This window comes from Dermacentor variabilis, chromosome 4, assembly GCF_050947875.1.
Source record: "Dermacentor variabilis isolate Ectoservices chromosome 4, ASM5094787v1, whole genome shotgun sequence".
NCBI classification, from domain to species: Eukaryota; Metazoa; Arthropoda; class Arachnida; order Ixodida; family Ixodidae; genus Dermacentor; species Dermacentor variabilis.
The window spans coordinates 169,465,704-169,609,882 of record NC_134571.1 but is presented as its reverse complement, the minus strand read 5'-3'; the positions used below and the strand labels follow the sequence as shown (position 1 = coordinate 169,609,882).

The 144,179-nt window shown below is 46.4% G+C and overlaps 3 protein-coding genes, 2 long non-coding RNA genes and 1 other non-coding gene across 8 annotated transcripts in view; 2 read left to right on the top strand and 4 right to left on the bottom strand.

Moving 5' to 3' along the window:
* Positions 1-44,064: 44,064 nt before the first annotated feature.
* On the bottom strand, positions 44,065-95,755 carry LOC142578063 (uncharacterized). The gene is made up of 5 exons (XM_075687479.1): positions 95,390-95,755; positions 74,138-74,292; positions 56,079-56,173; positions 49,066-49,149; positions 44,065-44,272 (listed from the first exon to the last, which is right to left on the bottom strand). Exons 1-5 carry the CDS (start codon positions 95,501-95,503, stop codon positions 44,148-44,150), a joined length of 573 nt encoding a protein of 190 aa, XP_075543594.1. The 5' UTR covers positions 95,504-95,755; the 3' UTR covers positions 44,065-44,147.
* An 11,163-nt stretch (positions 95,756-106,918) lies between these two features.
* On the bottom strand, positions 106,919-107,110 carry LOC142580569 (U2 spliceosomal RNA). Its single transcript, XR_012827789.1, has one exon. It is a non-coding gene; the product is annotated as a U2 spliceosomal RNA (small nuclear RNA).
* Positions 107,111-107,241: 131 nt separating this feature from the next.
* LOC142578062 (uncharacterized) lies at positions 107,242-108,632 on the bottom strand. Its single transcript, XM_075687478.1, has one exon. The coding sequence runs from the start codon at positions 108,542-108,544 to the stop codon at positions 107,267-107,269; it is 1,278 nt and encodes a 425-aa protein (XP_075543593.1). The 5' UTR covers positions 108,545-108,632; the 3' UTR covers positions 107,242-107,266.
* A 16,950-nt stretch (positions 108,633-125,582) lies between these two features.
* Positions 125,583-132,203, top strand: LOC142579930 (uncharacterized). Its single transcript, XR_012827508.1, has 3 exons — positions 125,583-125,875; positions 129,895-130,024; positions 130,980-132,203. It is a non-coding gene; the product is annotated as an uncharacterized LOC142579930 (long non-coding RNA).
* A 44-nt stretch (positions 132,204-132,247) lies between these two features.
* Positions 132,248-135,665, bottom strand: LOC142579928 (uncharacterized). Of its 3 annotated transcripts, none has more exons than XM_075690605.1 (2): positions 133,947-135,665; positions 132,248-132,380 (listed from the first exon to the last, which is right to left on the bottom strand). In XM_075690605.1, the coding sequence occupies exon 1, from the start codon at positions 135,119-135,121 to the stop codon at positions 134,528-134,530; it is 594 nt and encodes a 197-aa protein (XP_075546720.1). In that variant the 5' UTR covers positions 135,122-135,665; the 3' UTR covers positions 132,248-132,380; positions 133,947-134,527. The 3 variants fall into 3 exon arrangements, with proteins under 3 accessions (XP_075546720.1, XP_075546721.1, XP_075546722.1); XM_075690606.1 differs by having other exon boundaries at positions 134,177-135,665; XM_075690607.1 differs by having other exon boundaries at positions 134,341-135,665.
* Positions 135,666-135,932: 267 nt separating this feature from the next.
* The window catches only part of LOC142579929 (uncharacterized), a 12,054-nt gene continuing 3,807 nt past the window's right edge, over positions 135,933-144,179 (top strand). The window contains exon 1 of the long non-coding RNA XR_012827507.1: positions 135,933-135,994. This is a non-coding gene — a long non-coding RNA (uncharacterized LOC142579929). The remainder of the gene's footprint in view (positions 135,995-144,179) is intronic.

Sequence of the window (144,179 nt, the reverse complement as noted above, 5' to 3'; positions counted from 1 at the left end):
CGCCTGGCGTCAATAACCTTCGCCCCATCTCGCTCACGTCGTGCGTGGGTAAGGTGGCCAAGCATGTCGTACTCAAAAAGTCAGCCGCTATCTCGAAAACCAGGACTGTGTCACACACCGCATGATCGGCTTCCTACCTGGGCTGTCGACGCAGGATACGATGCTTCTTCTGAAACACCAGCTCATAGATGCCGGGGCCATTTGGGACGCCCGCGCCATACTCGCGCTCGATCTGGAGAAGGCGTTTGATAACATCGAGCACTCGGCAATACTTAAGGCGATAGCGGACATAGGGCTCGGGCGCTGGTTCTACAAGTTCGTCCGCTCCTCCCTAACCCGCCGCAAGGCCATGCTCCATGCCAGAGACTCACGTCGGAAGAAGTCGAGCTCGGACAGCGTGGTACCCCTTAGGGCTCCATCCACTCACCGGCACTGTTCAACCTGGTGATGATCGGGCTCTCCGAACGCCCCTCGAAGGTACAAGGCCTCAACTATACAGTATACGCGGACGTCAACACAATCTGGTGATCCGCGGGGTCGGACGGCTGTATCGAATCCGATCTGCAGGAGGCAGTCCCAACCGCCAAGTCCTACCTCGACCACACGATCCTCAAGTAGCCTTCCGCCAAATCGGAGCTGCTGCTATACTGTCAAAAACGACACGGCAAAAGGCCCAAGGGGTGGAAACCCCCGACCGAGCGCAACATCACCGTCCGCACCAGAAACGGTCGCCCTATCCCCAGGGTCGACTCTATCCGAGTACTGGGAATAATAATCGAGGCGGGTGGATCAAACATTCAACGGTGCACAAGCTGACGACAAAGACAGACAACGCGAAACGACTCGCAGGCAGAGTGGCGAACCGTCACCACGGCCTCAAAAAAGAGAATATGCTACCTCTCGTACACACATTCGTCCTATGTCACTTTACCTACGTCGCAGCAATGCGCAAGTAGAAGCAATCGGAGCGTGACAAGCTCAGTACACTCATCCGAAAGTTAGTGAAGCGGGCCCTCGGCTTCTACGTCGATCACTACGCTGACGCATCGACTCCTTGAGCTCGAGGTGCACAATAAGCTCGAAGAGATCGCTGAGACTCCAGAGAGAGCGCAGGTGATATGACTGATGACCACCATCTTGCGCAAGCTCGGCTACTTCCCACCTAACACCCAGGATCCACCGGAGTTTACGCCGGTTTCCTGCGAGCTCCGCGACCTGATCCCTATCGCACCCATTCCGCGAAATGTATGTGCATCCCGAACGATATCGAGGCAGGCGATTAGCCCGGGCGACTACATTCCTCAAACGCATACACAAGAAAGCGGACGACTTCGCTTTCGTGGACGCCGCCGCCTCTACCGATGCAAACGAACCTTCGCCGCAGTCGCGATCTCTTCCTCGCAGCGGACCCTAAACGGCGCCACAGTACCCACATGCGACCCTGAGGTGGTGGAGCAAGTGGCCATAGCCCTGGTAATGTTCGACAACAAGAGAGAGGTAATATTCAGCGACTCGAGACCGGCCATCGTTCGGGAGAAAACTCGTCTCCGACCAGGCGTTACGCGTCCTTCGCGGCGCTGATCAGAGCACCCTCAAGCACCACACCTCATCTGGTTTCCCGCCCACTTGGTTCGGATTCCGGGTGCCCTGCCCAACCTCAACGAGGCAGCCCACGTCGTTGCGCGCGCGCTTATCGACCGCTCCGTCAACCCTGGGTAACCGGGTCACGAGGAATTGGAGGTGAACAGGAACGCCACAGTAATGTACAACGAAATCACTAAACAATTTTACTTGGGATGACGTCTTTTTCTGCCCTCACACCCTAACCTAAACAGGCCGCAGGCGCTGACGCTACGCTTGTTACAGACACATACCTATCCCAACCCCGCCAAGTTCTACATCACCATCTACCCGGACGTCTACGCCAACGATGCGAGCCCTTCGTGCGGCGACATGGCGACACTCGCACACGTGGTTTGGGAGTGTAGAAACGCTCCACCCGACTCTACGTCGGACAAGTGGGAGAAGGCCCTACTAAGACCGCTACTCCAAGACCAGCAATTGGCCGTCCAGCAGGCATGCACAGCGGCCGTCAGGTACTCCCTGTCGGTCCCTGCGTGGGAGACGCCCACTGCGCGCTGGCCTGCGCCCTGCGGGACCTTTGATAAAGTTTATCCAATCCAATCAAATGGCCTTAGCAACCACGTTTGAACGCAAGTGGCTGTAAGGCCGCCGGTGACTCTCGACGCCCATGCAACGATCGCCAGCCGTTTGTGCGCAGGCGCGAGCAAGAGTGGGCGCGAAAGAGAAAATCTGCGGGTTCTTGCTCCTTGAAAAAATTGGAGGACGCTTAAGCTTCGCCTTCAAGAGTGAAACGCGACAGCGTTCCCGTCGACCCACCAAGGGGTGTAAGACAATGGGCTACGGCGCAGCGACTACGCGCCCCGCATCGGACGCGGTGAGCGTCGAGCAACGCAGCGTTCGGCGCGACAACGAAATGTGCGCCTGAGCAAGCGACGCACGCCTGAGCCTTAGAAACAGCTCGTTTCTAGGGCAACACCGCGTTCACTAGAGGCGCTTTTGTACCGCTTTGAAGCATCGAATGCTGGAGTGCATCCCAGAGTGGTTGCCACGAGTGGAATTATTATTGGCGATAAGGGAATTTTAGCACAAGCGCAGCCGCACAAGTTCTGCGGTCGTTTTCAATATATTGTGAGTGTGCCTTTTGATTATTTGTGAATGTGTAATTTTTATCCGGGCCAACGACCGGCAATAAAAAAAAACTCGTGGCTCAGTGGTAACGTCTCCGCCTCACACTCCGGAGACCCTGGTTCGATTCCCATCCAGCCCATCTTGCAAGTTGTTTTTTATTCATGAAGTGCCTGCTGGGATTTATCGCTCACGGCCAACGCCGCCGACGCCGACACCGACACCAACGCCGACGACACCGGCTTTTCTGCGACACGAGCTCCTTAACGCTATCGCGTTAATATATGGCTCCTCCTAGGCACTGTGGAGAAGGTTTCTTAGCGCGTGTTGTATGCGTTTGTACGTAGGCGTGCCGGAAATGCGGAGTGGGGTCGAGTTTGTTTGTGCTCAGACGCTTGCTGCCGGCGCGTTGAAATAGGTGAAGCAGCGGCCAGTGACGCCCCATTATGCGACCGTTGTTTCGGACAGACTGTCTCGCACCTGCGGCGCTCGTCAGTCTGGCCGGACCGTAGTTTTCTGGCGCCTTGCGGTGATGTACCTGGGAAATAACATCACAGATATTTCCGTGGAAGCAGTGGGCACCGGGGAGCACCAGCGCCGCAAGTACGAGAAAGTCTGTGTGACGTAACTTCAGACACGGCGATCACCAAACTGGGATTGCGTGTCCACTGCCTCACCGCGCGGGCAGCCAGCGTCGGAGCTTAAGTAAACTCGACCCCCCTCCGCAATGCCGGCATGTCTAAGGGACAAGCGACGCAACACGCGCCAAGAAAGCTCTTGCGCATGAATGGCTGGCAATCCCTCAAATGAACGTCTCGTGACAGGCCTAGACGACGCGCGCTACTCTGGCACCATCTCGTAGCCGTCGTCGCAAATTCCTTCGTGCGCGACTCTTTTCTGATACTTTCGCCACGCTCTCCTCCGCTCTCCGCCTTACGGTCCCGCTGCCCCCTCCTCTCTGCTTTCTTCCTGGCGCCTATTTTCCCTCGCTGCGCGCCGTGTTCGCTCTCACCTTTCGCTATTTTCGTTTGCTCGGTTACGCCGGGAACACCAACGCTCGCCGCAGAAGCGTCCAAGAGCTGCGCTGTAATAGCAGAAAACAGAATGATAGGACCGCATCCGTTACAGGCATAGGTAGCAGTACAAGGCAGATGGAGAAGTTTAGAGGAAGCAGAAATAGAGATAAAGGTGCACATGAAAACCTAGAATGAGCCGCGAGCATGCATACCTAATTCTAGCAAGCTATGTGACTATTTGTCACCGTCCAGTTTTAAAGAGGTTGCCAATAAAGCATCATCTTCCAAGATCTGCCTACGCTAGCCGATTGGGCTACGGCGGAAGAATTTACTGAACTCTATGCTTGCTGGAACCTGATAAGAAAAACACTGCCCGATCCACGTCAGCATTCAGCGCACTGACCGATCTGGAGCGTCATCTGCCGAGACGGCAGACTCGCGCTCCAAACTATGATGCGGCATGCACTGTTGCACTATGTATAACGTGTAAATGCTTGCATGGAGATAAACGCAGGATAACAGTCATCGTGAATGCGCAACGTTTCCTACAACATGTGATTCCCCCACTTGCTAGGGTGTGTGATCTGGTGCTGCTGCCGGTATGGAAAGCGTGTGCATCCGCCGCCTATATATATCGCACGCTACCCGTATATTACATGTAAAAAATGGCGTTTTAGATTCTGCGCACCTAAACCAGCTTTGGGTGCCCACAGGGGCAGTCGACTGCGACAATCTGTGCGCCTAAACCACAACTTCCTGCTTGCGTTTTTTGTATCTGTGTTGCTTTTTTTTCTATAACTTTTTAAAATGTTTTGCAAGTTTGGAGGTCGGCGCCCCCAAACTTTGGTGGCGCAATATGTAAAACTCGCCAATAGGGAGTTTTAAATTTTAGTTTAGAATGCAGGTTACATTCGTTGTCACAGTCGACTGCTCGTCTTTGGTCTTGATGCGCAGTTTCGCCAAGCATAATTTTATAGCGAATGACCGGAGGAGTATCTTGTCACCATGAAACAAACGAGTGGACAAGCAAGCGCAGCCGCTGTCATGTCACCGTCATCACGCTGCCGTCATGCCATTTTTGCCGCGTCGTCGGGATTATTGTCGTCATGCCGTCTCTCTCATGCTGCCATCGGCGTCGAGCCGTCAACGTGCCCATCACCATCGTTCCCTCATCCTGCCACCGTCTTCGTCACGCTGTCATGTCGTCTACCAAAACAGGTCGACGATAGCTTGTGCCGCCATCATGGATCACCATCACCGTGGTCAGCAGTATACTTCGGAAGTGTTACTGGTATGTCGATTTCATTTCTACGGTCCGCAGAACCTACTCCATTACTTTTGAGATCATGATCTGCACCATTTCCTTTACGCGCCAAAGCCTTACTCCTCACGGAAGTCAGCATTGACGTTTCGGATTCCCAAGAGCAAATTATCATTGGAAGTCGTTCACGTGCATTAAGCACGACCTTGATGGGTAGGTCGCATACACCACGTGAAGAGTCCGAATGTATCAAGAGGAAACGGTTATGCAACTATGCAAATGTTCCTATACTGCTATCAGTGACAACAAAAAGATGTGATACTGGCGCAAACCACAAATATTTCCAACGCAGGAAGCAAAGAACAAACGGCTGTCGATCAGCTTGTGAAAAACTCGCTCATTCGCGGAGATAACTTCCTTAACTCATATTTTTCGTCCATTATGCTACATCAATAAGAACTCCAGGTATAAGTCACAGTATACGAAAGTTCTAAATGGAATAGTAGATCATGGGACGTGACAAATAGAAGGAAGGAGCACTGTTCATTGCTTCTAATTCTATTTTCTGCCAACTATAGTCCTTCCCACTCTATGGGCTAAACAGCTCTAGTGAGCTCTCTTTTGCAGATAAGGCTCTCTTCCTGAGCGCTGGGTCGTAAACACGGTGTGGGAGAACGATATTGTGATATTTCTCGGCTTGTCTCATATAAAAGACTACAGCATTCTTTAAGTCGATATTATGAAGCATTGCTTCAATCACCTCGAGGATTGGTCCAGCATTACCGGATAAATTATTATACCCAACAAAGAATATTAAAAAATCCCGTACGTTATATAGAACTCTTCACGAAGTAGTGCTTTTACTTATCACTCTGCAGCAGCGCATAAAGTAACAGTTATTTAAAAGAGCACTCAGAATATCTGGTTAATTCTAGTTCCAAAAATATATTTCGACAAGTCCTTATAGTGGGTTATTAACCCTGCTTTTCATGCGAGACATTCGCCCACGTCCAGAGCTGACAAATCGGCTCATATACAAATGAAGAGTGATGCATTACGCCGAGAAGTGTACAGCGGGTGCTTCAAAAGCAGTGAAAAAAAATTCGTTCCTTCATTTGCATGCATTATAATTTAATTATGCGTGCACTATGCAAAGCTTATTATTGCAGCCATGATATTCGGCGTACAAAAGGTAACTTGCAGAGAGTGGAGGCCAGTGGGACAGGCAACGAGTGCTCTTGGCGAAGCGCATGGAAAGGGAAAAACTGAAGGAAAGGACAGTGTTTTGTCGTTTGCGTCTGTTTCCTGTGTTCCATGCTCTATTACCCCATACGGATCGCTCATACACTGTAAATTAAGCCAGAGTTGTTGCTGATGTGGCGTTGAGGACGAAGCGTACATATTGAATAATGCTGTGCTCACGAAGTCATATGAACCAGTATGATGTGCGCTCAGGTAGAACGAAACTTTATTTTTTACTTTCTCTGTAGACAAAATTTATGGATTGTAGTGGCACCGTAGCTCTTTGTTTTCATAGAGAACAGTGATTAAATTGCAGCCGGTCAGTCATAGACATTTAGAACTGTGGAAGTCCACCGTAAACATCATGGCGCAGCCCGCTGTTAGAATGATGTACTTGAACCTTGTACAACTTTTCTGGAAGCGGAGACCACGCTTGCGATCGTTTGCAAGCGATAAACCAGCTCTTACTAGACAGCGCTCATCATAGCTCATGTTCGTTTTGTTAAGTTGCTTTGAAAACGGTACCCGTTACTCTTCTTCGCAAAAAATGGCTTTTCCTTTATCACTCGGCAGGTCACACGCTGTTCGCCGGAAGAAATGAACAGGTTAGAGCCCGGAGAAATACGGGTGACATGGATGTTAAAAAAGACTCGTTCTATAAGAGCTGGGCCAGCGACCTGGGTCGACAAGCACAATCACGTACTTCATTCTGTGCATCTAAAAAAAAAAGCTGGAAGAGTGACTTCGTCAAGGCATAAAGGACTCTTCAGCCTACCACTATGAAGCAAAGCTGATTTCAGAAGCATTTCGATCGTGCTCCGCTTGTCTTGTAAAACGACCGTAGTTAGTAATATGACCCTAGTCCTGTTTATGAGCCTAACATCGGCGGCGCTTCTTTGTGGAACCCATGCCTTCATCGACAATAATCCAAAACTCGGATCATACCAAGACGACGGACTGGTAAGGCTTGTCTTAGTGATAAAAAATACAAAAGAAAACATCAAATGTTTCCTGCAGTCTTTCTTTACGAAGGCTGCTTAAGCAGAAAACGTTAAGTAGAAAAGGTTGTGAATTTGGTTTTTGATCTTAATTTCGCGTGAAGCAGCCCAGTGCAATGCCAGTGAGGTTGTGTTGGAGTAAATGGGCTTTACGGGTAGTTGTCTGAGATGAAACTGGGTAATATAGATTTCCGTTCTGAATGTTGACGCCTCTCGATTTCCAAGAAAGGGTGAAATTTAGTGCGCATTCAAAGGAAACTTAGATTCCTTAAAAGATTAAACCTCATTACTTCTTATCCTGGCATATAGCAGCCTAATCTTAGTAATTATGTCTGCAACATTTGAGCGTGGGTTGTTCTTTTGGCAGTGTAATCGGGCTACGCTGGTGCGGTAACCAAAAGCAGTTCACGAGGACGTGAAGTCTGTGGAGTTATCACTCACCGCGAAACACCTGCAGTGTGAGGGGAGTGGGCCGCGAGAACAATGAACTAATTTTCGTCCAACATGCCACCACAACACCTCTTGAAACATATTGAAAACAAAATTGAAACCTAATCGGTACTTTCACTGAATCCTGTGTGCTAGCGATCTGCTATTTTGATGCGTTAACTTTTCTTACCTTAACATCTTTTCCGGTATCGGCTTCCCCTCGAGGTAGACGTTGAGCTTTAACTCGTCGCTGGTGGGGACTGTGCGGTTTTGCTTTCCTCTGCAAACTCTCAGCAGCTCGGACTTCTCAGTGGAGCAGGCTAGCCCTCTTGCTCTGACGTAGTCCTCTACGCAGGTGGCTGCCTCTTGTAACTTCTCTTCTTTCTGTCTGAGCGAGCCTGGGTTAACCCAGATGGTGATGTCGTCGGCATACATGGCATACAGACTCGCAAACAGCGTGCCGCAACTACCTACGTGGCAGAATAGGGCACGGAGCGCTCCGCATACTCCGCTCCGGAGACCACATAAACAACGACAAACAAAAGAAGAACCAATTAAGCACACGATAGTATGGACGCCGGGACACACGGGAGTGGCAGGGAACCAAGAGGCGGACAGGATAGCACGAGGGTACACTTATTACCGAGCATCCAACGTAGGCGACCTCGAGGAGACCGAACCTGTACCCCAAGACTCTTCGGCGATACTGAATTACTACAAGGGTTGCAGAAAGCGGTATCCACCACCGCACAACTCCCTTAGCAGAGAGGACTCTGTCGCGTGGAGGCAGCTACAAAGGGCTCGTACCCGAACCTAAACGTACTCAGCAAAATTTATCCCACACAATACAATGACAAATGCCCCTGGTGCCACGAAATGCCCACGCTGTATCACACAACGTGGGCATGCCAGAAGAAAGATGTGGTACCCGTTATACCAAACCCGAGTGCGGAGCAATGGGAGGGAGTGCTATCCAGCGATCGCCAGGTCGACCAAGAAGGTCTGATTCGGCGAGCACAACTGGCAGCAGCATCCAGCGGAGTCCTGGACTATGGGCAACCGACCGTTGTGCTAGAAGATGGACGATTCCATCTGAAGACCGCAGAAGACCACCGAATCTAGAGCTGATAAAGTTTTTCACTCACTCACTCACTCACTCACTCACTCACTCACTCACTCACTCACTCACTCACTCACTCACTCACTCACTCACTCACTCACTCACTCACTCACTCACTCACTCACTCACTCACTCACTCACTCACTCACTCACTCACTCACTCACTCACTCACTCACTCACTCACTCTTACCTTAACAAGCTCTTAGTAGCGCAAACTCGAAAATGAAAGATTACAGTGAGATGAACGAGAGGAAAGGAGAGACGAACGAAGTTATTCTGCAGTACGTTTCTTACCTCGTTGCTTAGTTTCATTCGTTAGCGCCGTCCAGAGAGGTGTCATAAGATGCTTCAATCAATGAGAGAGGAGTATTCAGCGATGTGACGCAAGGACCGGTTCTCTGTAGCAACACCATATGGGGTTGTTCTCTACACACCACGGACGGCGAAACCCACCGATAGCGTGCGTTGTCGTTTCAACGACGTCATTTCTTCTTCGTCATTCCTTCACAAACACGCTGTTGTCGTTCAATTGTGCGTATACTATAATTTATGACAATATTTAACAATACCCTCGTTGTGACGCCGTCGTGGTCATTGCATCGTCGTTGTCCGACCATTTTCCTCTTGACTTCGTCACGTTGTCATCGTTATACATCGGTATCGTTTAATAATTGTCATTGTGCCGCCATGGTCACACCGTCATCGCGATTTATCGTGGTCATTCCATCGTCGTCAGTGCAGGTTCATCATCTGATTCACGCTATGCCGTCGTGGTCAAGCCATCTCACGCCATCGTTGTCGCATAGTCGTCATCATGCAGTCGTTGTCATCTCATTGTCTCATGCCTTTGTCGTCACGCTTCCGTCGTTATACCATCGTCATCTTTTCAAAATAGTCCCTGCATTCGTTGTCAGGCAGTCATCGTGATGCCTTCATCGTTCCAATTTTGTAATCCGATTCTCCTCATACCATCGTCGTCATACAGTCGTCGTTCTCCATTGTTCTGATGCCGTGGTCGTTATACCATCGACGTCATTTCAGAATCATCATTCCAATGCCGTGATGCCGTTGTAGTCATACCACCTTCGATCGGCTGCGTAAGTGTATGCTCAGAAAGCTTGAAGCACACGAGGTTCGGAGAGTAGGTTAGTAGTCTAAACGAGAGCAATATAAGACACTCTCCACAGTGAAATTCAATAGACAAAGCAGGGTCTTCAGATATCCAAGTGGTTCGGCGAGCTCCGGGGGCGAGAACGCGAAGCAAGGACGGTATTATTTAGGGATTTTTTCTTTCTATTCTGCTGTTTTCTTATCCTCCCGCGTTCACGGCCTACTGACCCGGGTAGTAACGCGGGCACAATGTCGCTTGGACTACTGACGATGCGCGAAAAAGAATGACCATTGGAATAGAATCGTTACATTATCGCGCCCCAGGTGTCAAAACAATCGCTTCTTCCGGTGTCTTGAGCCTCTTTTATCAGATGCTACATCGTAGATAAAAATTCAGATGCATTTGGTACTAACTCGGTTTGTAAATGAAAGAAACAGTCATTATACTAGTGCTTATTTTTTAAAAATAAAAAAGCTGAATTAAACAGTGCTCACTGTGCCCCCCCTTCCCCCCCCCCCACGGAATGCGAAGCGTAGTACCTGTCTTTCTGTGTTATAGAAGTTGTTGAAGGAACGAGTGATAACTATGTATGGTAATGAATACATGAGGCGATGGTTTGTGCTGACAAAAATATTTGTTAAGGTCCGAATGGTTTGGAAAGCACGAAAGGGCAGAAACGACTGAAAAACATGGAACGATCTATTTCCGTGGATCCACACTTGCGCTTCCTGTTTGTGAATTTGTTGTTAAAGTCTAGTAGAGTTAGTATGGCCAGAGTCCTTTAATACAATCATATTGAATTCTGAAGAGTGGAACACTTTTGTGGAGGCAACTTTCTCAGAATACGTTGTTGTGGTGTATTACCTAGGACAGGACTGGTGTTTTTATGGACATCGTCTTCGAGAGTTTAAGAACGCCGCATTCGACGAATTCAAAAAATCATTTGTTATTCTTTTCAGTGCTTTGGCTTTAGGGAAAGCTGGTACTTAATGTACAGAAACTACGAAGTGGATCCGTACTACGGACTCAGAGCGAAGTGCGTAAAGGTCACTGAAGTAAGCGCTTACGTGAATGATTCCACTATTTTGGAAGTGGCATACGGTGACGGGAAAAGATGGTAGGTATAGAAAGTTATATTTTTCATTATTAAATATATAAATGCGAAAATCACGCTGACGTGCGATGTTTTCAACCAAAGACAAGTATAACAGGCTTGCTCCTACCCGTCGGTATCGTAAAGCAGGATGGGACGAACGAATGTTATGAAAATCTAGTTGTGTGGCTTCACGTTCTGAAGCGATACCATGGGTTATAAGGGAAGCTGTAGTGTAGAACTCAGGATTGGGCTTAACCACGTGTGGTTCTCTATTGGGCTTCCAATGCACGATACTCTAGCATTCTTGCATTCGATCCCCATATAAATGTTGCCGCTCCATGTGGCCGGGATCAAATTGTGACTTCGCGCCCAGCAGCGCGACGCCATAGCCACTGGACTGCCGTTGTGCATCTGGGCGTTTTAAGCCAGTCAGAGAGGCCGTAGCAGCCCTGTACGCCAATCATAGCTGACAAGATGGCGAATTCGGCAACATGGCGGTATTAGACAATGCCCAGAGTAGCACCTCAGAACTGCGGCTTCTGACACTGTCAACACTTTGAGAAAGCACCAGCATCGCATTGACGTTCTCCTTGGTACTCACATGTAAAAAAAAAGAAAAAAAAAGCGCGCACACACGTGGTATCTCATGCTCGAAGGCCTTAGTAGAAAAACAAAGCCCAGTATTTTGTTTGAACAGGGCACTTGTCAAAATACTTGCATTTATTTTTCTTTCAGCGTCGGAATTCTAGAATATTTTGGACCACCTTTTTACTTCGTCGGCTGAACTCTCGTTCCATTTCCAGGTTCGCCAAAGCAAGTCTGCTTTCATCCAAAGGCTACAGTTCACAGAACAAAATCAACCTTCAGAACTTACTACCAGGTGAGTGGGAGTGAATAGAAAAACCAGAACAAGATAACTGTTAATAAAAGCATTAGAGAGTTAAATAGCAGAGTTAATCGCTAAATAGCATCAAACGTTTCTGGGTCAAGTCTAAGGTGCCGAAAAGAGCAATCATAAATGCCACTGAAGGATACTATATATATATATATATATATATATATATATATATATATATATATATATATATATATATATATATATATATATATATATATATATCTATATATATATATATATCTATATATATATATATATATATATATATATATATATATATATGTGTGTGTGTGTGTGTGTGTGTGTGTGTGTGTGTGTGTGTGTGTGTGTGTGTGTGTGTGTGTGTGTGTGTGTGTGTGTGTGTGTGTGTGTGTGTGTGTACGGGCGGCTATTGGGCTATTGCTCACGGGGCTCTCTTACTCACGCGTGGCCTACTAAACGGCGTCTTAAAGAGATTCAAAGGCACACGAAAAAGCAAGGCTGATGCCGAGCAAGATGGCGAATGTAATTACCATGCCATCGAGATCTGCCAATCAGTTTACATGCTGTATCTCTGAACGCAACAATGTGTTACTGCAAGTTGTAGGGCGTGCTTTGCGTACGGAGCACGTTCACACACTTGTTCTTGCGCGTCGGTTGAAAGCGATAAAGAAAAATAGGACGTGGTAAGAATGAATTCGACCAGTCCCTCATACTCGGTATGAGCCACATTTCGAGGGAAACTAACCAATGAAACACACGAGCAGACCTCGTGGCCTTTCTTTTTATTCACATACCCTAAAGGCTCTTCTGGGCGTTACAAGGGTGGGGGGGGAGGTCGAGTAAAAATAGGAGGTTACAGCGAAAAAAGCGGACAGTCATTACAGCAACATCAATAAATCACACAATAAATGGCACTCGCGTATACAAAAAGTATTGCAAGGTTGTAGATGCAAGGATTCAAATACAAATATTTGTCGATGCTAAGTGAACTTTTCAGCATATGTACAAATGTATCGTAGTTTATTATAGACACGACATCGTGCGGCAGAGTATTCCAATGACGGATAGCATGAAACAGTGGCGAGTTATTTAAGAGGTTTGTGCGTGCATGCTGGACTGCAAGTCTGAAAGGGTGATCTAGGCGCAGGGAATATGCGATGAGCAGGCTGTATGTGAGAGGCCGCAAATGTCGAGTGATTATGATGAAGCTTTTGATATAATTGTGCAAGCAGTCTTCTTTTCTCTAGTGATGGAAGGTTTAGTGATGATTTGATATTAGTGATGCTGGAATGATGCAATTTCTTGTTACAAATCGGGTAGCTTTATTCTGGACAGACTCTAGTTTACTAATTAAATATGTTTGATGTGGATGTGATGTCGTCGGGTTAGCTTGATGCAAGCGACGTCTGATAAATTCGAGTGTTTTGGATGCTTTAGAAGTTATTGCGTCGATGTGGGTGTTCCACGTTTGGTCGGCAGACAGGTGCACGCCTAAGTACTTAGCCCTAAGGGTGACATGTCAGACACCATTACCTTGTGTAATGTCCTAGGTAGCAAATACTATCATGTGAATGAATGATCAGCGTAACTTACTTTCTGGGTTACGTTTGGAGCTAGGAACTGCTCAGTTACCCACAAGTTTTGGTTCAAGCAGACGTGAGCTACGCGTTTGTTAGATTAAGGTCTCAGCGAAAATAAACACCACACTATCAAAAAAAAAAAATCTACGCTCTCTACAAGTACACAAACGCATATATGTGCGTTAGTTACACTTTCCCATCATTATATGGTTCTGGAAGTGGCACACGAAAATAAATCGAAAAGAAAGAAGGATATATCCACGTATCGTTCCCCAGGGATGCTTACATCGATCATCAAAGTTGGAACGTGTTGCAGTATAGTTTAGTGCTCATAAAGTAAATTGACGCGTGCACTATCAGCCGGTGTCGTTCAGCTAGAACTAATTTTTGTTCCCTAAAATGCTGCCGCCACACGCGTATGTTCTGTTGGATTCATGCGATAGCCTCATAGTATCCTCCTAACGTAGATCCCCACCTGTTGCTTTCGGTGACTACATGGCCTTCCCTATCTTTGAAGTGGTCTTTATGCACAATGTCCCGCTGCCACATGCTGTCGTCTTTAGTGTCAGGCCTGTAGTGAACTTCTTATCAGCGCATGTTTTACCCCAAGGCATTACACTAGCAACTTCGTCTTCCCTAAACGTCAGCTTGATATGCGCATTTGCATACTGTGTGCCCTAACGTAGAATTTCGAAAATACGATAATGACTCTAGGTATATTCTTAGAATTTAGCAAGGAATTCGATCGGGTCAACCATTTAATACTACTCGATAAATTAGAACACTATGGCTTTAGAGGAATGACTTTGCAACTAATTAAAAGCTATTTCAACTCCCGTCTACAATACGTCGAAATAAACAAAGATAAATCCAGGCTGATGCCCATTGGATCCGGAGTTCCTCAAGGAAGCATATTGGGCCCAATATTTTCCTTTTCTACATAAACGATATCCTACGAATTTATGATCAATGACAGTACCTTATCTAGGCAGACGATTGCTCAGTCCTTATAGATGGTGTGAATATGAAAGACCTAGTACCTAAAGTTACCGCCCTCTGTCAGCAACTATATGTCTGTTGCAAAAGAAATAAGCTTAACCTAAATGAATCTAAAACGAAATGTGTCCTGTTTCGTCTACAGGGATCTGCGGAAATAGAAACTGGGTGCATCACCCTAGGTCCCTACCGCACCACTATCGATAGATCAGTAAAATTACTTGGAGTCGTTTTTATGGAGCACATGTCATGGAATGAGCACATAAGAAACCTACTAAGTTAAGTAAAGCTGCCAGTGTGCTAAGTCGTTGTCGTCACATTCTTCCGGTTAATGTTAGAAGGACTCTGTACTATACGCTTTGTTGTATTCCCGCTTGTACTACTGCGCATAAGTATGAGGAAACACCACAATTACAAATGTGCACAAAGTTACATTAATACAAAAAAGGCACTACGGTCTATTGATAACGCCCCGTTTCTGGAACATAACGATCCAGTTTTTCGTAAACATCAAATCATAAAATCGGACAAAGTTTACGCACACAAATTAGTAACAACGTATAAAAGCGCTAAACTCGGCAAACTGGAAAAGTTTTTAGACCTAGCAAGTTTAAAGGAAAGCATAGCGTTATATCCATTTAGGTACCAACCGCCGTTTGAAATTCCCTTCTCTCGCACACACTATGGTAGAGAAAGAGTTCCACACACAATGCCACGTATATTAAACGCATGCTATGCAAGAGATATAGAAATACTAACACTAACGAAGAAAGAAATTTTCTATCTCTGTGTAGCCTAAAGAAAAACTTTGTACCCTAAAATAGATCCACGTGATCTAAATATGCTTAGATGTTTGATTAGTACTTCTGGTATTATGCTAAAACGTAGGATTAGTGCTTATGGTAATTAGCTAATACGTGTCTTGATGCAGTTTTTTTTGTATTGTTTGTATTTCTTGCTTAAATGTTTCACAATACGTTACGTAAATATTATGTGCACTTCTGAAACAGTAAAAAGAGAAAAATAGTTCCCTGTATGCTCATTTCCTACCTATGTATTTTGCTGTATGTTGCCTTGTACGGATGGCGAGTCAAGCTGCGACGAAGCAGCTTTTTTTTCTTGCCCTCTTTTTTCTTTCTGTCCTGTATACGAACGACGAAAATAAAGACTGCTTTATTTATTGACAACGTAATATGGGGTGCTCAGAGGTATCCTTCAACTTGCTCATAAACGAATTTGACGAAATGATAGCCGCGGACCTTTCAATTGGGCAAGCTGACGATCCTCGTTGTGTGCTAGGCTCGTGACGCGATGTTTTCATTTTGACAACCACCCACTTGAACCAAAAAAGGGTTGTTACGCATCGCATTAAAAACAGTGAAGCAAGCCTTACTAAAATTGGAGCCCGTATCAAGTTTCTGCTGGTAAGTGGGCGTTTGCTCAACGAGAAGAGACGAGACGCTAAAAAAAGACATTACAGAACCTTCATCTAGTCCGCAGGCATCCCCAGCTGTGCTTCCTAAAAGAAAAAAAAGAAAGACGGCACCTGCTGTTCTTGTGCCGACTGCGGAAAACAGAATAATATTGCTAGAAAATATATTTGTTTTGTCCATTGATCTGCGGTTTGGTTGTGGGCAGGTTGCTGTGAATTTTAAGGCCTGTGAGAACGCTATTTTTGTAACATTTAACTGCCTCTACCAGTTCAGTTAGGTCTTTTTGGCTTCTGCAGTGGGACAGTTTATTTCAATGCATAACTGATTTGCTCCCTCGAGGCTTCAAATGGTCCGCTTGCTTACGTTACTTTGAAGAAGTCATTGTCCTTCAACGACTCTTGCCAGCCATCATCAGCGCCTATCGGTCATAATTCAGATATTCTGCAGCGCTGGTCTCCAGGTAAATATGTCCAAATACCACTCTGGTTATCGCGATATTACGGCGAACCTTGTTACCTACCTAACGTTACCTGTTTCACCTTGCGGTCACTCTTGTTAATGGTGCCGGCATTCCACCCGATACCGCCAAAAGTGGTGCTGTGCAGCATTTCCCTGTGCTCTCGACTATTAATGACGCTTGTTCTTTTACTGGCTTGCGTTTTTACTTCTGTCACTTTGTGTAAAATTTTGCCCACATTGCCCGCCCAGTTACGCGCGTTTCCAAAAAGATGCACTTTTCCTGGCCCTCAACAAATTAATCCATTCATAGGCCTTTCCGTGTCTTCACGACCTCCCCAACATTGACGCGCTTCGACGCATCTGCTCCTACGGAAGTTCCGACGGATGTCAGTGGCTCGCTATCGGTGCCATCTGTGACCAGTGTCATGAGAGTCAAGATTGCGTGATAGCCTACGCCAGCGGCCTGCTGTCTTCACAGGAGTACAATTACTCGATTGTTGAAGGCGGATGTCTTGCTATTGTATTGGCGATCGCCAATCAGATTTAGTCGGTCATGCTTTCGTGACTAATTCGTGGCAGATACAAACCCTCACATGCTCTGTGGGCTTTTCTTGCTTAAGAACCCCATAGGCTGCCTTGGACGCGCGGCTTTGCGCCTGCTGGATCATCCGTTTGGCGTAGTGGCATTTCGGTACACTTGCGTAAGGACGCGGACTGCTTATCCAAATATCCCGTCGACCCACCCAGCTTGAGCAACATCGAAAACGATGCCTTCAGTCTCTGAGTCTAGGACAGTGCCATGGTCCTGCTTTATGTCCCATAATGGACATTCTTAGTTCCGTACCTCTGACGAATTCTTCCGAATGCATACTTTGCGCAATGAAATTCTACACCAGTACACTGGTCACGCCGATGACGCTGATTGCCTGCTTCTGCAGCCTGCCCACATGTTCTCCGGAGTCCTCTAGCAACTACTTCGAAGACGAACCCACAACGGGGTTATACTGGTGTTTCACGCGCTTACGAGCAGGCTCGGAATCGTTTTTTGGGGGGCAGGGTTTTATCGTTTCTGGTAGAAAAATGCTGCCAGCTTCAATCTTTGCCAATGATGGAAGAGGCCAACGACACTTCCCGCTCACCTTTCTTTTTTACTTTGTCAATGTACCAGTCGAGCTGTTTTTCGGATGTCGGGCTCTTCCGGCTCGGCCATTTTCCGACCTTAGCGTCAGAGAACAAATGGGTCGTTGATGCGAACAACTATGGACACGCAATGCTAATACTTGCGTCCTCGCGGTAAGTTGTAATGCCGATGTTCCGAATTTTCGTCTACACGATGTGATTTTGTATCACCAAGGGCCTCCCCATCTGCTTACCCTTATTTTTTGTCTTGTATTACAATAACCTTCTCTGCTTATGCTCCACTAAACATAATGTCACCACTGCTCATACGCACCGGAAAAATGAGATCAAAGAACCGTTAAACCACGTGATAACCAAAATACTCTCAGTGTATGCTACCGCTGACCACCGTGACTGGGACACTACCCTGCCTTGCGCTACATGTGTGCGTAATTCACCACGCCATGACAGCGCCGTCTGTGAATCGTTTTATGTGTTCTTTAGCCTTGCGTCCGACCGATCCGCCTCCGCCATGAAAATATGCTCCAGGTGTCATTGTATGAGCAACGGCTACATGCCGTATCAAACGTGACTGGCTCAAGATGTCGCAGGCGTCGCAGAACGCTTTTGGTGACTGCAGTCACAGGCATGTGCCCATTGCTTTCCTGGTTACCCAGTGATCCTCCAGTCCCCATTTCGAGGAGTTATTCTTTCATAGAAGCTCCTGCCACACTGAAACTCTATCGCGTTTTGCGCCAGGGCATTCAGGTCACCTATGGGATTGCCCCGGTCAAACCTACGCCCTGTCTGAGCGCCCATCGAGTGATGTGGGTGACGCCTGTCGACTCCCGCTATGTAACCCTGCCCTTTATACTGCACCCTGACCAGCCCCATGCCAGGGATATTACTCCGGGGGAGCAGGGCAAGAATGAATTCCAACGCACCTTCTCAATTAATTTCGGCGAGACTAAAAGACGAAAATTTTTTCCCTGCCAGTTTACTGTATACTGTTGCACCTACACTTCTTATTCTTTCTCGTAAATATATATAAATACACGCTTTTGTGCAACAATATTATTCTCTGCACTACATAAGGTCTTCGCCTGAAGTAGATTCAAACCTGAAGAGAATGTTAATAATAATAATAATAATAATAATAATAATAATAATAATAATAATAATAATAATAATAATAATAATAATAATAATAATAATGATGATGATGATGATGATGATGATGATGATGATGATGATGATGATGTCTGTTATTCACTTGAATTCATACGTGTTCCAGCCTGCTTAAGCGTTGCCGCCTGTGAGCGGTGTTTCGCAGCCAGGTTATGTACAAGGAACAACAACGAATAAAACATAGCAAAAAATTAACTAAATACGCAGAAAATGTTTGTGCGACATAAGAATGAAAAAACAGAAAACTAACAGTACAAATGACAGTAGATTTTTCACCGTGTACACTTTCACACACGAAATGAAAACATTAAGAAAGCAAATAGTGAATTACTTCAGTCTGTATTGTCGTTCGACCACGATCGAAGGAACTTCTCATGGTCTTTTAATCCGGTAATGCTCCAGAGAGCGCGCATTTTATTGAAGTAATAAGGAACATGGTAGATGCGGGTTTTGCCATTAGTGGAGAGGATGCGGGGTATGACATACTTTTTTTGCTGACGGAGATGCCGTACTTTAACATTATAGATTTTAAAGGAGCTGTGAAAGAAGCGTTTGTGTCATATGTCAAAGATAAATTGCTTGTGTACAAGTGGCATGTCAAATTCTTTCATACTGGCTTTGGCTGACTTGTCGTGGTAGTTGGTTCCATAAACGAGATTGGTTGCGATTCTGTGTAATATGCAACTTAGCGGTTTAATTTATATAAAGACGCTGTGCCGTAAATTGTTATTCCGTATGGTACTATGGACTATTCTAATTCCTTATATACCATTTTTCTAACCGCCACATTGCAAGTAGACTATAGAGCACATGTGCAAACGTACACTAAGCGTAAGTGTTTGGCTAACCACGTACAGTTCCTCCGATGAAAATATACATTTGAGAATGTTCTAAACACTTCGTTTGGGCTATGAAAACGAAGTAGGCCGGTTGTTAAGATTAATAAAATTCCAATTAGCGTTAAACCGTTCAGTCCAAAAATTCACATACTGTTACACTGTCTGAGGCTTCTTCATATGCTTCACTTGTTATCGCCAGAGCAGTATCATCCACCAGTAAAAACAGCTGTGAGTTCAGTGGAAGACAGGTCATATCATTGACGTAAATATGAAATAAGAAGGGTCCTAAAATTGAGCCCTGAGGAACACCTGTCGAAACGTTCAACACTGAGCTATGTCATCCACTTATTTGGACACACTGGGTTTGATCAGTAAAGCAACTTTAAAAAACGACGTGTAGGGATCTCTGAAAGCTAAATTATCGAGTTTATCTAATTGCAGATTGTGATGATATGGTAACGAAGGCTTTTTTGCGAATTAGTAAAAAGTTATTCGACAATGGTATTGTTATCTGTTTCATCGCAGACTAGGTTATGAATATCCTCTAGTAGGTTTGCAGTACTTTTGCCTGTGTGAAAATCTTACTGGGCGGCATTTAGTAGATGGTACTTATCAAGAAATGATTTCATGATAACATGTACAAATCTTTCCATTATACAAGAGATGGAGGAGAAGATTGCGATTGGTCTACAATTATTAGAATCCCTTTTAGAGCCTTTTTTGTGGAATGGTCTTATTGCACTAATGTTCATGTACCTGTGAATTTGGGCAGTTATTAAAGTTTCATTGACAATAAAAAGAAATATAGCATTAAGTTTGTGAATAAGGCACTATGAGATACCTCGTCCTAACACTATCATATGCTGGTAATACTGCTATTGACGTTGTTTTTAACACACTCCACAATTCCAGCTCTGTAACAGTAGGCATGTATGCTGAATGAATGCTCGAAGCAACAGCAGTAGCGTCCGCCATTTTCTTCCTTGTCTGTAGAGGAACATAAAAGATTCTGCAAAGTGCTTATCGAACTCAGTTTCCAAGTCTACCTTGTTTTTATTTGGAAAGGCCTATTCTAAAGTATCATCAATGCTTTTCTTGGGCGGCTTTCCTACGGTGCTTTGTACGAAGTTCCGTGTTTTTTACATACCTACGTCATGCCGAAAATTGATTTAGCCGGCACTTTTTTGGCCAGTCAAATTTTTGCTGTAATTTTATTTCGTAGTTGCCTGAATTCTTCTGTTGGTAAAAAGTCGTGCGGGTGCTCATTGCACGTTCCTAAAAGTTTACTCTTAATGTAGGATAACTTAATATTTTCCTTATTTATTCAAGGCCTTGCCTGGTTTCGCTGTTTCAGCCTTACCTTAGTTCTCGAGTTATTGTAAATTGACTTAAGTTGCTCTACAATAATCTCGTGAAAATATGCGTGATTTTGCTGTAACAGGAAATTCCGGTAATAGAAGTTAATTAGTTTTTCTACTCTGCCATTATTTATTACATGCCTTTCTGCGGGTCATTCCAGTGCCGCCATTTTTTATCCCTTGACAACGTACGGGAAACAATATAATGATCAGCAACTTTTTCTTTAATAGCACAGCCGAACGTTTCCTGTTGCGTTACGGTTGTGCTGATATGGCCGATGCATGTTTGTGTTAATCTAATGTGAGGAAATTCTTCTCGCGTATAGCCGTGAATTTTATTCTCCAAGCCAAAGCTGACCAACAATGTCAATTACTCACTTACACCTACCTTAATAGTTACCGAAATGTCGCTATTTCACTCTCCAGCGAGAATCACGCCTTTATTCACTCCATATATAGTAACGAATATAGGGAGCCCCTCTAAGAAATGCAATATTCTTGCTAGGACGTCTGTAGATAGCACAAACCAACAATTCCTCTTCATCGTTTGTAAGAGTAAGCGCTACAACTTTCACTTCATGTAAATCAACCTTCAAGAATTCACAAAACAAGCAGTTTTTTTCAAAACTATTAACACTCCTCCACCACGTCAAGGCGTGTGACGGAAAATTCTGTATATTATAATGAGAGCAATCAGACTCACTGATATTGATCTCAGATAATATTATGACCTCCAGAAAAACTAAAACATTCTACAAGTACATTTTCAGCACGTTCCAACTCTTGTGAATGCTTCTCGCATTGACATAGATAAGATCAAAACTTTCACAAGAATGAACCGACATGAATTCCAGGCGTGTTTTAATCCATTCAGAAAAGGAACGTACGTGCACTCTCAGTCATCCTCTTATCTTGCGTAGGTCCACCTCATTCTATGCTAAAATAACAGGAGCACCTTGAATTTTTAATACAAATATACAACCATTTCGCACCTTAACCTATTTGTAGTGTTTTTCAGTTCCTAGACGCTTTGCGATCCATTGAAGCTTCTTGGTTAGGGGTGGTTGGCTTTCGTTGATGCAGATGTTATCATGTTTCAGCGAGGCTCGTTTCGCAAAATACTTTTCTCTCGTTTGGTGGAACGGACTAATATGGGGGCCTCAGCATCTGCTTTGCCTTTAAACCGGCGCACTGCTTCGAATTCCTCATTGCTGGGAACGGAGAGTTTGAGCCTGCCCGCAATTAAAGTTATTACTGTTCTCAAGTATTCGCTCTCATTGTACTTGAAATCACGTATCTCCAGATTACTACGTCTTGAATATGATTCCACTTTATTCATCTCTATTTTCAGCTGAGAAAGTCTAGTGTGCTTTGCTAACAGTTGAACCTCTATATCCGTAGTTCTCTTTATTTGGCTCTTCTACGTCTTGCTTCTGGGTATCAAGAGTTCGAAGCACTTCACCATATTTAGAAAACAACAAACCGAGCGATTCTTCTATACTCTGTGTTGTTCATGCTTGCTTCTCAAGATTTTATTCGTGCTATCACGTTTAGCCAACTACTCCTCTCGTTTTCGTTCGAGCTAATCAACAGGCGCAGCATAGTATCTAGCTTCGACATGATGCCAACCAAAGAAGGTTGATCACTGTCTGCCATCAACTTCTTAGACTGAGAGCCAGCCCCGTCTCCAGCGTTCGTCAATCGTGTTTTGTGATCCGCACACGGGGGACACAACCAAGTACAGATCGCTTCTGCTGACATGCTTCTTTAGGTTAAACTTTGTGACGCCAGCACATGTAACGGTTATCACAATAGGTGCAACGAAGGCAGTGGTGCAGGTGCAGGTGTTTTCAGACACGCGAGGCAATCATTGGTGGACATTGTGAACACAAGTTCGTGGAGCAGAATTAAAATTAAAACGCAGAAAAAGTTATGAAAGGACGTTCTCATCTACACAGGAGAAGGAACAGCGTTGGGCAATGCTCACGTGCTCTGCCGGACTGCACTCGCTGACAAGCGGCGTTGTCTTTTTAAGCGTGGTCGCCCGGTGTTCGCCTGCCTTGATTGGCTGCGCCCCACAGCGACGCGCTCGAAGCACGGTCTGTGCAGCCATTGGCGCTCGCGCGGAATCTTCTGCAGTGCACCACGTCGATAAGGGTGCCGCGAATATATTGCGATGGAAATGATAACGACAATAAAACAATTTTCTTTTGTTCCTCAGGGCCTAAATACAATTACAACATGACCGACGTGTTCATCGCCTGCGGCAGCTGCAAGGTGTTTCGTAGCGACTACATTGAACGAGGTAAAGTATTTGTCGAAAGACCTTCCTGTATATTATTGAGTGATATGAAAAAAAAACGGATTTCTTTTGGCAGCGGTGGAATTTATGCTGCAAATATTGTGGCTCAGATCCTCACAGTAGGAAATCGCGATGTTTAATATAAAATTAAATCCTAGGGTTTTACTTGCCAAAACCACGATGTGATAATGAGGGCTAGTTCCGAAATGATTTTGACCACTTGGGGTTCGTTAAAGTACGACTAAATATAAGTACATAAACGTTTTTGAATTTCGCCCCCATCGAAAGCGGCATTTTCTTCATCTGTAATGCGTTCGGGCCCGTACATCTTTTTATGTGCCTCCTGGTTGATACACGCACAAATTGCAAGAACACCTGAATTGTTGTGCAGCAAAAATCACAAGTCTATACTGCAGTCACAGCGTCTATGAAGTGGCAGGAAGCAGAACGTCTTGCGAACAAAGAACAAAGCTGTTTATGTGGGTAAACTTCCACTCTCCGAACCTAAATACACTTCCACGGTCTTAATAGCAGCGACTGCGCTCACCGAATCGAATGCACTCGAAATTATGCTCGGATGTTGGTACAGAAGGCTAGACATCTGCTCCTGACAGCCCGTGCGATATCTAGTAGTTACACTCTGCACAAGGCCGGTGCGATGAGAGAATGCACACGGCTTTCTTACGGGATGCCTTGTAACATGCCGCTCTGCTTTCCGCAGACGCTTTAAAATCTTTTACCATTAAGAGCGCTGTCTGCCGGGTATTGCTTGAAAACAAAAGTGGAGGTAACACAATTCGGCACCCGCGATAAGTAAACCCTCGTGAACTCGAACTCCAATATCTCGACATATTGGCTAAGTCGAAATTTTTTGGCGTCGTGGGGACAAATGTATGCATGTATTGCTTACCGCTTATCTTAAATGCTTTTGGGACGGATTGCAGGCATCTTTAAATCTCGAATGCTTAATTATGCCCTAGAAATGGTGCTTAGGGGGAACAAATTTGCGCCTTTTCACCCAGAGCCGAGTCCACCTCCAACTTTGGCCATATCAGAAATACAGTCAGCGAGTGCAACCTTGGCGTCCAAATACCCACCGATCGACGGCTACCCTGAGTTACGAAAACCTATCTCGAAAGCTGCGTTTTCACTTGCAGCAAGCGCCAGAAGCGATTGCGTAAGCCGGAAATACGTCACGGCAGCCTTGTATTGGACACCGCCAATTTCTGTCATGAACGAGTGGAGGAAACAGCACAGTACTTCCACCAAGCTTCCCCGTGCAGCTCAAATTGTTGGATCCTCTTAGCCTTGCACCCCGTCGCGTGCAGGTTGCCGTGGCTTGCACTCACTTTTCACCCGGTACCAACAATCCATCGCATGCGAAAAGCTTCCAGTAGATTTGTTTCTCCTTCTTTCTGTGTGTCATCGTTCATGCGTACTTGCAACCCTGCTGGCCGCCGAGGGGTGAACTGGTAGTCGAGTCTACCTTGTTTTTCCAGTACCATTTTAGAGCTCATCTCTCAGGTGCCCGTTCCTGCTTCGAACGTCGGCGTCGGCGGCGTAACCGAGCGAACGAGCACAGCGAAAGAAGAAATCAAATGCGGAGCGGGGGATGAAAGACAAGAGCTGGAAAGCTGAGGAGGGTATGGCGAAAGCGCGAGAAGAAAGCGCACTGCGGCGACGCGAGGACTACGAGGTCGCGCCAAAGTAGGCGACGGTCTGGCGACGGCGACTGCTGTGAATCGCGCCTACGCTTCACCCAAGCGCTGGCTCTCGCGATCTCCAGATTAGCGAGGCAGTCACTCCGCCATTCATTCATTCATTCATTCATTCATTCATTCATTCATTCATTCATTCATTCATTCATTCATTCATTCATTCATTCATTCATTCATTCATTTTTATTTCGACATTATGGTACATGTATAGCACGCTCCAAATGATGTGGGCATCGACTAAACGCCACAGAAGGCTTGACGGGGTCTGTCCCCGCTACTTGCACTTTGACAGGGGCAAAAAGAAATATTCGGGACAAGCACGCAATGACAAAAATATACAAGTGAAATATACTACTAAAAGTCTAACACTAAAAACGAAATACCTTACTGAATGGCATAAAAAAAAGCAGTACTGCAGTAAACAACGCTGGCGGCTTGAAAGAATAGGCAATGTATATGCGATAATTTGTGTGCCATAGTTAGTACGCGTCCGTGGCGAAAACCAAAAAGTGATTGCGTGCGTACCACAAACACTCACTCTTTCTGTCAAATTAGCAAGTCTCTTCAACTACGCATTGTTTGTTCTAATCTCTTGTTTGTAGCTTGTTCTTAGTAACGAATCGTGCCACTCGACAAGATGTATTACGTCTAGGTTTTTAGAGATCGGTCTTAAGCGTGAGCTATACGGAGCACTGGCAAACAAACGGACAGCCCTTTTTTCTTAACCTAGAAAGCATGAAAATGTTGTATATTGCGGCGGTTCCCAAGACAAGGTAGCAATAGCACAGTTTTGAAAGCAATCGTGAACTACACAAAACCGTTCTACATTTTCAGGCAAAAGAAAACGTGTGCTCGGTTTGCAACTTTGCCGCACGAGACAGATTGTCCGCGTCATCCAATATATAGCGAAATGAAAACCCCTATAGATTGGCGCGCAAATTTCGCGTTATGGAGTATCGCAATCGCCGGTGAATTTTTTACGACGCTGAGAGTGACGCATCAATGTGATTGCAGCGTAATAATCGTTACCTTGTGCAAGTTCATCGATGTTTTTTTGAGGAGGTGCGATCAGTCCATTCGCTTAGCAGGCGAGCATGTGAGCCAGCCTAGGTATAGTGTTTTAGTGAGATCGCGCCCTTCATTGATAAGGACGTTCAGAAGACCCTTCCAAGCTCACCTCATGCTCGCGCGACGGTGAGGTGTAAACAGCACACAACTCGCAGGCGAATGCTAAAAGCTTGAAAGTTCCGCAGTTCGGTTTCGCATGCCGAAGTGAAGTCCAGAATTCATTATGCCACAGAATTTAGCAGCCCAAAGTTTTCGCAGCTTGAGAATCGGTTATGAACTCCTTAGATGACGTGCTTCTAGTCTTGTGTTAAGAGCAAGGTTTACTTCCGACACTGGAATTTCGACACATGGCAACAGAGAAATATTTTTTCGCTGTAGCCACTGCACAGAATTTGATGATGTTTGTTGTATCTAAAAGAAACAGTTAAAATCTAGTGGTTAAAGAAAGCGATTGCTCCATTTAGGCCGTAAATATTTGATAAGAATGCTTGAAATGGCAAAGCGTGAAAAAAACGAAAGTATCAAGTTTACGTCTCTGTAACTCAATCAAAAATAATATCGCGATTCAGTAACTTGCACGTAATAACACATTTAAAACGAACCAAGATGATGTAAAGTACACAGCTCTGAATATACCACTAAAATGTAAGGAGAATGCAAGAACGTCGTAAACATTGTCACTGATTCACGTAATGCAACTTCATATATGAAATTTATCCACTTTAGATGCTCTGATGCCGTTTATGGAACTGCGACATGTGTTTTTGTTATGAAGTAACTAATTTGCATACTTAGTTCCTCTACATTTTTAAGCTCACCACTTTTGTGCAATTTTTGTAAAAAACGTCATAGGCTAAATCAAAACTCTGTTATGCTCGCTGTAATTTCCCGTTCACTCTGAAAGGCAACAAATTTCGTTCCGATCGGTTGAGGTATTGCTTCAAAGAGTATATTCGTGTTTCGCATGTATATGAAGAGGAGTTTGCAAAAGCTTCCTAAGCTAGGGGCCTACTCTAAGGCCGCCCATTCAAATGGATGTGAAGTGCAGAGCACTTCCATAAAACAACAGTGGTACAAAAGGGACCAATTCGATTGAAATTTGTTGCATTTATAAGGAAAATATGAATTCTAGTGACTGTACAAGGAATATTTTGATTTAGGGGTTTATTTTAACAAAAAATGCTCCAGATTGGCATTTTTAAAAATAAATAGAAGCACGAAGCTTACAAATCCGTAATTCTGCAGCAATAAGAGAAGTCGTAATTATTTAAATCTAATCTTTTACAGCACCAGAGGCGCAGAAACTTGACTTGTGAACTTGGATTGCATGAACTGGTAACAAATTTTACGGGGGCCTTGCAATACTCCTACTGCTTTTAAGAATTGGCGGCCTAAATATAGAATTGCCTACAGTCACTGGTTAACTTTTTTTTTCGCACGCGACATATCGCCTAAGATGTGGCGCAGTAGTAGCCTCAAAAGAGCCCCCAAGCTAAAGCTACTTGCTAATAACACCAATAGTCTGACTCAATGCCAATGACGCTGTCCGTCAACGCTTGTACGTAGGCGCCGACATGTAAGTTGCCGAGTCACGCGGGAGTGATCCACCGGAATGATTACTAGTGCTATTTTGAAAAAAAGGCTCCACGTAGTCCATGCACGGCCAGTGTGCTGTAGATGTCCACAAGCTAGTACTTTGTGGTAGCTCTCTTTCTTTTTTAGTGGGGAGTCCACTTCCCAAGTACTTCATTTTCGTGACTTGGCTTATCTCAAAATTATTTCCCGCGTTGTTACAGTTTCGAGTAAATCGTGTTTTAATTATATGAACGTTTTGTGCGCTTATAGGATTCGGAACTCAGTTTCCACATTGTGGGGATGCGCGACTCTCGCGCGTCCCCAGATATCTTGTTTTCCCCCATCTCCTGCAATCCCGCTTCGCCGCGTGGTCTGCGTGACGCCCGCGGCGGTCGATGTGGTTGAAGCGCAGCGCGAGAGATGGCGCGAGTGTTGCGCTGCTAACGCCGCCGACAGGCGTGGTTACTTGGGCGCCGCAAGACAAGGCGCTCTCTCTTTGGTTCGAGACAGCAAGCAGTGCGGACGGGCCTTGCCGCGCGTGCGCCGATCCATGCTTCTGCGAGACCGTCTCGCGTGGCCGCCTTGGAACGCGCCACCGTTCGCGTGACCGTACGCGCGAAGGACCAGGCGTTGGGATCCAGCATGGGGCGAACATATTCGCTCGCTATCCGGTCGCGGTGAGTCGGACTTCTAGATTTGTCCGCGCCCATCGGCATGTTTTGTGGATAGCAACTCCGCTAGCAGGCATTGATCTATGAAAGGTGCAATAAATGCTCTTGTGATTGTTTGCACTACTGTGTTGTGTCCTTGTCGTTCCTTTGTCCCAAGAGTACGGGTGAGGGGACTCCACAACATTAATCATTAATCAGGTGCCGCGGGTAGCCTTGGCACTTCCCGCGAGCAGGACGCGGTGAGAATGGGGCCGCATTTCATGAATGTGCTGACACATGTATGCCGGCCCTGTACGAGGGCTCATGTTCGGAGAGCTCGTCTTGTGACGCTATGGTCCCCACAACCATAAACATTCAACATAGTGCCTTTGGGCGTGATGTGCGCATAGGTGCTGTAGATCGCACTGATTACCTGCAAGCACCATTAAAAGTAGTCTCCATTCAAATTTTTCGCTTGGAGTGCGCTCCATTAATGGATGTTTCATGTGTGAAGTTCCCGAGTGAAATTTTGCGCTGGTCGAGGGACGCTGTGTGAGTGAACGGTTCACGAAAATTTACAGAGGTGCTTAAGTCTCCTTAAGTGCGTTGAATGCGAAAGCATTCTCACCCTTCCGCGTGATACATTTCACTTGGTCATGTGCTCGAATTGGGCAAAGTCAATTTTGAGGGTGGGTCCAATAAATATTGAGAGCGGGCCTAATCAATTTTGGGAGTGGGCCTTGTCGGTCTTGAACGGGGGTCAACTCAACCTTACAACTGGGCAAATTCCACTTTGAGGGTGCACCAATCAAATTTCGCGGAAGGTTAAGCCAATTTTGTGAGTCAGCCATGTTGGTTTTGAATGTGGGTCAACTCAATTTTCGAAATGGGCCAAGTGAATCGTGAGGGTGAGCCACCGAAATTTTGGGGGTTGGCCAAGTCCATTTCAGGGTTGGACCAAGTCGGTTTTGAACGTAGGTCAACTCAATAGTCGAACTGGGAAAAGGCAGCAGCAGCAGCAAACGACTTTATTGGGGTGCTGAGGAGCTAAGCGGGGGCCTGCAGGTCCCTACCCAGCCGTTGGCTAGTCCCACGTCGGAACAGAGAGGCCATGCCTCTCCGCTCGTTCACGGGCCCTCTGGACAGCCAGGAGCTGGACGTCCTCTCTCGGGTCTGTGATGGACTTCGTCCAGTTTTCTTCTGTATTAAAATCCTGTAACACAGGGCACTGCCAGAGCATGTGATTTGATGAGCTAAATTCAGTGCCACAATCTGGGCAGAGTGGATCGATGTCCGGGTGGAGGATGTTTAAAAAGCCCCTAGAGGGGTAAGACCCCGTCTGGAGCATGCGAAGCGCGCTAGCTTGTGGCCTGTTGAGCTTGTGATGGGGGAAAGGAAAACTCTGCCTATTCCCTCTGTAATGACAGGTGATTTCATGAAAAGTAACCAGTGGATCACTGTGGACGAGCTCTCCCGAACTCTCCCGAGACACCATCCCGTCGCGGCATACGAAACCTCGCGCACGGTCGTGGGCTATCTCATTGGGGTTCAGGTGACCCGGTAGTACGTCTGGTCCCATGTGAGCTGGGAACCAGACTATGTGGTGAACAATGTCGCGTGGCTGTTCACCGTAGAATTTCGCAGTGCGAGCTGCAGCAGGTCCAGCGCCGAGAACTTGGCGTCATCAATTGTTTATGCGGGTTTTCTTGTCATCGGTTGTTAAAGCCAGATGCTCACCGGATTTTCCACTTCATAGAACATATAAGGCTCTCGCCTTAATAAAATGAACTGCCTGACCAGAAGTAAGACGGGAGGGCTTCATTCTTTTACTGCACTTGGGTAATGAATAACGAGCATTCGAGCTAAATGTCTAATTTTTCACTTCGAGTGGCGTACATATTTTTGAGATTGAAAGAACGGAATTTTAGCAATATAAACGCCATGAACAAAATCTTTTAATAGATGTGTGTATGTAAACATTGAATCTAATACATTGGTTTTCCTTGTTTCACACAGGAAGTGGCTGTACTCTATGGAAGCCTAAAAGCAAGGTTATGCAAGAGGACCAATGCTGCGATTTCATTTACGACCTGCTCTGCGGCACATCGCCAAAGTACTACATTTACGACCACTGCTAACAGGAAAATTTTCACTCCCCATGCGCCTAAAGTGACAGATATAACTAAAGTTACGGACGTGTCACTAACACTGTGCTATCCTGATACTTCATAAGGTGTTAGGCTTCTACTATTATGAGATTTTAGGGAAGAGTAAGAACAAAACCACGAGAGAAATATTGGTAGCCTACCCCATTAAGAAATTACCGAGGTAGTCGTATCAGTGACACATCTGTAGCCTTGTATCATTCAGAAAGCACCTTGTTGGTACTTGTAGCATGAAACCATTTTCAGCTTCATTTCAACTTTTTTCCAGTCGTGGTCCTGCGGTTCTGTGCATGTCTTCTAATTCTGCGTACTAAATAGGCGATGTCGAAGGCCTAATAAAGCACTTCGTAGCGGCGTTCGCTCTGTGTCCTTCGTTAGTGCATGTGTTAATTTACGCAACCTCTTCTATAAATGAATTTACTCTCTTATAGTCCATCACGTGGTCCAGAGCTTTCATTTGTTAGATGTGCTTGCTTCTGTTTCAACAAGTAAGATGAAATAGCGGTTCACAGGCGCCATCGCACATTATAGTGCGAGCACTGGTGCTAGCGTATATTAGAAATTTCCAGATGTACAGCAGTATTCGCTTAGCGTGCGCAACTTCAACACTCAAGATCATTTGACTATTAGTGACATCATAAAAGAGATCAGGCTCCATGAGCTTTAATCTTACGGCACTACTCGCGAACCAAAACTAACGTAGTGCCATATTCACCTTCCATAAATGCTAATTTATGATCGCATAAAGCAATATGGGAGCGGCTTCCACACGTGCCGCAACATTTTATTAACGCGGCGACTACTTCGCGCCTGTTACAATCTCCCTGTGTTTGCAGGTGGTCCTCATTTACTCTAATATTGGAATGCAGCCGCAATGGCCTCTGTTAATGTCGAGGGGTGTGTGCGCAGCCCCTTTAGACGAACTTTCACGTTCCCTTAACCTCGTGTTTACGCATCGTCCGACCTGTCCCACGTACCTATCACCACAAGAAAACGGCACTTTACATACCACAGTTTCCCTGCCCGGCTTGAAATTGATGTTACGAACAAAGGGGCTACATGACGCGAACTTCTGGAGCCTGAATTATACACTGCCTGTTAAACGGTACCCGTGCCACATCAACCTGCAAAATTTTAGTGTATTCGAGGGGGGGGGGGGTAAAAGCTCTGTTTGATTTTTTTTTTTGATATCGCAGTTGAACCATTCAGAAGCAGCCTGGTAGCGCTGAATGGTGAGAAAATTAATTCGCGGAAATTATTAATGTCGAAGAAAAGAAAACAAATTTGACGAAATGAAAACAACTTTCTGGGATAACAGAAGCTGACACGTTTGCTGCCGGGCTATCTGGTACATGGCTTTTAGAAATGGTTTTAGGCGCGAAAGATAAGGCGTGGACAACAGTATAAAAGACATGGACAGGCGCACATTCATTTCCAAGTGTGCGCCTGCCCGTGTCTTTTATTCTGCTGTCCGCGTCTTATGTTTTGCGCCTAAAACCATTTCTAAAAAACAGAAGCTGACATCAAAGACCATACTCTTGAGTACAGCAAACACCGGAGGTCATTGCAGGAGCTGAACATAGGCAATGACCACCATGCATCGTTTTAAATTCACATGTGCGTCTTGGAAATTTGCTGCTGCTTTTGATGCAAAATCATCAAATAGGCCATTGAGCGATAAAAAGCCGGCGTCGTGTATGGCAGAGAAACAGCGCCCAAGTTCCCATTGGCTGCGACGCCACGTCATGGGCACCCCTCAACGCAGCTGAGCCGGCGAATCGGAACACATAGTGTCGTGCCAGGCGTTCCAAGAGGGAGTGAAGTAATCGCGGTAACAATTCAATGGCGACGCCCTTGCTGCGCCGTTGGGTGCCGGAGCCTGCAGTGCAAAACATTCAATATGGTCTTGCACTGTTTCAACGCAAACGGCTCAGCGGTGACCGGTCATTTCCTGATGTCGCACCTTCTGTGCCAAAATGGTGGTCACTGTCGGTGGGAGGAGCTTAAAAGCAGCGATTTCAAATTGAAATTTCAGGTTGTAATGTGCGCTGAGAACCCCAGTTTTGTTATGCGTATAACCGCATTGCGCCGTCTTCCCTCAGTTACAATGATAAACGGGGAACAGACGGACGACCGTGACCATGGCCATTTAATAGCAGATAATGCCCGCTCTGAGTTCCTACTGCATTTTGCTCTCTTTTCGACCGCTGAACGTACTTTGCTACCATTTCCTTTTTTTCTTGATCACACTACCACGTCTACGGCGAACCTCAAGGAACACATTTCTAATCCGCGGTAAATGGCGTGAATATGAGCGAGAGGAATCACTTTCTAACGTTACGCGCCTGACTTGCCAACTTCTCTGACTACATTGTGCTTGGATTTTAGCGATCGCATTCGTAGAACTCGGCAAACTTGAAACGTTTTTAGACCTAGGAAGTCACAAGGAAACTATAGCGTTATATCCTTTTAGGCACAAACTGCCATTTGAAATTCCCTTCTCTCGCACACATTATGGTACAGAAAGAGTTCGACACACAATGCCACTTACATTAAACACATGCTAGGTACAAGATATCGATATACTAACAGTAACGAAGAAAGAAAATGTTTGACCTCTTTATAGCCTAAAGGAGAACTTTGTACCCTAAAATAGATCCACTTGATCTAATTATGCTAAGATGTATGATTAGTACTTACGGTACTATGCTGAAATGTTGGCTTAGTGCTTATGGTAATTAGTTAATGCGTCTGTTGATGCAGTTTCTTTTTGTACTGTTTGTATTTATTGCTTAAATGTTTCATATGATGTTACATAGATATTCTGTGCACTTCTGAAACTGTATAAGAAGAAAAATACTTCTCTGTATGCTCATTTCTTGCCTATGTATTTTGCTGTATGTTATCTATGTACTGGTGGCAGGAGCTCAGACAAGCTGCGACGAAGCAGCTTTTTCTCTTGCCACCTTTTTAGTTCTCTTGTGCATACGAGAGAAAGAAAGAGTGAAAAATCTTCGGTCCAGCATCTCGTCAGGATAGCGCACGTGCCTCAGCCTGCCGAACTGCTCAAAGGAGGTCTAGTTCTTCGCGCCAACACTGGCTTTTGAGAGGCTCCCTTCAATATAGACTCGACAATACACATTCGAACTAGATTCGAGTGCACTGACCTAAAATCTTATTAGGATTCGCGAGTCACAGGGCTGTACTTTCAGAAAAACATAGCCGTCTCGTGCGTGTAGTAACGAATCTAGGAACTACAGTTTATAACTAGGAAGGGCGCCTGCAGTGGCTTAACTTTGAGCTGCAAGTACGAGTCGATAATGACCGTTGGAAGTGCAGCGCTGTGACACGCAAGTCCTTATTCGATTCTATTTCAACGCACTCAAATCTCGTTGGTTGTGGGCACTTAGAAGTGGTCACTCGTACTGTCCGTTGTGCGATCTGTCGTCGACTACATTGCGTTACGCTCACTATTTTTTCGTGACTGTACACAGTCGTAACCTAGAATTTCTTCCACTCCTTGTAATATAGCGGAGTTGCGTAAGACAAACGGTTGGAGCTGCTGGGTACGCGTCTATGTAGTTTGACTCCCAGGAACTGGAAGCGGACAACCTACGCAAAAGCCGACAGCTTCAAAGACTGCCTCCGGAATAGAGCCTGCAAGATCTGCCGAGGATGTCCAACACAACCGCAAGCCATACACAGGAGACATATGGTACGGGACAGCCTCATGCGTCGCTGGTTTTCCCCACGCCACGCTGGCCGCAGCCGTTCCATGATGAGCCTTTTGAGGAGGTGGAGGACTGGCTCGATGATTTCGAGCGTGTGGCTGACGTCAATTATTGGGATGAACAGAAAAAGTTAAGGAACGTGTACTTCGCCCTAGAGGACTCTGCCCGAACATGGTTCGTTAACCACGAGCCATCCATTACCACCTGGCAAGAATGTCAACGGCAGATAAGCGATACGTACAGCAGTCACGCAAGAAAAGAGCGAGCACTGCAGAGCAAGCCCTTCAGAGTAGGGTTCAAAAGCCGAACGAAAGCGTAGCCATGTTCGTAGAGGACATGTCGCGGCTTTTCAAGCGTGCTGACCATGGCATGACAGAAGCGAAGAAGGTCCGCCTGCTGGTGCGTGTAGTGAAAGAGCAGCTGTTTGCTGTACTGATGCGAAGGTCTCCAGTTACAGTAGCTGAGTTCGTCAGTGAGGCGACAACAATGGAGTGAGCCCTTCAGCAACGCTCCTCGGACTACGATCGCCAAATCAGCCTGTGATCAGCATCTTCTCTCTCGTTGCCCTGTGACATCGATGCGCTTCGAGAGCTTGTGCGTAGTGTCGTGCGTGAGGAGCTCGATCGACTACAGGGAGTGCGATTTCAACCGACCGTAACATCCCTCACAGATATCATCTGCGAAGAAGTCCGACTGGCGGCACAGCCATTCGTGCAAACCAGAAGAGGAAGCCGGCTTCGTACTGACTTATGCGTGAGCAGTCAGGCTACCTGCGCTACGCGTGAACCACCGTAACCTGCCTTCTTCTGAAGAACTCCTGTGCCAGATCCAGGGCCAAGCTTCACATTCAAATATTAACGGGTCCACGAGCCCCCGAATCAATACGCGAAAGTCAGACGTGTGGCGCACACCTGACTACCAGCCGCTCTGCTTCCACTGTGGCGAAGCGGGCCACTTGTACCCTGCCTGCTACTACCGGAGAATAGGACTCCAGGGCTATCACACGACGCTCGTCGCCCACGTGAGGGAAAGCGCCCGAGAGAAATCCAGCAATACCTGGCCAGTCAACCTTCGTCGCTGTACGCGCAGTTCCAACCGGTTGAACAGACCCTGCCAACGACCCGTTCACCGTCTCCGCAGAGGCGCCAGTCACGATCACCACCTCCTCGACGATCGGCGTCACCTAGCCGCTACACTACGTTCTCCGCTTCCGTGCTCAACCAGCCCACGAGCCGGGGAAGCTAAGCCGGGGAAGTCGGGGAAACTAAGAACAGTGACCTCCGGCGGTGGGGCCGCTGTCCAACGCACTTCCAAAGAACCTCCGCTGCGATACCGCAACGCCGACGTCGACGACGATAACGAAGACGACAACGACTACTGCGTACCTTCGGCACCTTCCTTCAAAAACCGTGAACCTGTTTCAGCCGACGTGCTCGTTTCTCTAGATAACCACCCGGTAACCGCTCTTGTCGATACTGGTGCCGATTATTCTGTCATAAGCTGACAACTGATTACTGCACTTCGCAAGGTGACGACAGCGTGGCCAGGACCTAAGCTCCATACAGCCGGCGGTGATGTTCTCACGCCGATCGGCAAATGCACTGCGAGGGTACAACTTCGAGAGGCCACATTTGTCGGTTCGTTTATTATACTGGCAGAGTGCTCTAGGCAGGTCATACTCGGCATGGACTTTCTTCGGAAGTATGGGGCAATTATAAACCTTCGCGAGTTGCTTGTCACTTTTTCCAACGAACACACAACTCATTCGGACGACTATCACCCACAGTCCACGGTGTTACGTGTTTCGGGTGACTGCGCTACTTTACCACCCCGGAGTACTGCGTTGATCAGCGTAGAAACAGACGATGATCCTCCACATCTCGGAATCGCTGAAGGCAATCTGTCAGTCTTGTTGGCTCGACAGGTTCGCGTAGCCCACGGCCTCTTGCAGCTGTCGTCACAGATTGCTCAGGTTTTTAGTGACCAATTTCAGTCGTGGGTACCCAGCACCTCCACCAGTTTGTCACAGACAAAGCCACAAAAGACTTCTGTCGATGCTATTAGATCTTCTATAAAGTTGTCCTGGCACCTTCGTCGTTGTCTTCCTCTGGGAGCCACCCAACATGCCTAGCATGTGGCACCGACTTGCACCGAGTGGCTGTCAGTTGTGTCAAGGTCGTGGCATTATGGTGTCCCGTTCTCGTGCCAAAAGTTGGTAGGAAAGCTGTCTTCATACTTGTTAAATTCATGCGCAGTAAAAAGCCAGCTTCGTTTTGTAGGGGAAGTTGTCTCTTATTGCCGGAAAAATGATTATAATGCGAGAAATAGGCTCGGCGGCATGAGCCTTTGAGGTCGGTAGAAAAGTAGCCAAGAATGCATTACGTGATGTCGATTCTTTTTACGTTTGGCAGTTGGTCTCTGCGGCAAAACGTCCCTGCACCCGATTAAGGTCGAAGCCATTTGTAGCCGGAAAACAAACGTAATTTAATGCACACAGGATGGCAAAATAGGCTGCGAACACTTAATAAACCATTACCAGCAAGTGGCAATTACAACTCAAGCAAAACAATAATAGCACACTTGGTAGCGGTATATCAGGAGGGGGACATGCGGTACAGTCAACGCAGCAACAGTTCACCGTTGATTGGTGGTAGGCAAGGCGATATGGTAAGTGGCGACGATCTCACCGAGGCAGTAGACGGGTTGAGCGAGGAGTCGGTGGCGGCTGGCTCGTCATTGCGTTTCGCCAGCCGTGAGGAAGAAATCCCGGCGTAGAAGCCGAAAAGGGAGCGTCAGATGGAAGGGTGTCCTGACTAGCGAGCTGTCAGCTAGTTCGGACCCACAGCCCGACAGCTAGGTGTTCGCCTACGGACGCAGGAATCTCCAGGCCTCGAGGCTGAATCCCGTGGCCAGGTGAAGTCGTGCAACGCAGGAAGGCATACATAGGCCTATTCTTCACTAGTAGTACGGAAGCCGACGACCCGTCTTCAGCGCTCGAGCCGGTGGCAGACCTTCCTGAGTGGCTTCCTCGAACTCCGTCGCCTTGTATAACGCACTTCGCTTTTTCCTTTCCTTGGGCCTCGCCCATCGTCACGAATGGTTCTATGAAACTTCGTGTGGCTCCTCAATTGGTTCGTTGCAACTTCGTGGACTTTCCCCGATTGGCTCCTTGTACTCTTATATCTTCCTCCGTACCAAGTATCTCCGTACTTGGTTCTTCTTCGTCATCGTCTCTTCCCAAACACAACACTTGCGGCCGCACATTCGCCCTCTGCTGCCATCTACCTTTAGTTCCTTCCAACAATATATTTCGCCTCGCGCACTTAACTCATCACGCAACCAAACCGCCGAGTTCGACTGTTTGTTCTAAAAATGAGGCTATCGTCTATTACAGAGAAGCTTCCTTTGCCTCTTCTCTCGACTTTCCGGGTGCTGCTGCTGCAGTGATTGTCGTGCCGTGCGTGCCGCTGGGTTTCTTGCAACACCACCAGATGGCGCTCGTCTCCTGGTCTTGCTTTTCGAAACGAAATCGGGATGCCTTAGAACACGCACCTATAAAGCGATATATAAGAAGGAAGGAGGAGCATGTGCTTGCTGCGGTAAAGCTAGGGAAACTATGGAGCATGCTTTATTAGAATGTGATGACGTCTACCCAACGGTCGATTTAGGCACCACTGGCCTCCTTGAAGCCCTTGGGTAAAGCGAGAGCAGTGTAAAAGTAAACATGTCCACAGTAGGGATTAGTAAGAGGCGATGTGAGGGTTGGTGGAATAAAAGTAGGGAAATGACAAAAAACGAAGACGTGCAAAAGCACAGCTCGCAATTGGGGATCAGAAAATTTGGTTGTGGGAGTTCATACTGTTTTTTTCTTTTTTTTATTATTTAACCTAGGTAGGACCTTAGGCAGTATAATAGCAAGAGCTTGGTGGCGCAACCCACCGCCCCGTTCCAAAGGGGAAGCTCATACCCTTCATCCACCCATGCTACACAAGGGCTGAGGGAACTTCAGAATGGCTTCAGAATAGGTAGGCGTTTGGATGATAACTTATTTGTTTTTACTCAGTGTAGTGAAATATAAAAAGTAGAAAGCAGACCATTATACGTGGCCTTTTTAGGCACTACAGGAGCCTATGACAACGTAGACCGCAACATTTTGTGGTATATTCTGGAAGGGGAAGGCTTAGGTGACGATTGTCTACAGCTTTTTAGAGAGAGATTTACCTAGAAAATACCGTTTGGGTTGAATTGGGAAGGGATGAGGAGCAAGGAAAAAGTTGATATGAACAAGGGACTGAGGCAGCAGGGGCGTAGCTAGGGGTGGGGCGCTTATGGAGCTTCAGACCCCCCCCCCCCCGAAATTTTTTTAATCTGTCCACGCACCGCCGACAAAAGCAACTCCCTGCGCCAGAAATCGTTCTAGATTTTGTCTAAAATGTCATTTTCACGCTCGAAAAGACGCTTCACGGCGAACACTGCGAACTAGGGCTGGATTTCGCGGCAACGCCCATGCACCGGGAGTCACACAACGCAAGCAGCTCCAACGAGCACAAAGTTTCAAGGGCGTTTTGATGACTAACGGGCTCGCCGCGGCATCTAGCGCAGGCCGCTGAATCTACGGAGCGTATGGATGTCAATTCTGAAACTTTATAGGTATAAAGTTATCATAAACTTCTGATGCGAAAGCTGCATTGACATTTCCAAAGTTGTGCTTCAGATTTTCAATTGCAGAGTTTTTTGGGTTTAATGTTCTTTTAAACATTCGACGCCAAAGGTGCATTGACTTTTCTAAAATCTTACATCGGAACATACAATGAGACACGCCAAATCAACAAACTATCAGACAGGTTGACAAAGCACGCAACGAGGTCCGATGAGACGAAGCGTTGTGGTCGTTCACTTGTGCCATTGTGTCACATTAAAAAATCAAAAATTTTTTTTCACCTATGCCAAAGTATTCATGTCAAGACACTAAAGCCAGCCAGGGTAACTACGTTCTTATGTATTTTTTCTACTTTGACTTTTATTTGCGAGGGCACATTGAGCCTCTTCAATTTTTTTGTTCTCGCTACCCTACCCGCGGGCTGCCAGAGCCAGCCAGAGCGCATGCGTTTTTCTGGTGTTGCCCCGACCACCGCGCGACGCACTTCGGTGCGCTTTCGGTTTTCTCTGGCGTAGTGGATTTTCACCTTGCAAAGTTTTGGACGATGTCTGGCTCACAGACTAGAAAACGAAACAATTGTGGCTCACCGCCATCACTGTGGGGACTCGACGGATTGCACCGTGTTCGCTTGAGCGCAACCTCTCCGGAAAGTCTTGTCTCCCCGGTGTAGGATACCGATAAGTATGCGTATGGGCTCTCGGTGGACCAATCGTCTCACGTTTTCTTCGATATTCCTAAGGTAGCCACATTAGGTGCACAAATTAGGCATTCGAATGCGGCCAACATACTTTCCTTTGCGCTTGTTCATTTAGGCGGCCCCGCCCCTCAGAAGGAAAAAAAATACATTGTTGCGGTGCAGTGAATTGCCGCATGGTGAAAGTTCGATTTCGATACTTTTTCTTTTGCAGAAAGTAATTGTCCACGGGACGCTTCAGTTTCCGGATACTCTTATTATATTATTGCGATAGCAATTATATGGACACTCCGGGCGCATTCATGCCGTTGCCGTCGCCCTCATATCCCGTAACTACGGTATAAACTCAAGCATTACACAAATTAAACTACACCTTCTGTTGCCGCCATTATATATCCGCCGCAACATCGCTCTTCTGTGCTTATTCCACAAATATATTTGCACTAATAAATGAACCCGGTCACAACTGCAAATGCCCCACTCTTTTTCACACAGATTACATAACCAGTTCAGTTTCATGCGCATATACGGTAAAAGAAATGCATTTATTTCATCTGCTCTACCTCGTGCCATTCGTCTTTGGAATGACCTCACTGATAACATAGCCTCCATATCTAATCCCGACATGTTCCGCTCTCAGTTACTCACGCTTTTCCCATTTAATACCTTTCACGAGTGCCCAATCTAGTGTATTATATTTTATTGCACATTTTTGCCATGTTGTATATCCTTTTCAAGAACGGTATTCCTTTTGCTCTGTTAACAGTAACAAGTGTTCGTGTGCCTTCATATATTGCTTTGTATTCCTTGTGCCTTCAATATTGTGCAACACGGTAATCTTTTTATAGCACGGTTCCTGTTGGAAATTTGTACTTTTTATATCTTTACTGTTTAATATGCCCCCTTACCTTATGCCCTGCCAAAGGGCCTGTAAGGCTCTTTTGAATAAATAAATAAATAAATAAATAAATAAATAAATAAATAAATAAATAAATTCCAACGCCGATAACATCATGCCTGCGCGCCGCATGCTGTATGAACCAGTGAAAGCGTAGGAGCGGGGAGGGGGGTTGGAATGCGTGAGCCGGCGATGGTGGCTGAGTCTTGTGCGCGCCAAGGAGAAAAGCGGGCAGCAAGGGCACCGCATTCCATCGCGCGCATTGGGGGGAGTGTATTAAATGGGGTCGGATTCTATGATTCTGTGAATCTGTGAGCGCGTAACATGTTTATTGGCCTTGGTTGATGTATTATATAAGGTGACTTTTTCTTAGATACGTAGATTTATTGAAGACTTATACGTATATCTAACTATCTGGCTGCGAGGTTTTGTGTATACGTGCGGAGAGCTTTGCCTCCAGTGACACTTTTTTGGCCTTTATCAAGATGTGTCTTCGCATTTGTATATTCCATTGTATCCTCGCATTTCTAATGTACGAAGGCGAGTCAAATCAAAGTGAGCCAACCCACCCTGCGCAATAATGGTTCTGTTCGTTATCTGCGAGGCATCTCAGGCATCTCTCATTTAAAAGTGACACCCAGATGTGAGGATAAATGTTCTTTAATGCTGTCATACACTACGTTGCACATGGTTCTGTGACATAATAAACACTTCAAAAGTTGAATAGCGTGGTGTCGTGAGGTTTTTGACAGCTGAAGGTGTTCCGTCAAAAGAAATTAGTAGGATTATGCATTTAATTGACCACTTTGGAGCGTTGGAGCAAACTATTAAAAAAAAGGAGGCGAAAGTTGCAAGGAGGATCCAAGACAGGGCCAAAGCCACTGTGCAATTACTCCCAACACAATTGCAAAGTTTGATGAGCTGATTAGGCAAGGACGAGGATAAGCATCGATGAACTAGCACAGCGTGTGAACATCAGTCATGGTTTGGTTCACACCATAATTTATGAACATTTCGGTTGTCGGCACTTGTGTGCGCAATGGTTGCCCAAGATTTTGAACCACCGCCAGAAGACGGAGAGGTTCGACGCTGCCTTGACTCATCTTATCCGGTATCGCAAAGAGGGTGACGACTTGACGTTTACAATTGACCGGGGACGAATCATGGTGGCACTACTACGAGCCTGAAACTCGGTTCCAAAGCTTACCGTGGAAACATTCGAATTCACTACCCACAAAAAAGCGAAGGCCGCCATCTCCACCGGGAAGGTGTTGTTGACTTTTTTTTAGATCGTCAGGGGCCATTAGTGATAGAATTTGCCAAATATTGAGAGAGAGTATCAATTGTTTCCGATATTGTGAAACGCCGGATCAGCTGCGTGTCGCAGTCAAGAACAAACGACATGGAAAATCGGCGAATGGGGTCATCTTGTTCCCGACAATGCCCGTCCCCACGTCGCTGATGTGCTTAATACAAAACTGCAAACTTCAAGTTCGAAACGATGCAGCATCCGCCGTACAGCTCAGACCTGTCGCCTTGCCACTTCCACATTTTGGGCCAACTGTAAAACAGCTGAAGGGAACCAGATTCGTGTCGGACGATGACGTCGAAGAGTCAGTCGCAGACATTTTGAAGCAGCAACCCAAGAAGTTTTATGAGACGGGAATCACGCGACTTGTTCGTCAATAGGACAAATGACTAATTGCTCATGAAGACTATTTTTCAATAAAGTACCCTGTTTGCTAGACGTTCGCATTGGCTCACTTTCATTTGACGGGCCCTCGTATATTTTGCAGAACTCCTGATTATTATACGTGCTCTCTGTTGCGATTATAATTTTGGCGCAATTACTGACGATACACGACCGGTGACAGCAGCTTAGCTGCTCCTGCGTAATATATTGGAACAAATGACAGCGTCATTCAGGTTTTTCACTGGCTGTTGCATCTGTACAAGCATGTAAACAAGGTTCCTGAATGACAAAGTTTCATTAACATATTTGTCCACAACTAGTTCATTACTTGGACTTTACATTTTTCATATCAATGGCATGCACTGATTTGCTGGTGTCGAACTGATACAGTTGTGAAGTTCGTGTGATATTTTTTTTACTTACTAAATAGACAAAAAATATGGAAGCATTGATATCAGTTATTTTGGGCGCAATTTTGGGCACGATTTTTGGCACATGCGAGTTTATTCTTTATGAAAAAATACATATTTTGCTTCTTTTGACAGTGCGTAGCGTTCAAGAAATCGTTTGCAGCATCTTTGGAAATGGCAATGCAGTGAGTATTTGATACATGAATTCATCTATTTGAAGTGGAAGCTTTAGCTCGTGCCCAACTCCGACGCGGCCTATTCAAATGCATGTAAAACGGAAAAACGCTTTTTTGAAATAATCTCTGGATATCTTTTAATGAAATTTGTTGCATTTGACAGATAAAGTTAAATTCTAGTTTCTGTTGGAAACGGAATTTCGATTTAGGGCGTGAATTTTGTTTAAAATATTTAAAAAAATTCGAAAGTTCGAAAGATATAGAAGAACGACGTTTACAAAATAATAGCTCTGCATCAGGAAGAGATATTGTGGTTCTGTAAACCGCACCTATTATAACAATCAAATCGGACAAATTTGGTACGTCAATTAGTATCTTACGTGAATATGTTACGTTGTGTACAAGAGTTCTGCGAAAGCCATATTTCCATAACACTAAATTTTTTTTAGAATCATGTATAACATACCAATTTTGTCCACTGTACATGTACTATGAGGTGCAATTCACAGAATTTAGATATCGTTTTTCGTTGTTGAGTGCAGAGATAGTTACGTTTTCTGAAAATTTCATTTGATTTCATTTATTTCATTTATTTAACTTAAAGACCCCACTAGGTGGTATTACATAAGGGGTGGGTGGGTACCGCGTTGAGCAATATATTTGGAGTTTAAATGAGGAGTCATGGTTCAATGTTCAACATTTGACTCCCTCGCTTTTCTGGATGGATAAGGGATAACGGACCCGCAAAGGGCTTAGTCAAAGTGCAATAGGCACTGGCAGTAACGTTAGAGATCAGGCGACCCTGACCATGTAGGTAATCATTGAGGTGTATACCGAGTCCCTGCTAAGTAATCGTCGATTTCTCGTAATGCCTCACTGAGCTTGTGGACGCTGCGTGCTGTCGGCAACCCTTCGCAATAGTATTTGGTGGTGTAGTGGCATCTGCAGCTGACGTGTCTCAATCTCCAAAGCAGCAGGAAAAAGGGCTGGGATCGGAAGCGTGCCAAACATCTGCTTTTCTTTGGGAGCCTTTATATTCAGGCCTGTAGTAACAGAACTAGAACCTCTAATATGCAAAAGGCTTCGCGATCTTTCTTTCTTGCTAAGTGGCGCGGGGTTCCGGTTGGGTGGACAGGCGGCGGTTGGCGGTGCTACTGCGGCGTTATGGCTTGTCATTTCGCGACGTGCCTGTGGTGTAGCCTGACGTGAGCACTGAACCACAAACTGGTATGCACGAACGAGCGCTCATATGCACTATACATGATGATGTTGTTTATGACGTTTTGCAGTACCGCATTATTCAGAGGGAAATACGTTCCTTCGCGTTTTAGGAGATAAGCCGGTCACATTGTGAAGAGTGTATGTTCGCACTTATGGGGTCATGTTGAGTAATTTACATTCAAGCTTGCCTCGTTAAAGCAACCTGTAGTGACAGCATGCAACGCTATACCATGACCGACAGCTCACATAAATTTGCTCTGAATTTTTTTATTGGAGTTCTTGATCACACTTGGGTAGCCGCGGAGAACGAGTTTTGACTCCTGCTGTGATTAGGCGAAGAAGCCTGGAACTTCAGGAGCAGTTGTCGGAGATGTGGTACTTTGGTGATGTGCCGCACAGCAGGTCGTAAATAAATTCACAGCAAGAGTCTCTCTGGTTTATTTTGCTTTCAGGTTTCCAAAGAGTACAGCCCGCTCCTGCAGAAGAATTCAAATGAGCAGCTCTCTCTTTTCGTCCTTGAATGTAATTTCATTTGGAGAAAAAATTGATATCCACTTTAATGCAGAACTAGAATAACGCAGTAGTAAGATCACAGGTACCTAATCCATGCATGCGAGATTTCATGTAGTCAATATGCCGTCGTCAATCTCTCAAATACAATAATGTGCCTTAGTATATTTGAGTAGTTCAACCAGCTGTTATTTGCTTTTCCGTATTTCAAGCACTCCTCTGCGGACTATGCCACATCCGAAGGTATCCCTCTCTACTCCCGGAATAGGAAAGGAATCAAGACTACCGACAGCTAACTTTGTCCTAAATTAACGAGGAATACCGCGACATTTGCTCTGTGTTCGTAGTCGACTCCACCAGATGTAATTCTACAACAGCAACAAGTGGTTAAAACCGACGCTTCAAGATCACTCACAAAACTTCCTCAACATCTCCGTATTAAAATATTATCATTAAAGGGAAACTCCGGCGATATGTTAGCCATGCCAAGATGATTAAATACTTAGGTTCCCGAGACCTCATTGTCAGGCGTCTGAGGGTAAAATTTTACCGTAAATTTGAAAATAATTTAAATTGGCAAAAAAAAAGCGCAAGAACGAAACCAAAACCTGCCGGTCTCGCCCGTGAGGTGAACGAAAGCGGCGAAGATCATACCCTCGAATGATTCGTAACCGCGCCGCACCTTCTTGTGACAACGTTAACTGCTACAGGTCTTCGGATTTCTCAAAAAAATAAGAGCTACGATTACGACGAATTGACAAGCCACGAATCGCCGTTCGCATTCGACCCATCACCACGACATCCAACGCCCCTGCACAGCATATTTCACTGAAACATGAAGACATCAAGACTTTCCGCGACGTGAAGACTTTCCGCAGTTGTATTCCGCAAGAGCGCCAATGGCTGTCCAAAGCCCCGACCGATGCATTCGTTTATATCGACAGGTACAGTGAGCACTCGTAATTAACTTGAGATATAATGCGAGCCGCTCATCAGTGACACCAACTGATATAAAAAAATAGCATAACATGCAGATTTTGTGCATGTAAGCCCCGTTGCATCACTCTGAGTCGCGCTCATATGAACGACCACAGACCTTCGAAAACAGCGAGCTCGAGAGTGTAGTACGGAAGCGTTGATACACTGCTAACTTATCATTTTGCATACTCACTTTATGCACACAATTATACTGTTCCGTAAGGCAGACAGATGAGGAAATTGCGCGTATGATGGTTCATTTAGAGAGCACGCAGTTTTTTTCATGGAAAGGCCGATGCCAGTATTGGCACTATTAGGAGCTGGACAAGTCGTATGGTTACCCGTCTGTATCAAAGGGGCCACCTCTTGCTGCCCATTTGGGATGCGAGGCAAACAGTGCACCTCGGAAGCTAAATATTGAGCCAGCATAACAATACGTCAAAATGCACCAATGTACGTAGTCACATTTAATTTAGGGAAATGCCGGCGAGTGCGAGTGGTAGCCTTCGACAATAGCAACGTACCGATGTGGATAGCATGCCTTGTCGTTGCTTCTAGATTTTGTGTGTGTGTGCACTGTAGTAAATGAAGAATGGTTTATTTCGAATCCATATGTACAAAAACGAATTACAGAAACAGTTTTCTTCATCTTAATGGCTTAATTAGCTGCAGGTAAGTGACTCAGGTCCGCCAGCAGTGGACGCACGAACTCAGCGATTGTGATAGGCTCCACCTTGATCGACTTCGGCTCAAACTGTGTTAGCGGATGGTGAGGGCTGAAGTCCGTGCAGCCAACAACGCAACACCAATACTTGCCATCCATTTCTTGTCTGTACAAACACAATGCAACTTTTCACGACAACTTCTCACGCCAAACACTAGCTCTCTATTATCCCTCCTCGGCCCTGACGTCTGCCATTCATTCCCAGCATGCTCTGAGTATACCACCTTTTACGTCATTGCACAATGTGGCCAGTAGCTAAGGAACAGGCAGGACACGTGGTATGAGGGAATGAACGAAATTCATTTGTAAAAATCTGCTCAACTTTTGGCATGATTTTTTCAAGAAATGACGGAAGCGTGTACAAGAACAATATCAGCAAAATTGATTCAGAGCCACTGACCGAAAAAGATTGCTGCAACTGCATTATAAGGTACTAAGACTAATCTGTTTTGAGATAATGCGTCAGTGGAGAATATTCTCAGGTTCTAAGTCAGCTCTGCGAGGAGTCGAATATTCATTGCAGAGAGGAGGGAAACAGCGACTGATAATAGACATAGCCTTGCGGTATCAGGAAGCACATGAGAAGGGACATGTTATGGTGCTCATGTAGATATCCAGCCATTGCAGAATCATAGGCAGTGAGCCAGCAGATACCGAAGCAAGGCTTGCACACACCGACAGCAACTGAGTAACCATCGCCTTCTCCAGATAACGCTATGGCTCTGCTTTCCTGTGCATTATTAGGCGCCTACAGTTTGAGCTGCAGCAGTGGGCTCAGCCCGCGATCACCTTTTTTTAGCTAGACCAACACTAACCATACATGATTTTACAAAAGCAAAGACAAGTCATGCAACTTTAATACACAGACTGCGCCTCGGGGTGGCGTTTACTCGTCATTATTTCCATAGGCTCCATACTCTAAAACTGCATGACAGGCGCCGGCGCATTGTCCCGTGGGAGACTTGTGTTCGCAGAAGGTGTAAGCATATCGCATTTGTGCAGAGTTCAATGTGCACTTCATGGTCATCCGCACACTGTATCTTGTTTACTTCTGCTTCCCCCTTTCTCTTACGTAGAGTAGCAGGTGAGTGACAGTAGCTCACACGACTGACCTCTATACTCTTTTTCACATTGAAATGTTCTCTCTCTTGCTTCAGCCACTTGTAACGGCTACGGAAAAGCACAAACGTGAATGCGCGCGTTTGAAAGTGAGGTTGCCATTTATAATGGAGCTGCAGTAGCACGACATTCAAAACGTAAGAAAACCCCATGTTCACGCGTACCACCATTGGCAATTAATTCTTCGCTGGCAGATTGTAGTGCGCGTTAAAGGTCGTTCCACGCTCGTGGACAAACATACAGAATATTCGTCGTATTTTCGGTGTCTCTGGGTGGGCTTTTACTTGAAAGCTGAAGCAGAAATATTTCCTTGCGGTGCGTTCAGATTGGGCATCTTGCATTAAATCCTATATTTTTCAAAAATCTGTCAACTGATAATTCTTTTCTCATTCTTTTTCAGGATGAAAGATTCATTTTTCTACGCTTGATAATAGAGTTAAGGTCAGACAGCCCTACCCACCTCCGTTGTATCCCCTCAGGACATGCCATGTCATATGTACTTCTGAACAACGTTGTTGCTTCCTTTAGTCTATTTTATTCCAAATTTACGAGTGAAGACCAAGGTGGTGTAACCCGTAATAATCTGTACAAAGGCATGGTCGACATCTTTTTCCCAGTATCAGAGTGATTCCACTAAAGGGCCAGGAAGGGATGTTTTGAAAAGCTGAAAACGATGCATTGCACGATGAGGCGCCATGTTGTTTTTTTTTTACGTTCCATATGGCCACATTGAACCTTAGAAGGATTCGGGTTAATCATCTGTTTGTTCCTTGGGGAAGCCTCTTTTAGATATAGCTTCTACACTGGAAAGAAACAGCACATCTTTCTTTCTTTGTTTTTCTGTTGAGAAGAAGTGCATCCGCCAGTAGATACTTATCGAATCAGAGTTTTAGCAGTGCAGATTGCTGCTGATGAAGATGATGTACGCTTCGACGCCGTTATGTCGCTGGGGCTATAAATCACATCGCGCGTACGCCTGGGGTTTGCAAGCTGACGTCAATATTTTCCGTTATAAAGAAGAAGAAACGTCCCACCTGGAAGTCTCGACGACATCGCGTGTCTCGGAACCAAAAGATCGGCACGCTTGAAATCACCGTCGCCATCGTGTGTCGCGCGGCCGGCTCTCTCGTGCAACTGATCTCAACATAACGTATGGCGTCTCGACAAAACAACTGCTCACCATTGTGACGACAACGCAGAAAACCAGGAAAGATAACTAAGTAATGCTTCGCTTTGTAACACTGTATACATGAGCGGCCTTCTGATTTAATAACCAGTCACGTTTGCACGTTACATTTGAAATGGCACTTCCAACCGAGGCCGATTGTCCAACTTGCTGAGCCCAGCTGCGAGTGAAAACGTCCGCACACACTATCGCGGGTGAGGACGCAGAATATACTGAATCATTTTATCGTCGTAGTTGTCACAGGGTACAGTGTCGGCCAGCCCCATATGGAAAGCGTATGAATGAAGTATAACGCCGGACATGTGGATAGGCTACATGAAAGGGTCGCGTTTCTTCGGGGCAGTGTTAATGACAACCAAAGACTTAAAAAGGAGTTCCGGAAATTAAGTTGGGGATATGTCAATTGCTATCAGTAAAAATGAGATAATGGGAGCAATGGAGCGCAAATATGCAGTTTTCTAGCGGCGTCTATTTTTGAAACTTGGATAGAGAAATACTGGTCTCGTTCATAGGCTAACACAATTGCTTAATTCTTATGTTCTTTGCCGATAATGGGGCTAAGAAGAAACTGTCCGCATAAGTAGGGTAAGTATCAACTCTAGAGCCACTGCCACTTCAGTGAAATCCTTTCATCTTTTAGGTGAACATGTGAACTTGAAGAAAACAAAAGAAAGTTCATCAAGAGACAATGCTTGTCTTTAGTAGCATCAGCTATCTCTCTGAAGAAGCGGTCGGTTGTAACTTTGTAGTACCTTCATCAATATAGAGGTGACGAAATACCTTGCAACTAGTGCAGTTGATGAAAACAGACATCATATAAACGTCGATTTCGGGATCTGTAAAAAAAGAAAACAGGAATACAATTCAGAATTTAATGACAATATTATGGAAACGTTCTTTTTTCTTCTTCGCGTATTGTCGCTATTTAACGTCAGGCTACGACAGTACATTGCGTGAAGTGTTGATAAGAAAATTGCGGAACGAATGCAAGTGGCCATTGCACGGCCACGGATGCACAGCTTGCAAATATACTATGATGTCTACTAGCTTTCCCTCCAAGGAGTCGACAAATGTAAACTCTATTGTGATGACCCTAGATGCTGCTAAAAAGTATGATTTCTTGGTATCTGGACAACAGAAAAATTATGCGGATCCGACGCCCTGTGGGAATCGATGTAAGCGAAGCTTTATATGCTGTTTGTTTTTATTGACGATATTTAGCGGTGATTTGGCGGCGAATGGGTAATTTCTTCAGCGTTTATCCCAATATGAGAGTGCGGAGTTGATGTTAAACGTCGCGTTGCTGCGCCACTGCTGTTTGTGTGCGCAGTCCGCAACACACAGGGAGACGTGTTTGCATGAGGCGTTGCTGTGTGTCATTGTTCATAATACCTGAGAGGGTTGAGCGCTGTCATTATCTCACGTGGCACATCGCATCGTGGCAGAAGTGTTAAACTGAAATTGAATTACGGGGCTGTGCGTGATTCAAATAACTGTAATAATTCTTTGTATACATTGTATGCATAGATTGGCAATATGCACCACGTTTCGCTGCGTAGCGAAGACGTTCCTGTTCTGTGCGACGCTTCTTTCGGGCCTGGGTGTCCTCGACGATGAGCGCAAGCTTTGGGGCAATTTCGCTGGCGCGTGATTAAGAGCTCCTTTTGCATACGTGGCCAGCACGCTGTTAAGACGCCAGCTCCAAGCGCTCTCTTTAGGTTATGGACGATTGTAGTGTTTGCACCATGTCAGCGCAGCAGGCGACCTCCACAGCCCAGGATCTGCATTTTTGTCGCATAGGAAAGCAAGCACAGCACGTGCATATACACACAAACTTTGCAACTCTGCCACGGCGGCGCCGGCCTGGATGCACGGGGCAAGCGCCATCTTTTAGTGTTGCAAGAAATCCACCGGCAAGCGTGGCAAGACCATCACAGCAGCAGCAGCAGCGCCCGGAAAGCCGGGTGTAGAAGTGACGAAAGCTTCGCTTTAAAAGAATTTGGTTCATCTCTCTTTCAAATTAATTGGTCATAACACGAAATTGCTACGTAATTTCTAAGAGCCAGCGGCAGCGCCGTTGTACATTCACAAATACAAGCCCATAAATGTGCAGTTATTTATTAATTACCGTCTGGCTTGAAAGCGAAACTATGAAAGCAGCAGCATGCACGCGAGACCTGTGGTGCTACTTAGCGTAAACATCACCCCAAATGCTACCCGGCGTCATAGGTATATGCGACGCGGCTGTCATGCCATATGTCGCGATAGTGCGTAGTCGGAGTCAGCCTAATTCCTGCCCGTTACGTATTCTATAAGCAGCGAAACGTTACCGCAAATACACCTTTAAGCACTACCATTATTACTACCTTTCTAGGTGTCCAGTCTGCTGTGCACATTGTCTACAAAATTACTCCGATAACATAAATGATAGCGAAATATTCTCATGATATCAAATTCACTTGTTAAAGAGCAAAACTAATCTAATAAACCAAACATTCCTAACGGGACCCCTAAACGATATTGATGATTTTGTAGAAACGTACTGAGTCGTTAGGGTAGTTGACGCATCTAAGTGCTCTACGTAAATTCTGTATTTTATTATAAGGTTTTAAAAGTGTACTTCGATACCGATGGCAGCGCACCACTCGGCTGAATTTTCAGTCGCCGTTGACCATTTGACTGAAATCGCCCTAATGACCCTTGTAGGGCGAACTAACCGACTGGCTGCGCAGGGCACCTCGTTGATAATTTGTCCAACTCGACCCCACTTCGCAATGCCGGCATGCCTAGGAACAAACGCATACAATACGCGCTAATTTAGAGGCCTCCACCGAAGTGCCTAGGCAGAGTCACATATTCAAGGAGAAAAAGCCCCCAGATTTTCTTTCTCGCCCCCGCTCTTACTCGCGCCTGCGCACAAATGTCGGGCGATCCCTCAAATGAACGTTTCGTGCATCGCGTCCCTCTGCATGGCAGCAGACGAGCGGAGTGGCTGCAGAGCATCGGACCGTCGCAATCCATTTGGCGTGAGAATATGCGCGTTTGCGGCCTTCACTTTACACCGGAGGATTACTGCCACAATAGTGTATCGCATGTCCGGCATTCAGGTAAACGAAAACACAAGCGTGCTGGGCCTGGCCGTTTCGCCGTGCTACGGGAAGAGCAGAAGCGCAAACGTGAATGGTCTGCACTGTGCAGCTAACTGGTGGCACTGAGCTCAACCTAACACAGTAGCAGTAACAAAATGTATTCTACTTTGCTGCTGGTGTAAATTTTTCGCGGGAGCGTAACCATGAAAGCGCTGTTGTTGTAAATGTTTAAAATGTTTTATACTTGGTTCGAGCAATATTAGCTCTTCGGCGGGTTAAGCCCTGCGCCACAAGGTGGCTGGACCGTGCAGACCGATCAGGCCGCTCGCGTATGCCTACGCTAAAACTCCTTCATCAAATTGAGTTTCTACCTTCACCCATCTGTCGAACCGGCCAGCTAACCTGTGGTTACCGGAATACTAGACACGCTAGGCGCTTCGACAGAATGCTCGCAACGCTCACTGCTTCGATAGCTCTCGGTTGGGGTCGACGGCCAAGCGACTGTCGGAGAGGTTGGAGAGGCTTCGCGCGCTGGCTCTAGACAGCCGGAAGCAGACAACACGATGCGCAGTCAAGATGCAGAGCCAATGAAGGCGGAGCTTAACCCAGATCACTCGGCGAACGAGTTGAGGAGAAAATTCATGGCTATGGAGGAGGGTAAGTTGTAGTCGTCCGTAGCTCTCTTAATATGAGACGGTTCACACGAATTGTGGTGCGACTGATTAACTGTAGCTGTACCCTACGCGTCTACAAAATTTGTCCGAACAATTTCAGGGACCATTTAACCTCTCTACGCCTTTTATTCTAACCATTAGGTAATAAAAATATCCAAATCTTGTGGGTTTGCTTGATGATGATTGCGTGACGTACGCAGACCGGGCAGACGATCGGTGGTGCTTGGCATAAAACAGCCATATTAGAAAAAAATGTGGCGGGGGAATTCCCCACTGGGGAATTGTCGTATAGTGCGTACCAGCCAGCCCTCGTAGTCATTACTTATGAAACCTGTCGAAATCAAGGCTTCCGCATTTTAAGAGATAAGCAACTGCAAAGAATACAACGCAAATTTATCACTGGTGATTTTCTTGGCATAATTTCCCCGCCGACACCCTCGCCTTCGTTCCTACGCGTCCTCTTCAGAAGTTGTTGCATACGTAGTTCTCTGATTGCTTGCGTTATCTGCGCATTACATTTAGGTGAAAGCTCTCGTCTGCGTTCTAACTGCGCCTCGGTAAGCCAAATCAAAACGTGCTAAGCGTATCAACGCGCTCGGTTGCCCGCGAGGAATAATTAATAAGGCTGTTGTCAATTGTCGATTACGTGTTCGTGCTACAATTAAAGAAGGGAAAGAAAGTCCGTGGCGTAATGGTTTCATAACTGGCTTCTGCACTAGACGTCGTGCGCAGTTTTAATAGTGTATATAAAATTATTTAAAAGCTATACATTTTTTTTAAATGACGAGCTCAACAAGTCGCCAAGCCGTTTGATGCCGGAAGGAGTAATTTTAGGGAAACATTTGTATTAACCATTGCTCCCATGCTACGTGACAAAATAGAGTGTCGGAGGTTCGTGCACCCACAAGTAGGTGGCTGCAAGCGTAAAGAAATTTGTTTATTACAAGAAATTAACCTGTTCAAGATTAGATGGCGGTACGGGTTTTCTAGGACACGAAACGGAAGGACTAACAGAACGGAGCAGAAATTGACCCTGGGCACCTAGCCAAAGAATGCTACGCGTTAAACGTACCTGGTGCGGCTGTATGCGCCAAAGCTTAAATCTCGGCTCTGACAAAAGTCGCAGTGTAGCATCGCGATGAACTTCAGCCACAGATGATCACTTAACGATTGTCCGACTACACCTGAAGGCGGCTGCCGGGCCGAGAACTAAACTCGCATCATTGTACTCAGAAATACAAATACAAAAACGACACAGCAACTGAAAGATTACCCCAAGATCTGAACTTCTAATCTACTGCCCGCGTTTTACTGTGATAATGTCGCGACTAATGACTAGAGAATGGGCAAAAAGAGTAGACATCAACGGGCCTAGCAGGGTGCTCAGAGACGTGCTGTTCATGTACGTTTGGACGAACTATTATGACTGGAATGTCGCGCTCCCTTATGTTAGAATTTTCTATAATTAATTTCGTGGCGACGCTACCGTAATTTTTTTCTTCGATACATCTTATTGCTGCAAACAAACGTTGCAAACGTTTCTTTTATAGTTCCACCCAGAAAGAATGCTGAAACGCTCTTAGGCTATGTTGTTTTTTATTAGTGATCTGGCAAAAAAGATAACGGTACGAATTGCTTTTTTTACGAGATGACTGTGTAGTGCGCAATTCAGTAACTACCCGTTTTGATGAAGTAGCACTCAGATATATTCTTCAAACAATAAAGAAACAAATAGTTATGCTAACGGCCGGAGACACACCGACACCCCGCCCAGCCACAACGAGCGCGCCCACCTCGTCGCGAGGCAGCTTACCCGCCGCGACGCGGTCACCCATAGGGCAGCCACCGCCGTTGTGCGAGAGCCCAGCGGAGAGGTGAGGGCGACAGCGGCGGCCACCCCATCCGGCGCAGCCGCTGTCGTTACCAACAAAACACAAAGTGCGGCGGACGGAGCTGGGGACCACGGGACGCTGACCGCGATGTCAAGGAGTTTCCGGCCACATGCCGAGAGGTGCTTGGTCACTACAGGAAGGAACGAAGGAAATAGCTATAACCCCACGGGCGGCTGGACAGGTCCCAGGCGGTCGACCAGAGACGGTTGCAGACGGGCACTTTCAGCAACCACTACCACCTGCACCGTCTGTGGCCCGCGCTGCACCCGTCGCCCGGCTGCCCGTGTTGCGAGCACAAACGGACCGATATGGCCCATGTGCTTTGGGAATGCTAACGCCATGAGGAAGAAGGACCAGGAGAAAGGGGGAAGACAACAGCAGGACCCTCTGAAGCAGGGCGCCTCGCTCAGAGATGGCTAGCCGCCGACCTCAGCGAGGCACCCGAAGACCAGGAGTGGGCCGTCCAGCGGGTGCTGTAATCTCAGTGCTGACTCCCGTTATTGCAATCGCACCGCTAGCACGAGTTGTTGCAAATGGGTCGCAAGCCCCAAGGGTAGCGTTGGCCTGACGGCCTGGGGCACAACTGGAAGCATCCGAAGGTCCGAGCAAAGCATGAGTCGACTGCTAACAGAACAACTTGTTTATTCTAGCATCGCAAAAGAGCGGGCGGTCAGGTCGACCGAAGTGGAGAGACGGGAGAGCACGTAACTCAACTGAAGAAATCGGAGCCTCTCTCTTGGCGTCCGGGGGGAGCTGCTTTTATACTCTCGCAGTTGAGGGCAAGAAGGAACGCCTCGTCAGAGGGGCACGTGATGCGCCGCTCGGGCACGTTGAGACGAGTAGGTGACGCATCCGCCGGGCCGGCGCCGGTCAGACCTCCTCGCTTCACAGTTGGGGGAGCTCCTCTCCCCGGCTGCCGCGCTTTGACAAGCGTGGGCACCAACATGCACACACACACACACGCACACACGAAGACACGTGGCATTGGAACATGCCTGGACGCGCTTGGCGGGGAGGCGTAGCAGCGGCGCCGAACGGGCCAAAATGTCCGCCGCTTTGAACGAAGCCCCGGCGTCCGTTGCATCCGCGCCGTCTATACCGCGCGTCGTAGGCGAAACGTAACACGGGCCAGGGCCATTGCCGAGGATCTCGGGAGATTTTCCTCGGGCGATGGACGCCTGGCCGCCTAGCCCCGGGCACCAGCAGCAATAACCGTTGGACAAATAAAGTTTATTCCTATCCTGTCCTAGTTCTTGCCTATTCAATTTAATGGGCCAAATGCACTAACTCGCTTATTAAGCAGAAACAAAAGTGGTCCTTCAAGCACGTAGATTGTCAACCACCATAAATTTGTCAGAGACAAGAAAGCCAAATATTCGGGCTTGTCAATAACTCCTTGCCTGAGATGGAATTTGCTTCTACGTCGAGCTTGCTCGAAGGCCAATAATGAGTTTTGGATCTTTCCTTTGCTCGAACTTGAGCAAGGCGAGCAATTATATACTTGGATTACCAGATAATAATGCACCTAATAATTGAGTACGAGAAGGTGGTTATGAACACCTACACATGAAGCAATTGCTATAAAATTTATATAATAAGACGGCTCGGTTCTAGACTTCTATGCCCTAAATATCAGACTTTTTATTCTCCAAAGGAAGTCTCAAATCCTGTCAACTGATCTCGCTGGAAAAAAAAAGGTACGATTATGAGAGATAGATTGTTTTCTTCCTGTATTGTATTTTAAAGCGAAATGTAGTAAATCAATGTACAATAAGATGAAATCCTTAGAAACATAGAGACACTGATATGTTGTGCATAATCCTTCTCCGAGAGCTCCTAATAATTTTTCTAGACACATTTTTTTATCCAGCTTACGAGACAATGAAATTTGCTCTCGAACTATATTCTAACGTCTGAATGTTAAATGTGTTAAACAAATTTTAACCGCATCAGTGGTGCGGCGTTCCCGGTCACTGTATAATGTCGCAGTAACCTTAATTTTTTATCAGTGTATTAGTCACGTTCTTGTCTGGTGATAATGTTATTTAGAGCACTGAGCCTCATCATGCACTGTAGGTGTATTTGTTTTTGCATACGTCATCAAACTTACCTTCGCTGGGTTCCTTTCCGGGCTCTGCACTCTGGACGTGAACCAAGTTTTTCGACGTGTACCCAGGTGACGACAGAAGGGTGTTTTTGAAAAACCTAAAGCGATAATAACAATTTCAACATTTTATTAAAGCATAAAAAGCACGATTTGCGCCAAGAAATCTGTGAATCTTAAAAAAATCAATAAATGCAGGACACGCCAATCACTATGCACTTGCTTGTTGTGTTTAAAACACTAAGGTTTGCCACGAAAACATCGAGAATAAGCATGCGCAGCTTTACATGAAAAAAGTTTCCTTAGCTTCGCATGGTCACATTGGCCGCCCTGACTGAAATTATTTCTCTTGTATGCATGACAACTACAATGCCGTCATGTTATCATCTACGGAAGGGGTGCACCTAAAAGGTAGCAATGCCTTGCCCAGAAACAAAAGAGCAGCACCTTTCTGCCTAACGTCTATAGTAGCCCTTCACACTGGAAGCAAAAATTCAAGACGCTCCTTCACAGAGCCAGCACCATGGCGGGGACTCACAGGCTCGTCGCCTGCGGGGACTTCAACGCGGCGCACCCGGCATGGGGATATAACAAGCAATTGGCCAAGGGGCGAGACCTGTTCCAAGACACATTAGACCTGGGCTTCACCCTCATCACAGAACCGACTGATCCTACAAGGATTGGGAACTCTTTGTCCAGGGATACGACGCCGGACCTCACGTTCGTGAAGAACGACAAGAAGGGAAATATATCCTGGTGCAACACGGGGTCAGAGCTCGGCAGCGACCACTACATCGTAGAGGTCATCATACCGGAGGAGGTCAAGGCCTCGGAGGATACCAGAAAACATAATTTTACGGATTGGGATGCCTTCCGTAGCCTGTTACCAACGTTGATGAAGGAAATCGAGAACATGGAATGGTCAGCCCACATCGCGGGCAAGGTCAAGGAGGCGACCAAAATCATAGAAACGGATAAGCAGGTCGACAAGGTTGACAGCCGCCTCGCGCACTTATTCGAAGCAAAGCAATCTATCCTAAATAGGTGGAAGAAGCAACGACTAAATCGGCGCCTAAGGAAGGAGGTGGCGGAGCTGAATCGCGCCATCAAAGTCCATTGTCGGTTGCTCTGCACGCAACAGTGGAATAAAATCTGTAACGCTGCGGACGGGCAGATGCATTGCAGCCAAACCTAGAACTTGATGCGACATCTGCTCGACGAGTCTAAAACAAAATCCCACCAACCCGACCGCCTCACAAAGATCACTCACAGAGCGGTCAAGGAAAACGGGGAAACCGAAGTAATCAGACGCATAGACAGCAAGTACCTTCCGGTTACACCCACGGAAAGGCATCCCGAGTACGGCGGTCAAGCCAACGAGAAGCTCGACCGCGACATCAGCGTCGAGGAGGTGCGAGCGGCCCTGCACGAACTAAACAGCAAGTCGGCGCCCGGCCCGGATCACATATCGAACAGAGCGCTCAAGAACCTCAGCGATGTGGCCATCGAAAACCTCACCGGTTAATACAAGTGCTGGAGGGCGGGTTCACTGCCCCAGCAGTGGAAGGCTGCCAAGCCCATCCTCATCCCCAAACCAGGCAAGCCGCCGAACACGGACAACCTCCGGCCCATCTCGCTCACGTCCTGCGTGGGCAAGGTGTTGGAGCACGTCCTCATGTGTAGGTGGCAGGATTACCTGGAGGAGTCGGGACTGTACCCCACCACGATCATCGGGTGTCGGCGATCCCTCGGCACCCAAGACTCGATGATTCTGTTGAAGAAAGATATAATTGACGATGACACCCTAACGAAAGACAACAAGGCCATTCTGGGGCTGGACCTGCAGAGCGCCTTCGACAAGGTGAAGTACTCTGCGATCCTAGGCCAGGTGTCCAGACTCAACATGGGCGCAAGAACGTACAATTACGTCAAGGACTTTCTGACGGGGTGGACTACCGAGCTCTGCGCCGGCGATCTACGGCTCCAAGAGAAGAGGCTCCGCAGTGTCGGAACCCCCCAGGGCTCGGTCATCTCGCCTTTGTTATTCAACCTCGTTAGGATCGGGGTGGCCAAGCAACTCTCTCGCGTCGAGGGCGTCCGGCACACCATCTACGCCGATGACATCACGCTGTGGGTTCCGGGAGGCAGCGATGGTCACATTGAGACCACGCTGCAAGAAGCCGTCGACGCGATCGAAGACCAGCTGAACGGTTCCGGTTTGATCTGCTCACCGAGCAAGTCAGAACTGCTGGTGCTACCACCGAAGTACGTCAGACCTAACAAGAGCGAAGCGAGGGATTACGAGGCCATCAAGATCGTGACGAGGAACGTCCAAGTGATCCCGTAGGTCGACAAAATCCGGGTGTTCTGCATGATTATAGACAAGCGACGAGGCAACGGCGAACCATTTTCCGCCTTACAGCCAAGATTACCAACGCAATACGGCTCATCAGACGGGTCGCCAACCGCAAGGCCGGGATGAAGGAGGAAAGCTTGATTCGGCTTGTGCACTCCTTCGTAATCAGCCACGTCTCCTACGTTGCAGCCTTCCATAACTGGATGCAGTGTGAAAAGAATAAGATCAACGCCCTGATACGCCGAGCTTACAAAGCGGCGCTCGGACTATTCGAGTGTACGAACACCAACAAGCTCCTGAGCCTGGGGGTACACAATACCCTCGAGGAAATTGCGGAAGCGCAACGGACCGCCCAGCTGGAGCGGCTCTCTATGACCGAAGCCGGCAGGCGCATACTTCAATACTTAGGCTTCACGCCCGGGGCGAATAAGCCGAGTAGCGACGTTTCTGTCCCGGACGGGACCCGGCGCCGGATTCGGGTAGACCTCATCCCGAGAAACATGAACCCGGAGTTTAACAAGGAGAGAAGAGCGGCGAGGGCCAAGGCCCTCATCGACTTTCACGCCAAAGACGAGCACGCAAGGTTCGTGGACGCGGCAGAATACCAGGGAGACTGCGCGGCGTTCGTAGCTACCGTCGTCGAGGCGTCGTCCGGCGCGACGAGGGCAGCGGCGAGCTTACGGGTCCGCGAGGCGTGTCAGGCGGAGGAGGTGGCCATTGCCCTGACCATTGCCGACCCCGGGTGCCAGACGGTGTTGTGCGATTCGCGAAGTGCAGTGCGGAATTATGCAAAAGGCAAAGTGTGTGGTGAGGCTATGCGCGTTGTGTGCTCGGCTGACCTGCAGCGAGAGAATCGATGTATTAGAATCAAATGGTTCCCCGCGCACGGGGGCAACAATGCGTCGGAGAAGCACGATGACCACAACGAGATGGCACACGCAGTGGCGCGAGCGCTAACCAACCGCGGCGCTGCAACCGACCGTCCAACGTGGTGTAGTGCCAAGGACCGCATGACGACGTTCAACGAGCTTACACAGTTGCACCGCCTGGCTCGAAGGACTTTCCCACCCCCGCTCCCGGGGCTGAGCCGAGTAGAGGCGGTGCTGTTCAGACCATTGCAAACTGGTTCCTTACTCACCTCAGTGTTAATGACTCATCTATACCCGAACTTATATGTAAATGATGTGTGCCGCGTGTGCTAGCGCGAGAGCGCCACCCTGACGCACATCCTATGGGATTGCACCAAGTTCCCCGACGAAGCTTCGACAAGTACAACGATTCCGCCGCGACTCGCGGCTGCAGCGGAATGCTACGACCACAAAAGCCAAACCTGGGCCGTCCAGCAGGTCTCGGTGGCACTTGAAAGACAAAGGCCGAGCGAAACCGACGGAACGTTGCCCCTCAGGGTGACCGACCGCGGAAGTAACACGCGCTGGAGTTCAGCAGACCACCCACTGGGAAGACGTCAGGGCCCGCGTCACGGCGCCATTTAGTCATGGTGTCGTTCTGCAGGCGACTACATGAAGTTGTTTCTCTCTCTTTCTCTCTCTCTCTCATATCCGCCGCGGTTGCTTAGTAGCACGGTGCTGGGTTCATACGCACGAGGTCGCGAGATCGAATCCCGGCCGCGATGGCCGCATTCCGATGGGGGTGAAATGCGAAAACACCTGTGTACTTAGATTTAGGTGCACGTTAAAGAACCCCAGGTGGTTCAAGAATTTGGAATCCCCGCACTACGATGTGCCTCATAATCAGATCGTGGTTTTGGCACTTAAAACCCCCACAATTTTTAAGCAACGTTCATGTGTGTATAAACATGTTGACGGGAGCAAAAAAGAACAAGAAGAATATGCACAATCCATCTCACGATGAGTTTCGACGTTACTGCGATTACCATTAAACCTTTGCACCGAAACACCATACTGCAACCGCCGAAACGCGCCACGTATCAGTTATATGCGCAGTCAGGACGCTTTCTCGCGCTTGCCTGAAGACACGCTTCGCTATCTATCGCCGCTGGAGCGAACTCCCCACGTAGTGCGCGTGTGACTGCAAATTCAGACAAAGTTGTCTGGATATTTATAGTGCGGGTTTCACTCTGACCACCACCGGAGGAAATTAAACAATTTTTTGTCGCTGAAGGGCGGCATATACGCAGTGTAACATTCGTAATGACCCAATCTGACGTCAAAGAGGTACACCGAAAAGCGGGACATTCGCAGTACTGCACACGAAGTAACCCAGGCTGCACCAATGGTGCCGATTTACGTCAACACAGCAGCCTGATGCTTTACCCATTAGGCAGTCGGCTACGCAGTGACCCAACTTGGAGAGAATACGGTTACAGACATCGATAGATAGCTGTGGGAAAATTGCGTGAAGTATAATAATAATGCCAACTGCATTAAAGCTTACCGGAACATTGAGTTTGCTGTGTCCGTGCTGTCAATTACGCCGACATCGTCAAGTCGTCAGGCTGTCGTGTCGTCTAAGCTTCACCGTCGCCGTAAGTTTGAGAAATTAATAAGGTGGCAGTTTCACACGCAAATTTTCAGCGAAGCTGTTAATATTGACCGGTTGCAGTAAGAAATTCAGTTGACATAATTAAAACACATAGTTAAAACGCTTTTCGCATATGGCTGGTACGTATGAAACCTTGCCCGCACATATCGTTCTCAAGCACTTGCTAAGGGACTTTTGCAAAACAGTAGTTCATGCATATTTTACTTCGCTGCAACACTGCCCTTCCCCCAACTCTTTTTTGTCCGATAGATCAATTAGCGTCACAGTTCTCTGAAGGCAGCGGGATAAATTCTGCATTTTTTGTATAAGACACTTATAACACTTGGGACATTAGCTACTGCAAATACATGCATTAGCTACTGCAGACATTAGCTACTGCAAATGCCGTAATTAGACCCGTCACTTTGAGCTTCACCTACATTTCACCCATAATGTGCCCCTAATTTTAGCATATATAAACAACGAGCCTTGTTTAGTTCACCAAGGACGCCAGGGAAATCTACTGCGAAACCCGAATAAGGAGTAATAAAACAGCAAGGACGAGCTTGCGGCAATTATTTCAAACGCTTGTAATTAGGCCGGGAACCCTAAAGTTTCGTCGCACAATGCTTTCTATACGACCCTCAACTGCATGAAATATAAGCTTTGTATCCCATATAGACATCTGCAGACATTGGCAAGCATAGGAGATAACGGCTGCATTACACTTTCGAACATTTGATTAAGAAACGTTTTTCAAATGTTATATCTGATACACACGCATTTAACTTCGCCTAACGATTTTCAATAGTTCGTGATTTTGACAGGGCAACTTGCCCAGTTCTGTGTTGCTCCATAGACGCTCATAACGGTCCGGAGCACTTGTAAACGTAATTTATTGCAAAGCCAGTGATACTGTACTTGATCCACACTCATTCAAGCTCACACACATATTTCTCATAGTGTTCTGCCCATATTTTCTTAGGTCGATTGCAGTGGCCGTTGTAGTTATGTCTGGGTTACATGCTAAATTATGTGCAACTCCTAAATGAAATAACACTCATGGGCACTTCAACCTGTAACCTATTGAAAAGATCGCAAATAACACACACTTTGAACTTTGCCTGCACAAGGCCCATAACGAGCCCTCGGCTTTCGCAAAATATCAACAAAAGGTCCCTTGCTTAATTCACAGAGGACACCGGGTAAAGTGACTGCGAACTTCGTATAACGCATGAAAGTGGTGAAAAAAAACGAGTATTCAATAATTCATTGCAGCGCTTATAACGTAAAGCTTTGCCACAGTATGCTCTTAGCATGTACTTGGTGTAACGCTGTGTTATGTCGGGACATTGGGAAACGTATGTTATGCCGTACAATAAACAAAACAGAATAAAAAAAACCCTGAGAACATTGCTTCACCTCGGTTCGTGGAAACCAATGTGCTTATTTATCAGCGCTATCTCTAAAATGGCCAGCTGCCTACACAACTCCTAATGAATCGACCATTTTGCTAGACATCTGACCGGACAGCCTGTCGGTATTCCGGATCAGATGTCTGGCCGAGATAACTGCTTTAACGAAAATTTCTTCTAGTATGTTTTCTTTAGTTCTCATTTGTTTGTGGCACCGCAGTCGCCGCTGGCTTGTGTATACACCAACGTTGTGTTTTACGAGTTTCCTACAGATTCGGCGTGATACATTGTTCATGTTGGAGTTACAACATGATAGTATTTCTTGTACGATATGTTTGGAATGTTGCTTCGAAAACAAAAGATCACTAAATGCATGCTTCTTGAATTATACAGTATAACGGCTAGAGTAAATAAATTATAAGATGTTACAGCAGTAGTGCACCGGAAAATTTCAAAGCGATATGGCCGTGCCCTTACTGATGCTGAAAGGTGCATCACAGACGTCCTCTTCTTTTCTAATTATTCCAAATATAGCGCGTGAATTGAATTGAATTCTACTGCTTTACGTGCCAAAATCACGATTTCATTATGAGGCACGCCATAGTGGAGGACTCTGGATTAATACTGACAACTAGGTTATCTCTGACGTGCCTCCAATGCTGGGGACCTGGGTGTTATTGCATTTCGCCCCCACTGATATGCGGCCGCCCCGGCCGGCATTTGATCCCGCGACCTCGTGATTAGCCTCGCAACGTCATAGCCACTAAGCCACCGCAGCGGGTCTAATGTAGGGCTGAAGCATATATCGAGATATGTATATACATATATACTGACTATATAAAAAAAGACGTAACAGCCCTTATTCTTCCTTATAGAAACACGGCCAAGTTTCCAGTGAAGCTGTTTCTGTAGAGCAGTTGCATTAGCACATTTAATTGCGTCTAACTTAAACGCCCATTTGAAGCTGCCTGCATGCGAGTTTGCAAACCATGCATGCTTGAACCCGATCTACTCTGAATACAAAGCCAATGCCACTTTCCCTTCTCCCAAGACACATGAAAAATATGAAAATAACGCTGTAATTATCCTGTCAATAAGTGGTATAACGCAGTAATTAACCTGTAATTAACCATCGTAACACTGTAATTGACCGACACGACCTAGTCTTTGCACGCACATCTGGCATAACGTGCACCGCTTGTATAATGTAGGGGTGGGCGGATATCAACTATTTGCAATACTAATCGAACACGAATAGTATCAAATAGCGCATCAAATGTCGTATATTCAAACGTAGATAGCATCTTTACACCAGGAATAATTATTTCAGTATAATTAGTCATCAGGTCTTTACTGACTAGTTTAAAAATTACATAACTGTCCGGGACATATGATCAACTTTAAATGCAAGGTTACAAACTGTCAAAAAGATTGCATGAATTGCCTGTTAACAACGTAACAGCATGATTGTAAACAAGGTTTCCAAAAAACAATCAGTTTAGTGTTACTATTTCCGTTTAGATGTAATGCATTTTTGCTGCTGTAAACCAATATAAACGGCCTGTGGGCTCATCAAACTGTTGAATGGCAGCTTTTATACGCAGCTCCTCTCTTTTACACGCAACATATGCCCATATTATATTTATTAATGTTTTAATATGTTAATTAATAATATGAAATAATTTAAAACATATTATATTTATTGATCACTATTATAAAGTGGGCGTGAAATCATCTCCCGCTATATCTCATAGGCGTATCTACCAAGGGGGCCAAAATAGGCCATTTGGTACCCCACATTTGAAAGCGGCACTGTTGGCGGCACACTGGCAAATATAACAAAACAACAGCTGAGGTCAATCCTAACCTAACCATCTCTGTAAACACAAAATCAGCGTTCCTTTTCAGAATTTACGGCTCTGTGATAATCAGTGTTGCATTTTAGCAATCTTGTCGCTACTTTTAGCGACTTTTTTTCTACTTAGGGGCGAATTTTTCACTAGGGACGGTTGCCTTTTTATCAGCATGAATGGACAATTGGTGACATTTTAGCCACTTCGCAGGCGGGACAGTTGCTTCAAAAATGTCCTTCCAGAACGCGCTTGATTATTCACAAATACAAGTAACCGACCGTTACTATGCACGACGCATAGGCTCATTGCATGATGAAGCAACGGTTGCCTTCCCAGTGGTAGTCTTCACACTGTAGTGCTTCACAACACAGTGGTCATGACAGACTTCACGTTGTGCTCACAAAATTGATGTTGTTTTGATTCTTTAACGTTTGTCGCTCGCCGTTTTACTCACTGACGGCTGCAAATGGCGGTGATGGTGTATTCAACGTGGCCACTCCCCCAGTTGGATGGCGGGAGATTTGAAATTCGAAAAAGGTATTTGGACCCTTCAGATGCAGTTTTCTCGTAAACTAAGTCTTTTCTTGGTAAGAAACAAGCGTCGCGAGGTTTCTGGAATGGTATTTAAACAATCTACGTCGACTTAGTGTTAACCTTTAGTATCCCTTTAAGATGGACGAATGAACAAGATGGGTTTTCACCTTGTGGCAAAAGGTATGACACAATTATTCTGCAAACTGTTGCTTTGTCGTCGTCCTTAGCACGTTGTGGCCAAAGCTGCTCACAATGTCACGCCACATTTAGTGGTTGCTGGGCCAGGTACGCCATTGGGCATTACATACACAGTACTTGCATTTAGTTGTCAAAGCACTGCCTTGTCACGGTTATTCACGTGCGTGAAAGATGACCACTATTAAAATTGCTGTGCAGTAATATATGCAGGATTGTCTATTCTCCATATTGGGTACCACGTTACCGTTCTGCCTTTATAAAATAACCACAATGCAGACTAGCAGGTATTGAACGCCAAAAAGGCTGCTCACATACTCAAAGGCCTCGCGCACAACCCCTAGCACTTACTTGCATTCAAGAGTTGTGCGACTGTCGAGGATATGATTAAGGAATGTTGGCAGTTCGAGGAAGGCTACAGCCGGCACATGAGACAATATTTTCGCATCCTCCTTGCGCGAAAATTGGTATCAGCCTTCGAAGAATGACACCGTAAAGTGCATTTTTATTAATGTGATGGAGTCCACGTCCCAAATTTCAGACCTGTGCCTCGCCCTGCAAGGACTCACCCTATAAGAGTGAAGACTAAGCATCTTGCCTAAGTGTGTAGTCATCCGATAGCTGCAGGGCAATGGCGTCGCCTATAGGGCCTACTGGTCCTCTCTTCAACACTTGCCGACATTCTCGCCTTATATTGTACCATCGGGTTCAGCTGAACTTTTTTTAACCACCATTTGTCCCAAAATTTGGCCTCCCTGCCAACGTTTGTTATGGTTTTTTATCCTTAAGTTATCTTTATATTTAACTTAGTGCTGTGCTGAGATTTTCATCAGTTTCAACTTTCCCAAGATGCACTCATCTTTGTCGGCGTCTGTTAATATTTTGGAGGATTTTAATAGACGTTAAAACCATAGCACGGCTACCTGACCATGCTACTCAAGAAGCCATTTTCCTGAGGCCATCTGCTAGCTTCTGCCTTCTTGCCGTTCCTTAACTTCCTGAATTCACTGCCAACTGTGGCCCATTTTGGCGACTACACTCCCACGGAAGTCGGCAATCACGCAACGGCAAATTGAATGAAGCCCTTTAAGTCAACTGGACAGCCGCTTTAGCGCCCTTCAAATATAACTATTCCATTAATGAGCGCGAATGTTAAGCGTGTAGTTTCACAGTTTAGAAAATTATGCGGATCTCACGCAGTGTGAGAGTCAATGTAAGCGAGGCTCTCTGTGCTGGTTGCTTTGACTGACGATATTTAGCGATGATGGTGACTGTGAATGTTTCATTTCTTCAGCGTTTGGTGCAATACGAGAGCAGTGAGTTTATGGTAAATGTTACCTTGCGTGTACCGTTGCTGTTTGGCTGTGTAGTACACAGAACATACAGGGAGACGTGTTTGCTGGAGACGTTGTTGTGCGCCATTGTTTGCAACCTATGAGAAGGTTGAGCATTGTCATTACCTCACATGACTCATCGCATCACAGCAAAAGTGTCGGCAGAATTACGGGGCTGTACGCGCCAAAACCACGATCAAATTATAAGGCGCGCCGTAGGGACGGACTCTGGCAACTTGTACCACCTGAGGTCCTTTAACGTGCACCTAATTCTAAGTACATGGGTGTTTTCGCGATTCACCCCATTGAAACGCTGCCGCCGTGGCCGGGACTCGGTCCCGCGACCTCGTGCTAACGACGCTCTTTACGCAGCACTTTCGTCTTAAACATGGCTGTGAACTGAAGTGAAGGGCAGAAGGGTAACAAGCCTTCCCGAAATGAAGCATCCGGAATAACCCTTTGTTCGACGGTTATGTGTCAAGGACCCACGATACCGAGCTTGCAAAGTGAGAACTCAGATTAAACGTTTTCAAGAGGATAGGCTTTTAATTATGATAAGGATATTTTTATTGAAGTTTCTTCCCTGCCTCGAGGTGAAGCCAGACTAGTAATGATTTATATTTTCTTTATTTTTAAGACCTAATTAGCTCATAAGTAATAAGCTCCTAATTAATATGTTAAGAAAGAAATTATTGCGTTATATGCGTAAACGCACATGGATGGATGGATACAACTTTATTGTATCTTCGGCAAGGTTTAACGCGACCCGGGCTCAGGTCTCCCTCGGGGGAACGTCAACGCCGCCTCACGGGCTTGCTGGACTGCCCACGTCTGCATTCCGAGGTCTGAGTTGCGCAGAGTGGCGGCCCACCTCCATGACAGGGTCTCCGGAGCAACTGCCATCCTTCCTATAACTACATTGCACTCTAAGCATGTGTTGAGTGTTGCTGGTCCTTCCTGCCACAATTTGCACGTGTCGTTCTGATGCTTATCTGGGAAGATACGTTTCAGACGGAATTGATTAGCGAAGGTGTTCGTCTGGAGTTGTCTCCAGGCGACGGCCTGCCTCCTGTTCAATTTGGGACTCGGCGATGGGTATATCCTTCTGGCGTTTAGATATGCACTGGTTATGTCCATTTCCCAGTACTGACTTAATGAAAATATGGCACGACTATACCGTCACGATTTATGGATGGGAAGAACAAGGCAATTCCAAATTAGAGCGTCACAACTCTAACTCATAATAGGGCAAATTTGAACTGAAAAAAGAAATCAAAGCACAACGATGGCTGCGCGCAAAGTTGTGCTTCCTCTTAATTTGATATAAGGATCAAGGCATCGGTTGATCAGATTGGAATGCTTGTGCATTGCAGCCCAATCTCGGTAGTTCAAATGAGATGGATAATGTTGACCAATATTAGCTTCGCGCGCGCAATCTGATTAATAACTCTCTTTCGCTATTGAACCCGTGACGACATTCTGGATATTAGAAATATGTGCAGGCACCTTGAGCTAACCGATAACATTGGAACAGTGGTTAGACGCTAAAGAAATCTACCCCCCCCCCCCAAAAAAAAAGAATGAAGAAAAATTATGGGCAGTTGCTTTAACTATTAGCTGAAACAAAGTACTCGTGGTAGAAAGGGCCCCCAAGACTACACAGCGGCGCCCACGTCCCGAAAATATAAATATAAATATATATAAATATATATATATAAAGGAAGACAACGAAGGTGAACGGCTACGTAGCTGCTCACTGAGCCGTGCCGATGGTGACGGTGCCATCGTGACGAAATATGGGGCGGCGATATTGACGGCTCAAACGTTAGAAATGCTATAAACTCTATATACTCCAATGCTATAAAGGCAGTGTCATTCGCTCGTGTCTCGTAGATTTAAATATGGGTTTGAATAAAATCTATATCCCATTTGTCACCGAGAGTAGGTGTAAGCAGGGAAATGCTCGTTCGATCGCTCACACACGCATACATACACGCACGCACGCATGTACACAAGCGCAGCCACAGAGTTGCGACAGCTGTTCGTCCGCATTCACCTTTACACGTGCACACGCATGCACACGTGCACAATGATGCACGCACACACGCACGCACGAACGCGCGTATGCTCCCACTCGCATACACGCACTCATGCGCACGCAGATTCAAATACGGAGACACAAACACACGCGCAAAACGCAAATTCAAATACACACGTGCGCACGCTCAAGGCGTGCAGACGCATACACCCTCTTTCTCCTTCCCTGCTGCCTCACAAAAGCATGCGCGTGCAAATAGACTGAATGACAGTCGCTCTGCAATTACCGTTCAAAACTCCAGTTGTAAATAATCGCTTTACCGTTGAAATTCGGTACTTCTTCAAGTCTATGTGCCCTGCGCCGAGAGGGTTCAAACCATTTGCTCCTGTTGTGTGACATAACCGTCCTTACATGACCAGAGAGCTGCTTTAACTCTCGAGCAATGTTCCGACTAAGTGCCATAAATGCATATATTGTTAGAAGGACCTAACCTCTTGGCGCTGTCAGTTGAAACTCGTTGATACTCATCTGATATATTGAAATAAAGTTTTCTAAAATTTTGGCCATTCAGTTACGCATGTGCGTTGAAGTTCCACAGAATGGGGAAGGTGCAATCTCCAGAATTCCTGAGTCATGCTACCAAGCACGATAGTTTCTTTTTCCTTCTTCAACGTAACACACAGACATGCGCACGCTTGTTGTTATGTTGCCTAAGAAATACAATCTTATGATAAAGGTGTGACTGAACGAATGAGCAACAGATTGCTACCTTTTAGGAAGGAAAACTAACAAATATGTGAAAAGCGTCGCTGAAGAACCAAAAAGAAAATCGTGAGTTTTCTGTTGCTGCCATCCAGTGGGAGAATGTGCTACTAAGTCCTATGTGGTTTAAAAGAACTGAATATCACGGGGCGCGGCATTAAACCGCTCCCAGCGGGACGTGGGACGATGGGTTCATGCTATTAAACAACTTGGCCACGGCTTCCTACATTTCAGAAACCATACGCTTGGGTTTATCAAGATACCACGTGAATTTGCACAACTGCTTCAAAAATCACTTTTGGGAAAAGTTTTACGCCAAGTTTAGAGAGTCAAGATAAGCATAAATCGAAAGCTTTCTCGGGGCTACATACGCTGTAGCGGCTATTACGATAGCAGCCATTGTTTTATTACAGCTAGCGTTTGCATCCCGAAAATCAAGTACAAATTTTTGTCGTTTCCAAAAGCTTACATTGCTGAATGTCTAACCGCTTCGGGAAGAAAATTCTAGCTTTCCACAGCATGATAACTGCATTTGTCTCGCGTTGATTGTCTTCTAGTAGATGTCTGTCACCTAACTTTTTGTATAATCGGCCTGGACTTTTATCATTCGCGGAAAACCAGCTCGTTCGACTGAAAAGCGCTTGCTTCGTGCCGCGGCCTCTAGGGCACTACACAGTTGGTACCTGTCCACAAAAGCTGGATATGGCTGCAGCCCTTGTGTTTCCTTGAGTCTAATGAAGACACTATTCCATATCGGGTAAATAAACTCCCGTCTGTTGTGAATTATACGAACTGCTCATTGTGACTATTCACTGTAGCACAAAAGGGACGGGGATACGAGAGCTTGCAGTAATTCTACTTGTAGTGTGTAGACTGATTTGATAGTGGGCAGGACAAACACAAGACCGCCTGGGTCAGTGTATTTCGAATGCTTCGTAATTGTAAGAGCTCGTAAGTGTAGTTGTACTAATAGCTGCAAATATATGGGTTACGTATTGTTCCAGGAATGGGTACAGCGATCAGCCACATGCTTCAAAATGTTCATTAAGACGGTCTGCACACTTTCCTCATATGTGAATAATAATAAGGTCTCTCAATGACAAAGGTGAATTTCACTGACACATTTTTCAGACTACTGTAATACAAGACTTATGCGCGAGTCTCCTACATATATATATATATATATATATATATATATATATATATATATATATATATATATATATATATATATATATATATATATATATATATTAACACGTGTACTTTTTTGTCTTTATCGGGCGACACGTTTCACTGCCTACACCAAATGTTATCGTACAGCGCAGGACGCGCCTGCATGTACCGGAAAATTCTGGAATATTATCGATGCTTCCATCCGCTGTCTGCGATCGAACCTTGTGTAATTTGATCGCATGTGCGCGCGACGCGAATAATGTACAACTTTGTAGAAGGCACGCGGGGTCCCAGTGATTACTCTGGAACATTCGACGACTGATGTATAAAAGCGGACGCGCTTGCACCGCTGATCAGATTTTCGACGATCGCCGACCGTGCTCGCCGCCATCGTTGTCCTATAAGTGTAGCCTGTTTTTGTGGGCACAGGTGCGCCCAGTAATAGTTAGTTTTGTCTTTCACAGTATTGCTACTGTGTTCTTCAACGTCACCACCACGTGACAATATAAACGATAGAACAAAGAAAACCGAGAGGCAAGATTTTGGTTAATCATGACCATATTGGGGGGGGGGGTCACGTACGAGTTTGTGCCGCTGTGGACAAAATGACGTTGGCAGGTAATGAAGAGATTGAAGTGCCTTTAGATCGGTTGATGGTGTTACCCCGAGAGGGAAGGCTGGCATGGTATAGTTCAGAGAGAGGTGACAGAGGCCGAGGGTCTCGGTCGAAGCAGCGATCAGCATATGGTCGAGGCGAGGAGTACCAGCGGCGGGAGATGTGACCGACCCGGGAGCAAGCAAAGTAAATTGGCCCGTCATCCGGTGTTCACCACTCAAAGGGGTTCCGATATCCATTCGTAAACGACAGTCGAGGGGCAGCAGAGGCAATGACAGGAGCGGTAGGGGTGGGACGTGGGCTGACGTCAGACTGGATGTCCATGTTTGCAATTTGTTGGCGGATAACAGCTTGAATGAGCGAGATGGTCCCGGTGTCATGCGTATGGAGGCAGTGAGAACTTGGAACCATAGCCTCAAGCTCGCGACGGATGACCTTGGCGTTGTAGGCGGATGTGACGCTGGAGGGTCGTTGCAGGAGGAAGTGGCAGCTGTATTTGGAAGTGGGTCGAAGCGTTGTATGATGCCTTGGCTCTCCGCTTGCTCAAAATTCTGGCATTCCTTAACGATGCACTCAACGGTTGAGCAGTTCCTGTAACGCAGGAGGCCGAACGCATCGTCCGCGGTGCCCTTCAATATGTGTCCGACCTTATCGGCCTCTAGCATGTCCGCGTCCGCTTTACGGCAGAGAGTCAGAACATCCTGAATATACGCGACGTACGATTCGGTTGATGTCTGGGCACGAGACGCTAGCTCTTGCTTGGCCTCCATTTGACGTCCCACAGGTCTTCCAAAAAGATCGCGCAGCTTTTCCTTGCAGGAGTCCCAGCCTTTAATGTCGGCTTCATGCGTCTCGAACCATACCTTCGCGGTTCCTTCCAAGTAAAATATCACGTTGGCCAGCAAAGGTGCGGTATCCCACTTGCGATTGCAGACGCGCTAATACGCCGTCAGTCAGTATTCGACGTCAACTATCTCAGTGCCGATGAAGATTCTCGGGTGACGTAACTGGGTTAGCACTACTTCCCCTGGTGTCTGAGCGGCGGAGGCAGCGTCAGTAGCCATAGCAGCGGAACCGATGTGACGCTCGCTGCGAAGACCCAAGGCCGGCTTGTGGCGAGATTACCGCGCACGTCCACCAAAATGTTATGAGTAGAAAATATATGTATTTAGAATATATGCAGTTACAAAGCTGTAGCTCAGTGACCAGGGTGACCATCAACCAATCTTCGAGACACTTCAATCTCTTCTTTACCTGCCAACGTGTTTTTGTCCACAGCGGCACAAACTCGTACGTGACAATATAAAGTCAACCGACAATGAAGTCAAGGAGAGTATCGGGGAACATTGCTGTGGTTGAAATTAAACTGCAGAAAATAATGCAGAAAAGGGGAGTGAAAGTGGACGAAAATATAAAACCGCTTCTGGGAGCCGAACCCACAACCTCTGCATTACGCGTGTAGATCCAACCCTTAAAGTGTTAGCTACCCCACTCAGAGCCTTGATGGGTGCGCCCAAGTTAGTGGACTGATTCATGGCCTCTGAGATTGCGCGCGGTGGCAGGTTCGCCAACACCGTTCTGAACTTGTGCAACCTGTACTTACATTGTCGGTTTCTTGTATTTGCGGAGGCCTCGAAGCCTCGTCTTGTGGTGGTGACCAGAATGCAACTGACGGCGGCTGGCGGTAGACGGGATCGGCACAATGGGCGGATGTCTCAAAGTTTCCTCTGGTGGTGACGACCAAGGTGAGGCTCTCGGCGGCTGATGGTGTGACCGCATGGGCGTAACAGCGGGTTCACGCCGGACAGCGTCGGCGTAACTTATAGGACGTTGCTAGTGACTGGGATGACCTGCCGAGAACACTTGCCTAATTTCATCACGGACGACTTCAGTGTCTGAGGCAATGGGTGTACTCACTGCCGGTGTCCAGAGCTTCTAAATTTCTTCGCGAAGAATCTGCCTAATTATGACACGGAGGGAGTTGTGATTGCTGACGGTCGTTGCGTCGGCGTTGCTAGGAGGGCTGGTGGGCAAGCGATCGTACTGCGTGCATCTTAAATGAAGTGCGCGTTCAATACCAGTGGCTTCCTTTCTAAAATCAGCCATGGTAGTCGGTTGATTGCGCACAAGTCCGGTGAACAGTTCTTCTTTGACGCCGCACATAAAGTATCGCAACTTCTTTTCCTCAGGCATGGGAAAGTCACCTACGACACAGACTGGTAATCTCCTCGGCAGACATTGCTACGGTTTCGTTTGGTGTATGGATGCGCAACTCAATTAGTTGCTGGCATGGTGCCGTCGATCGACACTCGCAAATGTTTCAATGAGCTGACGTTTGTATGCATTGCATGTAGCGATGTTTGGCTCATGGTAGCCAAGCCACGTGCGAGGGTGAAGTACACGTAGGAGGGCTTTTGCTGAGCAGTCCGCCCATTGGCGTTGGCAACGTGTTCGTACTGTTCAAGCCAGTCTTCAACGTCTTCATGTGTGCCACCATGACCACGATCGGGATCCAGTGGTTGGAGGAGGGTTACGAGAGATGGACCATGAGTAGCCTTGGGGAACTCGTGGAACCTGTGGCGGGCTGGTGATCACCATTGACAGAAGTAGACAGCGCCTGGACAAACGTTCCCGTAGGGGGTGGAGCTCGGGAGTAAGGCCTAGCAACCGCCGACTGAAGCGATGCACGGGAGTCATTGGAGACGGGCTGAACGAACGGCTCCCAGGAGGAGTCCGGAGCATCAGGCAGGGTTGTGTTCCCAGAACCTCCACCAGTGTCGCGGTTCAACGGGAATATGAGACAAGAACACGTTGAGCAAGACAGCAGAACTGCATGTTGAAGATGTTGATCCTTGAGATCTACTGGCGCGAAAACCACCAGAACAAAGACGTCTTCTTCATCTCTGAATTCCTCCAATCCCACTACACGGAGTCCGTTACACATACACGTTACAAAGAGAGAGAGAGAGAGAGCAAGCAGATAAAAAAAAGAGAGAAACTAAGCAGATTAAAAAGATTGCAGCGGTGAAAAGCTCCAAGAGGAAGGCGTTGGCACAATGCTACAGAGCAGCGTTTCAAGTGCTCTCGAGGTAAAAAACGAAAATAGCAAAATAACCAGAAAAAATAATGTGCATCGCGTTTGGGAGGAAAGTGCTCTTTTTTCAATTTTCTTTACTTTACCATGGTCTAATTTCCCAGAGAAAGAAAGAAGAGCATGCCAAACGTTGACTACCAGACAGTGAAGAGTTATTCCATTACTGCCAGGAAGTTTTACCATCACTCACCGCGTAGTTTCCCCGTGTTCCTCTGTCCATATGACTGAGCTGTCCGGGTCACTCATTACTGCAGTTGCATAGGCGCAGTAAGTACTGCCACCGAGCAACGGGTCTTCTTTGTAGTTTCTGTATACTATGTACCAGGGTTCACTCCAGTTCGTGCACTGGAAGGAGACAACAGAAAATGCTTAGAAATATAGAGGTCCGTTTTCACTGGGACAACGAAATCAGATTTCTGCATTACGTACCACTACGAAATAATCAACACTGACAATGTAACATATAGTTCCTTGGTTAGAAGAAGAATTTTTACCGTTATAAATGTGTCAAATGCGTTGACTGAGAAAGGGAGTCATATAAATGCGCCCTGAGCAGTTATTCCGTGCTGAAGGAAATAAACGAATTTTGTTTGTTTGCTTCAGTTTACACGACGTTGACGAGCAATATATTCACGGCGACGTCATTTGCACCGCCCAAACAAAAATTTTTAGGAAGATGCCCGTAAAGGGGCCCTGAATGACGCCTCGGTCTTTGTGAAAAGACATCATCCACGGATAGCATACGCTGCTGCGAACTTCTCAGCAAAGTTTTGCAGCCATGCACCGCGCGTGGAGCTCGCAAGCGGAGCGCGAAGTCGTCTTTCTCTCAAACGCTGTCTTTAGGACAGAACCCTGCTTCTCACTCTTTCCTGGACGCTTGATTTCGTAATGTAGTGGATTCCTATACGCGGCTGCTATCGGTCAATAGCAGACGTCGATCAAGAAGGATGTCTGGATCAGTGCGCTTCTTTCTACTGTTACCTTGTATGTTTATTGACGCAGTTTAGTAAACAGGATGAAGTAGACGAACATGTGCTTTCTAATTTCGATGACAATAACGTAATAACGGAAAGAAGCCGGCTATCGTCTGCTCACGTTCGACCACAGCCACCCGCGTAGGAATTAAACATCAACCTCCCTGCTTATCGGAGTCTTTGCTGTCGAGCCTCACCAATTTCGGCTAGTTTTGAATGCTCAACTGTCCTCGAACCACGCCAACTGGCCTCGAACCATGCCCACACTTGGCCACTCCTTTTTAGATGCCTTGGCAGACTTGGTGATAGCACTCCAAAATGTTCAAGGTGGATGTGGCTACTATCCGTCTGTCAAGCTGCTGCAGGACAAAGTCGGTTCGTAGCACGGCCAGACTGAAGCATATACGCGCGAGCACTTAATCCCTGTCGTACACAAAGGAAACGCTGCGCATACGTCCTACAGTTGTGTCTAGCTGCGGTCTCCTACGTAGTGTGGATATCGCGGCCGCCGCGAGGTGCCACGACGAGCCCGCTGGATGAGTGCACTGCGACTCGCTGAGGACAACCGCATCTGATGCGTCGCGGGCACGGAAATCGGAAGTAGTGGCGCCGACGTCGACATTGAAAATCAAATTTGAACGGCGTGCCTTAGTGACTTTCGCGAGGCGGATCGTTGTGGGCACTCGCCGCTCCGCCGCAGTCTTCGCAGTGCAAGGCATTGAAGAAGGACCGGAAGCAGCGCGAATGACGTGTTTCATTGCAAATAATTGCGCTTCTGCTGAACGCAATGAAATACTTTTCTGCGGCAATTATTTCTGAAATATGCTATTTTTCCTTCAAGTGCATTTCTCTGCTTCGATAAAAAGTGGTTCAGGGCTCCTTTTATGTGAGATGCATCTCAGAAAATTTTTCTCCGCGAAGCTGTGAGCCTCTATTTGGTGGGGATCTTTCGTGTTCGTCAGCAAAAAAGAAAGAAAAGAGAGAGAAAGAACCGAAAGAAATACATATCTCCTTTGGAATGAGGCATACAACACACAGCTCAATGCTCATTTCAATAAAGAAAATCACAAAACAAGTGTCACAACCACATGATCGATGATAAGGCACCTGTGAACAATGCAAGGCACGTTCCTTCTCCCCGCGTGTGTTCCCGGGCAAAGATTACGCTAGCATAAGCTGCTCCGCTGGGAAAGGGACAACAACAGCATACGAATCAGTGAGTGACGTCACAAACTTCATATAAAAGAAAGAGACCTGCCTAGCAACTCATTCATTTCGTTGCAAGACCGCTATGGGTAGACCACGGAAAGTTAAGACTCCCTAAGTGCAGCGTGAGTACGATGAGCGTCGAAGAGTGCAAAATCTTAATGCTCAACAATGGTGTCGCGCTACGACTATAGGCAGAACAATGAAACATTTCATATGCCCATCGACAGCATTTGAATGGTTTTCTAACAGCTTCGCTGACTATCCACTTTCGCAGGGTCCGTATGGCGAGTCAATTTTTTTCTTAATAAAGCTATTATTATAAATGTCTTTTTTTTGCTGCTTTGGCCACCGCCGTGCATTGAATGCAACGTTCATATTTCTTATAAACGTGCGTGAGCAACATACGTTTCGTTCGTAATATCGGCCATGGTGATGGTGCCATATAATTTTCGCCTTTGTTCCTGATTTTTACAAGGTTAGGACAAGAACCAATAACTTGCCAGTAATACTCGCGCTACACGAAAATGCTTGTAATTTTGAGAATTTGCTTTCTGCACATGAGTTAATCAATATCTTTCACAATTATATAGCAGATGTACTGTAAGCGCATATGGCGCAATCAATGTACTTTGAGGAATGCTAATTGCAGTCCCATTACCTCAAATGTAACTATGCTACATGATACTTAATAGGAAAGTAAACACAAAACTCAGTGCCCTTCCACACTGTGAAGAAGGTTGACCAGCGAAGCTGTGTATGTGGGCCCCTTGATGGCGAACTGCACAACCGCCGCGGGTCGTCCCGGCATTGCACTATCTTCGGAATCGGCCCACGTATGGAGAGTGCTGAACACCTGCTTCACCTGTGCCGTGGGCCGGCCCGGCATCGCACTTTTCTTGGGATCGACTCACGCAGCGCCTTCTTCACTTCCACCGCGAGTCGGCCCGGGATTGCACTACCTTTGCTATCGGCCCATGTATGAAGAGTGCTTCACGCCTGCGTGACCTCCGCCGCGGCCGGGTGAGCGCGGCAATGTGTTCGGGATTTTTTTTTTCTACACGTGGACACTGCAGTGGGGAAAGTAGCCCTTAACAGCTTCGCTGTAGTAATTCTGCCGAATTTTGAGCCTAGATGCTGCGAAGACAAAGTGGATATCTACACTTTGATGGAGTTACAGTGACGGCTCCTATTCGCACGAATTCACATGCAGGAAGAAATTGGGGTTTCGCTTGAAGTGCGATTGCATTCAATCTTTGGCAAATAATTGTAAAGGCCGCGAATAATATTCAAAATAAATAGGCGTAATGAGAATTTTTAAATATCGATATGTTTTGCAAAACCCCTTCTTTACGAAATCCATGGTAGCATCATCCATCAGCATCGTAAATCAGCGCCATAAGTTTTTGACCCAAATTACCGCAACCACCTCTTGCCCACAGGTGTCATACCGAAATTGCAAAAATGTATTGTACCTTTATTTACAGTTGCAATATCTATTAGAATACACAAGAGCTGTGTCTTATCTACCTGCTTTGGGATATTTTAGGAACCACAGTTACATTACTTAGGAATTATTGAAAATACAAAAAAAACATTTCGCGGTATTTTGAGGCCCCCTGTCAACAGTCAGAACTACGTGATATTGAGAGGGCGTGGGCTGGTGAAGGTGAATCGCTGCAGGATATCAGGTAACAATGTCGACACCTAAGACGACGTCAGTACAAAGTTGTTGCAGTGTTGCGAAAGTCTCGAAATATATGAGCCCATGAATCCGCCCCCTACGCGCTTATAATCTTGTTGGCGTTAGGAGTGACTCACTGAATATCCGGTTTTTTAGGACCAATTACTTGGGGATGCAAAGTTGGTGACGACCACACTCCCCAGCCGACCACACATCCCAGCCACTCGTGTGGGGGGCACACAAACAAGACACTCCAGGGGCACGACAGTTTCAAAATAGTTTTAAAATAGATATCAAAAATAGGTAGCTGACAACCTCTCATATGTGAGGCACAGAGGAAATTCCTTACGATTGTCACGATTGTCACCATATGTTACTGCGGTCACCATAGCGGTGACCGCAGTAACGTTCCACGCTACGGAAGATACCAGCGTGCAGCCAGTCTTGGGAAAGCCTCTCGCACCGCCTACACGCTCCCAAGCACCTGACACTACCTTCCAAGCATGCCCTATCGCTGTCCATAACAGCTTCCACATTCTTTTGAACGCTCTTGAGTTGTACACTACGCGGTACATACATTTGGAGATAAGATTAGAAGTAGAACTTAGTTCCATTGCTTACTTCTAAAATTTGCAGATTATCAGATATCGAAAGCTTACCGTATAATCGGTGTTCGGGCCGCTTATGCGAAACGATGACAAGCGCTTAGAGATTTACGCCATGAAACTCGCCGTATAAAAATGCACTGTTCTTACATTCGATGTTTTTACAAAATAGTATTTTATGCATTGAAGCACAAAAGAAATTGGAACGTCCGTACATTTCGTCCCACTCTTTGGGAAATAACATCTCGAAACTTGTGTTAAACAGAAATTCATCTCAAGTGTACACGTCTTGCAAATTCCCAGGCTACAATTCGTAAATCGCACAATGTGCCTTAATTTATGAAGGCGATTAGTGGATTTGGGTTAAATAATTGAATATTACTTTCGATTTAATTTTCGTACGAGAATATATGCTATTTGCCACAGGCGATTTCTAAAAATTTCGGTAAAACTTTAATACGATCACCCGTATATACAGGGCACATGAAGAGATGCGTCTGCCCATAACTCAATTCCTCACAGGTGCTACAAGTGCCAGAGCATGAGCGACAGCAGCTCTGTAACCGATGGCCTGCTCAAAATGTGGTGGGCATAAGTCGGGAGCGGACATTATCAACTTGAATCCACATTGTCAGAAATGTGATAGCACCCAGCTTACTGGCACTATGGCCTTCCTGTGAAGAGAGACAACAAATAAACACCCTAGAAGTCAGGCAGGACGTCTCGGTCAATAAAACGAGAAGGCTTTTCTTCATTTTTGTGAAGCACTGCTTTTACGCTGATGTGGCTCACGTAGCGTCACAACGGCTCGTAGGAGCTGCGCGAGCGACGTACTGTCAGCTCACAGCGGCTTCGTAGGCGCCACAAGCCGTGGAAGCTAGCCCTGTTCTGTCTTTGACTTAAACTGAGAAGCCTGCGCGGCCCCCACAGCACAGTCACAGTGTAAGCTGGAGGAGCGACTACATAGGTACTCCATTTTCGGCAGTGCGCCCTGGATGGTTTTGTCGGCAAAATTTCTTGTCGTCGTTTTCACGAGAACGATCTGAACTGTCCGCCCGGCGTCGACGGCGAGCTACGGCTTGGGCCGCTCCCTGCACAGCGGTCTGCTAAGCGCGACGTTGCCTGGTCGTAGCTGCGCGCTTACAGCTCCACGATTCGCTTCTTCAGCAGCGGTTTGCGCCTTGCGAGGAGGCGCCATGAACTGTCCCGAATAGTAAACACAGGTATTCGAGACTACGAAGCGCACATGCCGCATTCCTTGATGCTTTTGATGAAGATCATTTATTGGCAGCCCCTTTGATAAGAAGCGGTTACAAATAGTCACCTAGCCTGCCTCTGCAAGCAGGCTAGGTGACTATTTTTTGACTAGTTAACCAGGTCCAGCTACACGCAACATGCAACTGCTACGTGTCGAGACACTTGGTGGAATACAACGTAACTGCAATAGAAAGTTTGCACGTATCGACGCTACGCGGCACGAATCTCACATCAGGTCACAAGTGGCGCCTTTCGATGCGGATAATGCAGACGACGATGACGGTGATTTGTTTGTATACTTCTCCTTAATCCTCTTTTTCTTCCTGAAGACAGTCCAACCATTTCTTGATAAATCCCCCATAGTCGGTAGGAGCCGGGCAGCAGCTGCTACGAACATCAGCGTGAGCGGAGGTGTCCGACCGAAACGGCTATTGAAATGAGCCCATAACATCTTACGCTGTAATAAGAACCACCGGCTAGTCTCGTAGCTTACGGCCTTGCAATTTGTAAAACTGTGAAAAGTGATCTGGCAAGCGTATCCAACAAATCGAAAGAGGTGATGAATAGATCTGGATGTCCCTCGATGTCAGTGGCGCAGAAGGAGAACAGCTTACTAAATGTCGCGAAGAAAAGATACACGACAAATTAGAGGTATAGGAAAAAACTCAGTTGCATGAGCTGCACCAGGTGCTCCATATTATCGGTAACATCATCCGAGAAGAATTTCATCCGAGAATAATTTGTTCACGATCCCCCCTTAAAATTCAACGGACACCATATGGTCGAGTTGCCGTCGCATTCATTTCGCTAAGTAAGTGGAATTGATAAATTTAGATAATAATTACTGGATTTAACGCCCATGCTACAATGACATCATTGCAGGAGGGCACCGCAGGAGCCAAGAACAATTTGCGCAGTTTTAAATGCGCTGTCGCTTGTTAAATTTTTCGGCAACACAAGGTCACTATTTAACGCGACAGCGTTAAGGGCGCCGTGCCTCCGAAAATCCGCTATCGGCATTGGTGGCGGCGTCTCCCGGCGAGAAACTTCAGCCACGCATCCTGATCCACGCAGGCCATTCGCGTGGCGCAGAGGCGTTACTGAACTAACCGAACTTTTCAAAGTAAGACGCGTCAGAAAATTCGTAAAGTACGTCTTGTACACCACCTGGAGACATGATAACGTCGGATTTTAATTTGAATATCGGAGAAAACATAATTATGTTATACGGAAACACAAACACAAAACCCTTTTAATGCGATAGCGTTTTCCAGCTGACGTTTAAAATCCCTCTTAATAGGAGTGGCGCAGCCCGCTCGGTTCCCTGGAACACTATTGAAAACATAACTACAAAGCTCGCCTTCGTGCATAGAATTCACCTCCAGCGTTTCGGCAGTGTTTCGGCCCCAGCGTTCAAAAACATTACGGTTACATGAGCTGCAGTTGCCGGGAAGCGTGAGAAGCAGTCAGGGATATTTGAGTGCTATAAAGTTTCACGCTTGAAAGCGAAGCTTGGGCCCTATAGCTTAAAACTATTGTAATCTGTTTTTATTCCAATTTTCTTACGCCAATGCAAAGTAACCACACACGCAAGCATCGGGCGGTGGCCCGCACCGTTGTCTGAACAATCCAACGAAACGCTCTTTCATAACGAATAACATTGCCCACCATTTCGAGGTATTCCTTATACATTTGGCTGACAGGAGGCGAGGAGCACGCTGAAAAGGAGACGTTTTCGGTGGGGCCGAGCCAGCGCAGTCACAATAGATAACCGGATCAGGAAGGTGATGGCGGTGTCTGCGATTGGTCCGTTTCCCCTTACTTAGCATGCGGTGGCTGGTCCAAAATCGCGGCGGCGTGCAACGAAAGGCCAACAAGGCCGCCAAGACGGATCCTCAGCAAAGGAAAGTTAGCACAACGATGTTGCATACGTGCCGAAAGGGCTCGATAACATTATTTTGCCACGAAAAAAAGTTGTATTATATGAAAACAAATCTGTGCTCTCCGGCAGGTGGGAGTAGCCAGTAGCTCAGTGATCTGCGGTAGGCCATCTTCTATTCCTTTCAGAATCGGGCAGTCTCCGGCTATTCAGAAACAAAGACAGTTTTGTTCCACATATTAATGTATCTTTGACGCGTACATGTCACACTGAGGCGGTGAGTTGTCGCGTCATTGGGACGTCGCGTTACAAGCAGGTCAAGTGGGCGCAGCCCGAGAACCTTTGATCTATAGCAGAGGTCTAATGGCATAAAAGGCGTCGAATAAAAAAATAAACATTTTGTTTCGCTCATTCTATTCATGCATAATCAGTGCGTACGCGTCATATCAGATGTAGAGCTATCGCGGTTTTCGTGGCAACGCGTGAGAGACAGACGATGGGGAGTGGGGAGTGTAGGCAGGCGGACAATGAACTTTATTTTGGTCCTGAGGAGCGACTCCAAAACCCCGTTAAGAGGGAGGGGCTGCTGCGGGCCGCTCCCACGTCGGGACTGGCAGGCCGTGCCTGACCGCCGTGGTCGGAAAGCTTTTTGACCAATCGTGGACGGCTGATTGCAGAAATGGAATAGAAAATTTGGAATGGTTTTCCGTTATAGCGCCCCTTAAGCGTCCTCCAAGATATTTAAATTGGTTTCCGCAAGTAGGAAGAAAAAGAAGGCCGGAAATAACTTCACGCGACGTTTCCCACCGACTCATTTTTTTTTATGTGAACGAGTTCCTAGCCTGTGAGTGCCTTTTTTAGTTATATCTCGCGAAGATTAGAGAGCTTAAGTTTAGGGGACGCAAGCGGCTTGCGTACGCAAGAACTACGGGTGACGGTACTGCGCATGCGCAGTACCGTCGCCCGTAGTTCTCGCGTACGCAAGCCGCTTGCGTCCCCTAAACTAAAGCTATTGTCTGTCGGCGACGGACCGTCGTTTGCGGTATTCGCGTATGAAGGCCAATTGGATGAATCAGCAGGTCATTGTCGCGAGCTGTTGTACGTCACAACAGCGCTGAGAATAACGTGGGCAGAGCTTCCGGCGCTGCTGTACGCGTGGTGTCAGAAGTGAAGCGAAAGAGGAAACTGTTTCTCGACGAATATCGATATAACGAATTGCTTTCGAGAAATCGTGTTACTTACTGTAGAATCCTACAACGCCTTGCTGGAATACAGTCATTGCAACGCGGACCTTTGAACCCGTAATACAACATTCGTTTAAGAATTTTAGCTGATTAACGAGTAAATTGCGAATGTTAATTGTCGACCTCGTGTCCGTCGTATTGAAATAAGTATTAAAAAGTCATCATCATCCCATCTTATTTATGAAAACAGGTATTTTTTTTTAAATGACTCATGTTCCTTCGTACAGAGAGCATTTTTCATTCCATTTTACAGTGTTAAAAGTTTGAAAAAGTGCAGGGAAATTACAGACTTTGCAGCAAATTATTTATATGAGCGTTCCAGAGGTTGACTGCTCTATTTTACGAACCAGGCAGGAAGTTTGCCCATTGACCTGAAATAATGACACGTGAAATAAAGTGGCAACTTGAAGGGAGTGAAGGATATCTGATGAGTGACGTGTGGACGAATATTCAAGCGCGTCTCCTAAATACTTGTTTTGTAAAAAAAAAATCCTTAAACAAGTGCTCACGGCCGTTAGCTCCAATGTTTCCCAGTGTCCCGAGGAAACTGTATGTGACAGGAAATTCACATTCCGTGGAAATGTTAGCCGTGTTAGGGGTGATATGTTGGAAACGTTGAACGTTTGCGGGGTTGTTTATCAGAATTGTAAATAATTGCTGAACCTTTGTTTACTCCCAATTTTCACGCGTCACAAGAGGTTCGCAGTAGATTTCCCCAGTGACCACTGTCAACAAAACGGGGTGCGCTGCTCATATTTGGTTAAAATATTAGACAAGCTTTAGAAATATTAGTCATTTCTGCGAAGTCGTGGTTGTTGTTCCCCGAAAGTTTGAAATGTGTAAGTTATATATATATTGTTGCGTCCACGCACGTAAAAGGAAGGGACCGGGGGATCAAGAAGAGAAGGGAAGATGAGAACGAAGACTGTGCAGCGTAGGCTCCGTGGTTATATATATATATATATATATATATATATATATATACAGGGTGAGTCCGAATAGCTTGCCCTTTGACACCATCCTGCCTTCTGTGCCCCGCGTTGCCACTAAGTAAGTCATCGATCGAGCTCACATGGCGCGTAAAGTCATCCGATCTCACTTATTAGCCTCGCAGCATCTGCGAAAAGAGCATTACGACCGGTGCCATCGCGATGTTCAGTACGCCGGAAATCGGAAATGCCGATCATACGGCAGTTTATTTCGACATGCCAGTGACATACACTCTCAATCAAAATGGTGCCAGTGAGGGGACAATGCACACTGCGGGCTATGAGAAGCAGCACGCAACTGTGATGGTGTGCTGCACAGCTGACCAGAACAAACTCCCTCCTCATATTAAAGAAAAGGCACTGGCGGCTCGGAAAGCTTTGCAAAAATAAAAAAGAAGAAAGAAAAACTTGATTGTGCCGGAAATGAAAACGGATGGATGAAGTGTGCCGTGGTAGAAGACTGGGTGAAGATTGTGTGGCGACGGCGGTTCAGGAGCCCTTTTGTCGAAGAACTCGCTCCTTGTTTTCGAATCGTACCATAGGCACTTGACCAACGAGGTGAAGGTTGCGCTCGCCCAAGCGAACACGGATCTCGCTGTCATACGGGACGCAATGACGGGTCAGTTGTAGCCACTTGATGTCTGCGTCAGAAAACCCTTCAAGGATTGTCTGCGGAAGTACTACACGTAGTGGTTAAAAGACGAAGACCATAAGCTAACGGAAACGAGGCGCATCACATCAGGATATCTCTATCGCAGGTGGCAGGCTGGGTAGCGGCAGCGTGCGCTTGTTCAAAAAGTGAAGCATCTCTAATGCGCTTGATGATACTAAAGATACCGCACTGTTTAAAGATGAAAGCGATAAGGAAGGTAGCGACGTGTCTAGCAGCGATGATGACGTAGGATGAGCGCGGCATGTTCATATTCAGTAAATGCTGAACAGCATTACAAAATGAAAATACCTCATTTTGTGAATGCGGGCCTCGCTTTTTTGTTCGGCATACATTCAAGGTAAGTCATTTTTTACACGCAAACTAACTGGGGTCTACGGAGTAACTGCCTCAGAACCGCAAGTCACAGATAACATAGACAATGACATTATTGCAGCAATAAAACGTGCGAACACCATGCTTAGGAACCTAGTACAACAGCTAACCCAAGAGGTACGCGAATCGAGAAAGGTCGCGCCTCCCACGCAACCTCCTAGAACCACTCCCGTCAGCACTCCTGCTCCGAGCAACAATGGCGAGGAGCAAGACAAAGCAACGCCACACGCGAAAAAGCGAGCCGTGCAAAGCCAGGACTCCAGCCGCGCCGAACAGGCGAGATCGGAAATTAAACCCATGCTTACCGAACTACAAAGTGCAATCGGCAATCTGTCTTCCGCCATATCCGGCCTCACAACCAGGGTGGTCAAGCTCGAGGAATGTGCGATGTGGGCACCGTTCCTGTCGCAATCACCACAGCCGAACGCGGGAACTCATAACTCCCGTAATCCCAGACGTTCCCATGGCGGAACCGCCCCACGCGCACCGCTCCAGTTTCTCAACACTTCCTTATTTAAGACTCCAGGACGGCCAGACACGATAAAGAGCTACTGGTCTGGCAGTGGTACTTCAGAGGTTCAGCGAGGAAAAAGCCGGTCCTACAACAGCACGTAAGAAACATCCAACCCAAACCCGATGTGATAATGCTACAAGGAATCGTGGGCGCGTCGGCCAACATCCCGGGCTACCGCGCCCTCGTCCCTAAATTCCAAAACGATAGGGGCATTGCCACACTAATCACAAAGGGCCTAGTACCCATAAAACATGAAATTAAAGGTCCGCAAGCCGAGCATATAATGACAGAGATTATTCCTAAGAGAACGCAAAAGAATAGCATCTTTATAATGAACATATACAGTAACCCATCCAAAAATCTGCAGCGTTTTCTCTCCCTGCTCAAAAAGGCGGCCGAGCTCGCCGGACTGAACCCACTAATAGCGGGTGGGGACTTCAACGCTCCGTGCCATATCTGGGGATACGGTCACACCACAATCAAGAGCAAACGGTTATGGCAGGACTCGCAAGACTTGGAATATACGCTCATCACGAATTCCAGCGCCCCAACGCGAATGGGCGATTCGGTTGCAAGAAATACCCCACCGGACTTAACAATGATCAAAAACATTGAGAGGGCTACCTGGAGAAACACCCTATAAGACCTAGGTAGTGACCACATGATCATCGAAATCACGATCGCCCGAGCGGGAACCTCTCCCCCCCCCCTCCCCCGATCAAAAAGCTTCAAATGGACAGACTGAAACAAGTTCCGCAAGCACCGGGATATCAGGCTAGACGACGAGCCGATCGGTGACATTGACACATGGATCGCGGACCTGACCAGGGATGTCAGGGAGGCCACGCAAACCATCACTCCCGAAATCCTAACGGAGAAGATGGACAGTCACCTCGCCCACCTCTGGGAAGCCAAGAAATCCATGCAAACCCGATGGCAAGGCCAGCGGCTCAGTCGAAAGCTGAGAAAAAAGATAGCCGAACTAAACAAACAAATCGAAGACCACTGCAATACCTTGAGCAAGCAACAGTGGGACGAAGTCTGCAACGCCGCGGATGGCCAAGTCCACAACGGAAGTACGTGGTGACTGCTGAGGCACCTGCTGGGCGAAACCCAAATCAAATTCAAGCAAAGAGCAGACATGCAGAGACTTCTGCACAAAAAGAAAGGGGCGGCGGGCGAGAAGCAAATCGTCATGAAACTCGGCGGCAAGTACCTCCCGCAACGACCGACGGTCGAGCACGGCCGGTACACTGGGAGTCCTAGTCCCAAGTTAGATGAAGACTTTAGTGAGGCGGAAATCACAATGGCACTCCAAGGACTCAACGGCAAGTCAGCCCCTGGACCGGACAGGGTTAGCAACAAAATGTTCAAAAACATGGACGACAAATCTGTCACCAAACTCACGGGCTATAGAACAAGTGCTAGAGAGGAGGCCGCATCCCGGAACAGTGGAAGAGGTCCAAGGCTATCCTCGTACCCAAGCCCGGAAAGTCATTGAGTTTGGAAAACCTACGCCCAATCTCTCTCCCGTCATGCATGGGTAAGGTCTTGGAACACGCCTTCCTGAACCGTATCAACAGCCATCTAGAAGAGACGGAAGCCTAGCCCCACACCATGATAGGCTTCCGATGCCGCCTGTCAACGAAGGACGTCATGTTTCAACCGAAGAACCAGATCCTTGACGACAAGACAAGAAACACCAGAGCCATCCTAGGACTAGACCTGGAGAAAGCATTCGACAACGTCGCTCAAGAGTCGATCCTGAAACAAGTGTCTAATCTGAACCTGGGGGAAATGGCCTTCAGCTACGTGAGGGACTTTCTGAACGATCGCAAAGCCACCCTGACGGTTGGAAACCTCAAGTCTGAAGAACGAACCCAGGGAAGTGCAGGTACCCCCCAGGGCTCAGTTATATCTCCGCTCCTTTTCAACTTAGTCATGCCGGGTTTCCACAGCAAACTACGGGAAATCGAAGGAATACACCACGCTATATACAGACTATATAATGATTTTGGGCGGACCACGGCAGTGACGGCGAAATTGAGAACGCACTACGAACGGCCATTCACAAAGTCGAAAAGTACCTCCAACGAACGGGCCTCAAATGCTCCCCGAGCAAGTCTGAACTACTCCTTTACCAGCCCACGCGCAGAGGCATGCCACCAAAGAGCTACACGGGACCCCAGGAGTACGAGGAAATCGGCCTGTACGCCCAAGACGGAAACGCAATCCCCAAAATAAACAAGATCAAAATTCTCGGAATGATCATTGCGGTAAATGGAGCTAACGGCGAAACGGTGAGGAAGATCAAAGGCAAAGTCACCAGCGCCACGAGACTCATAAAGAGAATAACAAATAGACACACGGGCATGAAGGAAGAAAACGTCATTCGACTGATCCACTCCTTCGTTGTCAGCCACATCGCCTACGTAGCCGCCTACCACAACTGGTACGTCGCGGAAAAGAACGAGATCAACACGCTCATAAGGAAAGCGTACAAGATAGCCCTGGGCCTCCCGGAAACGACGAGCACCGAGCTCCTGGCTCAGCTGGGCATATACAACACACTGCAAGAAATAGCCGAAGCACAACGCATCTCGCAGCTCGAACGCCTGTCGACCATCACGACGGGAAGGTACATTATGAACACGCCCGGCATAACGTACCACAACCAGCACGGCCAGAAAATGCAAATCCCCAACAAAATCAGAGACACCTTTACGGTGGCAAACACCCCAAGAAACGTGCATCCCGATTACAACCGATGTAGAAGAAAGGCAAGAGTCGAGGCTCTGTTCCTTTCATTTGACAGAGAGAGGAACGCGCGCTTTGTCGACGCAGCCGAATATCCGAGCGGCCAAAAATACACAGCCGTAGTCATAGACACAAACTCTAAAATCATAACCACATGCAGTGCACGCGCCAAACACTCGGAAATAGCGGAGGAAGTAGCGATCGCGCTGGCCATCACAGAGCAGGAATGCGAAGTCCTACTAAGCGACTCGCAATCGGCAGTAAAGAATTACGCCAAAGTTACAATTTCCAAGGAAGCCCTGTCCATTCTGGCCGAAACGGGCAGACCCAAAACCGCGAGCTCTAGCATCATATGGTTCCCCGCGCACGCCACCACGGAAGACGACGCGCTCCCGAACCTAAACGAGACGGCGCACCGGACGGCGCGAGACATGACCCGCTCCGCCGTACAGGGCAACGCCTCTCGCACGATAGCGAATACTCCTCGCCCAGAACGGGACAGGCTCACCAGATACAATGACATAACCAGTGCATATCTAAACGCCAGGATATACCCACCGCCGAGTCCCAAATTGAACAGGAGGCAGGCTCCAAACAAACACCTTCCCTAATTCATTCCGTCTGAAACGTATCTTCCCAGATAAGCATCAGGACGACACGTGCAAATTGTGCCAGGAAGGACCAGCAACACTCAAACACATGTTGTGGGAATGCAATGAAGTTATAGGAAGGATGGCAGTTGCTCCGGAGACCCTGTCGTCTAGGTGGGCCACCGCCGCTCTGCGCAGCTTAGACCTCGGAATCCAGACGTGGGCAGTCCAGCAAGCCTATGAGGCGGCGTTGAGGCAGTGCCTTGACGTTCCCCCGTGGGAGAACTGAGCCCGGGTCGCGTCAAACCTTGGCAGACGTACAAGAAAGTTGTATCCATCCAAGCTAACTGGACTGCTCTTCAACTCGGCGGCGTTTTTCGCAGGCCGCCAAGCAAGCGAACGAAGTAGGCGGCTGGAGGTGAAGAAAATTGCGCGCCGGGCACAGTAGGAAGGAGTGCCCGGCGCGCCGGAAACTACTGCCACCTAGAGCAATGTGTAGGTAACGTTGAGCGAGGTGGAGAAAGCCGAAGCGTCGCGGAGAAGAAAGGCAGGCGGATGCACGCTGCATTGACCTTCTCTGGCAGTTGCTGCTGGTTTTAACGCGACAGCGCTAAGGAGCTCGTGTCGCAGAATATCCGGTGTCGTCTGCCTCAGCGGCGTTGGCCGTGAGCGAAAAAATGGCGGAAGGCAATTCATAAATAGAAACAACTTGCACGATGGGCTGGGTGGGAATCGAACCAGGGTCTCCGGAGTGTGAGACGGAAACGCTACCACTCAGCCATGAGTTTTCTTTAATTATCGGCTTTGCAAATGAAAGTACAGTGTGAATATCACATGGCCATAAAAAAAACAACTAGTCAATGCCGGACCAGTGTGGTGTGATAAGAATGATGTAGGCTAGTCACTCTGTCTAAAGCACTTAGCCAATCAGGAGAATCGCTCTGTGCACAGAAAAATTCGCGTATATATAGCACACTTTCAATGAAGTATTCATGTGCCGGGGCCTGAACAATGCGCTCCTGTCTAATATCCACACGCGTTCGCCGCACGCTATGCATGCACAGAAGCATTAACAGATCCACAGGCACTCCCTCTGGTTCCGCGCATGGCAGGAAGCGCATTCCGACAGCATTTAACGGCAATTCCTTTCTAAAGCTGCGTTTTAGAATATTCCACGAAAACACTGCGTCACGTTTCTTCCTCAAACAGAGTGTAAGCAGGTTTCTTTTTTTTGCGTGATCAAAAGGATGGTTTTCTGAGAACAATGATTCAAGCTCGACTGCGTGATTCATTGCCTTATTATGGAGTGTCGTCCATGTAAACGCCTTTAAGTGTTCTTTTACGTGAAGTGGTCGCGTCTTTCCAAATACTGAAAGCAAGATTTTCTAGTGAGTATCTGGCCGCTGTTACTAGTAAGAAGTTGTATAAAGATCTTGTTGATGTATTCTTGCCTGTACCGTTGTATCTTACAGTATTTATTTTAGGTTGAGAACGAGATGTTAAGCGAGTTAAACAAATGCCAGCAAGAGATTCTGTTAAAACTTTCTTTTTTCAACTACATACAAGCACTCTCCCAGTGAAACCGTGGTTGCAAAGCAAAGACATTTTTGTACCTTGGTCTGTGAATAGCTTTATATGCAAAAAACCGGAGGTGATCGAGCATATCTTTCTGGACTGCCACTAGCCACGAGTTCGATGTTTTAAAGCGATACAAAAGCGCCTCTAGTGTATGCTGTGTTGCCTTATTAACGTGCCGTAGAAAGTTATACTGCGGTGTATATCAGTAATTATGAGCATGTAAATTACAGAAGTCGCAGGTAAACGCGTAGCGAAGTACGTTTCCGCTACATTTCTTCGGCGCTTGGCGCGCACGCAGAGCCATTTTGCGGCAAACACAGAAGACCCCCTCCTTGCAATGTACGGCGCTGCCCCGAAAGGTGGCGCGCCACTCGCCCGCGTCTCCCCTTCGCCTCGTTTGAGAGCATTGGGGCCGTGCGGGGACCGGCGCGAGGATGCCCCAACACCCTTGCGTTTAATAAGTTTTCTCGCTCTCTCCCCTCCCAGCTTCCAGCGTGCGTCACTCGAACCCTCGTGTTTAGGCGACGCGGCTCCTCTCTCCGCTCACAGCGCGATTACTAGGTGCTGCGTCCGATGCGGGATGCTTCTGACGTGATCGCTGCGCCGTAGCGCGTCTGGTGGGAAAGCGTCCCCTGCGATGTGTGCCGTCCTGGAGTCATGCGTCTGTGTGGTGCTCCCAAGCGAGAAGAGGACGATCCCATCGAGGCGTCAGCCGCATGATCGCGTCCGCCTTCATGGCGCGTCGCGGCCGGTTGTCCGTGCCGATCACGACGTTTGGCTCGCGTAGATCGTTTCTCCCTCCGAGACACACGTGCGCTCAGAAATACAAACGTGCGCTTAGGCGCACGTTTCGTCTTTGTGTGACTCAAGAGCATCCCGAGCGAATGAGTGGGCGGTGCGAACAGGATGCGATTACGCTATCGCGTCCCACTCTTGAAGGCGAAGCGTAAGCGTCCTCCAACTTTTCTTTGCGGTGTGTATGTGGTGGGTTTGGCTTGTCGTAGCGTCGTCCTCGAGCGCCGTACGCTGCGCGTGCGAGTAAAAGCAGCGACGGTGAGACGACGATGGCGGGTGGCGGCTCAGTCCCGCGTGCGCAAGGGGAGGAGCGCCATATTCCGTCGTGCGCATGGCAACTTGGCAGCGGGAACGGAATGGAGCGGGGGCGCTGTACTTCGGTCGCGAGCGATAGTGCGCGCTTTATATTGAAATTGGTCTGCTTTAGGGGCACAGTCTAGATGGGCCGGCGGCTCCTAGCTTTGCGTGTTCTGCGTTCTCACCAATGAGTGAGCGTCGCATCGATAGACAGCAGCGAGGATACTTTGCTCGCTGCTGCTGCTGCCATTCCTCGCGCCAGTGTTCTGACTATGAGTCGCCGAGATCATCAAGTGTGGACACTTGGTGTTTGTCTGTGTGCGCTGACACCATGCCAGCTAATTTAATTAGTAAGCGAATATTTACCGCGGGCGTTCTACTCCGGCGCCTGCTGCGTATTGAAAGGCCGCGCTAGTTTTGTCTTGAATACTATCTGTGATGCGGACACTGTAGGCGTCAAGGCGCGCAGACGGTCGATAGTGTCATGAGCGCTATAGAACCCATACGCTTGCGCGTCAGGCGCATTCACGAAGTGAAAAGTGAAAGGTGAAAGTAAGGTCTTTCATTTTGCTGTTCCAGTAAAAGAAGAGCGTGGTTCGGACGGGCCGTCTCTATTTAATTAAGACGGCGTGGTTGCCGACGGACCTTGAGGCCCACAAGGTGATGCTGAAACCCTCCGGGATCTTCTGAACGTTGTCAACCTCATCGATTGACGATGCCGCGCTGCGATATCTGTGCATTTGGCGAAGAGTTCTCGGCTGTCTCGGCTGGAACGGATGCTTCGACGACGGGAGTGCTTACGCTCGCAATTGGATGATATCCTAAAGGAAGCGGAAGGCATTCTAAAAAACGGAAAGAGCTATCAACATCACAGGTCAGTTTTTTACATGACCAGATTGAAGCATCCTGCAGATAACGAAAACAGAGGAGAATGAACGAGACGTCTGTCGGTTCAACCGAGAGGGACACGTTAGACGCTAGCAGATATGAAGACAATGATAGTTGTTGTTGTTACAGTGATGTTGTTACCATGACATCGAAACTTCGTCTCTAGCTTCAAAGCAGCCGAACGTCCCAAGCTTTGCGCCAGACGAGCAGACAAGCTTCAGGCAGTTTCAAGTCTAGGTTGCAGCATTTGGAAGTAGTGTAAGTCGTTTGTAGCCGAAAGCAATGACATCGTTTTGCGGACGCAGTTTTCGACGGTCGTGCACAATAAGGAAGAGCTATGCATTGCTGACAAGTTTAATTACCTTAGCACTCTACTAAGTGCAGCAGCCGCTTCAGCCATATCTACACTCCAGGCAACTGAATAGTGCTATCAGGACGCCATCGATATTCTGAAGAAACGTTTCGGAGATAAAAGTATAATGGTTGAAAATCAGCTTCGAAGCCTTTTAGATTTTAGACCTATGTCGTCGTCTCCGAACGTCACTCAAATTGGATACCTCTATGACCAAGTACAGGTGCATGGAAGGAGCGTCAAAGTTCTCGGAACGAGCCCCTCAAGTTACTGTTCTACGGTACGGGAGATTCTCTTGCGAGTGTTACCTTCAGACAAAATGCTTAAATTTCATGAGCTTTACAAGCCGATTACAGCGTCCAGAGCGGTATCAACAATTTAAGCGGAATTTGACTCCGAGCACCGGATGACGAAAGCAGAGAAAGAGTTACAAAGCCTTCTGGAATATAAAGTTTGTAAACAGGGATAAGGTGCCTCAGAAAGGCTGTCCCCTTATCCTTGTTTGCAAACTTTATACCGCAGCGTGCTATTCCGTCTGTCAGCCCCTTATTTGATTTTGAAAGTCTTTTGGAGTACTTCGATCACCAACTTTCGTGTTTCAGCGTATTCCTCTGCGAGAATCACAGAAGTCGTCCAGAATAATAGAAAGGCATGGTGATCTGTTGAGCATCATAACGTGCTATCAGCGGCGGGTTTACAAAGTGTGTTGGAGAAGCCTAATCGGTGCCCATTTTGACGGTGCCTGCTTTTGATTGTCAAGGAAGACAGCGTGCAGGTGATGCAGTGGAAACTCGGCACAGTGGTCGAGGCATTTCCAGCCAAGGTCGGCATGGACAGATATTTCAAAATCGCCTTCACAAACGGTCAGCAAGTCAGGCGCGCCGCTCTACGGTTGTACCCTTTTGAGGCAAACGACCACATCGCGGACCCGGGAGGATGGTGAGTGTGCTGCGAGAAAGCAGTGGTGGTCAATGCCATGCGTCGCACAAGACTGCCAGGGAGGACGAGGCCGAAGCGGCCGACGAGCACGACTGCTCGCGAGCACGCAATAAAAAGGGAAGAAGTGCTCGATCCGGGCAACGCGGGTATGGGCCACAGCCACTCAGGAGAACAACAACTACAACAGCGACGCGGGTGTCGGTATTTTTTCTGTCGTTACAGGGAGCTCTATAAGTACTGATCGGTACAAAAAGTATGAACGTGTACTTTATGCAAAAATGGCTCTGCCAAATATGGTACGTTTTGTAGCCGCTTATATCTGTTAGCGTGGAATTGTTGGATGTAAGCCGTTTGTTTACCTCTGCTCACTGCAGATTTTATGTCCGGAGCAAACTGATAAATGATACAGTAAAATCACTGAATCTAGCGCCTGTACTTTCATGCAGTTTTGTGAACTCTGAAGATTACTTGAAATCAAAATTAAAAATTAAATAATTGGGTTTTACATGCCAAAACCACTTTCTGATTATGAGGTACGCCGTAGCGGAAGCCCCTGGAGATTTTGACCACCTGGGGTTCTTTAACGTGCACCTAAATATTACTTGAAATAAAATGAGCACGCATTTTGCCTTTTGCAATGACCCAGTAGGCACTCGAACAGCATACCGATAGAACTGTTTTTTTAATGAGCATTTGGCCTACATCAGGCCTTGGGCTGGCGTGAATTCACCTCCCATGACCGCATATAAAGCAGTCACATGTTGAACTGCGTACCAAAACATGCAATTCATTTGTACTGCGCACTGAGCCAATATTTTTCGAAACTGATTTTATATATGAAACGGCCTGCACAGACCTGTAGCAGGGAGGGTGGGGGGGGGGGGTTAGCAAATTGACTACACATTCATTAGTTACATGTCCCAAGAACGCATTCAACGGTTTCTCTATAATTTTGTTTACCTTGGCAATGCGATATCTACTAGCTATGCTTCAACCATTCTGCATTGGTGAAAAGAATGCGGGCTTTTGCTTGAAATAGGTGAGCCCAGGTTCCTTAAAGCCTAGAACCTTCAGTCGGATTATCCGTACTAGCATCCTGAATTGCTAATATTGCTGAATTGCTGAATTGCTATTTCGTCTACTGCCTTAAAAATCCCTGTTCAAGTTTATTTCGGGAAAGCTTTTCATATTTAGGAAGATGTATCCTTTTCAGTACGTTTGTTTGTGCTAAGAACAGTTCTAAAAAAGGTACACATTTATGACTGCGCGGAAATCAACATCTTGAGGACTTCATGTCTGGGACACGGTTGTTCGACATAAAATGTGGACCGACCACATGTTGCATAGCAGCTTAGCCCATAACAATGTAGAAGCGTGATAAACGACAAGTGAATGAACGAAATATATATTCTACAGCGCTTTTTCAATTCTTTGTAAATGGGCGTGAAATGTCGCAGGGCTGATAGCGCCTGAAAATTATAGCGTAAAGGAGGAGAAGTGAGCACTGAAAGATAATTTGGACCTCGCAATGTGAAACTGCCCGTGACTGTGCTTGGTAGCGCAAGTTCTTCGTGTTCTGCCGCCCGGGTATTAAGGTGGCGACGGCCGAAATTGAATGCGCTACCTCGTGGTCACTAGTACAGTACTATATATAGGTGCCTACACTCAGCGACCAGTGGAGCAGGGATCAGGACACACACTTTTCTGGTAGAAAATTTTCTGAACTCTTACGTTTTTATCCATTGCCACTACGAAATTTACAAAATATATTTTGCCGCCCGTAGCATGAAGTCCTCTGTCTGCGGCCGCTACTTTCCACGGAGTGAGAAAACATTAAACAAGACATCACCTTGCCGTCGTCTTGATAGGCACCGAGTGCAGGGTTGTAATCAAGAAAGGCGTCACTACAACTAAGAAACACTGTGAGAATAACCAGTCTCATGCGGGTTGGGAGAGACCACATATTCTTCTATTTGGTGGTAGCACTGAGTTAACAGAGGAGCACAATATGGGAGAAGAGCGTAAATGCGCAGCACTATGTTTAAGGAGCATCTCACGTGCTCTATACGGATCGAGGTCACATTATTCTTTTATGCTTTAGTTTTAAAAATTTAACGCACTTGCTATGGTTTACGTTACAGCTCAACAGCAGCACCTGCTCTACTTTTCACGTGGCCGTTAACCCCGCCGGATGTTAACAGCCATGCAAGTCGCTCTCCATCGTGTGATTTTTTTCATGTCGAGGTCTACGGCGTAATAAGGCTGCGCTAGCAAACCAATCATAATGCAAGTGCTGTTATATGTAATGGCTTAGCAGGATAATAAAATGTGAAAAAATTTATTGCACGTGCTCTTACAGGTACTTTAATTTTTTTTGAAAATATGAAAAATGTTTATAAAGACGATCCTTACATGGTCTCTGCGACGCATATTTTACGGCCATACTGTACTGCTTGTTTTACGAGCGCCAAGTAAAAATTAAAAAAAACACAGCAACACAGAGCTGTGAATAACGACCGCCGTTGCTGGCGGCTCAGCTGTTGCTGAGGAAAATGGAACCATGTTGGCAGAGTCGAGCCTGAGTGCTTACACCTTGGAGGCGCCTCGTTGGAGGAAACTCATTAATTCGACCCAGCTTCATGTACGCTGCATCCGTGCATTGACTCGCCCCGGAGAATTGGTAGTCACGTCTTCCTGCCTACCTCCTGACCTTTTACTCAGCTTACTTACCTATTTCGTCTGTCCCGTATTGTTTTCCCTAGGTTGATCCACCTGCTTCCTCGTAAGTAGGGTTAAGTGTGTGAAATAGCTTCACTGCAAATGGCGCGGCCGAGCACGCTCTCTCTTGAAAGCATTCTGCGATTGGCAAAGTGCACCGAGTGCTGATACCGCCGTGTGCGCTGTGTTTTGGCCGCTTAGTTCCCGTTGAAGCGAGAGACAGCACGAGGGTCAATTCGCTTGCTGCTGCTGCCGCGGTTTCTCCCTACCGCGTTGTCGCGGCGAGTTTCCGCGGTCATCTAGTGATGTGTGTTCCCGTTTGCTTGTGCGCGCGTGACACCATGCTTGTTCATTTATTTAGTAAGCGAATGTTTACAAGTTTACACGCTCGATGAAACCACGATTTTTACTCCGTCTAACTCTCTATTAATTTGCTATCGCAATCTATGCTTCGCCTCTAGGGCAAAACGGAGACATTTTAAACGGCAAAGAATAAACTTAACATGCATTCAGGAAACGCCTTGAACTCTCCAAGAAATGACCCATTCCCACATTGCACAGGAAGGCTGTACGCGACCGATGGTTTTACTCGGCACCCGCATTTAACTACTGGGCCTTTTCCTTTGAGCATGGGAGAATAGTGTCTGGCGCCTCCCGCTACCTGTGCTAATGCTTGTATCAACGCTGCTTGACCGAGAGCAATGCGGAACCCTCACTCCCCCCCCCCCCCAGCTACAAACGCAACGCTGAAGCTCCGAACTGTTCTAACGAGGCTAGCACCTTTTGAATGAACACGACACGGCTACAAATTTGCGCTTAAGAGAAATACTAGCTTCTGTACCAAAAATGTTTCAGAAACCTCTCTTTAGCCTATCACGGTGCCATTTTTAATGTAAATGTACTACCCTTTAATAAAAACGTAGTTTTTAAAGCTTTAAACACTTGATGCAATTTAGCGCCTAAAATATTTTACGCGAATAAGAAACAACGCACATAATTGTGGCGCGCATTTCATCTAGATTGTTGTCACACCGAGTAAAAATTAAATATTTTCGAGAGGACTGCGAGATGGTCACAAAACTTAGATTTTAATCACGACAGTAAGAATGAAAATGCTATTATATACGTTAGTATAAGCCTGAAGATGGAACACTTATTGTTGCGATTTATTCACTGAAAAAGGAGGTCAGCTGGTTCATTGCAGCAGATAATGCGAAGGGTAATACAAATGGAAGAGCGGTAACGAGGTCGGTGCATATTGCTACTACACACACACACACACACATATATATATATATATATATATATATATATATATATATATATATATATATATATATATATATATATATATATATATATATATATATATATATATGAGTCTGCTCGTTCTCCCTATAGCGAAAGAAATTCAACGAGAAGTGACAGTCGGTGTAAACTGGCAAAAGGAAATACGTCACGCTAGCATTAATGCCGTCCGTGAGCTGCAGCGAGCATTGGAATATAAAATAGTGCGAAATAAAATTCACATACATTGTTTTATTTTGTTTATTGTTTCCGGCTAAACCTCAAAACATTTTCGTACAAATACACTCAAACTTTGCGACTTATTTTTCTTGCGTTACCTAGCGACAGGCCAGGACACGCCAGGTGCACGCGTCATGCGCGAGACAAGCCGCCGAAGCGAACGAGGCTGGTTGTGCATGTGAAGTTAGCCTGTTCGGCGACCCAGCTTTTTTTTTTTCATTTCTTTTTTTCACCTTCCTTTTTTTTTCTGGTTTTTTGCTGTAGCCTGGTTTGTCGGGCTTCGGGTGCATTCTCGCGTTTCTACTGTACTTCGACATCGCACGACAGCACTATTGGACTAGGGCGAGGTGAAAAATTTTTGTTTGACAGTCTGCGACACTTTTAAAGCAGTTTAAGCTTACGGCACAGATCTGAGAGTTGTTACGCAGTTACCGAAAAAATAGCTCGGCCGCCCAGGCACTGTCAGTTTGAGTTAATGAATCGTACAGGGACATGTTTGCGAACGCTTTTTCCGGGCCCCGACGTTATAGTAACTTATTTCGGTAGTTTTTGGGCACGCTCGCCGCACCCGGCTTTGTGACGCAGTTAGAGAAAAGCAGCTCGGCCGTGCGACGCAGTTGGTTTCGCGGGTACTGAATCTTACAGGGCGAAGTATGTGACGCATTTTATGTCCCCCCTCTCTTCGACAATATATACCTTCTTTCGGTAGTCACGCTTGTGGAAAACGCGATGAGCGATTGCGAAGGCTGATAACATGGAGTGTGTTGCTTGCGCCAGCGAAACACGCGGAAGATAACGCCGAGTAGCTCAAAAAACAGGCACATGGAACTAGAAAATTCCGCCTTCTGAACAACCGAAAACATCCTTTGCACCCACGCATTTCTCTTGAGTGCGAGTAGAAGGCATCCTGCGAACGTCTAGCATGGTCTGGCTGGGAGCCTGTGTTGTGGCCACATCTGTGCACGTGGCGTACCATGACGTCGGCTCAGGCCAAGTTGTTTTGGAAACGCGCCAGTCCTTGTATGTGAGACGACGTAATGTCCGGGAATGGGTGGTTGCTTGGAAATCAGGCGTTCTCTTCATACTATAAGGTATTGTTTGGGATGAGTTGGGTATTTTCTAAGCCATCTATAAAAAAGAGAATTGCTTTTGTTTGTAATGCCGCCTGTTAACCACGTTCGCACGATTTGCCTCTACACGCAGTTTTGCTATGGTGCCTAAATACGAAAATGACACATTCTTGTAATTTGCTTCTTTTTTCAGCTGATGCCGTCCGGCAGAGCTTCGTACGGCGACTCCTGCTGCTTACCTGGTGCCACAACATTGTACGAATGCCCAAGGGGGAGTGGAGGGAGGGAAGCTGTGATTTGTGAATCTGTGGTTGCGCAACATGTTTGACATGTTTGACCTTGTTTGACACATTACATACAGTGACTTTTTCATAGATACGTAAATATATTGGAGACTTATTCGCATATTTGGAAAATATTGTTGCGAAGTTTCGTGTGTACGTGCAGCGAACTTTGTTTCTAGTGACGCCATTAGCCCTTTATCAAGCTGTATCTTCACATTTGTATATTCCATGGTATCTTCTCATTACTGATGTACGAGGGCAAGTCAAATGAAATTGAGCCAACGTACCGCGCGCATTCACGGTTTGGTTCATTATCTGCGAGGCATGCGCGTAGCACAGAGGCATCTCTAATTTACAAAAGTGACATGCAGATGTGATGATAAATGTTCTTTAATGGTCTTATACCCTGGGTTCAACGTGGTTGCGTGACATAATGGACACTCGAAAAGTGGAACAGTGTGATGTCGTGAGGGTTTTGACAGCTGAAAGTGGTCACACCGTAATTCATGAATATTTCAGTAATCGGTTTTGTGTGCGCAATGGATGCCAAGATATTGAACCACCGCCAGAAGACGGAGAGATGAGTCAAGGCGCTGCCTTGACTCATCTGATCTAGTATCACAATGAGGGTGACGACTTTTTTTCTCCAATTCTGACCGCGGGGACGAATCATAGTGCCACTGCTACGAGCCTAAAACCCGATAGCGAAGCTTACAGTGAAAACATTTGAATTAACCACCCTGTTGCGTTTCGCCTGCGACACGTGGTTTTGCCGGCGCGACTGCGGCGGGGCGGCGGACATTTTGGCCCGATCGTCGTCGCCGCAACACTCATCGCCAGGTGTTTCCAGGCGCGACTGCGGCGATGCGACCGCCTAGGGATCATCCTCGCATTCCAGTCATTGTGCCCGAAACAGGCGATGCCAAAGCAGGGATCTCATTCCAGTTATTGGGCCCGAAACAGGCGATGCCAAAGCAGGGATCTCGTTCCAGTCATTGTGCCCGAAACAGGCGATGCCAAAGCAGGGATCTCATTCCAGTTATTGGGCCCGAAACAGGCGATGCCAAAGCAGGGATCTCGTTCCAGTCATTATGCCCGAAACAGGCGATGCCAAAGCAGGGACCATCTTCTCATTACAGTCATTGTGTCCGACCGGCAGCGCCACGACAGGGTGCTACGAGATCGTGCTCGACATGGTGCTACGGCATCGCTACGACAGTGTGCGTCACCATTAGCCCATTGTACATTCACGTGCTCGTCTTTTGAGGGGTTCCTTCTTGCCCTCAACTGCGAGAGTATAAAAACAGCTGCCCCCGGACGCCAAAAGGAGGGGCTCCGATTTCTTCTGTTGAGTGAAGTGCTCTCCCGTCTCTCTACTTCGGTCAAACCTGACCGCCAACTCTTTGCGATGTTAAAATAAACAAGTTGTTTCGTTGTTACCAGTCGACTCATGCTTTGCCGGGACCTTCGGATGCTTCCAGTTGTACCCCAGGCCGCCAGGCCAACGCTACCCTTGGGGCTTGCGACCCAGGTACAACCACGGGCGTCAGCGCCGAGTTCCCAACAGATCGTACCAGCAGTCCGATCCCAAACAACCCCCAAAGAAAGCAAAGGCCGTCATTTCCGCCTGAAAGGCGTTGACTTCTTTTTCGATAGTCAGGGACCATTACTGATCGAATTTGCTAAACCTGGAGAGACTATCAGTGATTGCCGATATTGTGAAACGCCGGATCGGTTACGCGTCGCAATCAGGAACAATCGACGTGAAAATTTGAGGAATGGGGTCCTCCTGCTCCACGATAATTCCCGTCCCTACGTCGCTGATATGGTTAGTACAAAACTGGCAAACTGGCAAAGTTCAATTGGGAAACGCTGAAACGGCCGCCATAGAGCCCAAACTTGTCACCCTGCGATTTACACATTTTGGGGCATTTAACAAACAGTTCAAGGGAACCAGATTCGTGTCGGACGATGACGTGGAAGAGTCAGTTACAGACTTTTTGAAGTAGCAACCCAAGGAGTTCTATGAGACGGGAATCACGCGACTCGTTAGCCAGTGGGACAAATGTCGAAATGATCATAGAGACTACTTTTAAATAAAGTACCCCGTTTGTCATATATTCGCATTGGCGCACTTTAATCTGACTCACCGTCGTATATTTTGGGCAACTGATTTTTATATGTGATCTCTGTTGCGACTATAATTTCGGTGAAATTACTCACGATACACGACTGGGGACAGCTGCTCCGGCGCTATACATTGCAACAAAGGACAGGATCATTGAAATTTTTTCCTGGCCGTTTCATACGTACAAAAATGTCAGCAAGGTTCTTGAATGAGAAAGCTTTATTAAAGTATTTGTCCTCAACTTGTTCATTTCTTGGTGTTCATATTTTTCATATCAGCGGCATGCCCTGCTTTGCTGGTTTCAAACTGATATAGTTCTAAAGTTCATGGGATATTTTCTTTACTTAATAAATAGATGACAAACATGTAAGCATTGACATAAGTTATTTCGGGCACAATAGGGCACAACCACCCAGGTTAACCTGGGTGGTTAAACAGCACTAAGTCCAACTTCGGGCTGTCCAAAGGGCCTGCGCCAGGGCTGAAGGTCACGGTCTTCCGCACCCGGCGCGGGTGCGGCCCGCGACTACGACAACGTAGTCCCTTCGGACCAATTAAAGTTTCTTGTCTGTCTGTCAAACAGCACTAAAAGGGCGTTCTTGCGCCATTATTTACCCTGTACAGCGAGACATATAACACTCAAAGTGCACAGGGTTCTATTCCATGTTAACGGGGAAACATTAGATAGGGCTTTCAACGACTACGGCGAAGTGAGAGAAGTATAACAAGAGGATTGGATGGTGAGGGGTTTCGAGGAAGCCGAGTTCACCACATGTATTATGCGGATGACGCTCCGTGAGGACTTAACACCGGACGCCCTGCTCCATCTGTGGTGGTTTAGAGCTCGTCGTCGTTCCCGGAGAGCTCCAATGTGCCTTCGGTCTCAACGCAGAGGACACATTACAAAAGACTGCAGAGTACCAAGGTTTGCTCAGTGCCGGGAATTCAGCCATGAAGCACAAGACTGCCTGTGTACATATCTAAGAGTTACTGGCCGCAGCAACCTGACGACGAGTGTCTGGAATTGATGGAGAAGGAGGTAAAGGAGTATCTGACCGCGTCCTTGGAAACGCTGGTTGAATAGGTGGCAAGTGACGCGAAAATGGTGGAAACGTCTTCCGCGTCTACACAGGGCGACAGAGCAGGAAGAAAGCAGCGACAAAGAATGAATGAATAAGAGAGGGCACCCCCTGCACCCGGAGAAACGGAACATGGGTGTGGTGCGTTTAACGTGGGGATGGATGTGGAGCCAGAGATTCCATATGAGGCACCGGATCAGACGGCCACTGAGGAGACGGCCACACCTTCCAAGAAGCACCGAAGTGATGATCTAGATGAGGAGACGCCAGCGGACAATGTTCAATGTCTGGAGCCGCAGTGGATGGTAGTCTGGTCGTCCTAGGCAAAGAAAGGGAAGTACGCCCCAGCGCAAAGGTCAGCATCGGTCACCCGAGAAGGGCAGGCGACAGTGACCAATGGGACCGGCATCGCGGGAGCCGTTCAAGCTGTCGTTCGGTTTCTTCGGGGGGCTGGGGGGGTGTGGAAGGGGTGTATTTTGTAAATGTCCACCTAGTGGACTGTCCATATCGGCCGCTGCTGATTGGATGTAGCTGTACGAGTGAGGAGGAGACGAGCGGCCCTATCCAATCAGGAACGACCGAAATGGACAGTCTGCTAGGTGGGCTATTACAGAATAGCTCCACAGTTGCTATTTGCTGGAGGCCTTACAGTCGTTTTACTCTTGCTATTTCAAATGGCTATATCGCTAGCTCCACTGAACGTGGGCACGCTTAATGTTATAGGTCTCAGCACGAGACGGAGGCAGCGTCATATCCACGGCGTAATGTTGGAAGAAGATTTAGATATCTTGGCGATTCAAGAGACTAATATGGAGAGTGAGCATCAGAACGACGGTATGGTTGTACAGTTTAGTGACCGCTATACTGTGTGCATTAGCCATGCTATTGGCACAACAGCCGGTTGCTGTATGCCTATTAAGAAAGGTTTGGACATAGTTTAACAAAGAGGTGTAAGTTGTCAGAAAGGACGATTCGTGCTGTGCAGTTTCGTGCAGTTTCGTGTCCTCCCTTGATCCTCAAGTGAACAGACTGTTTCATACATCACGCAGACGTCCGCATCTATCCAGTAATGATGCCATTTACAAAAATCCTTAACAACAGGTGCCCGCACCTACGCAATCAACGCCAACTCAATTTAAACAACAGCTGTTCAAAAGCTGATCGAAACCATCCAGTTTGGGAAAACCTAATTTGTGCAGTCGTTTTTATTTATTTTTTTTCATTTTGAGAGACGTGAAACCGTTTGTTACGAGCCTTTTGTTACTGCGGCTGCGAAATCGTGCGTAATAGCAATTTAATTGTGTGCTGGTTGGTCGTTTGTCAGCCCTTTGTGTTTTTCAAGAAAATGAACCACAGGTTTATAAATTATGTGCGCAAAAATTTTCTCCATCTGCACCAATACGCCACCACCAAAATACTTAAACAAGAGAGAAAGCGTCCGAGGCCATGAGGTTTCGAAAATGCCGCGCTCCGAAATTTTCACATCCGCCATTGGGAATGTAATTAGTATCCGTTGTAGAAAAAAAGAAAAAGGAATCAGATTTGAAGTGATCATTGAAAGTGGCCGCGTTTTTTCGGGGCATGTCCTCATGAAATAATTTCACTTCAGTTCGTTGGTTCAATTGCATTTGTTGGCTCCTTGCAGCATGTTTAGATTTCATCTTTTTCAGTATTCTTAGTACTCTCATTGTAGCCTGCACATTTTTCGGTTGTTTTGAGGTATCCATTCCTGAATGATGTTTTTCTTTTCCTTAAAGCTAGCCGTAGAACAAGCGCTTTCTATCTAATCATTACAATAAGAATCCAGCATCATCGGCGCGATTAAAGTTCGGGAACTGCCGATTTTTAATGCCGCGATCACGAAGGTTAACAGCATGTTCATACAAGGGGTGACGTGACGCAAGGCGTGATTTTTCAGCATACCAGTCACGATATCTAATCGAATCTAAGATTGAAATGGCGTTGTTAATTAGTTTGGTTCCAGATAGAACAAACAGAAATAAAAAAAGGTTGTCTTTGATTGCCATTCAAATCTTAAGACCGCGTGTAGAAAGTGTTCCGGCTTACATTCGGCAAATCAAAATGAACGGCTAAAATTAGTCTATCCCATTAGGTTTCATGCGGGAGATCACGCGAAAGGCAGCCATTCTTCTTTACATGGTTTCTCTCTTTTGCGCTGTCATTTGCGCACGCAAATTTCTTCGTACGGGAATTTTATGAAGCGAAGGCAGCTACAGACCGTTTTCATTGTTTCGTTCATGTTCGTAGGCGCAAATTTTCAAACCTAGTGCTTGGAGGAACATTTCCGCTGCTCTAGAAGGGCATGACAGTGCCCGCTCTTTCATTTCTCCAATCGCTCGCAAACACATTGCATTGCTAGTCTACAGCGGCAATACAAAGCGACGTTTCACCATGCACGTCGAAGTTGATTACCAGTACCGCGCCAGCGTCGACTGGCCGCCGAAGCGACGAGCTCAGCAGCGCATGCGCAAGAGCCGACACCATCCCAACCGAGCTTCCCTGCTTATCGGAGAGAGCAAGTGCGCGTGAACACGGGCGCGTCTGAGTATCTGAGTTTAAAAAAAAAAAAAAAACTGTGCCCGAGGCATTGACAAAGACAAGTGGTCGCGGTCGCTCTGAATCTTATCGTATTATAGAAAAGGCGGGTTGGCGGCGCTTCCTCGAGGGTCAAAACGTACAATCGTCGAACTAGCGCTCCCGGCGTCAAGTGGAGTGCATCCTTCTTCTTGGAACGGTTTGCAATTGACTGCTTGAATGTGCCGACCACACGTCACGGGTCGCGTATAGAGCCAACCGTTGGCAAGAACGCGTCTAGCGTAGCAGCAGAACCGATCGCGGTTGCGATAACCCATCGCTGGTAGCGAAAAACAAAAAAGGAACGCACCCACACGCAGTTTGTAGCAATAACCGCACAAACCAATGTGGTTTTAAATGTAGCTTCGCAGGTCACAGTAGAAGGGCACTGAAACTTTCTCATAACGCACACCGCTGTAGTCCACAAAGAACAAAGCGCACAAAATAGATCTGATACAGCCGCACTGCATTATTTCGTGTTTTCACTATATCATAACTTTCGTGTGCATGCCACGCAGGCCAGGAGTAAAAGGCAAGAAAAAAAAATGATACGCGATCCTAAGCTTTGACTTGGCTGCTGTGGCATTTATGTTCTCTAGGCGAACGCAATGCACAAACTGAACTCGAATTTCCAATAATGGAAGTTCGCATTTGGCGACTTGGTTGTATTTTTGACTAACATTTGCGTTTTTCGCCCGTGCATGCGCTTCACTGTGCTACTCTTTGCCCCTTCAACGCGGCTTCACTGCCCTGCGGGAGTGTTCTGCGTTAAGCCGAACCAACAGGCAAAATCGCGCCTAGCACATAGAGTTCTCCCCCCCCCCCCCCCCCCCAAAAAAAGCGGAAAAGAAAAGTAGCCTTATTTAAACGAGAAAGATGCCACGAGTGCCCCAACGGAAAGCTTTAAGGGTTACCGAAGGGTAACCGAGGGCGACGCAACGAGCTTTGGCAAGAAGGACGATGGGTGTAGCGTCACGAGAGATAGGAATAGAGCAGATTGAGGGGCGAGCGAACAAACGCGAATTAATGACACCTTAGTTTAAACCATGAAAAAAAAGAAATGGGCATGCAATTGGGGGGGGGGGGGGAAGATGGTCATTAAGGGTTACGGACTCAATTCCAAGAGAAGGGAAGCGTAGCAGGGGGTGGCAGAAAGTTGGGAGGGCAGATTAGATTAGGAAATGTGCAGGGACTACATGGCGACAATTAGCACGTGACCGGGGTACTTGGATACTTATGGGAGAGGCCTTTGCCCTGCAGTGGGCGTAACCAGGAGGAGGAGGATGAAAAGGTAGCAACAGGTCTTCATAACATACAGGTTGGAAAGCTGGAGCACCTTTGAACCCTTGAATATATTTCGCAAGACTTGGCCACACGACAAGTTTGTTTTCGAGGCGTTCGCTCCCACTGCTGCGAAAATGTGCACACAACGGCTGCACAGTAGTTGCCAGAAAGCGGGCACTCTATTTTTCTTTCATAGGGAATCTTTCTTCCACTAGGGCAGCGGGTTTTGGCAGGGCGAGCTTGCGTTGGCGCTGTGGTTTACGGATCCAAGCAATAGTGAACTCAAAAATCCAGTGTTGGCTTTGAGCGGGATTCACATTGGTTGCCGAACCCACGGCTAATCATACACCCCCCCCCCCCTCCCCGTCCTATAGTGGCTCATTACAGCAGACAGAAACATCGGATAAATAACAATCCTATTTCTTAGACATATAATTTGCCGATTCTCCCTCCTGGTTCTTTCTTTTGCTGTCATTTATTTTTCTCGAAGGCCGTAATAAGAAATTTGCTGGTGCGGCTGTCCCATTTGCGCGGCAAGAAGTGCGACGCTACACACAGGTGGAGTGGCCGTTTAATTACTCTCGTGGTCCGCGAACCGGCATCGTTGCGTATGGTATAGGAATGGTGCGTGTGAAGTCAGTGCTCGCTTCGAGCTTGTGTTCTTCATTTTGATTGAATGAAGTCTCACCGAAGTGAGCGGGGGCCGATCCCGGAGGTAGTGCAATACCGGGCCGACCTGCGGCGGAGGTGAAGCAGGCTTCAAGCACTCCGCCAACTTCCAAAAATAGGTTTAATATCGTGGGTCCACATAGAACCCGTATCAGATATTAAGCTGATAAGAACAGAGTTTTTTATTATGCTAGTTACACATCACATCATAAATATTTGTTACGAAACCAAGGAAAAAACGGATAAAAGGTGTATAATCTAAAACAGGCAAACAAATGACTAAAAAAACTAGTTAGTGGTGTTAATAATAAAAGGCTACAACTGTAAAGGTGTAAAACAGCAAAAATCGCTTCTCTAAAAACATAAGATCATCTAAGAGGTGCCGACATGGGCTCTAAAAATCTTTGTAGAGGCGCTGATAGTGTCGCTGATGCACAGGCGTTTGAGTGTCCGTAGGTATGACCTACTGCACAGCCTGCGCATCACGCGATCATTCCCCTGATCCCAGGTGCCAAGGCAGCCGACGACCACCGCGTCCACCGTCACGCGTTGGAACCGCCGGAGGAGATGACGCTGTACAGGGGCGTACTTCTCCTCCTTAGCCTTCCGGGCGTCCTGGAACGCCTGCAGCCTGTTCTCGAAAGGGCAGCAGACGTCCAGGATAAGTGCCTCCTCTCCACGGGCCAGTACCAGGTCGGGCTTGAGTGATGTAGTGCCCACGACCTGGTTCTCTGCGATGACTGTGAACCTCCCCAAGGCAGCCTTTTTTATTCTGGCGACGATGGTGTTGTGACGCTCCGTCATGGCCCGACTCTGCCACATGCAATGGCAGAGTACATGCGGCAGTGTCTCCTCCCCGTACCCGCAGCGCCTGCATCTTTTGTCGGCTGCGGGTGCCCAGAGTCTTGTGGCATTGAGGGGGAGGAGATTTAGTCGGGCTCGATGCACGAAGCGCCAGTCGATGAAGCGGGTGTAGCGGCCGGACCTCATGAAGTGTGAATTTGCCGGGTCGGCCGCCACACACACCATCGCCTTGCCCTGGTTTGGTTTTTCATGCAGAGCTCTGTCCCTTTCGGTGGAGAGGAGCGCCCGGATGGTCTTGACCAGCTTGTGGCGGTTCCTCGCTGACACGGAGGCCTCTCCGCAGTTGATGCGGGCTCCATGTTCCAACAGCTCCCAGGCGACGGAGAGGCGACGGGAGGCTTTCCGGGCCTCCGTCCACACAGACTGGACCTGTGTGGACGTTTGTCGGAAGTCGCCCTCTGTCTCGCCTGAGAGGTAGACCTCCATGTCCTCGGTGTTCGCGGGTCGTCTTAGCCGCCTTGACACGACGCCCTCTAGGTCCCCTGCTGCACGCTCCCGGACCTCCACGTCGGTCGACGTCAGTAGCTTGAAGGCCCCATCCACCCGGCAGATGTCGCTGAGCTCCGCCGCAAGTGGGATCCCTGCACTGCCAGCCTGCGAGCTTCCGTACAAGTATTCATTGGAAGCTCTGGCTGGCACGTACAGGGTCTTCTTGATGAGCGGGCGGAGCTCCTCGTCCAGGCGTTGCCACTCTCCTTTGCTGGCAAGGCCCACCCGCATGGCAAAGTTCAAGGCTGGATACAAGAATGTCTTTATGGCATCCAGCCTTTGCCATGGGGCGAGCATGGAGGAGAGCAGCTTCCTGCCTAGGTGGATGGCCTCGTCGACCGTCGTCTCGTCCGGTAGCACCCTGAACCCCACTGGACGGCCCAGGAACTTGTGCCCCTCGAAGTCGCCAAGCGCCGGAATCGGGTCGCCACCCACGATGAAGGAGGTGGGCCGTGTACCCACGGGGTGGCGACCAGACAGGTGTAGAGACCGGCACTTGGCGGCGTTCAGTCGCAGCCCAAGCCGGGCCGACAGGGCAGTCACACGGTCCAAGCAGCTCTGCAGGGTGGTGGGATCCGCGGCCAGCAGCGTCAGATCATCGGCGTAGGCAAGGATGTTGTGCTGCCTATCGCGTCCCTGTACTGCACGGATGACCGGGTCCACCACCAGACTGAAAAGCAGGCCGCTCAGAGGACAGCCCTGTCTCAGTCCGGCTCCGATGGTGATTGGCTCCGTAATGCCTGCTGCTGCCACGACGCAGGTGGTGTTGGCGCGGTAGAGGTCTTCAACGATGGTAGCAAAGGCCTCCCCCGCGCCGGCGCCGCGGACAGCGTCGACGAGGGCCTGATGGGCGACCGAGCCGAAGGCGTTGGCAAAATCGAGGAACCCCACGCACAGCTCCCCACCTCCTGTCCTGGCATCATCCAGGCGTCCCTGCAGCACGAAGTTGTGTTCAAACACCCCATCGTGCGGCAGGAAGCCCTTCTGACACCTGGACAGTACCGCATGGTCGCCCAACCACCTCTGCAGCCGGGTGGTGAGACACCCGGCATACAGTTTGGCGATCGTGCGACCAAGGGCAATGGGTCGCCAGTTTGTGGGGTCCTCGCGGTCGCCCTTCTTGTAGATCAGGATTGTCCTCGTCGACTTCCAGCTCAGGGGCGTGCGGCGGTATTGGAGGCACACGTTGTATACCGCGGCCAGGAACCTGCCCTCAGGGTCCACCTGCCTCCAGTGGTGGTACGTGAGGCGGTCCTCCCCTGGAGCTGTACTCTCGCATTTACGGAGCTTGGCTGCGACTTCTTCCGGTGAAAAGGGGCACAAGTCCAGTTCTTCGGTGGCTGGAACCCTTGACCGCAGGATGCTGGTATCCACGGTTGTTGGTGACCAGAGGTTCGAGTAGTGGTCTTGCAGTGCATGGGGGTCAATCGGGCAGAGCTGGGACGGGCCTTCAGTGATCAGCCGCACTGCCTGGCGCCGGTTCCTTCTGTACAATGTTTGGATCTGATGGGGGTTGTCGGGGTTCACCTCGCGCCTTCGTGATTGGCGCGAGTCCCCGACTGGCAGCCGCAGGTGTTTTGTTGCGGCTGCAATGGCACGGTCGAGGATGTTTTCAAACCGTGCCCACTCCCCAGCAGACTCGGGCAACCGGCTCAATGCCCGTAGCTCTGCCGTTTCGTCCGCTAAGGTCCATGCACTGCCCTCTGGCCGCGTGGTACCAGCATGTTCCTCCTGGGTCCCGAAGTCCTGGGTGCTTCCATCATGGTCCTGCACATCTGCTCTGCCTGGGGAGAGCTCCTGCATGGCCGCCGGCTCGTGAGCCTCGGAGGCTGGTGCTCCTGGGCTGCCTCGGTTGGACAGCAGCGATGGTGTTGGAGAGGGAGTGGCCGAGGCCGCGGTCCGCCCTGATTGGGTTGGCGTCCGCTGAGAGGGGGCCTCGGCCATCTCGTCATCGCTGCTTTGTCCGGGTGTTCCTCGAGGCGCCACAGGAGACGGCTCCTGGTCGGCGGCCTGCTCGGTGGCCACTGCTGGTGTTTCGGGAGGGTCCTCAGGGGGACCCTCGGTGCTGTCCTGCTCTGTTGGGGGGTGCCATCGTTGTCCTGTTCCGACGCACCAGAGGCAGCACCCGCGGCGAGATCACGCCTGGCTGCTAGTGCCGCCTCCCTCCTGTGCCACTGCTCGTGGTTGCTCCAGCCCCTCCTTGTGGGGAAGGACATTGAGCAACTGCCACACTGATGTGGCATGGCAGCAGGGGGGGCGGTCGAGTTGGCTGCAGCCAGGCAGGCGTGGGAGGCTGGTCTTTGCCCCAGTGTCTCGCCGCAGATACTGCACACGTTGATGGTGCGCCGGATTCTGGTGCCGTGCTCGATTTCTAGGTGCCGCTGGAGGGACTGCCGCCGCGCTGTCCATTTGGCCGCGACGTAGGCAGCTCGGCAGCCCTCCTCGCAGCACCGGACCGTATGGGGCACGGGGAAGAACACCGTGAGGGTGCCATCCTCACGGGCCGGCTGGCGTTCCTGCCCAGGGGTGTTGGGGTCGCCATCGTCCTCGCTGTGGTCATGGGCCGTGCGGCCGTGGCCCCCAAGATCCATTGGATGGGCTTACCCTCCGGACCCGGCGGCTCTCCTTAAAGGAGGCCAGGTCCGGAGGCTAGGGGGCCACCAGGAGTGGCAGCGAGAGGGCCAGGCCCATGACGGACGATGGCGAGGGCAGGGGCCAGCCGGTTGTGCCCCAGCACAGCACCAGTCGAGACAGCAGGACCAACAGGCACCCCGCAGGCAGGCAGCACCGGTTCCAAGCAGTGGTCAGGCCGAGCAAGGCAGGAGTCTCCGGGAGGCAGCAGGCAGCGCCAGGCAGCGGCAGGACCAGGAAGCGGGCCGGTGTGGGTCGTCCAGGGGCCACCAGGTAGCAGCATGTGGGCTGTCCTGGAGGCAGTGCAGCAGGGAGCCGAGGGCCTAGAAAGAAAGGGCTGGGATAGGGGAAAGACACTGCTATAACCGGGCAGGTATCCGGGCGCCTCTACAAAGATAAGTGCAGTAAAGGCCGGTCAAGCCAGCTGCATATACTACAACAAGGGAAGGTTTTATTCCACCAACTCGGCATTAAGCCTATGCGACTGGCATAATTGGCGTAGCCGCAAACTGTGGTTTTAGTTGCGAGAGCCTTGTCTGTCAAGGTTAGGTCCATTTGTTGTAACTTGTAGATTGCTTGTGCTGCTTTTGTGGAGGCGACCTGCCATGTAGTTGGCGCTACTCCTTTTTGCGTAAAATACATTCCGAGTACCTTCACTGTGTTGACTCGTTGCAGGTTGCCGATTGCATTCGATGGAAAGGAGCCGAAGATTAGCACCTTGCTTTTCCCTTCATTTAACGCGGCGCCAGACAACGTTGCGTACTCTTCAAAAATCGATCTGAAGTGCCTGAAACTTGATTCATTGCGAAGAAAGACGGAAAGATCGTCTGCGTAAGCCATTATTTTTACCTCTTCCTGTCCTGTCATCGGGAAACCACGGATGCGTTCGTCGCCGATGATGCGAGTAAGCAAGGGTTCTAAGGAGAGGACAAACAGGGTTGGTCCGAGAGGGCATCCCTGCCGTGTTCCTCGCTTATAAAGAAATTCCTGTGTGATGGTCCTGTTTATTTGTATGCTGCAAGTCATATTACTGTATAAAAGCTTAATTATCTCGATAAATTCTGTGGGAAAACAGAAATATTCCATTACCGTGAAAAGATAATCGTGGTTGACTCGGTCAAAGGCTTTTGCCTGATCTAGCGAAAGAAAGGCACCACTTATCTGTTTTACTGTCGCATACTCGAAGATACCTCGTGTTAAAGTTAAGTTTGCAAAAATGGATCGGCCTGGGACCGCACATGTTTGATAAGGGGATATTAACTTGGGGAGGGTGTGTTTGAGTCTGTTATTTAGTACAGCTGCTGCAATTTTATAATCCGTGTTTAGTAGGGTGATAGGACGCCACGATTGTGGGCAGTTCGGTTGGGCGCCTTCTTTGAGCAAGAGTACGATTCGCCCTTTCCCAAAGGAGGGGGCTTTTCCCGTTCGCGTAAGATCATGTTGATCATGCGGCAGAGCGCTTCACCTACTTGCTCAAAGAAGGTGACATAAAAGCCGGTAGTTATGCCGTCGCATCCTGGGGCTGATGCGTGTGTCATATTTGTCATGGTGTTTTTGAGCTCCTCGAGTGTGACGTCGTCACAGAGGTGGATTCGTTCCAGTTGGTCAAGGTGCTGCAGCTTTTCACATAGTTTATCAAAAGTCCGTACGTCTTTATCGGCTTCAATTTTATCTTCCCCGAACTGTTTTTTTAAAGTGGTCTAGGAAAATATCTTGAATTTCTGTGGGTTCGTTTGTGGTTGTACCATCCTCTCTTATCGCCTCTGTTATTATTTTTGGAGCGTTACTTCCTGCGCTATTAATGTTTTCTTCCGTAATGGCCTGTAGTGGGCATGGATCGTGCCGTACGCGGTTAGTGCGCTGTTCCATGAGGCGATCGTACTTCCTTTGTAGTATCTGCAAATACGAGCCGGTACAGGCAGTTAGGGTATCGGCTCGCTGGATGATCCGCATGCGTCTTAGCAATTCATTTAATTCGGCAGTGTATCTCCTGTGCCGCGCCTTGCCCTCGCTTTGTAGCGCCGCTATCCATTTTTCCTTGAGATTCTCCCATGTTACTGGGGTCATGTCTGTCATTTGCTCGGTGTGTTTCAGGTTTTCTGTGCAGATGTCGTCCTGTAGTATGGCAGTGTCGAGTCGCCAGCCTCCGGTACTCGCTGCCTGCCTTGGGAGGCCCCGTACCATACAGACCACTTTGAGGTGGTCGTTTTTTTTCTTCAGTATCGTCGGGAGATTGGCTACCGTGCACGTTTCGAGTTTGGGGACGAGAAAGTCCGGGATGTATATCCTGTCGATTCTGCTCTTGGTGCGGGTGGAAATGCGGGTAGGTTCAAACTGGTCATCATGGAGGTGAACCCATGCGTCTGTGAGGTACAAGTGGCGGAGGATTTTGCTAAGCTCTTTTGAGTTATATGTTGATCCTCCTTGCCCTGGGCCTCTAATATCCCTCGTGGAGTTGATGACACAGTTAAAATCACCGATAAGAACATACGGCATATTTTCTAGGAGTAGCGGATGGAGAGCCTTAAAAAAGGCGTTCGTGTCTGAACGCGTTACCGGGGCATAGATGTTTACAAATCGTATTTTCCTGTCATCGATATGAATGTCTAACATCAGGGTCCGACCATGTGCTCCATAGAAGCAATGCGCCTGCCTTCTGAACCTGCCTAATACAAAAATGGCTCCGACGCCGCACGCTCGGGCGTTGGTTAATGAGAAGAAAGCGTCCACTTGAAAGTCTCGTTTAAAGACTGCCACGTCGAGCGGGGTCCTCAGATTGGCTTCTTGAATGAAGAGGAGGTCTAATCCTTCTTCCCTTGCGAAATTCATAATTTCGCGTTGCTTGGTTTTATCGCGGAAACCCCTGACGTTTAGTGACGCAAATTTAAGATAGGCCATTGGTTCCTGGCTCGTCCGGTAACTTAGGGGTTAGAAAGAGTAAAAAAAAAAAGGCAGGGGCGAGGGGGGCACGATACGGGATGGCCCTTTCACTCCATTAGTGGAGCCTTTGTAACGGCCGTCCAATGGGCGGACTCTGATGCAGACATGTACGGGTGATCAGGAGGGGGCTATGGGAGTGGGTTTGTTCCACGCGCCACTTTGCTGGGCGCGGTGTTCGCGACATGATAGTGGCGAGGGGGTTAGACATACGCACGCACATGCGCTGTCTTGTTCATCGCGCTTTCGGGCGTGCCGGAAGAAGGGAGGGGGAGGGGGGGTCTTTCCATCTGTTTTCCCGTTGCTTTCATGCGCTCCGGCTTGCGCGCTTCGTATCGCGTTTACGGCGAGCGTGACATCACTGTGCGACTATAGTGGGGGGATTCCCCCGAGTGTTGTATTATCGGTGACGTCCATGTCACTTTCGCCCGCGTGCTTAGTTGATTTTCCTGGCGGCGGGGAGCCCTTTCTCGGGATCTTGTGGGGCATTTTCGGTTCACCGTCGCTGCTTGTTTGCTCCTCTTTCACGCGTCTTTGGGTATCAGGGCTTGGCCGCTCTTTTGTGTGTTTTGTTTCTCCGCCACCCCTTCTACCAGATCTGGACCTGTGCCTTTGCTGGGTTGGTACCTGAGAACTTATGGCCAGTGTCGTTGGGGCGCGGCCGCTCCGTCCTTTCGGTGTGCCCTTGCCAGTTGGGTTTTCTTCGTCCTGCTTCGGTGGTTCTTTTAAGGGAGGGGGTTGGGGTTCCGTCTTCGGTCCCCCAGTAGGTAAACCGGCATTCTGTTTTTGTGGTACCTCAGTGGAGAGCTTTTCTTTCTGTGTTCTATCCTCGGGAATATCGTACCGCCCGCTGCTGACGATCGGGGCATCTTCAAAATTGTTGCTTCGCCCGGGGGAGGGTTGTTTGGGGTCGTTTGATTTTTCTTTCCCGCCTTCGCTCTCTGAGTCTGCCGTTTGTTGTGCTGATTGCGGCTCGCTGGTTTCTCTCGCGCTATCAGTCTCCGTGGCGGCTAGGCTGCGGGGCGCGTCGTCTTTCATTCCCTTATCTTGGTTCTTTTCGTGAATGACGCTTTGCGATAGCCGATCTGTTGGATCTGCGCTTATGTCGCTGTCGCTCGTCTGGGTGCACGCTTTCCGCGCCCAGCCAGAAATCGTGCGTTTTTTTGGGGGGAGGGCCTAGGTTGCTCGGTTGGAGAACTTGTAAGCGAGGCGTAGGACTTCCTGCTATCGGCGGGAAGTCCTGGTTCAGTTGTGCGTTTCTTGTCTGCCCTTGCCCGGTGGGCGTATGTCGCCCAGCAACACCCGCATAGGTTCTAGGGTATGCCTTTCCGCGGAAGCATGCTTTGGTTCCATGGCTGCCTCCGCATTTGTGGCACTCTTCTTCACAGCCCTCGGTTGCATGGCCAAAAATGCCGCAACGTTTGCAGTACTGTGCAGTGCATACTGTGGCCATGTGGTTGTCAGCACCGCACCTCGCACAAACACGCCTCATACCTCGGTATTCACACATTATTCGACAACCATGGACCGTTAAGAAATTTGGGATCGGCCTGCTCATTTCGATTCGGACCACACGAACCCCGTTGAGCTTACTTTGGCGGTTAGCCACCCTTGCAAAGGCAACACTCTTAATTTTCCCGTAGGGCTGCAGAGCAAGCGCTAAAGTATCAGCAGACATGTAAATCGGGTATCTATACACGTTGACGAAGGTGACTGGCGGGCCGACAGCGTCTACAGGTACTTTGGTGTGGTTCACATGGAAGCCTTCGGCCACCATAAGCTTGGTCGCCTGTGCGGCGGTTCTTGTACAGACTAGAAACTTCGAGCCACCCATGTGTTGTAGAGCTAGGACGCTGTCGTCCCCCGCAGTCACCTCGATAGCATCAATCAAATCATCAACAGATACATCGCCCTCAGGGGCATCAAATGTAAAACAGTTCTCCCGCTGTGGGATCTCACAACTTGGGTCCGTCGCCTGGGCGGCGTGGCTGCCAGAAGCGTGGCCTCCGGGATTCATGGTGAAGGACTGGTTGCACTTGTGCTGTACAGCAGGCGCTGGGAGCGTCGCTGTACTCTGGTTGAAGGTAGGCTCAGCAGGTGGCGCTGGCTCCACTGGGTTCAGGCTAGGTGGCGCGCTAGGTGGCGCGCTGGCTCCACCAGGCTAGGTGGCGCGCGCCGCCGCCGCCCGATTCAAAGGGTTGAGCCACAATCATCCATCCATCCATCCATCAGGGGGGTTGGCCGGCGGCTCGACAGGGGGCGCTCGCAGAGGTGCTGGCTCCCGGGAGCGTATTTTCATGGCAGCGTCTCGTGCAACGCGGTGCTCCCCAGACGACTCCACACAGAATCGACTCCTGCAACGCACAGAAGTGACGTCACTTTAATAAATTAAACTAAAAACAATTGAAATATATCAAATCTTACTAAACAATGCGTTTAACTTGCAATGATATGAAAGAAAGTTGTCTTATGCGTTCATTAATGTACACATTTTGATTAAAGACATCAACGCAAAATGATTTCAACTATACTGTCATGCGTTTCTCTATAACAATAGTCAGCGTTCAATATTACAAGGCAGAAAAATATGCTATCTATCAGGTGCCTGCAGAGATGGAAAGCAATTTTTTTGAGCGTCTCGTGCGTCACCCGAGGAATGTGGTGGGGCCGCAAGCACACGCACGCTTCTCCCCCGTTTCCTCTCTGGAACAGCAGACGACAAGCGCTGCAAGCGTACATGCCCACGTTCACGTCGCCACACGCTGTGTTTACAGCAGTCTCCGAACGCCGCAATATGGATTTATATACAGTGTGACGGATACGTGAAACTGCAGTCTTCGCACTGTCACTCGAATGTTTCCTCAAAGGGTCGGGCCCATACGAGTTCTTTGCTAGCTGTCTACCACAAAAGTCGGTCACCACGATTCGTTTTCGAGATCGAAGCAACCAGTGAACCAGTTTTGACACCCCTTTTCCTGTAGCGCCGTGCGTCTTAATGTCATCATAGCTGCGCAAATATTACTGACTCGGATCGCGGAGAAACCGATGCGGCCGCCACCATTGTGCTGAATTATAAACAGAAGCTTTCTTTTCCTGCGTTCCCGGGATTAGCCGCGTCCTCGTGCTTATCGTGGAGTAAATTGAGCGGATCCTTGAAAGAGTAATAGTAAACTGGGCCGGTCCCGAAGGTCTTGAATATGTATTCAAGATAATGTATAATGGTACGGTGAGCCAGTCGTGGTTGCTTGTTGAGCTTGGAAGGCTTAAACAGAGGCAAACCCATGCTTTGCCATTGGCCAATTATCAATTAAGGGAACACATTACGAGGTCAGGCAAAGAATGCACCTGGGTAGGGTGGGAGCTTCACATTTCGAACCTATTTTCTATAGTGATGCACATTATTAAGATTCTTTTATGTGAAATTGCTGAACGAAAACAAGTAAACTTCAAATATGCTTCACATTATAGCTATTATCATTCTGAGCTTAAAGCCTCCTTAAATTTCTGTAATAAGTCTGCCCCTGGCACTTGATGGAATTATACATACACAAGATATTAAAACACTTGCATCCTGAAACACTAATGATTCTTTAAATTATAAAACAAAATCTGCAGTCATTTCAGGCATCTTCGTTCTGCATAAAAAAGAAAGCCGTTGTAATTCCTCTTCTCAAGGAGCAAGATTAGGATCCATCTTTGGCAGCTAGCAACAGGTCTTTGATACTTACTGTAGCTGTCTATGCAAAGTCTTCGAGAAAATGACAAATCACATCATCTCGTACACTCTCTAGAAAGCTAAATAAGCCGTATCAATGCGGCTTTAGGGAGGGCAAGTTGACGATCAATGACAATCGGTATATACTGAGCCCCATCAGGTTCTTTCTAACTTCATATTTGCAGATATAAAAAAATCTTGTTACACAACATGGCACTATGGAATCTTGTTAGGCTTACCAGAAATAAGCATCTGTGACATGCTGAGCACAACAAAACTATGTGAGCCCATCTCACCCCGCTATTGGTTTTTTCGTCACGTACAAGGCAGAAATGCCCAACTCGCCATACTACTTGAATTGCATTGCAAGCCTCTCATGATGCCATCTAGTCCATCTGTACAGCACCCAACATCACAATAGTGCAAGTCCCTCTCTATCACTTATGATAAAAGATTCAGTCACTTACTGCAGTGAAGCAGCTCAAACAAGTTACAGTTAAGAATGCTACAAATCTGTCAATAAATTCACAGACTCTACACTTCCTTACATCCCAGTATTGAGGTGCACTGAGTACAAGGGCACAGATGGAATCGGTTCAACCATTTGGGCAGACCAATTGGCTCAATCAACTGCCTCATTTGTGACACGTAACTGTATTCCTCCATCTAACCTAACTGTAATCCCCATGCTCTTCACCACGCACTGGAATCTTGCCTCTGGTGGGACACGTATATATTTGCCTTACTTCCCCGATAAGTCTGCTCCTTGCCTGTGACCTTACCCAGACACAGGAAATATCTCTTCAGAGATTTTGTCCGGGAGCAGCCCTTAGACAATCCATCACTTGGGCTTAGGGATTGCCTAAAGCTGACTAAGAAATATGCCCCAAGTGCTCAACTCCTGTAGCAATGTCAGTGGCATATACAAAAGGGGGGGGTGCATGAAGGACACATCCCCCCTTCCCCAAGATGTCTGTATGTGGCTGGCAAAGCCCCGACCCCCCCACCTCCCCTCTACTCTCTCAACCTCTGCATTCCCAGTCAAGTGCGCCACTTAGTAGCCTCGTGCTAACATTCACTCAGATTCTGAACACTGTTGCCACACTGTAGTAGATGACATGTCAAATACTCTGAGCTATTTACACAGCCAACATGCAGACTGCCATTCACAATGCATGTTAAGAGCATTGTTGCCAGATCTTGGACAGATCGATCCTTGGAAATCGTTTAATGACCCATGCTAAGCATTTGCCACCTCAACAGTAACAATGCAAAGAGTGCGAGACCTCATTCCTTAAGCTTTCAAGCATGTGCTAGGTCTGCATATATGCAACTGCAATACTTAGAACTGAAATAGAAGTATACATGCTCAGAGTTCATCACTGACGCCTCAAAATCACAAGCAAGAGTATTGTTTGCAGCACTGGGACCTTCTTTTAATGCATGTGAGGCTGTTAATTTGCAAACAAGCATCCTTACAAGCAAAGCACTAACAGTTATTTTCCCCATAAAATATATTATAGGCACAAGCATTCATAAAGCTGTATTACTACACATTGACTGCCTTAGCACAGTGAAAGTAATGAAAACATATAAAAACCACAAAAACGTGGTACTAAGCTAGTTACACAAGTATCTGTTCATGGCCTAATTGTGTATGGTGCCTGCTCGCTGTGGCTTAGAATGAAATGAGCTTGCAGCACCGGCAGAGTCCGAGTCCTGAGGGCCCAGGCATCCCCTGAGAATGCTCGCATTTTAGCACTCAGAGTGTGCAGTGAGGTCCCCCTTATTCTCTTTTGCAAATTTTGACGTGGGCCCCCCTGTAGAGGCTGCCCAGGATTCATCTCTGGCTCACAGATTAGGAAGAAGCACCCATCACTTATAGAGGCCCTGAAAGTGGAGCTCACGTTTCATTCACGTACCTGAAGCTTTTCTTGCGTAAAATGTTCAGAAGCAATTTGCAAGATACATGGAATATATAAAGGTCAGTAATGAATTACACACAGTGCAGAATAACTGAAAGATGGGCAAGGGGGTGCAGATTTATAGCGATGCCTTTCTTGGCAGCACGATGTAACACAGACAAAAGAAGAGAGGTGAAGAAAGTAAAGACTTGGCACTGTATACACAAGAAAAATAATTGTTTAAGGAAAACGTTAATATATACATAGATATATGTATGTCCTGAAGCAACAGTATACACAACGAGAAAAATAAATCGCAAAAGTAGATTCACAAAGCCACGTGATAACAAAACAATGTTAGAGAATGGTAGACATGTACAAAAATAAAAACGTAACAATAATTCATTTCACTCTAGGACACACATCTAGATAATTGCATTTCTTGGTCACAAGAGTCACAATTTAAGCCTGGCTAATGTATTTTTCTCGTAATTTGTTGATACAAGATGTTTCAATTATTTCACTCATTAATTTGTTACAATGATGGGAAACCATAAGTGTGTGATTGAGCATGGGGTTACATCCACATGAGTGACAGTAACTGGCCAAATAGTAAGGCAGTCGAGATGAAGTGAATGGATGGTGGTGCTTCTGCACTCTCATGTTACACCTCGTCACAAGATAACGGGATCAGGTATACCAAGTCTAGTTAGCAGTATACACACTTGGACGCATGTTTTGTTTGTCAATCAGATTTTGCTTTTTTGTTTTTACCTTTTTACACTTAGTGCAGCCTGATCCCAATGGAAAGACAAGCAAGATGTCTGGAATTTGGAATGTGGAGAATAAGAACGGATGGCATGTACACATTCTTACGTTCTGATGAGCAGTGAGTCATCAACATGCAACAAGTTTGGAGGGTCCACCTGTTCTCCATGTCTTTGTGGAGAACAGGTAGCCTAGCCATAAAACATGTCTATAAAATAGGTCTATCCATAAAACAGCATAACAACAATTTATTATTACATTATATTTTTGTTTTTATTTATTTATTTATTTATTTGGCAAATACTATCAGCCTTGCATAGGCTGTGACAGAAAGTGCGATATAATGTACACCTGTTTACCTTTCAGTACAGCCCTTTTCCTTGGCAACAATCTACTTTTCAATAACAAAACTGTCAGGTACTTTTCTCAGTGGTGTAGGTATGCTGGATATATATACAGTGTCTTCAAAGTCTTAAATCATAGCATTTCCTCCAGTTGAAGGCTTAAGCTGCAATGCTGCAGTGCACATGGAGTGCCAACTTCCAAACCATTGTGCGTAAGGGCTGTGGAAAGGCCCAGAGTGCTTGGTAAAAGACCACACCAGTTCAAATGCTTTGTCTTCTCATCTCCTCATGCATTTTAGCAAAGACAAACATCACTTATAGGCTTGTAATTTTAATAGCAGATATATTTTACACTCCTATACAGCTAGTTATTTTAAGCCTGTATACAGCCAATATTTATTATTTATAGCAATCCATTTTTAAGTGTTAAATGTATCATGCAACATTCATGGCATTCTTTGTCATTCCAGGCCCTTGTACTATTAAACATCAGACATAATCAGACAAAAAAGGGACATCAGCGTGAAAAGAATATGCATGAGGCTCTGACTTGCCTAAACTTGACCATGATTGCTATAGAAAGGTAGTTTTGGCAGTTTTAGGCACCTGGCAGCAGGAACTATGTGCCAGCAAACACTGCCCTAACCAGCACCATTGCCACTCCCACCACCACATCTTAGGTTATATAACGACGTTTATATAATGACCAGTGTGACATGTTTAGAGGCATTCACCTGCCGTACATTCTGTTACCTGTGCACATTCACAGAGAGCTAACAGTTAATTCTGTAGCACGCAAAGAAATAGAAACCTTCGTTAAAAATTATCTATGCCATAAGCTGCGCACATATGCTGTTAAATAAAAGAGCTACATAAATGTTATATTGACGCTTCTTTATTCCCATTAAAGCGAATAATGATTGCAGTAAACGCACTTTTAATGTTGTATTAACCATAAGGCCAAAACTGCTTTTCTGTCACAATCATAGTCAAGTTTAGGCAAGTCAGAGCCTTGCGCATGTTCTTTTTTCCCCAATGTCCCTTTTTCTTAGCACATTGCTGTGTTCTGGCGAAGCTTTCATTTCTACCACCTGTAGTATTGTCCTTACAAACAAAATAATGCAACTTGTTTTTAATTTACAATGCTCTTTCTTTATTTTGATTTTTATATCGCATTCATTTTCGTCAAAACTTCACATTTGAAGTGAATTGTAAAACTGATAATTTGTGATACAACAACAATATTGCGCAAAGTTGTTGAATGGGTTAAGGTCTCACAGTCCACCGAATTTCAACAGGCTCCATGGATTGGTATAGTTGATAAAAAACCATAGATATAGCAACTTTTGAAAATTGTAGCAAATTAAGCAGTTATGCTAAAACACTTCCGTTTTGCAGGGCTAGCTGGCCATTCTTTGCGTCTATGTTTTACAGACAAAAATATATTCTTTGTAGCTGTAATATATTGTATTTCACATTGTTGCAAATTTCCGAGAATGCCACGTGCATGAAATAGGTGCCGCCACACTGAGGAATTTCCCAATTTTTTTTTCTCCTAAATATTCATTTGGCATAGAAGTCATGTTCACTTTCATGCTACTGAGTGATATGTGCATAAAATATAAAATATTCTATCGAATCTAAAATATAAATTTTTTGACCCGTGTTGATCTCTCGTGTGATCACCCAGCATGGAGACGATGGAAACTGACGCAATTTAAACATCAGTACGTGAGACAGGTTTTCAATGTTGTCTGCATTCCTGCATACTTTACTGCAAAAGATGTCTAAATGTGTAAGCGTGGTGCTGCCACATCAGTACACAGCATAGACATTAGTGATGGCCAAGGCTTTACTAGCTATCGAAAGAAAGCTTTACATGTTGCCTTAGATATGATGTGCATCTTATAAGTATGCAGAACTTTCCTGTGAAAATTGTTTTAAGAGAGCAAGATACCTTTTGCCAACAATTGAAGCAAAACAAGTAGCCTGCCTCAAGGCAGCTTTTGTAGGCTAAAATAGCTTCACTTGTTCAGGGAACATGCTGGTTTACCCACACAGGTACTAATGCAGCCTATACTTTCTAATAAAGCACATCTCATAGCAGCTGACATCCTTGCCTAACTTCTTTCTTAATTTTCTCATCACAAAGCCATCACACATGAACCTCGAGTATCATCATAGTAATAAATGAGAGCACAAAAGTACACATTAGCCATCCCGTAGTTTCCAGGCCTCAATTTTTCTTCTCTTCGATGGTGTCTAGAATCTTCGCCAACTTTCCTAGATGATTTAGTGTGGCAGGATCTGATAGCATGCATAATTAGTGTCTCACAGTCTTGAAATAAGCCTTTTCTTCGTGTCAAATGGACAGGTGTGTGCATATAAAAGAAAAATAATTTTTAATGCTGTAAATGGGGTGATGACAGTGATCCATCCTATGTTGCCCTGAAAATCATAGCCTGGGTAAATTGCACAGTGTCCTCTAGGCATACTGATATCTCACGTAAGAAATAACTGCATAATTACTTCTCCTAAACATTATTCTTGTATTAGTGCTAAGTACAGTGCCATACAGCAGGAGATCAGAAAATGTCATTATCATGGGAGGATCTCTGTATAAATGAGAAGAGAGAGCTGCAACTAATAGAGAGATCAGTTATCGTAGCTGTTTTACATGCTTGCACAGAATGACAAGTTCCATAATTGTGCTAAGCTGGGCATGCAATTTAAACATTTGGATTGAGATAAGACATGATTCAGTACCATTATTGCCCTCACTTCTCAGATGGTGAAATCTAGTATAGCCCACTGCTGAGCACTCGGTCAACGAAACTCTGCTTGATAGGTGATACATGGTGAAATTAAAAAAAAACTTGCAAGTTGGTGTGTCACCTCAGTGTGAGCTCTACCAGCACTTGGTTGAATTCCGTATACTAAGTCCAAAGTCAAGGTCGATGACTTCCAGACTGGCTTAGGCTAGTTTGAGCCTGAATCAGAAAGATGAATTCCAAGGCTAAGGAGAGGTAGCTCATTCATTCTTAGCATGACTGATGGGTTGATTCCTACCTCAAAGTCAGTTTTGAAGACTGACCTTACTTTTCCTTATCTTAATTGTTAGTAACATGAATGCAGCAGGACTTTCTTATATATAGTTGGGGACCAACAGTCTCTGCATATTCAGTGAGTATGTCAAGAGCATTTTGCAGCTGTTAAATTGCATATCAAGATTCCTATACGTTGATCAAATCGTCATGTCATCGGCATAAATAAAGAACTCAATGCTTGTGATGTCTTGAAGCCTCCATTCAGGACGAATGATGAACAGCAAGGGGGCCAGAACAGAGCCATGTGGCACACTGTGGTTTGAAGCACAGCTAGGATCCAATATGAAAACAATTTACATGCACACTAATTCTTCTCAGACTCAACCTGCTTTGGTAGACAAAAGACTTCCATGTTTCAAAAATTACCTAAATTATGTTCTGCATTATTGCATGCATTGGTTGTATCAGTTGCCACCACCGTCCACAACTACTGGCTGTGAGGGGAGACAAGCAGGACACCATCTGGCAGGAGAGACAGGCCATCCTCTGTGCCTAAGTACAATCTGAATCCAATCTGTGCTGCTGGGTACATTTAATTTTTATATTCAAGCTCCCATGTTTTTCAAGGTGCATACATTAGCCATCATTAACTTCATTAAACAATTTATGTCTGCTTCAGGATTGAAAGCTTCAGTCATATCCTTGCCTTGCATTAGCTGACTCCATTCTAGGCCAGTGAATTATGCTACCTCGAATAACACCTCCCAATCCTCTGCTGCACATTACTGCCCTCCTTTCCTCTGGCACCCATTTTGGTACTCTTATAGATTATCAGTTAACTGTCTTCCATATTATACATGATAACTGATAATTTCTAGTATCATCTATTCCTTGTTAGTATATAGGATATTATATGTCATGCTGCACATAAAATTGATATGTCCAGTAGCAAGTATTATCAGTGCAGATGTGGCAATGTATAAAAGACAGAGTAAACAGCAGCAACGCGAGGAAATTAAGTGATGGTTGATTGGCTGTGAAATGAGATGCATGCGGGAGCTAACCCACATTTTTTTAATAGAAAATTTGCCACATATATTGCGATTACAAGCCAATCTTACAATTTCATAATAGGAGTGTGCAAATATTCAAAATTACGAATATGAATCAAATAGTCTTTGCTATTCAATTCGTATTCGATTCGAGAATTCACTATTTGAAGTTGTCGAATAGTACATTTGTTTTGTTTGAATACTGTAAGGGACAACAACACTTCTTGCAGTCTACAAGGAGGAAGACTGATATAAATGAAGAATCGTTGAATGGTTATAGTGCAGCAGGACAACTGTGATTATTGCGCAGATGATCCAGTTTCTAAACAAAGATATGGAGGAGGTCATTTACATGCTATAGTTGAGTAAGCATGTCCTGCCTTAGGAAGACTTTGCATTTGCTCTGTCTAATTAGACAAAGCAATTTATTGTTTGGTCAATCTCTCCATATGCTTGGATTCCTTCAAAATGATATGCAGGGCTGCAGTATTGCCCTTAACTCCTTCACTGAGCTGTATACTCTACTATACTCTACTACATGTGTCTGGGACATGCTGTTCATTTTCTTTTATTTGTGTCATGGTCATTGTGCACCAGATATGATTGTGCTTTCCTTTGCTTCTCATTTACAAGCTTTCTAGGTGACTTTACATCTAGTTGTTAATGGCACTACACACATCCAAAAAGGCCAGCAAGTCTTTTTTTCCTTAACAGACTCTACGGCATTTTTCATTTCATTATTTTAGAAAATGGGAATATTCAATATTTGATTCAATATTCAGAGGTAATTTTCCCTGAATATTGCTATCGATTCAATGAGAAAATCTCACTATCCAAGCATGCGTATTCAATATTAAAACTGCAATAATAAGAAGATTAGGTTTCAGTGCATGAGAATAATGTCACTTATCATTGCTGAATGTTGTGGCTTACGTACTGTGTGCATAACTTCTTCGCTTATATTATAAGCAAGAAAGGCGCAAAAAGATTGCTTGGAGGCAGGGGACAGCTGAAAAGTGAAGCTTGCTTGACATCATGTCAAGCATTGGGGGCCCTTAGATGGCAGTGATGGCTGGCAGCCAGCTCAGGTATAAAATTGGTTTTGTCTTATTTTTTTCTCCACAGTGGCTCTGACGAAGTGACATAGGAGCGCTGCGCCAAGAAGGCTGCAGCAGAGAGAGCTCACAGTGCTTTGCACAAAGGGAGTGACAGACTGTAAGGAGTTGAAAGGTATTTCTTAATTTTGACAGCTGATGCTATCTTGGCATACATGCTATTATCGGAAAGTTGCACATATCTACTAGGAGTTCCTTGAGATTTTCAGCTTTTTTTATACATGCTGTGATTTGTGTGCAAAAAGGCATGGAATGTTTTCGTTCATCTCATTAATAAAAACACTTTTTATTGATTCACTATTTTTGCATTTTGACTAAGCATACAAGCCGTAGAATCCTTAAGTTTTGCAGTGACGTGTGTAAATGTTGATATAACTAATACTGCACTGCACAGCACTTCCTTCGTTTCAAGCAGCTATGCACAGACTTGCGTGCAATGACAGAAAGAATGTTTGCAGTCACCGTCGGCGCTCAGCATTGCCCATGTATTAATTAAATTTACTAATACCTTAGCTAGTTCTGCTGCAAGATTTATGGCAACGCTTGTGTAGTCTTGTTAAGCTTGACAGAGTTGTAACGACATCACCTGGTCTGCCTGAAAAAGACACATTGAGATGCAAACTTGTGCAGAGTGGCACGAAATGTTTTCACTTCACATCAAGCTCAAAAGCGCCACCTGTGCTTTCATGCCATTTCATGCAGCCCTACTCATGCCGCGGGTTTTACCTCAACGCTTGGGCAGTGCCGTGAAGTTCGACAAGTTTGTAATTATGTCGCACGATATGACCGAATTTCACGCTTTGAGACGGCATCTTGAGAGCAGCGGCAGCAAATGGTTACATTCATCTTAAGCACAAGTGCACTGTGGAGTTCCTCGTTCGATTCCACGATATCTTTGCGTCTGCCGAGGGCTTTACCTCAACGCTTGGGCAGTGCCGTGAAGTTCGACAAGTTTGTAATTATGTCGCACGATATGACCGAATTTCACGCTTTGAGACGGCATCTTGAGCGCAGCGGCAGCAAATGGTTACATTCACCTTAAGCACAAGCGCACTGTGGGGTTACTTGTTCGATTCCACGATATGTTTGCGTCTGTCGAGGGCATTACCTCAACGCTTGGGCAGTGCCGTGAAGTTCGACAAGTTTGTAATTATGTCGCACGATATGACCGAATTTCACGCTTTGAGACGGCATCTTGAGCGCAGCGGCAGCAAATGGTTACATTCATCTTAAGCACAAGTGCACTGTGGAGTTCCTCGTTCGATTCCACGATATCTTTGCGTCTGCCGAGGGCTTTACCTCAACGCTTGGGCAGTGCCGTGAAGTTCGACAAGTTTGTAATTATGTCGCACGATATGACCGAATTTCACGCTTTGAGACGGCATCTTGAGCGGAGCGGCAGCAAATGGTTACATTCACCTTAAGCACAAGCGCACTGTGGAGTTACTCGTTCGATTCCACGATATCTTTGCGCCTGCCGAGGGCTTTACCTCAACGCTTGTGTAGGGCTGTGAAGCTTCATAAATTCTAATAACATTGCATGTTCTGATAGAATTTCATGCACTAAAGCGTTTAATTATGTGTGGAGACGCAATGAAACTTCATACTGCAGGAGCTCGCAGCTTCACAGGCATAGGCTATTTTTTAGATCAATGATAATGCTGTGCAGGTTTCTTTTGAGGAATGAATGAGTGCTCTTTACAGAATGAAAGGTAATCATGCTGTGAAGCGTGCAACAGCAGTCATCAGCCATAGCCGGCGCTTTTTCGAATGTTTTATTATGCTTCTGTAAATTGAGCCTCTACGTTCGAGTTTACGCTTCACATAAGACTTGAGTGTGATTCTCTCACAGTAAAAGCGTTTAGCAGGCATGTGCGTTGAAAAGCTTTGAACAATGACTGACCTAGAGGGAATGTAATGTATTATACGCATTGGCGCTGTGCATCGTACGTAGCTGACCGAGCAATGGATATGCAAAACGGGTAGCGATATCGCAGAACTTTCGCTTAATTGACACCACTTCTAGCAGAACCGGCGCGTAATAATAAACAAATGAAATGCTGAAACCAGCGGTAACACCCACATTGTTCAGGTACGAAAGAGATCCGGGCAAGCATTGCAAGTCAATCCAATGCTCTTATGTCCTAGCGAATCGTAGTGTTCGTGAGTTCGCGTCTCTTATGCGCGTTGTTTAAATTTCAAGCGTGAGAGTCGCTTCTTAATGCTTTTCAACAATGATGAGTCTGACGGTGAGTTTCACGATGCGGTTACGAGTTTTACAATGTTTGTATCTAAACAAGTGCGTCTGCTTTCGGCTTGCTATAACTGTTCCACGTCTGGATGGACAAGTAGCGCGTTTTGCAAACAGCATTTCTAGTGCAGGATTTGGTACTGCGTCCAAGAAAATTTGCACTTATTATGTAGTAACGAATAGTTATTACTGCTCCTAAACAATGAGTCCACAGCGCCGCTACTGCAAACTAACATCGAATTTACGCGCGTTGGGTGTTCGCACCGAAATGTGTGCCGATGTGTGGTGCAAGGGAAGTCCCTCTACTCAGTTTAGTAGGAAACTCCATGCTCTTGCTGATGGTTGAGTTCTTTCATAGTGTGGGGTATACCGCCCCAGATGGTGCAACATGTTCAGTTCTAGTATCCGTAACCGGAGAACACCGAGGCAGCTCGCCCTAGACGCGGGTGCACTCGGCCGCTGTTTTTGCTCCATCGCCATGCAACCGAGTAATCCTTCGTTGAACCGTTTTCTTCTGTATCAGGCCACTTCCTCCTCCCCACAGTGGCACCATTTCATACAGCATGATGCAGCAACTCATTTCTCTGTTCTGCTTGCACTCAGCACCCTGTCATGTCTTTCCCAGTGAAAGCTGCATTAATTGATGCACTAGGCATGCTTGAACTCTGTTTTAGCTCTACTGAAACTTTGCTCAAGCAAAGTGGTATCGTTACTGTTCTACTACCATTCTTCCACTTCGCACCCTGCCATCCATTCTGAAAGTGTGACACCTGATTTAGTGTGAACACATTTTGATGAAGGAGTTTTTAATACATTGATGAATTAACAAGACCTTGCTCCACTAAGCTTGAGCAGGCTAAGCTGGGTGTGCCAGTAGAGTGAGCATGATTTCTTCTCTGCTCATAATGCCGACATACATGATTGGCAGACAAGTGAAAGGTTGGACTTAAAAAACATAGCGGTGTCACTTCTAGGTGCTTGACACATCAAGAGATAGCATGAAATATTATGAGCATGACACATTAATGCATAATATAAACAGCTGCAAGGACCCACTAATGGGATTTTACTGGGACAATGTTAGTTTATTACTTTGAATGCGATAGCATTGTAGGTGAACTTCAACCGCTTTGAAGGATCTAGCAGAAAATGTAGCCTGATCCCAAAGGCAGTGCAGTCTAACGCATCATCTCAAAGTACCAGCTGTCAAGAGGGAAGAATGCGAGAAACTGGCACGTTTTGCACGCACCGGATGTTTCAAAGAGTGACTTTGGCACAAGAGAAGTGTGTGTGCAATTATGGGTTAACGGTTAGAACATTGGACCACTTTGCTAGAAGATGGATTCAATCCCACCAACAGTGACACACTGCTTTATAGCCTTATAAATGTACTTCACCCGCTTTGGAGGTGGGTTGAGTTTGTACGATTGTGTCACAGTGTGCATGAAATCACAAGTTTGTGGGAGGTACAAGTTATAGGAACGTCACTTTGATAAATGAGTATGTGCAAGATTACACATGCATAGAAATGTCACAATCATCACAACCTATTGCATACTTAGACAGTTAGCAGTGCTATGTTTTAGTCTAGTTTTTTTAATTTACTTATGCTCAATGGCTGGACAAACATTAGCACATGCAAAGAATCCTCGAAACAGAATTCTGTGACACTCTGCACATGACCTATGCGGTTAGGCACGGGAGAAAGGGGGTGGGTCAAGTGCATAGTTTCACCGCAGCATGGTAGGATGTTTAGCGGGGCAGTCAATGAATAAATTTTTGCGCTATGTGTATGTTTAGTGTGCTCTACCAACCCTGAAATGCCAAGGAAAGAAGTGTGTAGTAACTTTCACATGATTATTTACATTTCTTTCTTGGTGCAGAGAAAAGGCACTTTAAGCCATACGGGTTCACTTTATGGTGGAAGCCTTAGAGTACCTAGAACAGCTACTCGTGACCTGAAGCATCCAAACAACAAGGGGATATGAATTTCAATGTGGCAAAGCATGCTGTGTAAGTCTTAGTTTTTATTGGTTAGCTTAGCCTGCAGCAAAATAATAAAAAGCCATAAATTTCTAGTAGCTTAATCACGAAATGCTTAAGTTGTGCATGTTTACGTGTTTTCTCCACACCACATTTAATTTGTAGCTTTTCCTCTAGATGTTTAATACAAATGAGCTTTCACTTTGCTACTTATTTAATTGAAAATTGTTGCATGCTCAACAGTGTTATAGTGTAGTGGAAGTCAGTATGTGAACAAAGCATGGAAAGGTTTATTTAGGTGAGTGCTCTACACCAAGTTATACCAATTGTGAACTTGAAATTATTTTTATCCCTCAGATATGTCACCTTTTCATACCCATTTCATGTAGTGAAGCAGGTTACCTTTATATAGCTCTTTTAATCAGCACAGATTTCTCTGCTACATTAAAGTAACATTTCGATGGGCTACACTGTCGTACACTATAAAAATGTGCTGTATTCTTTCAGTCAAACAAACTAAGAATAACTTTGAATTAATATTGAGGCTGTTTTCAGGCAACATTCAAAATGCCTTTTTCTAAACGTTCACTGAACATCCATGTAATACGCACAAGTCTTGCAGCGAAATGTCTATGGGATACCCAGAAAATGTTCTAGAAAAAAAAAATGTATGCATAGGGCATGCAAAAATGTAATCTGGATGACTGAATTGTGTTACAATTCTTTAAAGTATGCTCAGATTAGGTACAGGGGCCCAATACTTGATCACCCATGCAACAGTGAAAGACAATCGAACAGTAAATGTGTGTTGTGCTCTTCGAGTTTATTGTAAAACAGTGTAATCTGGACTTGAGTGTTGGGTTGTTATAGAGTGCTGCCCTTTAGCATGAATTTTTTAAATGCTCTCTCTGTTCATTTGTGTTCATAACCAATAAAAATTGTAGACAAAGCTATACCTTGCCGTGCCTCCGACATTGTCCTACAGGTACCTTGGCATTGAACTTACAACTCATCTTTCCTGGAGTACACACATAACAGCTATCTGCGCAAGAGCTTCGAAAACTCTGGGTTATCTTCGACGGAACTTGCGTAAATCCCCTGCTACAGTTTGTAAACTAGCATATCAGACTTTTGTTCGCCCACAGTTAGAATTTGCGTCATCTGTATGGTCACCACATCAAAATTATCTAGTTGATATGCTAGAAGAAATTCAGAACAGGACATCGCGCTTCATCACAAATAACTACGACAGAACTTGTAGCGTGACCAAGATTAAAGCAGATATTTCACTCCAGCCACTTTAAACTCGTCGCACGATAAGTCTTCTTTGCCTTTTCCATAGATACGTCCATGGTAATCGACCTCATGTGTTGCCGCTTGAAGTACCAGCGCGCACGTCACGTCGCCTTAACAATAGCCATAGTTTCATGCGCATATTCGGCAATACACTGTCATTTAATGCATCAGCACTGCCACGTGTCATAACTGTATGGAACAGTCTTCCTGATAAAATTACGAGCATAACAGATCGTGACGCTTTTCGCGAAGAATTGCAAAGTTTCCTGTAGAAACATTGTATAAGGATGTTATTTACCTGCTTTCCTTCCCCGTTTCTCACATTTGTATTTTTGTGTGCATGAGTATATTACTGTGTTTACGCTCTCTAAACCTTAGCCTAGACAAACATTTATTGAACTTCGCTTTACTTATCTTGTGAATGCCTGTATTGATATTTATACTGTTTACCCCTATACTGCTTTACTTATATTGTGAAAGCCTGTATTGATGTTTATACTGTTTACTCCTGTTGAATCACTTTGTGTCCCCCCCTTACCCAATGCCCTTAAATGGGCCTGTAAGGTATTTTAAATAAATAAATAAATTTTGACCGTGACAAGCACCTGATCAAGGAGGAGTATTTAAAAAGACTCGCCTAGAAATTAACTGGCACATACCTAATGTAGTTAGTGCAAAAAGAAACTTGTGTGTAGGCTAGTTTGTTCTTCAACATGGAAGCCAAGTTGTGCTGCATAGCTGATGCAAAATACTCCTAAATAAGAATGCGAAGGCACTCAAGATGGTGCACAATCATCTTCTGTGTTTCATATTAACTATGCAGTGCAAGTTGGTTTCATAGCAGGTGAGTGTTATGCATTTGCAAAAAAAAAAGTTATAGCTTATATGCTGCACTGGCCTGTTACATACACAATGCCAGCTTTGCAAGAAAATAAATATGTATAATCAGTCTTATTGGCAGAACCATTACAGCAAAATATACAAGTCTGATTTTTCATCTTAGACAATAGTGTAATATTTAGATAGAGGTACAGACGCTCCTGATGACTTGATGGTAGTGTGAATGCATGCAGCTGGTACATCAGTGGACCTGTACAAGAGGGAAAAAAACGCAGGTGAAGTACAAAGGATTAAAAAGAATCTGCAACTTGCACTCTGAGATGAACATGTCACTGTGCAGCACATGCCATGTACACAACAAAATTTCAGAATTAGGAAGAATCTTGGTCAAAATGCGTAGCTCGTTCATGTCTTTATCTATCATGACTACTCTGCAAGCAGATACAATGAACGGGTTAAACTCTGCAAACTTGGCAAACATAGCCTCCACAATTTCAGTAGTTTCATTTTGCAAAAAGGCATAACACACAGGTCTTCCATGACCTCCACCATCTTCAACCAATATAGAGTACAAGATATAGCCTTCAATGTTTACTTTATATGTTCCATCAATAAATAAAATCTCTGGGTACTTTTCCAAAATCTCATGCATGTGCGTTGTCTGAAGTAGCACAAATTGCAGGTTATTTGATTCTTTTCATAGTGAATGACCCAGTTTGGACTATTTGCTAACAAGGTGTCTATTTTTTCTAAAACCATTTCTCCGTGAGCCTGCTCGTTGCGAATAGGAATAGAAAACCTTTGCTTGTAATTGTTAACATCTTTTGTAGTTAATTTCTTGCCCGTTTTCTGTTCGACCAAATTTTTAAAATACTTTGGGCCAATATTACATTTGGCAAAATCAAAGAATTCTACCTTCTCTGCATCGTTTAGAAGCCTGCTTTGAGGATACAAGTTATAATACTTCGTGGCGTGATTACTCTTAGCTTGCAGCTTGGTTATTTTGTAGTGAAGAGTAGGTGATTTGCACAGGCTTACTGAAACTGCCATTTCACAACCAGTACCATTGTATGCTTGCTTGGGTCGCTTTCCTGTGCCTCTTGGTTTTATAGCACGACCATGAACACAGCTATATGAAATCCTATTATACTCAAACTCTTTAGATACTGTTGCAAATGGACTTCTATGAGACCTATTTATTGTGACTATGTGCTTGCCCTCCCTGCACCATTCATCAAGGCTTTGCCTAAAAGAAATAAAGTTATCAAATGTTGCATTTAAATAAACTTTGCTGCCTCCCCCATGCAATAAAGTGAGTGTTAGGAACTCTGGTTGCGTGAGCACCAGCTCCTTCACAAACAGCCTGGGCATCAGAGCTGGCAGGCCTGCAGCTGGATGTCAAAGCAGCCTCACAACACCTACGTCGCGTGGGAGCAATGCACGCAGCTTTGTCAAGGTCACCAGCCTCTGGGCCAGGATTGCTCGTCATCTGCCCTCCATCTTGAATTGTTTCTGACCTACAGCATTTGCAGACAATGACCTCATTTGGAACACTATTTATGACAGGTCTGCACTAAGCCATAGCAACTACCAAGCAGTCTTTATTCTGCCTGCTAGCCACATGCTGCACCTTGCCAAAACTATCACAAATGGCGTCATGAGAGGCACTGGCTTGTCCTTCAAGCTTGCTACCAGACAGCAGAAGGAGCAGACTCAGACTTTATACTGCCAATGCATGTCTGTTTCTGGCTTACAACTGCTCTCAAAGATGAAGCGAACTTCAAGAACTTGGCAGCTGTCACAGCAAGAACTTTGCCTTTCCTGTCTGCAGCCACGTCACAGCTCTATTCTTGCTTGTGCAGTGCTGCAGCCTTCCGCCTCCTCGATACTACCAGTTTCCACTCCCTGTCGCCACAGTGGGAGACAGCCTCTGGCACAGCTGCTTCTTGAGCACTGGCCTCTCCTTCCCCCACAGGTGAGCACACAGCAGGAGCACTCTCATGCTTTTGTGTGGCTCTCCTAGTTTTTCAGACAAGTGGTGCTTGCACCTCGACCAGGGATCATTGGCTCAGCAGACCTCCCCTCGGCTTTTCCCCTACTTGGTACGCTTGTGCCATGGAAAGTGGGGGAAGGCAGGCTGTCCCAGGTGAACCAAGCCTTGCTGTCCTTGCAACGGACACGGACACCGCCAACAAGTGAAAATCCAGCACCTTGAAGGGTTCTGGTAGGCTGGTTGGTGCCGTGCCTCTGCAAGGGAGCAGTGCTGGCTTTCCAGACAGGAGCTGGTGCTGTGGAAGGTCCACTTGCTGCTTGCAAAGAAATTAAAATATGCAAATCAAGCGGGAGAAAGTCAGCCTCGGAGATGGCAGGGATGCTGTCCTGCCGAGTCCAACTGGTCTATGAAGAAGGTGCCTGGGTCTCCTTGTAGGACTGCTGGATGCGGCTTCTCTCCAGATGGATGGACAGGGTGCAGGCCCCCTGGTACAGGAAGTCTGCCAGCACCTTGTTACCAAAGCGGCTCGGGTGGACACCATCTCTGCTCAGGCAACTGGGCCAGTTGTCCACGAGACCACCCAGGAGTGTGTAGCCGCACTCGTGGCAGTACTGCATCAGGGCTGTGTTAATCTTTTCGTAGTTATCATTCAGGTCATGCAACCATGAGGACTGAGCTTCCCATGAGCTGCACTGATTCTGCCCCCGAGGAAGAATGGCAGAAAAAGCTACATGCACCATGGTATTTCTCTCGATGATCCCCTGAGCGAGCTGGCGATACTTGTCCATGCACACGCTGACACTGTCAACAGTGTTGTTAGTGCCAACGTGCACAATGACAAAATCAAAACCAGCTAGCTTGTCAGCAATCATTGACAGCAAATGCTCAATCCTTACTCCTCTATGCGCGGCAACACTGACTGACAAACTACGACGCGATGGGAAATACTGGTCCGCGTATTTCACCATCGAGTCACCGGCAACCAAAACACGTGTCATGTTGCAAGCAGTGCAATCTAAAATGACACCTAGAAGAAAAAAAAAAAAAGACTGCGAGAAAATAAATCCGAGCTTTTTCACAAACGGAGGCTACCTTCTAGTCAGCACTATATATACGTTAAATCCGAGAAATCCGCGCTAGGGTTGAACAAAGCAAGCGGTCGCGAACAAGGACAGCAAGATCGGCAAATACGCGGCTAACACAATCAAAATACCATCAAAATACTTATTAGAATAGATATAAATAACGCTAGCAAATATAAAATAACCCTGCAAAGCAGCTTTCGCACATATAAAAGGATGATGTCAAAGGCTTGCGAGGATGCAGCAGAACCAGGCCTTGGGTCTAGCACCAGCGGCAGCAGAAAAGCACGACCCGCAAGCGCGGCTGACGGGATGCGTACTGAATGTCACGTGCGAACAAACAATCAAACCACGCGCCCTCGAAAAAACGGAAATACGCGTGCATGTGACGTTGACATGTAGTGACGTCACTTCTGTGCGTTGCAGGAGTCGATTCTGTGTGGGGTCGTCTGGGGAGCACCGCGTTGCAGCAGTCTTTGCCTATTTTCATCCGCTAGCAGCTACAACGGGGCGTGGCACTATAGGCCAAAGCAGGTCACGTGACTTCCGCTGCTTTGAAAGAAGTCAGCTAAAAGCTAAGTGTACTGTGGCGTATGTATTGTTAAACAAGATTTCGTAAATCACAAAAATACTGTACGCGACGCCCATTGCTGAAATTAACGCCTGTTGGAAGCTACGACACTTACGGCACCGCAACCTCGCCCTGGCAAATGGTGACGCGCTAGGATGAGCACTGCTGATCGAGCTACCGAGCGTCGGTGGAGCGCCACAGCCTGCAGAAAGCGAAATGTGAGTAAACTTTTACATCATTAGCTGTGCTGTCTCAATCGGTGCGCTTGACTGTGCTACTAGAAAGCGTGATGAGTGGGCTTGCTGGTATGTACTTATGTCGCGTTCGTAGCATTTGCTGTGTTGACGCCAGGTATGTACGCTTCAGCACGAGTTGGAATTGTTGGTCGCTGACACGGTCGTGGTCGCTGCGAGCGCGTGAGGTCCAGGAAATGAAGATGCAGTGTTTATAATAACAATAATAACTAGAGAGAGTCAATGTTTGCAGCTGCTTATTTAGATAGTCGCTCTCTCTTAACCGTGGGAAAGTGCAAGTAGAATGCTGGGCAAGTTTTGCACTTTTCTGTTCGCGCTTTTCGAGTGTGCAAAGAGGACAAAACGCGGGTAATGGGACACATGCATGCAACATTACGAACTATTTGAATGAACCTTAAACAAAACTTTTATGGTAACGCTTTCTGTTACCTCCTTTCTGCGTTATCCGCATCATGCTTATTGCAGCTTCGGTGGATAGTTTAAAAAGAAAACGAGAAACCCTCGGTTGCAGAGGCAAGAATCTTTATTTGCTGCATAAAGATACTCTGAATTAACGTCGATCATGCCATTCACAATAACACTGACAAATTTAATTACTTCAGGTCACTTGTTACTCAGTCAGCTGCATTGGCTGTTTTAGAGTTCCAAGAAATATGAAAGGATGTTAAAGACACAATTAAGCTTCTACGGAAAAGATTTGCTGACAGCCAGCTAAATAAGCAAGATCAGCTGTGAAGCCTGCTTGAATAGCAGGCTTTACTGCCAGTGTACCCTTTGGCTTATATGTATCGCCTGTGTGGGCACATCAGAAGGTTAAAAGCCATTGTTACAAGTCTCGCCACATACTGCTTGATGTTGTGCCGTGTTCAAATTCTGCAAACGAATGTAGTCCTTCGATTTCATGAAGCACATTATTCATCATGAGCAGGCAGCAAGGATTCTCAAAGGAATCAATGAGTCTGCCTCAACGAAATCTGGAATCTCTTCTGATGTTCTTCAGCGCACAACTTTTGGTGCAGGTAGGCCCTCGGTGAGACCAAGGTGCATGTTGCTCAGAACAGTGATAAGCCATTGACATTAAAAAAAGTGCCCCATTTCACAAAAAAACAGCTACCTTTAAAAGCTCAGTATAGGCAGATGCACCCTCTTCTTTTTGCGACTCTGCTGAACCTAGTGCATCAAGCAAAACAATAAAAAGAAGACTGCTCAACAAAGCTGGGAGATGTTTGATCGCCTCAAGCAAGGGCCTCTGTCAAGAAAATAAAGAGACATGTGAAACGCAGTCTATGTTAAAACATTGGTGGCATTAGTACTGCAGCAAATAAATGTTACAGCATGGTCAACCAAGGTTGATCTTGAAGGTGGTACAATGTCATACAGTTTCTATATAACGATAGCTGGTACAAGGAAAGTACAACCGAATTTGAGCCAATCCCAAAGACAGTGCCTCAAAGCACGAGCTCCCGAGAAACTACCGCATGACACACTCGCCACACATCTCAAAGGGCTAGTGGGCTTCGGCACATTAGGAGTCTCCGTCCAATCATAGCCTAGTGATTAGAGCATTTGGCTGCTGTGCTCAAAGGCAGAAGTTTGATTCCATTGTTGGTCAGGCATTTCTTCTTACTACAGAGGTCCAAGTTGAGTAGAGGCATTGCAACAAGGCTAGTGCATCTATGCAAACAGTAAAGTTAGCTAGATCTCCATGCACAATGTTTGAGGATGCAGATGCAAAATGCAAATCAATCACTGAATGCATTAATGTGGATGAGGTGCCCAAAGATGGAGCTTGCATTCCTGAGAAGAGTAGACACTGCAGCAACATTAGAGCATGATCTGTGCTAGAGCTCAACGAGGGTGTGCCAGTATAAGCACAGGCACTTCGTGTACAATATGACAAGGCAGCTGTCTACCGACACCATTCCCTATGTTTATGTCATGTGCCTCCAACAAACATCCTTGAAAGACAACCCGCGGATCTCGCACGCTCAGTTGATCGCAGCACATTCAATGATGCAAGGGTCAGACCTGTAGATGAGTGGAGCGGGAGAAACAGAAGAGCTCTGAAGCACAGACAGCATAGGTCTCATCCAGCGAGCAACCCGAATAACAAACTATATAAGTGAAATGTAATCATGTAATCATTCAAGTAATACAGTTTTGTTATCATCTTAAACGAACCGACACTTGTTTTTCCAGCATGTAATCATTCAAGTAATGCAGTTTTGTCATCATTTTAAACGAACCAACACTTGTTTTCACTGTCAGCATGCGGCATCGAGAGAGTGCTCAATGAGCTGAAGCTGGATATTGGGGTTATACAACGAAGCACGTCCAGCAAGCAACTAAGGGGAGCAATTCACAAGCGCAGACAAGGGTGCTTGACAACTCTAAAGTTGAAAAAAAAAGACAACTTGAAGTGAGTGTCACCGAGCAGTGTCATGTTGAACGGGGCCCAACTTATGGAGCAAGGGCCTTTGACTAATCACTACCCTCCTAAAGGTTGCATGTTCCGCTATTTTTAAATTTATTCTCTTTTGCAAAAAGCTGCTCTGCTTTCAAGGTCGTTTCTAGAGTGAAATTTTCAGAAACAGGACGAGGTACTTCTCACGTAAATTAAATTTCTGCTAACAGAATGAAAATATCAGGTATTGTACATATGGTGACAACACAAAAAATAAACTTGGTTTTCAAGTGATGGGATATTTACAGTTTTTACACTTCCTAAAAAAGAAGTGGCTGATCGCGCTGTCACCACAGCAGCTGGTGCGCGCAGCGGCTATTCTGGCAAACGACGCACCTTGGCTTTGCTATAAGAGCCCTGTCTGGATGGAGCCAGCATCACTTCAGAGCGATCCAGGCAGCAAGTAGCACCTGCCATGTACTAAACCCGGACCTTGCATCTTTGCAGGTACATAAGCGTTCAAATGTTCATCTCGAGTTCAAATTATAGCTGCTGGATCGCTCTGCATTGTTGCATTGTTGCTCTGTTGTAGGAAAATTGTAATGGGTGAAAATCCGCTGAAATCATTTGGACAGGTTCTTGCGGACAAACCGCCGGGTACCATTAAAGAACTAGCTAAAGTCTTGGTTGACATAACCTCAAAGCTGGAAAGTATCACAACAAGCATCAGAGTTGACATAAAAAGCTTAGTAGCAGACAACAAACAGTCCCAGAGGGACATGCAGGACATCAAGACATCCATGGATGTCATGAATAGGACATTTGAGCAACTAAGGACTGACGTGCACAACGTGCACCACGAACTATCAGAAGTGAAACACCAGCAGGCTAGCATTATTGGCGATGTGTGCCAGTTGCAGGGGGAAGTGAGAGAAATGCGACAGGAAATAATCGAGCTCAAGCAATACAGTCGTCGGAACAACTTGCAAATAAGAAATGTTCCATTGTCGGCAGACGAATCGCTGCCAGACATGATGCAAAACATAGCGACTTGCTTGAAGATGGAACTTCGTACCGAAGATATCGATGTACTGCATCGAGTTCCGACCAAAAACAAGGCTCAACAGAATATTTTGGTAAGGTTTACCTCCATTGCAGTCCGAGACAAAATGATAAAGAATGCCAAGAAAGAGAGATTGTCTACATCGGCCCTTGGCTTCCAAAAGAATGAGCCCATATTCATTAATGAACACCTCTGCCAAGTGAGAAGAGAGAAAAATTGGAAGTATGTATGGGAATCGCAGGCCAAAATTCTAATGCGGAAAACCGAGAATTCTCGTGTATTGGACATCATTTCTGAAGACGACCTGAAAAAGGTAGTTTAGAGCCTTTAGAGCTAAGTCTTGTTTGCCACACCAATCATGGCGTTCTCTAGAGCCTCTAGAGCTAAGTCTTGTTTGCCACACATTCTCAATCCGTGATGGCATTCTCAATCCATGGCATTCTCAATCCGTGATGTTGAACGGGAATTCCACAAAACCCAGGGTATATCGATACTTCACTGTAACATTCGAAGTTTTCGAAGAAACAAAGATACATTGTGTTCCTTTTTGGCACAGCATAATTTTACCTTTGATGTAATTGGCTTAACAGAAACTTGGTTAAAAGAAGGTGAGCACATCTCCATTCCGGGATACAGTCTTGTAAGCAATCCCAGGAATGCTGTATCGCGCGGTGGTGGAGTGGCTCTACTAATCAAGCAGACGGTACCCTTTAGGATTATCACCGATACTGAGATTAGTAACAGTACGGTTGAATCTCTCTTTGTTCTTTTAGATTTACGTTCAGTTGTTGGTGCAATATACCGGCCACCAAACTCGAGTCTGCCCGTTTTTTATCAATCGTTGGAATCTATCCTTTCCACCCTAAGCAGTAAGAGCTATGGTACCATCACTATTGTTTGCGACTTTAACATTGATGTCAGGAAAGACACGAATTGTGAATACACGCACCTACTGGAGTCATACAACTTTAAGAATACAATCTAAGAACCTACTAGATTGTCACCAAGTGCATCTACAACAATAGACCCTGTATTGTGTAACAGTGATAACATACATTCTGGCGTATACGATAAGTCTCACTGACCACTGCCCTATTTTGTGTTATTACACAGCGCAAATAACACCATTGCAAAAAAGACCATCTTGGCAAATCGCAGGATAAATTACAAAATACTGCGGCAAAAAATTAAGGAAAAGGAATTTCAAGATGAATTTAGCAGTGACGCTCATATCGAATGCGCAAACTTTACAATTGCATTAGCCCACATGATATCTCAGTGTACCACATATAAACAAAACAAATACGAGGAACCTTTGTGCCTGTGGATGAATAACGCCATACTTACAGCAATAAAAGAAAAGGACTGGTGGTACCAAAAATGGAAAAAACAGAGATAACACCTATTATTTGCAAAATTATCGAATATCTCGTAACCACGTAGTAGCTGTTATCCGGACGCGGAAAAAAGAATACAATGCATTCTTAATAAAACAAGCACAAGGCAATACCAAAAAAATGTGGGAAATTATAAAAGCAGTAATTGATAAACCAAATAAAAAAACCGATCACTCTTGAACATGTTGATGCCAAGTGCGCCGGCACTTTTAATGCGTATTTTACTAGCATTGGCCCAAAGCTAGCGGAGTGTATTCCAGTTACTGAAAGCAATGTCGATTGCCCCATCATCCATGCATGTTTTTCCTTGGATCAAGTGGACGAGCATGCCATAACCTCAATAATATCAGGCATGCCTTGCTACAAAGCTACTGGCCACGATGGCATTACCGTAAAAGCATTGAAAGACAATATGGATATTCTTGTGCCAGTACTCACTAAAATAATTAATAACTGTATAAGCCGAGGCACATACCCTGACATATTAAAGATAGCAAGAGTTCCTCCTATATATAAAAATGGTGACGTCGATGACCCTGGAAGCTATCGGCCTATCTCTGTGCTTAGCATAATAAATACTGTATTTGAAAAGGTCATCGCAGCTCAGCTGAAGCACTACCTAAACGAAAACAAGCTTCTAACAGATTCCCAACATGGATTTAGAGCCAATCGATCAATGTCATCAGCAGTGTTAGAACTAACCTAGAGTATATACACAGCTCTACACAAAAACGAGATTGGCGTAGGATTATTTTTAGATTTAAAGAAAGCATTTGACACGGTCTGTCATTCCATACTTCTAGAAAAATTACGAACTTATGGTTTTAGCGAAATTACAATGGACCTCTTTTCAAGCTACCTAAATTGTCGAAAACAATATGTAAAATTTGGCTCCTTTGTTTCCCAGTATACTGCTATAGTCACAGGTGTTCCGCAAGGATCAGTTTTGGGGCCCATACTGTTCTCGCTATATGTAAATGACCTCCCAACAATACTAAAGTCATCAAAATGTATCATGTACGCTGACGATACCACGCTATTATTTTCGTGTAAATCTCCTGGCATATTGCGGAACACTATAAACAGCGAGTTATCCAACATATCAACTTGGTTTGCTTGTAATAAATTAACACTAAACAGAGATAAGACAAAATACATGGTATTCAACTCCCGTTATTCCAGGGGTGACACAATTGGCATGCAAATTCACCTTCTAGGTGGAACAGTAGAACAGCTCGATCACATAAAATATTTAGGGGTATTATTTGACTGCAACTTGAACTGGAGACCACATATATCTAGTATATGCGTGAAATTAGCTTCGCCTTGCTATTTATTAATAAAATGCAGGGAATATCTTGACCTTAGCGTACTTAAAGTTGTTTACTTTTCCATATTTCACTGTCACATCACATACTGTTCTGAATCATGGTCTAGCACATATAAAACATACATAGATCCCGTCTTTCGGTTACAGAAAAGGGCCTTGCGCATTATGACATACACAAGCCCACATGATAATACTGACATGCTGTTCTGTCGTCTCGGTATATTACCATTATCTCTGGCATGCGAAATGAAAGTCGCCATTTTGATTAACAATATTTTTCGTGGGAATCACTTATTATCACGAAGCCTGTTTATTACACCTAATCGCAATACAAGGGGTGCAAAAGATATAAATTTTAACCTACCAATCACTCGTAACACGTATGGCCAACGACTACTTGAGTTTCATGGTGCTAAAATTTGGAGTACAGTACCTCTTGAGGTAAAAATTGCCATCAATTTCGTGTCTGCTGTTAAAAAGCTATACCTATCAAAAAGTACGTGATTTTTCGTCAGTCTGGTTCTCCACTTGTTTCAGACTGTGCAAGATTATTCCTCGTGGATCTATTCAGAAAGCCTAAACACTTCAACACAGACCCTTGCAAATATGTCACTTCTACGTATAATATGCTATCTTGGTTTTTTCATTGTGTATGTGCATGTATTCTCCTGACAGTTCTGTTTTATTACCATTGATTGATATGCACTGTTTTTCTTCTTTAATGGTTTTAATTATATGTATCCACCTAACTGTATTAGGTTGTATCATTAAAAACTAGATATGCACATGACATTGTAGCTGCTACTACATATATGACTATGGGCCTACACTAGCCTTTGGCTACAGGCCCAACAGTTCCTTTGTACAAATTATATCAATGAAAAATAAACTGAATTGAATTGAAATTGAAATCCTGCAATACAGGGCACCTAGAAGGTATCAAAGAATAATGAATATGTGCATTATTTTTTAAATGGTGCTTTTGTAAGCCAATACACTCATGCTCAATACAATGATCATAACTTTCTGTTTGTACCAAATTGATGAAATTTATGCAAAGTTTTACTAAAATTGGTTAAATTGTTCAAAAGTTGACCTTTCAGTCTTGCATCCGTCCTTAAATACCAGGCATGTTTTTTAGCTGCGGCTCATTTTTTTTTTAAAATCGCTTGTGGCGTATAGCACAGTTCTAACCCTTAAACTACATTACTCGGCGATTTGGCCATAACTGCTGCGAAAAAGTGAGTTCATGACACACATTGAAATTTACAAGTTATAGCTGGTGAGTTCGCTAGGTGTGTCCACTTGGGAACAAATTCTCATGATGCGATTTTCGAGGTATTGATATTCAAAGTCTATGACAAAATACATGGTGATTTTAGTTACTAGTTTGACAGCAAAACCCATAAACCGATACCATCCTCCGAATTTGTTCCGAAGTCGATGCGTTTTTCATACTGGCTAACTGCAAGTCGTAAATTGCAACATGTGCTGTAAATAATTAGTAAAGAACTAATTAGCAAAATTTGGTAGTAGATTTCACATTTGCTTATTTGGGGGATTGTTCTCTGCCTTATACAACCTTATACAACATCAGATAGGTATCACCAAAGCTTCACAGCATGTGTCTTGGATGTGCTTAACTTTTTTAGGAAGTGTCTACTCAGGGAGAACCCAGCCAGCAACTGATCAACCCACCCCAGAACACAGGATGGTGGACAAGAAAACTTTAATAATATTCAACAAACGCTCCTCTTGGGTACAGGAAGGCAACATTATTGCAAACTGTGACGAGGTGTGCTTTTAGGACAGGGACAGAGTAAGGCACAGATCAACAAACAAGAGCAAACAACGTTTAGCTATGTGCCTTACTCTGTCCCTGAGTTAAGAACGTACCTCACCACAGGATTCAATTTCAACTTGCCCAAGAAGCAGCACTCTTAACTTTATTGCAC

Excerpts from the sequence above, each read along its gene's own strand:
- LOC142578063 (XM_075687479.1), bottom strand. The coding sequence starts at position 95,503 with ATGTGGTCTCTCCCAACCCGCATGAGACTGGTTATTCTCACAGTGTTT. Across the intron at positions 74,293-95,389 it reads CCTATCAAGACGACGGCAAG|TGCACGAACTGGAGTGAACC; the intron begins GTGATGTCTTGT and ends GTCTCCTTCCAG. Across the intron at positions 49,150-56,078 it reads CGGAAAGGAACCCAGCGAAG|ATCCCGAAATCGACGTTTAT; the intron begins GTAAGTTTGATG and ends CTTTTTTTACAG.
- LOC142578062 (XM_075687478.1), bottom strand. The coding sequence starts at position 108,544 with ATGCTCGCCCCATGGCAAAGGCTGGATGCCATAAAGACATTCTTGTAT.
- LOC142579928 (XM_075690605.1), bottom strand. The coding sequence starts at position 135,121 with ATGACACGTGTTTTGGTTGCCGGTGACTCGATGGTGAAATACGCGGAC.